Source organism: Ambystoma mexicanum, chromosome 11 (assembly GCF_040938575.1).
Source record: "Ambystoma mexicanum isolate Mex_15411 chromosome 11, UKY_AmexF1_1, whole genome shotgun sequence".
NCBI classification, from domain to species: Eukaryota; Metazoa; Chordata; class Amphibia; order Caudata; family Ambystomatidae; genus Ambystoma; species Ambystoma mexicanum.
This window is the reverse complement of record NC_090934.1, coordinates 742700570-742844748: the sequence shown is the minus strand read 5'-3', so window position 1 is coordinate 742844748 and position 144179 is coordinate 742700570.

Sequence of the window (144179 nt, the reverse complement as noted above, 5' to 3'; positions counted from 1 at the left end):
CGCAAACTCCCAAAAGATCCAGCCAATCCCACATTTAAACTGTTAGACAAATGGGAAAGGGACCTGGAAACACCCAATTCCAAACATCTCCTGCCTAGCAGGTGCATGCTCAAAATTTCCATAGGCAACAAGAGCATAGTCCATAATTGTTGGGTCGTGCGAGATGTCCCTGCTGCATTTTATTTAGGCAGTGACATTCTCAATCACTTTGCCATTAGTTTGGACCTAATAAGCTTCAAAGCCTGGTCCCGATTAGCAGGTAATCCCATGGACTTTGACGACCCAGAGAAAGCATTTCGGTCAGCTCAACGGCTGCCCTTTGCAGTTGAAATTCAGATTGGAGAGGAAGTGACCATCCCAGAACGGACCCCACAGTTCTTACTTGAAGTAAAAATTAAAAGAGGACAGAAACTGAAAAATCCTGACGCCTATGTTCATCTCAATGATCATTTCCAACAGCAAGGGTTGGGGTTAACCCAACACCCCTAGTCAACATAGAACACGACACCATTCCAATAGAGGTGGATAACAGCAACCTAAGGAGTATCACTCTGGGTACAGGCACCATTATTGGAATGGCGGTTGATGACCGACATTTTTCCATACATTTAGGTAACAAACTGTTAGGACCAATCCCCAAGGACTGTTTTGACAGTGATAGCGACAATGACACAACACCAGACAGGATCTTCACCCAGCATGGGGGGAATTTCCTGGTGTACTCTTCCTGCCCTTATGGTAAGGAAGATGTGACCTGTGACTTCAGGAGAGATGAGGTGATCTTTCAAGTCCATAAGGATTGCCTTCCACACCTGAAGCTGTCAGTCCAAGTCAGTACTTTGACCAGGGACTTCTCCACCCAGCTAGAGGAGGCCGCTGAGATAGCCAAACCAGAAGTCTTTCCAGGCTTCAGGCAGATGGTTGAAGAGAGAGTCAGCCTAGCTGATATCAGTGAGACTCTGGAGCAAAAGCAAAAATTGAAACAAGTTTTCTTAGATTTTCAAGATCTCTTTGCGTCGAACTCATACGACTGTGGTCGCACCGACATCCACACAACAACACTTCCCATGGACCCTGGCATGATTCCAGTGTTTGTGAAGCAATATCGCTTGCCTCTTGCATCAATGGAGTCCATTACTGAAATAATTAAGAACTTTGAGGCCCTTCAATAATCCGGTGCTGGGGATTTTGAAACCAAATGGCCAGTGGAGGCTCTGTGCTGACCTAAGTTAGTTAGGTCAGCACAGAGCCTGTGTTGGTCCAGAAAAATACCCTCCTCATAGCATGAGCAATGTATTCTTTTGGCGGAAGAGCAACTGCCTCATATGTTCAGTATTAGTAATACAGACTCATAAGCATGACCAAAGTGCATCCATTTTGATGGAATAAATTTGCCATTTTGTCTAATGTTCGCTTCTTGCTTTCTGTTTAAACTGCTTTGCTGAAAGCTTATTCTATTCCATTATTTCATTGTTGCTCATGCATAGAACAAAGCCACCAGATACATGTTGAAACACAACGCAGGCAATCCAGACAGCAATGCCCGGTCTCCTCCCTCACAAGTCCTTGGAAGTAAGCAACAAGGCATTTAATCATCACACAGGTGCCAGTTAGTCTCGCTGATGCGGTAGAAATGGTGGAAAACAAAAATTAATGGCTTGAATTATGCTCTCTTTTATGGCCCCCCTTCACTGAGCCCTGTAGAGCCCTGGAGAGCGGGTTGACCCCTAGCACAAGAATAGAAATTAGAAGATAGCAAGGCCTGGAATGTGTCTCTCCCCTGCACGCAGCTTGCTTGTAGGAACAGGAGCAGTGTGTTCTCTAAAACAAAGAATCATGTCTGCAAGTCTGCAAATTGCAAACTGTTGCTAAATGAATGTCTGAAGGTGTCATATTCGTCACAATTGTCAATCATCGAATCCATTTGAAAGGAAATACATTATGGGCGGTATTGAATATGTCATTACTGATAGCAAGATGTTTGCTTTGTATATATGTAACTGTTGTAAAATTCTCGCTCTCTTGCATCCCTCAGGGTCTGGAGACACACGTTGCGGGACGTGAGACCCAGTTGGCCAACTGAGACTATTTGCTTTGCAATAAACCCTAGCTTTTGGGAATTCAACCTTGTGTCTGGCATATCAGTTAGTGTGTGGTGATTGTGCCTTGTTTCCATATGCAAGGGTCCCCTAAGGGCCCCATCAAAATGGTGCCCGAATAGGGATCCTCCCCCGCTTGTTCCATCGTGTACGTTGTAATATAAAGAAGGCAAGAGGAGAAAACGAAGCGAGGACGAGACGGTAGAGCCGGGCTCAAGAGGTGTTCGGGCGCCCCTGTGAAAATGATGAGAGACTCCTTTGCAGATCTGTACAAAGCCTATCCCTGATCGACGTGGCCGGCCAGAGAACAAGGAGGCGAGGGTCCCGAAACGAGGCAGAGAGAGCCAAGATACGCAGACACGACAATTTTTGGTTGTGTCAGTATACAGATAAATTGCGTCTCGAAAGACTATTTGGTTGATCAGGTGAGTCGTGCCCCGATTCTAAATAACCCTGATATTGGTTGAGAGTTGGTTTTGCAAAATCAAACACCAGGGTAAGGTTAAACATACCTGGGGTATTGTCTACCTTCCTAGTGGGATTTTTCCACTGCAGTAGACAATCTTTGGAAACTTGCCAGGTTGCGGCACCCGTGGGGTCGCTGGCATATGAGATGTATGTGAAGTATGGTGTAGGGGTGGCAATGTTTTGTGAAATTTGGAATAGGCAAACCAGACACGAAGAAGATTTACAATGGCCAAAACACAGGAGTTTTGAGATTGGGAGGATAGATTATTTGGAGAAAATATTGCTGAGAAAAAAACACGCCCTGCTGCATTTTACATCATTAGAGACTGGAGGAAGGAAGCTATGCTTCGTTGGAAAAGCGGGGAGAAAAATGAGCGCAGGCACAAGTCAAAAACAGAAAGAGTGAAAGAGCGGGATGAAAAGGAGTGGGATGATAATTTGAGAAAGTCAGAGAGATGTGGTCAGTTGGGGGTAGACAAAATATATCCTCAACAAGAATTGCATTCATCAGATGAGCTAATAAATAAAATATTAACTGAAACAAGTCAAGAACGCCCAAAAAGAGAGACTAAGAGGATTGCACCAGTGCCTATTGCTCAGCCCCCTTCAGTTGCCCAGCCCCTCCCTGCTGCTCAGATCCCAGTACAGCCACAGATCATACAGCCAGCAGCCCCTCGGCCTGCAACTCCAGCGCTGCAGCAGACACTCCCTGTTCCCGTTGTTCCATCTGCACCCCCCTACCAAGACATTCCCTTCCCCCCCGCCCATTGAACTTGAACTCATTGTAAGAAGAGAAGACAATGCAGGAAGAGAGGGGACGGGACAAAGTGAATGCACTAGAGTAACCCGTAGTGCGATCAGCAAGGAGAGAAAGCGGGAGTTGAAAGAACAGGAAGAGATGTATATAGACGGAAATGATGAAACGTCGACATTGGATTAGATGTATGATTTCAGGAAGAACAATGAAAGACAGGTATTGTTGGAATGCATGGGAGAATATTTAATGGAGAAATGGAAGCAGTAAATTGGAATGGTACCACTGCAGAAGCTGCGGGACTTGAATGCTTTGGCGCGATGTAGAGAGATGTAGAAATAAAAGAACATGTGGACAAGCTTTTTAGGAACAAAGATATAAGGAGGGATAGGAAAGAGGCGGTACCATATGTGAAAAATGTAAAATATGTACACAGGAGGCTTTAAAGTGGATTACAGATCCTAGTTTTCCTGCGATGGAAGTGCATGAAATATTTGATCAATACACATTGCCAATAAAGAGAAAAGCACTGCAGGCGATGGTTGAATACTTGCAGGACAGAGATATAGACAATAAACAAGCTAGCCCCCCAGAATTGATGGCAATATATAAAAGAGCAATAGAACGCAGAATGGGAGAAACAGCCTTATCACTTGATTTGGCAATAGTATTGCATATGAGGGAGGGAGGAGGAAAAGTAAGTGTGCAGTATTTCCTATGAGGGAAGTCCCACCTACTTTTGTGCCGAAAGTAGAAATTCCTGTATCAGGTAATCAACCAGCGCAGGTAACGGAAGCACATTATACAGCACAGTATGTACATGTCCCTTTCTCCAGACAAGAGGTGAATAATATAAAACAAACGATTCCTGATTTGAGGAAGAATCCGGCGGGATTCTATAAGGAGATAGAGTCCTATTTGAGATCGTCCATTTTTACTATGAATGATATAGACCTAATATTCCCAGTAATTGTGCCAGCAGACATATAGAAGCAAATTAGAAATGTAAATGATGAGGATGCATACGGTGCCACATGGGAAAATCTAGCAGAAGAGGATAAGAGTAGAAAAAAAGGCGAGAAACCATCGCCAAATATGGCACCGTTACCAGGACGAATAATAAATTAACTGAACGAAATAGTTCCAGAAAAAAGAATTGTATGGGACAAATTAACTGCATGTGTTCAAGGGAAAGATGAGTTATCCACAGATTATTTTAATAGATTTGAGGAAGTGCTTACAGATTTTAGTGGACAGGATGTTAGTACAGAGGCAGGTAAAAGATTGTTTGTTGATAACTATGTAAGAGGGTTAATACCTCCAATTCAAAACTTAATAATGACATCAGAAAGTGCATGGCAAGCAAAATCATTGGGTGAAGTATTGCACATGGTCCAGTATTATGAGAATAGGGTGAACACAGAGAAAGAGAAAGAGGCGAAAGATAGGGTGAATTTGAAAACGAGGGTGTTACTTCAGCAGGTGGCGGGACACAATAGAGGGAAAGGAAATGCGCAAGGGAGAAGTAATTCGAACTTGCATGGATGGCCTCTGGGAATAAATCAGAGGGTCATTGGCGAGCGCAATGTCCACACTTGCAAAATAGGAATGGCTATGGTCAGAGAAGACAGCACATGGGACACCTGGGAATAAATGGACAGAATAGAAATAATATGCAGCAACACCAGAATAATCAAGGAAATGGCACTCAGAATCAAGGCCAAGCTCAAAGTCAGATTGCATATGGCCAAAATCAAAGTGAGCGAAATAAAGGCAAAGGCGGAAATATTTTTGACACACAACCCAATACATATTATAGTAGCGACTACACATCGGATGATGTGTTGTTTCCTCAATAGGACAGCCCAAGACAGGGGTCGGAACCAGTGTCTATTCCCGTAAATCAAAAAGGACCCTGCGTAGAAATGAAAGTCGGGAATAGAGAGCACAGCTGTCTCGTAGACACAGGCGAGCAAAAGTGCTCAATAGACCATCACTTGGTTCCAGAAATACCGCTGTCAGGGCAAAGGAATATTTCAGTAGGGTTCGCAGGTACGCCAGTAATCAATCCAGCGTCCCAATCAGTACCAGTAACATTAGATCCATTTACTGAATATTGTCCATTTCTCTTAACAGAAAATTGTGGGGAAAATCTTTTAGGATTAAATTTACTGAATGTTATCCATTGCACTCCTGATGGAGTGCTCTTGACAATTTCGCCACAGAATAAACCAGTGTCTGAATTTTTGTCCAAACATTTGCCGGGGGAGTTGAGTGAAGTACCAGCTTGCATATGGGCAATGAATGACAATGATGTGATATGCTTCAAAATAGAGCCAGTAAAAATTGTTTTGAAGGAGGGAGTAACGTTGCCACGTATTCCTCAATACAAGATTTCAATGGAGGGAGAGAAAGCATTGAAAAGTATTGTTTCAGATTTGGTAAAACTGGAGGTGATTGAAGAAATTACAGGCAGCACATGTAACAGCCCCATTCTCCCGGTGTATAAGAAAGGAGGTAATGAGATACCGTATTGTTTCATAATTGATTTACGCGCATTAAACAAAGTGGTTGATCCTCAATTCCCATTAGTCCCAGACGTCACCCCGATTTTGACAATGATACCCACCTCGACAGAATATTTTAGCGTGATAGACCTTAAGAATGCATTTTTCAGAATTCCAGTACACAAGGATAGCAGATACTTGTTTGCTTTCACATTAGGAGGACGGTCATTTACATTCACGCGCATTCCACAAGGCTATACAGAGAGTCAGAGTATATACAGCAGGGCATTGAAAGAACAGCTAGATATGTTAGAACTACCGGCAGGTTGTGTATTGTTACAATATATAGGTGATTTATTAATTGCTGCGGATACAGAGGAGATTTGTAAAGAAAGTACTGTCTTGTTATTATCACACTTAGCAGCACGTGGCCACAAAGCGAATTTGAAGAAATTCCAATATTGTCGAAAGGAGGTGGCTTATTTGGGCTACCTACTTTCGAGAGAGGGGAGAAGCATGACACCAGAAAGAATAGAGAGTATCTCTGGTATGCCTATTCCAAAAACACAGAAAGGAGTCAGAGCCATAATAGGCATGGCTTCCTGTTGCCGGCAGTGGATCGTAAACTTTGCAATGATTGTCAACCAATGGTGGGATTGACAAAAAAGGATACTGTGATGCATTTTCAGATTGTTTGTGCATGAGAATGAAGGCTGCGCGTTGGCTGTTTTAACGCTTGAACAAGGTGGAAGAAATAGACCATGCGGTTATTTTTCTTCTGCGCTGAACCCTGTTGCATGCGCTCTACCACGTTGTTTGCGAGCTGTTGCAGCGGCTGCTGCGTCAGTGAAACAAACTGAAGGAATGGTGTTGGGGCACACCTTAATTTTAATGGTGCCACATGCCATAGACGTTCTATTAAATAGAGCGCAACACCTCACATCTGCTAGATTGACTAGATATGAAATTGTCCTATTTGCACCACACATCCAAATTATGAGGTGTAGCGCTTTGAATCCTGCAGAATTAATGCCACTGCCCAAGGAAGAACTAGGTGAGAATGAATCACCTCCCCATGATTGTTTAATGGTTACTGAGGAAGAAACGAAAGGAAGAATTGATTTAACAGACACCCCACAAAAAGAGCCAGATGGAGAACTGTTTTGTGACGGCTCCTGCTTCAAATTACCTGATGGCACATTAACTGCTGCCTATACTATTACGACACAAAAAAGTATTGTAGAAAGTGAAAGAATACCCTACAACTCTGCACAAGCCGCAGAGATAATAGTGTTAATCAGAGCTTGTGAAATTTCTGAAAATCTGAGTGTAAACATATATACTGACAGCCAATACGCCTTTGGGTGGTACATAACTTCGGCCGACTCTGGGCTGAGAGGGGTTTCTTGACATCACATGGATCTAGAATTCAACATGGCCCTTTGATTGTACGATTGCTGTCTGCACTTACGTGTCCGAAGCTCCTAGCAATAGTAAAATGCGAGGCGAATAAAAAAGTAACATGTAAAGTGGGAGAGGGAAACGCATTTGGAGACAGGATTGCGAAGCAAACTGCCACTGATTTGAGCACCAAAATGTTAACAGTACAATCAGAAGAAGTGCCTTGCATGATAGAGAATGGAATTGCCACTGTTAAAGAGATGCCGGCAGAAGCCACTACTGATGAAATACAAGAATGGGCTGAGGGCTCTGCAGAACTAGATCTAGAAGGTTGCTGGGTGGACAAGAAGAGTAGAAACTGGATGCTGCCCAACTCCTATGTAACCGCGATGGTCACAATGGCCCACAGCCCCACACACATTTGTGCAAAAAAAATAGTCCAGCACTTAGCCACAGTATGGCAGAACATACACATAAAGAAAAATGCAGAAAGACTAGTACAGAATTGCATTACGTGCCTGCAACATAATGTGGGGAAGCGGACAACGACTCCAACAGGTAGTTTTGGCCCTCCTTCTATGCCGTTTGAGGTAATCCATTTTGATTTCATAGAAATGGAAAGGTTTCAAAACTTAAAATACGTTCTAGTGGTTGTGTGTGCGTTCAGTAAGTGGGTGGAAGCATATCCATTAAAGGACTGTACTGCCATAAGCACTGCAAAAGTGATGTTGAAGGAATACTTCTCGCGGTTTGGCTTGCCCCGGGTCATATGGTCAGATAATGGCCTGCATTTTGTGGGCGCAGTGGTACTACAGATTTGCGCAGGTCTCCAGATTGACAAATGATTCCATTGCGCCAGACATCCCATGAGTGCCGGTCTTATTGAGCGCCAAAACGGCATATTGAAAGCCAAAATTAGCAAAATCTGTGCGGGGAACAAGTTGCGTTGGACAGACGCATTGCCCCTAGCGTTACTGTGCATGTGCACATCTGTGCAGGCAAGGACTGGGCTCTCCCCATACGAGATCGTAATGGGGAGGCCGGCGAATGTTTGGTGTGCGCCACCGCCGAGGCGATTGAGAGAAGTCGATTATCCTGTGCTCAGTACATAGTGTAACCTGTTAATACAGACATTGCGTTTGATTCATCAGCAGGTGCAGGAGGACCTTCCCATCAGATATACTGGTCCGGGGCATTCGCTGCAACCAGGAGAATGGATTGTAGTGAAGAACTTTGAGAGAAAGTCATCACTCGCACCCAGGTGGCGTGGACCCTACCAAATCCTTTTGGCAACACAGACTGCAATCCGTGTGGACGGTAAGAAGGCGTGGATTCATGCAACGCATATGAAGAAGGTCCCATCACCATTGAAAGAACTGCCTGATCCAGATGACCAAAGAGAGACAGCAGCCCCAGAAATGAAGGAAAGTGTTGCCAGCTCTTTGCCACAAAATCTATCTGAGCCTGAAACAATGCCTGGAAAGACTGCTATAAAGGAGAGAGGGCAAAGAGTGCCCAAACGTTGTCCAGCAGAACCTGCATCACTGCTGGCTGACACACAGCCTGTATCATCACTTTGGTGCCCATCATCTCTCGTTGCGCTGCAGGTTGATTCTGAGCCTGAGTCTGGAAGTGCACCCGCACTATTCATTGATCACACAGCACCAGGAGCAAGGCGGTATAATTTACAGCCTCGGAAGAAGGAGTGATCAAATGTTCATTTTATTGATCTTTGTTGCCTCTGTTTCCCATCACGGATGAAGTGGGAACCGGAGACCTAGGGGAGAGCGGCGTGTGCAAATCCGACAGCTCAAGAACGCGGGACCCCGGTGCTAAAAACCAAATCCATGTATAGATCACCCCTCACGGACAAGAGGGGCTCATATGGTACAAAGGCAATTGATAACTGCTCTCAAGTTCTTTGAGCAATGTGCAGAAGCACAAAAACAAAATCTTGCCCAACGTATAGCAATCCATGCTGCTGAGAATTGGCAAAAATACTTTGTTGACAGTCCTGAACTTATTAACATTCGCACAAGTGCAACAATAAGAGATATTCACGACGAACATTGTTGGAGAAGGACAACGAGAGAAAAATGTCTGCACCAGCTTTTGCCCTCTCCTGCACCACTGCTGATAATGAGCTAACTATAGAGACTGTAAGGTTACAGAAGAAAGATTGCCGAAATAATTGCATGCTGATCCTAACGATAGTCATGTGCGTTATGAGTATATTAGCACCAATAATGACAGTACAGGTATTATGGTACTTAGAAGAAATACACCCATTAGAAGTGTTTTTGCCAATTAGAAATATTTCCGCCATTGAAAGCCCGGCCCATGTAATTACTTATACTTTATCCCCAATGGAAGGGAGGCACAGGGAAGGATATGGAAATAACACATTACTGCTAATAATGAATAAGACACACTCAATTCTGAGAAAAAATCAATTGTTGGGTGTGTGCTCACTTACCACAGCATGGTAGTAAGGGAATAGGTTGGTATGTGCAGCCACTGCCATTGAGTTCTGCATGCTATGCGTCCTTAAGTGCATTGTATTATGGGAAATGGAACAAAAGTGAAATGGGTCACTTAGATAGAACAAACATGAATGAATTTGAGGAGATAATTATGAAACCTGTAGGTTGCTCCATATTTCATAGAACAGGATTGATAACACCAGTAGCTATGCCACCAGATAGATTATTTGTGCCATATAAATCATCTGTAATCAGGTTTCATATGAACCTAGAAGGAAATAAAGATACAGTGCCCCCCCTCCATATACAGTAAACTACAGCCCACGCTCTGTTCCCTTTTGTTTAAAGAAGAAGGGCTCCTATTCAGTGGGGACATTCACTAGATGTATGAATATAGTGTTCCTTGACAGAGAGGAAGAACCTGTGTATGTAGGTGACCCTGTTTATTTCATATGTGGAGAAAAAGCTTATCCCTGGTTACCTAGAAAGTGGGAGGTACTTGTTACTTGGGGCTTCTGTTCCCGGGAGTGTTTCTTTCAAAAACAGCAGATATAGCCAAATTGTCCAGATCAAGCCACGGCGAGATGAGGAAGGAGGATTGATCGCGGAAGACATAGCAAAATCATCTATACCATTTTGGGGCCAAGAAATAAACTCTTATAACATAAGGCAACTGTTCAGAATATTAGAGAAAACAATAAATGGGACAATGGATATATTATACAATATGACGTTGGAGGAAAAAGGGATTAGATTGATGACACTCCAAAACAGGATGGCTTTTGATGTAATTTTGGTTGATCGTGGGGGAGTTTGTAAAATCGTGGGATCATCATGTTGCGTATTTGTAAGTGACTCCTCCCCTAAGATTTTCGAAGCAATAAGAAAGTTGCACTCTGACCTCCACCCCCGAAGGGATTTGGGAATTGAACATAAGCTTCTGGTTCTGGGAAATATTACGCTCATGGGGATGGAAATTAGTTGCAATCCTAGTAGCAGTGCTTGGAATATTCATGACATGTTGTTGTTGTATACACTGCTTACCAATAATCTGCACTGAAATAAGTGAGGAGTGCATACAGATAGTGACAAAAAAGAAAACACTACTAAGTCAGATACTCAAATGAATCAGGAAATGAATACAGTGAAAGAATTCATGTCAATCAATATTGATGACAATGATGATGAAAATAGTAGTATGCAGAGTTTGGAGTCAGATACTTGGTCAGAAGAGGATGCAATGTATAGATGAGGCGTTTGGCATACGGCCAAAAGGAGGGTTTGTTAGTCCAGAAAAATACCCTCCCCATAGTATGAACAATGTATTTTGGCTGAAAGCTTATTTTATTCCATTATTTCATTGTTGCTCATGCATAGAGCAAGGCCACCAGATACATGTTGAAACACAACACAGGCAATCCAGACAGTAATGCCCAGTCTCCTCCCTCACAAGTCCTTGGAAGTAAGCAACAAGGCATTTAATCATTACGTAGGTGCCAGTTAGTCTCGCTGACGCGGTAGAAATGGTAGAAAATGAACAATTGATGGCTTGAATTATGCTGTCTTTTATGGCCCCCATTCACTGAGCCCTGTAGAGCCCTGGAGAGAGCGAGTTGACCCCTAGCACAGAAATAGAAATTAGAAGATAGCAAGGACTGGAATGTGTCTCTTCCCTGCACGCAGCTTGCTTGTAAGAACAGGAGCAGTGTGTTCTCTAAAACAAAGAATCATGACTGCAAACTGTTCCTAAATGAATGTTTGAAGGTGTCATATTCGTCACAATTGTCAATCATCAAATCCATTTGAAAGGAAATACATTATGGGCGGTATTGAATATGTCATTGCTGATAGCAAGATGTTCGCTTTGTATATATGTAACTGTTGTAAAATTCCCGCTCTCTTGCGTCCCTCGGGGTCTGGAGACACACGTTGCGGGACGTGAGACCCAGTTGGCCAACTGAGACTATTTGCTTTGCAATAAACCCTAGCTTTTCGGAATTCAACCTCGTGTCTGGCGTATCAGTTTGTGTGTGGTGATTGTGCCTTGTTTCCATACACGAGGGTCCCCTAGGGACCCCATCAAAGGGAGCTCAACAAACGGGTCCATACTTCCCGATGGCCTCTTCCCTACATTGACCAAGGGCGAGCCCAGATCCAGGGGTCAAAGGTATTCACTGCAATTGACCTGACCAATAGGTACTGGAATGTACCTGTCAGTAGGGAGGACAATACAAGCTGGCCTTTACCTTCGGGGGCAGCAGTACACTTGGACCCGGACTCCCTTCGGATACATCAACTCCAGCAATTAATTTAACATCTTTCTGCATAAGGCCATGCCCGACTTGGGTGAAAGGGGTAATCTGGCCAATGTAGACGATGTTCTAGTCAAAAGCTCAACTGTGGAGGAACACCTAGTGGAGATCCATTATGTTCTGACACAGTTGAGGGCTGCCGGAGCAAAACTCTCTTTCCAAAAGGCACAGTGGTGCAGGACCCGTGTCAATTTCTTGGGGCATGAAATAACTCCTGGAGGTCTCTGTCCCCAGAAAAAGAAAGTAGAAGCGCTCCAGGCAATAAAAGACTCCACAACTCTGCGGGAACTAAGGAGCCTCCTTGGACTGACTAATTATAGCAGAAAGCTAATTGAGGATTATGCAGAGACCCCTGATCCATGTGTTGAAGGGGGGGAGCTCAAGTGGGAGTGGGGTCCAGAACAAGACGAGGCAGTAAGACAACTCAAAAGAAGCCTCTCACAAGCGCCTTGCCTAGCTTACCCTGTCAGAAACAAGGAGTTCTTCTTCGAGACAGGGTTCTCAAATACATGCTTGACTGCATTATTATATCAAAAGCATGACAAGGTCAATAAAGTAATCTCCTATGCGAGTAAGCCTTTATCCTCTGTGGAGGAAAAATTCAATGATTGTGAGAAGGCACTCCTGGCAATGGTGTGGGCATTGAAGAATTCCCACCCGTTTATCCAGGGGCAACACATCATGGTGGAGACTCAACACCAACCTTTGCAATATCTTCAAAGTGACAGAATCCGGGCCAGAAATGTGAGTAATTCCCAAATTACCTCCTGGATTCTGTCAATGCAATGCTTTCTTGTGGAGGTCAGATATGGCCAAAACAAGAAGAGTCCCCTCGCGCAAGGTCTGGCTGACTTGCATGATTGTTCCAGAGAAAACTGCCTCGAGGATGAAAGTCTTAAAATCAAGGACAACATGGAGGCATACCTTAATTCCCCACACAAAATCTATGATGAAGAAAAGTGTGAGGGAATGCCCACTGTTTATGTGGATGAGTGCTTGACCACAACGGAGAAAAGGAACTTGTGGCCGGCGTAGGGAATGCATGGGTGAATGATGCCTCAGAACCCTCCTCTGGGTACAAAATCGGTCCCCGAAGTAGTCAAGTGGCAGAACTGATGTGTGTTCATCAAGCCATCCTCACTGCTGTCCAACACCAACTCCACAAATTGGTCATAATCACAGATTCAGATTATGTACCGAACAGGTTTGTGGAGCACCTTTTTAACTGGAAAACCAGAGGCATGCTATATGCTAATAATAAACCTTTAAAACATGGAAAATGAATACAAAATATTGATGATCTGGTCACCTCGAATGGGATGACCATCTACTGGAAAAAGATCAAGGGTTATTCTAAAGTAGAGGGACCAGACAAAACTGGAAATGACCTAGCTGATCAGCTGGCCAAAGCCGGAGCCATCCAAGGGGATCTATTTGAGATCGAGTTCCTGTTGGGGGAAATCCAGGTGACTGCTATCACTAGGTCCCAGACAAATGCTCACAATGAACTCTCAACTGCACAATGGAGTAAAGAGACCCCAGATGCTGATTTGATTACGGCTCAAAAAGGGGATCCAATAATTGGTAAGTTTTATCAACACATTGAGGACCCTGAGAACTTTCCCCTGATGGATACGGATGACATTGGGAAAGAGGACCTCAGAGTGTTGATGAAATGTCCAAAAATGTTCCGAATCCAAGACGGTTTGTTGGTGAGGAGCTCCATAGCTGGCCATGACCAGTGGGTGGTCCCTACCTCATTCCGAAGCCTGATGCTAAGTCACGCCCATGATGCGGCCACAGCCGGTCATCAGAGGTTTCATACGACATTAGAAATCTTGCAAGAGGTTGCATACTGGTCACGTAGGACCTTGACCAATACTTGAAGGGGTGTCTGGCGTGTGCACAATTTCAGTCAACATCACTCACACACCGTGCTCCCCTCCAAACGAGGGGGATGACACTGCCTTGGTCAGATTTGCAAGTCGATTTTATCGTGCCCGTGATTGGCTCCTTTAGGTGGAACAAGTACATGTTGACCGTAACATGCTTGTTCACTAAATGGGTGGAATATCTCCTGGCCCCAAATTGCAAGGCAGAAACAGCAGCTGCCCTGATGATCAATCACATCTTCTCACGTTTTGTACTACCCCAAAGGATTGAGTCAGACCGAGGTAGCCACTTCACCAGCGAAGTGATGACAAAGATGTGGGAGATACTTGGGGATCAAAAGGAAACTACACATTGCCTACCGGCGGTCCTCTAGTGGTGGAGTTGAGAGGTACAATAAAAGGTACAATAAAACTATTGTGAGCATATTAAAAAACATATTAAAAAATGTTGTGGCAGATTCTGGGCCAAGTTGGGACATTTGATTACCCCTTCTCCTGATGGCCATCAGATCTACTCCTTCTTCTGCAACAAAAATGTCTCCATTTGAGCTGATGACTGGATGAAGGATGGTGCTACCACAGCATCTGCTCAACAGAACCCAAGAGCAGCCCTTAAAAAATGCCTCCACAACTCATGAGTATTTTGAGAATCTGAGATAACACCTTCAACATGCTTTTGCCTATGCTCAGCGGAATCTAGAGAGATCTGCAGACAGTATGAAGACCCACTATGATCTCAAGACAACTAAAAAAACATCAAGTAGTAGACCGTTTCTACTTATACAATTTCCAAAGGAACCAAGCCAAAGAGTGCAAATTCCTCCCAAGTTGGCGGGGTCCTTTTGAAATTGTGGACAGAATCTCACCAGTCGCCTACAGAATCTGCATCCCCAAGGGCAGTTTGGCAGAGGGGGAAGACAAGTGGATCCACATAAACCAGCTGAAGAGTTGCCATCCCAGGCATACTTTGCGGCAAAGAGAGGAGCCAACCGGAAACCCAGAGGGAGAAAATACAGAAACCTAGAAGAACTACTAAAGGTTCACCAAGTATGTGCAAGGAGAGTGTTATGACCAGTAGTAAACATAGATGGGGAATATTGTCGACTATAATTGTGGGATGCATTGACCCACTCGGCTCTGCCCTGCGACATCACTGTGTGCTGCTTTCACCAGAAACAACAGAATGGCCACCAAAAAGCCCTATGCGCACTAATAACCTCTGAGAAGTGCGCATGGAATCCGGAAAAATAGGCTGCCAATCTATTTTGCCTGTGTCAGTGGTAGAACAGGAGACAACACTGCCAAAACCTGTCATTAGGCTAACCACAGAGTGAAATGGAACTACCTGAAAAGGCAGTGCTGCATTGCCAGGAAAACCCAAAAGTGTTCTAAAATCCATTTTTCCTTGGCTGTTGAAATTGCATAATCATGGTTCCCAAACATCAGAAAAGATCCAACATCCTTGTTGGGTGTTAGCCATCACCTTATTTAAGGAATCCCCATAAGCACAATGTCAGTAGAAGCAGATTTCATCACAAGAATATCCACATTAAAAAAAAGGCTTGCCTGGAAAAATCTGTCAGAATATGGGCGCAGTACCGCCGCCCACCTGTGTCAAAACTGTCATTTAATTACACTGGCAGTTTAGAACTTGTGCATTAAAATCAAACTGTTGAAAAGAAGTGACTTGCCATCAAAAGCAATATAGGTTGCTACTATTCAATCTCTATGTTCTAAAAAGACTGGAATTATAGATTTGTGTGTATACTTGTTGAAAATGTGAAGTGTTTTAGCAAACACAATTTTAAACAAGGTGTTTTTAAGTGAACTGATACCAGCCAGAGGACTTCAAAGCACATTCCACAGTTTACCCCAAACAAAGGTGCCTTCCTTTTGCTCTATGCCCGGGAACTCTCAGTTGGATGCTAATGAAAGGAGGAAGAGATTTTGCTCTGCTTCTCTGGGGAGAGACAATACGCTTCCTGGACTGAAAGGGAATGCAAATTCAAGTGTCAAAAGAAACTAACTGCCAGCAGGATGAGAGGCCTGGATTTCTCTTGGCCCAGCAAAACCATGGGGGCGGGACCAGACAAATTTGTGTATCTTAACCCACAAGTAAATATCTTTTTGAAAAAGACTCACAGAGAAAAGTGCAAAATTTGTAAAAATCTGTAAAATATAGGTTGTTAACCTGAAAATTCTGCTCACAGTTTGAAACTACTCTGAACTCGGTACTATGTTCAGAGACAGGACTACAGAAATTGTAATTTTGTAGCAATTGTGATGATGCTAGAAATATAAAACTTCACAGGATTATGCCCAGATGTCATGCGCATATATGTTGAAAAATGTGGACAAATCTGACATTGGGTACCCAACCAAAAGTGTGAAAAACTGTCAAATCTGAACTAAAGCTCTCACTGAGATGGGACTTGGACGGATACTTCCTCTACTAAATCTGTGATGTAAATATGTTTTGCTAGCAAGTTGGTTGTATTGTAAATATGTTTTATATGAAAAATAGATTTACTGTACAGAAACAAAGGGGGGTTCTCCCTGGAATATAAAATACAGCATCACCATGGCACCAGAGTTCATTCTCAAATCAGGAGAGAGGACAAACTATAACCAATAGGATTCCTAGAGGGTGTGCCTAGAATAATTCAGCCTACCCACCCCTTAGGGAAATACATAAATAGAGACAGCTTAGGACCTAGGGACACACAGATTCACCCATCAACTGCTTACTGGCGAAGCCCTTTGCAGGAGAAACCCCTATCCAAGACTCCAGAACTTTGAAAGCAGAGAGGCCCAATTCCAAAGCTGAACCCTTATCAGCTTGGCCTTTAAAATTTTGAAACCTGATTTTACCCCAGAATTCCAAGGGGAACAACCACAAAAAGAACAGCCTGGCTGTGCTGTTTTCTGCTTTCTCGCCAAGAACTCTTGCTAGAATCCAGAGATCCAAACCAGTAGAGCAGAGCTGTAACCTGATAGCTGCAGCCCAGAACCAACCCGTCAGATCCAGTCCAGAGGCCGTGCAGTGTCCAGAGTGCTGTGCTGAGTGCAGAACCGAGCGCCCTGAATCCTGTCCGGTGGGCTAGTAGAATTCCAGTCCAGAAATCTTTTGACAAGATCTCTGACGGGCCTATTCCAAACAGTAGTTGTGAGTATCTATAACATACAATTGTCCATAGCCTATCTTTTATCCTTAAGTAATCGTATCCAAACCATTCTATCATATCCAGAACTGCATTATAGAAAATCTCTTGTTTTCCTGAATCTTTCCCTCATCCCTATAGGCCTTTGTTAATTGTAGTGATAATATCATCTTTGCGCTAATATATTTACTGAAGAAAGACAAGTGTCTCAGCGGGCAAAAGCTAGACAGAGGCGTCACTGATCTGGTGGTTGTACCGTTGGGTATCTTGTATCTTCATAGACTCCTTAGTCTAAAGAAATCCTATTTGTAATTCAAGAGCGCATCTTTCATTTGAAAATCTTGACTCTTTCTGAGAAAAACCGACCTCTACTAAAACCTTCATAACTTCAGTACCATGCAATCGTGCACGGAAACGTTTGCCGTACATTTTTCATTTGGCTAAATTTCATCACAGCTGTTCTTTGCATCCGACCTCAGAATTCAGTTATCAACCTGCTAGTTATTCAATCATCATTGCTAGTGTTTATCTGAAACTATAGAAAGTGGCTCCCACTAGTTTTGAATCCAATTTAGTAAATTAAATCCATTTTTCAGTGTTTTTGACCATTCATTCAAAGCCACATTCAAAAGCATTTGACCTGTTTGCAATCATTCCTGTTTCTCTCTCTTTGCTTGCTGGGGGAAATTGGGATTGAAACTGTATTTGTTGAGTTTGTATTCCTGAAACCTGTTTTCTCTCCTTCCATCTCATTATCTTGCATATTGGGGGGATTGAGTAGTGTACAGGGGGAAAAAGTGACATTGCATTTGACTGAGCCCACACAAAGCTTTATTCTATGCTGCATTATTTTTCCTGTCCATACTCCTTCTGATTAAAGAGATTGTTGATTGTAACATCACCCCAATGGTGATCCTTGTATAAATATTAAATAGTGTGATATATATATATTGTTCAAATTCATAAAATAAATATTTTAATTTTGCAAAACAGCCTGCTTCCTGGTTCAGTGAGACCGGGGGGATTCAAAGAGAGGGGCGTGATATAAGGGTACATCATTCAGAAATAAAAGAACTTATAGACACAAATATATAATTAAGGGTTGCAGCTGTGCATCACATGCTAGGCATTGACTTAGGTGGAGTGCCGGGTTGAAATCAATTACATAATCCATGCACGTGTCTTTCCCATTGCTGACATCCCTAAATAACGTGTGGACACAGGAGTGGGAAAATATCTATAACCATGCTATGTTCTATCTTCTAGCATCTGGACTAAGAACCATCCCAAGGATTACCAAGGAGGACCACTCGGGGACCGGGAGGAAAGACCCAAGGAGCCCGGAGTGCCGCTCCATACTCCCAACCAGAACCAGCAATACTCCTGACCAGAACCGGCGAGGAGAGAGGGTCGCCTCCAGCACTGACGGGAGAAGCAACTGAATTTCTCCACATGGACAAAAGAAAATAACATCCCAATCTTCCCACTTTCCCTTGACAGGGGGTCAAAAACAAGTCGGGAAGGGGGGCTCTGTGGGATGTATTGACCCACTCCGCTATGCTATGCGGCATCACCATGCCAGTTATGGGGAAAGAAACAGCAACAATGGCGGCAACATCCTTGTGCGTGCCAAAAACCTACCAAAACCGTGTGCTTCAGCACACAAAAAGAGGGAGGCACACCCTGAAGAAATGTGCCAGTGAGTCCCATGACCAGCAAACAGAGTGCAGAGAGAGAAGCAGCACTTTGCCAGTGAGACTCCAAAATGTGCCTACAAATGTCATTTGCTTTGTTGCTAAAAACTCCAAAATGCCTTTAACAAAACACTTTTACATTTAAAATCTTGCCTGGTGCTAAAATTCATGTATCTAATGAAGCATTGTGAATATAAAAAGTCCTAATATGAAGAGCAAAGCATTCATCAGAAAACTGGATCGTCTGTAAACTGACTGCATCTATGCCACAATCTGGGTGCAGTACCCTGAGCCGCCTGAATGACAGCTGTCTGAGAAGTTACTGATGAAACTTTAAAAGTGAGCTAAAACTCAAAAGCCTGCTGGATTATCAAACAGAAAAAGGATTGTTGCCAAAAAAGGAATACAGATCTTAGTTGTGTTTTTATCCCATAGATTTTAAGGCTGAGAAAATAATGTACTTATGTTTGATGCAACAAAGTTGGTTTTGCTGGATTTAAAAGTTAATTAGCCTGGCTGGGACTGCGAGAACTGGAAAAGCAGGTTTTTCCCCTGGAAGGAGGGCCTTATTCTCAGCAGAAACTCACGGGGAGGTGTTAATTGCTGGTTAGCCCTGACTTTTGTCTATAGAAAGCTAAGGGACAATGGACATCCTCCAACCCAGGATATGGAAGGTGTGAAAGGCCGTAAAACTGCTGCAGCCCAAGAAACTCCTGGCTGACAAAAACAAATTCCAAAAGAGGGGGCCACCGCATGCTTCAAGGAGTGACAAATACTGACCATTTGGTGTTAACAGGATATGTAATGGACATTTTTAGAAAGGATGAAGCTTATTATCAAAAGGGGTGCAAAATCTGAAAATGGTAGATTAATTAACCTAATTTTTAGCACTACCTTTGAAAACTTAGTACAACCGTGTAGCTTATTCTGAACAGGAATGGCAATAAATGTGGGTTTATGTGGTCTGTATTTCTGCTAGAATTGTGAAACTTTATACACTCATTCCCATGTTTAACACACACATTTGTGGAAAGTTCCATAAACATTGGAAATAATGTTCATTGCGAAAAGGACAAAATTCTGTACAAAGTTGATACCAGATCCTACAGCTGCAAGATTTTGATGAAAAGATGCTACATAAAATATGGCATCTTTGTGTGTCATTTGTATAAAAGTGACTAATGTAGAAATGTGTGTTTAGTGTAAAATCCGATTTTGAGACCAGTGGCTAAAGGGAGGTCTCTTAGGACTGTAAAGCAAATCATAAAATGTGACATCAGCCGGCCTTGATCCAATCACCCCAAATGCAAGGCGGAGATGAAGTATTGACCCCATCCCAGCTCAAAGGGGCAAGCTTAGCTAAGCCAGCCCCTACACCCACTTTGTGATGTCATTTTTATAGCATAAATAGAGACAGCTGACAACACATTGGACAGACAGATCCAATCACTCTCCTGACTGCTGGCGGAGCACCCTGCTGCTGAAATCTACACCTTCCTTCTTCCAGACTCCAGAAACTTGGCAAAGCAAAGGCCCATGCATTGCTGAACCATTCTCAGCTAGGCCTCAAATTCTAGAACAGAACCCCAAAAGCCTAGGGGAAGCATCATAATACAGCCGGGCGTGCTGTTAATGCTTGCCTGCTGAATTGAAATCTCCTCAGAACCAAGAACGGCAGATCCTGTGCTGTGCCATGCTGTGACCAGAGCGCCTTGCTGACCCTGTCCAGTCCGATGTGCCCAGCTGTCAGCCCCTGATAGATCCGATTCAATGGTCCAGAATCCGGACGGTGCAGAATCCTGACAGTCCAGAATCCTGACGGTCCAAAATCTTAAATCCATTTTGTTTTCTGAGTATTAACAGAAAGCTAGGAACTGTTGATTCTCGTACATTATCTTGTCCCCTCCTAACCTCTGAACTATCCTTACTTCCATAATCAGTAATATTGTTTAAATCCGTAGTGAAATCTTATTCTGTCTATCTGTAAAAGCATCCTTTTCCTAGTCATTTTGTCAACTTTGATCTATTTCATTCGAGTGACCAGCCTAGCGCTCCAAGGTGGACAGCAAGGAACCACTCCTGACTCTTATGTTGTGCCGTCCTGGTGGCTTAGCTTAGATGCTCTAGGCCATAGTCAATATTTTTCTGATTTCAAAACTGAAGCCTCTTTCCATTCTCGCGCCTATCTCGCAAAAACAACCTTTACTAAAACCTCTATAACTCCCTCAGCTTTTGTGATAGAAACGAAATTTCAACTCCTACTGGTACCTAACATCCATAGCTATCCGTAGAACCCAAAATAGTGTGGTCCTCCCGTTATCGCGAATATCGCGCACGGAAAGGTTTGCCGCAAATTCCCATTTTGAGAAATGTGTACACGTGTGAAATAGCTTCCATTTGTTTCCGACTGGGATTTTAAGATTGCAAATCTTTTCTGCTGACTAAATCATTGTTTATGCTTGTGTGCAACTGCTCAAAGTGGCTCCCATAGGAATTTAGAAGAATTTAAGCATTTTTCCACACATTTGGAGTTCTTGCTCAGCCACTTTAAAAGTAATTCTAACAGTTGCAAAGCCCACTTCGTTTTTCTCTTTCTGTGTAAGGGGGAAGTGAGACACTGTTTGATCTGTACTATTCCTGAATACCTGCTCTCTCCTTCCATCTCTTTGCATTGCCTGTTGGGGGTTGAGGGGTATGCAGGGGGAACCTCTAACCATAGTGCTATCTGATCTGAACCAACACAAAAGTATTATGTTCTGTGCTGCATTTGTTCTGCTCATTGCTTATTCCTAGTGCTTTAAAGATATTATTCCGTGTTCTGTCACCCCATTGGTGATTGTTGTATCTATTCAAATATATATTGTGATTTTGATCTTAAATAAATAAATAAACAATACCTTTTACAAACCAGCCTGATTCCTGGTCCAGCGTGACCCGGGGTATTTTTAAGTAAGTGTGTGATACGAATGGTACATCTTTCAAATAATTGAATCTATATATCAAATAAGTGTTTCCATTGCACTGTACACTAGGCCAAGAGGGCAGTATATCGCCTGATTGAAATCCTTAACAGAGCGTAGGACTTCTTCAAGGAACTGCTCCATTGGTACACTTATGGGTCTCTCTGCTATTCCTACCACCCTGATGTTATTGCGATGGGACCTTGATTCTAGATCCTCAATCTTATCTCGGATTGACATAAGGGGCCTCATTACGAGGAGCGTGGTAAAAACGGGGTCATTACCGGCATGGAGGTACTAGCAGGTCCGTGCTCATATGACGCCGCTAATAGCTGGTGATTACGAGTGCGCGAGCACGCGCGAACCCCCATGCCCGTAATGGCCATACCGGCATGCCGCTAAAGGCCCTCCAACCCCCCGATAGCTCCATCACGGGACCCGCCAATACCGCCTCCGCCTAGGAGGAACCCCTTAATACCGACCTGGTAATAACAACATGCTAATACCGGGCTCGTAATACCGGACCCGTAAGTAACGTCATCGCGTCGAAATGGGAAATGCGCCGGCGGCCATCTTTAAAAACACAATCCATTGCAATCCTCCCAAACCATCAGTTGTTTTCAGGAGACCAGTGCCAATCCTTTCACCATGTTGAAGGCAATCCGGAAAACTACCCCCCGCCTGCGCAAAAAGTGCTTTTCGGATGCAGAACTTAACATGCTACCGAACACCCTTGCCGCACATTCTGATGAGATAAATGAGCAGAACCTGAAGCGTGAGGTTCAGCAGCACAAAAAGGAGATCTGGGAGGAGGTAGCCCGCAAGGTCTCGGCTGTCGGAACCACCCCAAGGGCAGTGAAGGATTGCAAAAAGAGGTAGGATGACCTCCACCTCAGGGTTCGTAATATCCTGGCAAGCAACAGGAGGGAGGCCATGGCTACAGGCGGGGGTCCCCACTCTGCTGCCAAACTGACCAGCTGGGAGGAGATGGCAAGCACGTTCATCCAGATGGTGTCCATCAATGGATTTGGGGCTATGGAGACGGGTGCGGCAACATCTGCGGATGGAGGTGAGTGACCCTGCAGATCCCTGTAGGGGAAACCATGACGTAGCACAAGTGATGTGGAAGAGAGTCTAGGCAAGGCAATCCATGTCCCAAAACACACATTAACAAATTCTTGTCCAGATGGAGGGCCAAACACTGCCACACTGAAATGCATGCTGAGTGCCAATCCCATTACCAACACACAGCCAACACACACAGACCGTGCCATGTAATACATCACACAAACCCCAAAGCAACGGCATGCCACCTGCCATGCAGCAAACGCCAAAATGCCCCCTTCATACTACCCTGTGTGACACACCTGTAAGATATGAATGCATGAAAAATGAAATACTCCACAGCACCATATAATGCATCTAGCATGTAACACCATCACTGATGCCCTGCATCTCTTCTACCTCCCCAGGCACCGATGGAGAAGATGCCAGCCAGGATCCCACCACAAGGGCATCCACATCCCGGCCAAAGACAATGGCCAGCGACAACACCACCTCTGGGGCAGCCTTGCAGCCCACACCAACACCCAGTGCGCCTGACAACGTGGACACTGAGCTGCCTACACCTACACCAGTGGAAGGCGAGGCCGTAGAACCACTGACCAACACTGGTGATGCAGTGGAGGAGCATGTGGACCAGGAAGGACTGACGCATGTGGCATGTCCACACTCTCCAAGCCCCGTGCCCAACCCCCCACCCCACATTCAACTCTCACCCACCTGCAGCAGTGCAGACCCCTGCCTGCACGATTCAGACCTAAGCAGCATCCATGAGGACAGCACTGCCATTGCAGGCCCCGTCACAGCACCCTCAACCACTGCTGCTCCCACCATCAGCCTTGAGGCACGGCTAATGAGGGTGGAAGCCAGACAGGAGTCTATGTTGGACCTGCTCTGGCAATATATCGCGGATGGGGAGGACATGAGGCGTGGGATAGCCCAGGCCATAGCGGGGACCACAGCCGTCATAGCCTCCAACACAGCCGCCATAGCCGCCAACACAGCCGCCGTCAATACCTCGGCATTGTTGATGAGAGACTGTCTGGGGGCCATCACGCAGGTCCTCACATATATCCAGCTGCACATGCAGCAGCTACAACCCGCACCAGGCATGCAAATGACCAGAGCTTCCTCCCCATCCACCACACCCGCTTCCTCTGCCCCCACTTCCTCTGGACCCTCCAGCCCTGTGCGTCAAACACGGCGGAGTGCACGGCACACTGAAATGCCGCCCTCGGACAGCAAGAAGTCCTGGAAGTAGTGTGGGAGAACTATTGGAGTGGGTCAAATGGTGTTGGCGGTGAATAGGAGTATTAGGGGGAGTACATTGGGGTGTTTTGCGAGGACATTGGGGGGTTTTAGGAGTTCACAGGGGGGTTTTGGGAGTTCACAGGGGGGTTTTGGGAGTTCACTGGGGGGTTTTGGGAGTTCACTGGGGGTTGGGGAGGTTGCACTTTCTTCAGTTGATATCAATACACTGTTGTGTTAAAAAAAATTCAATGGCTTGACATTCATCTTTTAGTGTGTATCAATTTAATGTATGCCGGTGTACAGTGGCCAACTCCCCACATTCCCTGTTTGCATGTCCACATGGACACCGTGTACAATGTGTCACTGACACATATCTATCAAGGTCCCTGTGGGTCAGAAGTATTTGTGAATCAATGATTGGCATACTGCACGTCCATCCTGTGCATCACGTACTGGCAGGGGTGCTGCTTCTCCTCCATCTTCATCCTCATTGCATCATCCTCACCCGGTGCATGCATGTCAATGTCAGGTGGCAGTGGTACATTTCTCCGGATGCACATGTTGTGCAGCATGACACAGGACATGGTTATCTTTGCCACCTTCACAGGTGCATAAAGGAGTGCTCCACCAGACCTGCTTAGGCAGCGGAACCACGCCTTCAACAGGCCAAAGGTCTGCTCAATCACAACACGGCTACGGATATGTACCGGATTGTGCTCCTCTTCATGGCTGTTCCGCGGGTTCCGCACAGGGGTAAGTAGCCACGGCTTCAAGGGATATCCTCCATCACCTGCAAGAGAATACAGATAGGCCTATGTGAGTCACTCTGAGCTGCCACCTTCAGGATACAGAGTCATGGGCACAGCTATTTGCTGTGGACCTGCACATGTCCCTGTACGTATGCACCAGTATTGTTTAGATGCATTCGATACTGCAATATGGTGAGGTAGTCTGGATGGCATTGTACAGGTGATGCAGGGTGAAATGATGCATGCTGATGCGGATGTACTGTGGTTGTACGACAATGTTTTGCCTCCCATTTTTGCTGTGTATACTATACTGTGCATGGTCACACTAGCCACATTGGCACAGTTGCAATACTGTTTAGTCATGCATTGCTTGACATACACATGGTGGCCAGGTTTTGTATCTTACATGTGGTCATTGATATATATAATTGGTCAGATGTGTGCCAGTGATGTGTCATGTTGGGGTTGGGAGGTTCCGGTCAGGAGTCATTAGTTCTGCGTGCATTCTCCACTCAAAGTCCATTCCCACCCAGGTGGAGTATGCATCCCCCCATTCCCACCCAGGTGAAGTATGCATCCCCCCCATTCCCAACCAGGTGGAGTATGCATCCCCCCATTCCCACCCAGGTGGAGTATGCATCCCCCCATTCCCACCCAGGTGGAGTATGCGTCCCCACCCATTCCCACCCAGGTGCAGTATGCATCCCCACACATCACTACCCTTATGCACTGCCATGGGACCGTCAGGCAACTCACCAAGCAGGCAGGCACGTGGTCCAGCATGTTGCTCCATGTGATGGGGTAGCGTGGAGTTACGCAGCACCATGGCATCATGTGTTGATCCGGGAAATCGGGTGCTGCAATGTGTGATGATCTTGCTGGAGTCACATACCATCTGCACATTGATGGAGTGGTATAGCTTACGATTGCCGTACACTGCCTCTACGGCATGGGGGACTACCAATTCTACATGGGTGCAGTCCAGGGCACCAACACAATTGGGCATGCCTGCCAGTGCATGGAAGCCTACTTTGGTGTCGGCTATCTCCTGGGCAGTCCGTGGTAGGGATATGTGGGTGCTAGCGTGCTTCAGGAGGGCATCCAGCACTTAGGTCAGTATGCGTCAAAATAGTGGCTGTGAAATGCCATGCAGCTGGCCCACTGTGTGCTGGTAGGTGCCTGTGGCCAGGAAGTGGAGCACAAACACCACCTTTAGTAGCGGGGGGATGGCAGTGCGTATTTCTATGAGGCTGGCAATGTTGTTGCCTATCATGTCCACTATGGTGGTGATGGTGTCCCGGTTCAAACGGTACAGGGTGTGGATCTGGTCAGGGGTTAGATTGAATGGCCTGGGTCTGATGCGAGGGATTGGTGGCTGCCTACGAGGTACTACTGGCTGCACTGGTGGTAATTGCTGGGCCTGTCTCACCCTCCTTCTCCTCCTGCATCTCCTCTGTGCTGCCTGTTGTTGCTGCTGTAGTTGTTGTAGTTGCTGTTGTTGCTGTAGTTGTAGCAGTATAGGCATGTTCTCCAGCGCCATGATTGCAACAGCTAGTGGTATCATTTTGGTGTAGGAAGGGGTATGGTGTGTGGGTGTACTCCTTTTATACTGGGCCAGGCTCCATGGAGTCCACCTGTGGTGATTGTGTGCACCTGTGGCAGTTGGCTTGACTGCTGATTGCTGTTTATGGGCGGTCCGCAATGCCTGTATGGCCGCCATCGTGCAGGCCCTGGTTACCGCCTTCGGGATGCCGGTATTTGCATGCCCATGTGGGTTGTGATGTCCTCCTATTACCGGCATTCCGGTATTTACTCCCCGAAGGGGTGCGTGTATGCGCCCATGTCGGTATGAGGGGGCACGGTACGGGCGCTGCCGGTATTGGCGGGTTGTTGGGTCGTAATGCCCCAGACCCGTTAACGATGCCGGTATTACCATTCCGCCTTCTTTTTTCATTACCTCCATTCTCGTAATGAGGCCCAAGGTGTCTTTGGATCTCCTCAATTGGTTTGCCCTGCATGGTCGACGTGTCCTCCAGGTTGCTTACTCTTTCTTTTGCCTCAGATTCTCTGGCATTCGCTTTCAGGTTATGGTGCTTCCTATTTCGTCCAGTTTGTTGTTGATGGCTGCAAAGGCAGCCTGCAGCGCGGACATGTACAGGTCCATGTTTGGTTCTGTGTGTGGTTGGGTGGTGCCTGGGGGGGCGAGACTGGGGTCCTGGGATTCCATCACACCTGCTGTATTGGTAAAGTCGTCCATTGGCCCCCTTCTGTTGCCCCTGGCTCCCCTTGGCATGCCAGCGACCTCGGGGCACAGACTCCGTTTTCCGCGTGGGCCCGGGGTGTGAACACAATCACGTATTACTAGTTATGGGTTGGATTCTTAGATGTAGTGATGGGGGCCTGTGGCGGCTGCCCGGCTCAAGACCGGGTGGTGAGTTCTCACAGCTGGCCTCGTTATGTATTAGCTTCAGTGAGGAGCCCCCAGGTGCCCCTGCCTCACCTGTGTAACACTGGGCGCGCAAGCCCCTCACCACCAATTCCACCTGACGTGGGTGGATGTTTGCTCCAGAGCAGCGGTGGTGGTCAGGGGATCCGTGGGACCAAAGGGCAATGATGAGCCCCACAGGGGGGAATCGATACCTAAGAATGTTGCAGCCCCCGGCCATCCCCCGAGGGTATGATGAGGCCCCGGGATCAGCCCAGTGGGGCTGCAGCAGCACACAGCACACAGGGGTCACACCTCCTCCCGGCCAGTTCAAGTACCTTCACCAGTTGAAGTGTGGTTGCGGTACCTCTTCTCCCTCAACCACTCCGCAGGATGCTGGATTGGCAGACCCAGCGAGATGGCTAGCGGGTGCCCAAATAGCCGGCCTCCCTCTACACCCGGAGCCACCAGTCATCAGGGGGGAGGAGGGGCCGAGGCGAGCTCTGAGGAGTGGGCAAATGTTGGTGTATGGGATGCCCACAGGGTTTACTGCTGCCCGCTGCAACTCGGTTCCGCCGGCGGCGTCATAAGGTAAGGACTCCTGTCACCCTACACCACTAGCAGCCTGGCAAAGTTTGCTCCAGTGCGTCTGAGCCTCCCGCGCCGGCCTGGACAGTTGTGTTTTCCTTCCTCAGCGGCGTATCAGTGACAGCCGTGCTCACTCCGACCTTGTGCCACAGGTTGTTGCTGAGCAGCTATTTAAAATTTGCTTGCTATGCCTCTGGACACCTGCTCAACTCGGCTTCACATTCTGCCCCTGGCCAGCGGTCCGTTGTAGTTTTCAGGGACGGGTGGTTTTTGCGCGCAAGACGCTGTCAGTGTTTACAGCTGCCCGCCACAACGCAGCTCGCCACGGGTGCCAGAAGGCTTGATTCTCTCTCAAACTTTCACTGCATGTTCTTGAATGGATTACGTTCATTCCCATGTTTCCTCACCCCAGCATGAGTTCCACTCCGCAGGATCGTAATGTCAGGATGTTGTGAGTTACGGAGTGAGCACTCACATCAAGCAGCCATCTTCGCTGGCGCACATCAGCGCCCCCTTTGTGAGCCTTTTCTGCCGTCTTGATCTTTTCCAGGTTTTCAACAGAAGTTACTTTGCTCGCTGCATGCTTTATTTGTTGCAGGATTCTTATTTTTTCAACCAACTTTTGGTTGTACATGTGGGTATATGGTTTTGATGATTGATCCCTTGCTACCTTTTTAGATCGGTAGACTGTGAGTAGTAGTAAATGGTCAACTTCAGGTTTCAATTGGTTGTTGATCTTGTCCAGGGAGTTGCCATTTCCCTGATATGCCTTTGTCATTTGTGTGATTGATTTCTCAGTTAATCTAAGGCGAATGCCACCTTCACAGTCTTCCATGTGATCCTGCATTGGTAAACGAGGTGCCTGGGGTGATTGCCATGATGTAATCAGCATATTATAGTCACTGTTTAGTGTTCTTTTCACTTTGAAGGTGTTGATCAAAGATAATAGTTATCTCGATACATAGGTGTTTTCGATTGTACCTCCTTGGCCTTCCCGCTCCCATGTATAGATGTTTACATTGGTTTTGTCTCTCATCCAGTGAAGGTTGTGTTAATCTCTGGAGTCCATTAGAGCTGCCCATAGTCTACCTCTCTCGAATACTGGAGAGGATCTTGTTAAGTGCAGCTTTTGGTCACCAATTTCAGGGCAGATTGCGTTTAGATCTCCGTTTATTATGATGTGGTCAACTTGGTGGATCGTGTAAGCCTCATCAATTGTTTTTTCCATTGCTCTCAAGGAGGATTCGTTTGATGTGGCACTAGGATTCCAGTAAGTGTTGACAATCATTATGTTATCTATCCAGTCTTCAACCTTCAAGTGATTTGAGTAACGCCAAGTGACCAACGAGGCCGGTATCAGTACAGTTGAAAGGATCGTAGATTCAATGTGTAAGCCACAACCTGAATGATAGCTGTTAAAAGACCGGCTGTTGGCAGCCTTTGGAGACATTTTGGGCGGGCGTGAAGACAATTACGTACCCATTAAGGTTGGATCTGGACATCAGCCATGTCTCCTGTATGCATAGAACGTCGAACCTTCCCAGGTTGATGTTGCTTTGTGAGGTGAGATGTCCGAAGCCTCTTGTATTCCAAGACCACACAATGAAGTTGTTGGTGGCCGGTTGGGTACGTTAAAACTTCACCCTTGGTTCCTGTTGGAGGTTCATGAATCTTGGTGGCTAATTATGTGAGTTGCTTGCAAGGGCCTCTGGTACCCAAGCCTACTTTCTTTGTTCTTCGTCATTTGTTGTTTTTGATAGAGTGCCAGTTGTTATAGTGATTTATTTGTCCCAAGATCTTGTTCGAATGTTATTTTCAGCTTAGGCAGGGATCCTCGGGGCATCCGTCCTGCATCCAGAAGCTCACCTTGAGAATCCTTTGCAACAGGACTATTTGAACAGGACTTGTCATGTCGGCCTTTGGTATATCCACCTCTTCTTATCCAGGGAGTATGTTCCCTTTTGATTTTGGTCCTGTGGAGTTCTAATGAATCTTTGTTTGTGAACTTGGCGGTGGCCAAGGTCGTTGCTCTTGGCTTATTGTGCACTCTCTTGGTCGCACTGCTACTCCTTGAGGGGGAATGTCTAGATCTGTATTTGGGTTCCCTTGAGCGGTAGTGTTCTTGTTCCCTTTTGACCTGGTTTAATTTGTGCAAGTCCTAGCCCAAGATGCAGAGGCTTTCTGCTGCATTGATTAGCAGTGTCTTCACCATAAGTGAGTCAATGTGGAGATACGAACAGTCCGTGCGTCCATTCTGGCAGAATTCCACGATCTTTAAGTCATCTGTGCGTATTTGCCTTAAACTCGGGATGTGATTGAAGAGCTTGATTATTGTTCACCTAGTCAAGATCAAATTGTCGTCTATGTCCAATAAATGTTCAAGCTTGAAGGTGCAGCTATTAAGAAGTTTACTGTTGTTATTGCTGTGGGGCCTACCCCTCGATCTTGCGTTAGAATCCTTGGATCACGTAATTTTCCAGAGCCGTACCTTTCTTTTTCTCTTTGAGCCTGGGTATCAGTCCATGCTAGAGGAGATTTACGATAAGATTAACTTGATTCTCTCTTGCGCTCGTATGTGGACTGCACTCTTTTAGGCTTCAGCAAGGGTTTTCGTTCAAGCTTCGAGTCGTTCTTTATTTTATTCTTTTTTGGTGTTAAATCTCTAAGGTGAGTCAGAGTGGTTGTTTTTCCCTGCTTCTTTAGCGTCCTCTCGCATTCGCCATCCATGGTTAAGAAGACCATTGAAGGCGGCTCAATTAACATGATTTTCCTTCTTGGTTCGAGGAGTGGTGTGTTTTGCTGGGAGTCGTCTGCTTTTCTTTTCTTCCGAGGTAGATAAAGCAATTCTGACTCAGATTCTTCCACCGTGTGTAGACTGATGTCCATCAGGTCCATTGATGAGTCGTGATCCTCTAAAGGGATAGGGGACATCGTTTTTTGTGTGTTTCTCTTGTCGCTAGTATTTAACACTGGGACTGCCCCCCTTGGTTTTTCCCCATCACTAAGTATCTTTTGGGCAGGTTGGGAGGTTGTAGTTAAGTCAATTCTCGCATGCTTAACTGTGGTCGCTATTGGTTAGTCCTCAGGGGCCCTATTTAGGGTTTTTGATGTCTGAATCTCTGAGCTTATATTCTTTCGCTGAGTGAAGATGACAAAACTTGTGTGTTGATTAGCTATTGCTTTAGAAGAAATTTCTTTGTCCGAAGCTCGGTTTCACACATTCATGTTTAAGAGCTGAGCTGGAGGATCAAAAGCTATACAGCCGTTGTGATTCTTCTTTCCTGAAGTGGATTGGTTGCTGCTCAGAGCCCACTTTGACCTTTTAGCTAGCTGGTCGGTTACACATTGTTTTGGCCTTAGCTTAACATTTTGTTGTAAGGTTGTGAGGCTGCTCGAAGCTGGCTCCACTCAGTCATTGCTCAATGTATTTATGCTGGAGGGCCTTGCCATGAGATCTTCTATTGTTTGCGGACCAACAGTACAGTGGGTTCTTTTGACCGGAGCAGATTGCTGATGTTCCTCCACGTGTTCATCGGTGATCCAGATGGGGGTCTCTGTGTCTTAATCCCTCAGATTCGATTTTCTTTTTTCCTTTGCCATTATGTAGCTTTCTAAATATGACAGCTTGGTGTGCATTATAGCTGTCATGGTGGTATGGTCATTAAGGGTACGTTATTGAGCCACGACCGGGCCACAGGTGTGTGTTCGGAAAAGCGGATGGTTCTTAGCCCCAGGCAGCATCGACTCAGCCCAGGGTGAGAGGAAGCACGCTGCTACAAAGATTGGCCATTTAAATACACACTGCCACCCAAAAATATAAAGGTGGGAGAGCGAGTGGCACTCAGGGGTGGTGCCAGACGCTGACGGGTACGACCACGGGCTTCTATTACTAACTAGTGTCCAATCAAGGCACAACACCCCTTGCTTCCAGAAGGGGTAGCGCACGGCTGGGTGCTGCTTGGGTTCTGCCCACCGTACTGCTCCAGTGTGAGAAGAATAAAGACAGGACCCGAGGCGACATTGCGATACAGCAACATAGCGCTCTTACAGCCTGGCATGCCGCAGTGACCCTGTGCTCGCACCACCAAATTGACGCTCAGAGAGGCCAACCCTGGCTGTTGAGAAGCAACATCTCACTTGCTGGTAAAAGTAACTACATCCCTGGGCCACTGTGGATAACCACACTGAGGCTCCTGGTCACTCATATCCGCTTTCAGAAAACGTAGGACAGCTTTTAAGGACCAAGTGCAAGTAGTATTCAGGAAGCAGCACCAGGCCGTAACTATCCCTCCTACAGCCCATAGGGAATACCCAGGGTAATGAACTGGTCGAATGTGTACATACTACTTTGCTACATTGGACTATCGAGCATGGAATAGAGGTGAAACACAGCATCACAATAGAGGGATCGACTGGGTTTGTTGGACTAGAACTGCATTAACCAACATTTTGATCCGATCACATCCTTGTTCTGCCGAGTCCGTTGCGCTGGACCCAATGGCGGATGCCACTAAAACGTTCCGTGTACTAGCACCATCCTCAGTCCAATAGACCCGGCACTTGTACAGAACTGGCGTCAGGCATCTGCAAAGATAAAGTGAAAAAACAATCTGTTCAAAACAGAATCGATCAATGTACAACGTCAACGATGCAGACGCAGGATCACCACGACCCGCCGGAACAAATGGCAGAAGCCAGAAATACACTGTCACTAAAAGATGTTATGGCGGCTATCGCGGACTCCCGAGCATATATGGAACAGAAAATGGATGGCATAAGCATGGATGTCTCCCTTCTCCGCCATGAGCTACAAAAACCGACCTTGCATGCCGGGGAGGCAGAACAACGTATCTCCGACGCGGAGGACACACTGCAAACTATGCAACAACAACTAACCAGGGTCAGCTCCAGACTGAAGTTGATGGAAGAAAGATTTGTTGAAGGAGAAGGGAGATCGAGACAAAACAACGTGCGAATACTCGGGCTGGCGGAGAAGGCCGAGTGCTCCAGCATGGAGCTTTTTCCGGAACAATGGCTCATGGATCTATTTGAACCGCATACCTTTCCTAAATTCTCTCCATAGAGAGAGCCCACCGTGTTCCAAATGGTAGACCGGTGCCTGGAGCCCCCCCACATACAGTAATAGAGATAAACTGCTGAACTACAGGGACCAAGATGCATTGCTCCAACGAGCACGCACCAAGGGCACAATAACGCACAACGGCTCCAGAATCGCCTTCTTTCCAGATTACAGGAGAGAGGTGCAGAAGGCCAGACAGTCATTCGACCAACTTAAGAAACAGTTGCAAATATTGAACGTCAAATACGGTCTGCTATTCCCCGCTCAACTCAAAATATACCACAAGAGCACAACGGTCCACTTCAGTGACCTCAAAGAGGAATGGCGCTGGACCGACACACCCCAAAACAACAGGAATGGAGAACTGCGACTTCATCTGAACAGGAGAATACCACCAATACAGCCGCAACCACCGGCCCGGGAACCCCCAGGAGAAGAAGAATGAGAACTGTAGTGCTCGATCCAGCATACCTATCTAACACATAGAGGATTGTCACAGAAACGGAACGCAATAACTTGTCCAGACTACCAGTGTTCCAGGTAATCTGGGAGTCCCCACCACTGTGCGGCCATGGAAAGCAGCAAAACCCTTCCCTCCCCCCCAGCAGATCAAATGTGAGCTCGGTCCCTCTAGACTTGGAAATGTCGGGCAACTGGGGAAATCAGTATTAGTTAATGTCTAGCTTGACAACTGTCCGTCTTTGACAGCTGTCCTTTGTTGTTCAGGTGATAAATGCTTCAAGTTGTGTGGCGTATAGGGTGGGGGGAACAAAGTTTTGATGTTTGGGTTCACACTGGTCTAATAGTTATAGTACACAATCCGCCTTATCAACAAGACCTATCACGCCAGCAAGTAAACATGGTCCTTCCGCAGGTCACACTGCATGTGAATGTAGCATGCCATCCATCACGTTGATAGAACACACCACAGCATTAGGTAACCAATACTCTATGACACACTCCGCTTCTACTCCAGATGGCGGTGATCTTCAACAGGAATGATATCAGAACCATTTGGATCATGACCTGGAACGTAAACGGGCTCGGCAGCGGCCTTAAGAGGCGCCTTGTCCTGCAGCTTTTAAACCAGCACTCACCGGACGCTGTATTCCAAACCGAAACGCACCTAGTGGGCACAGATTGCACCTTATTTAAACGCACCAATTACCGCATAACGATACACGCTGGGTTCACCGTGGGTTCCCGGGGGTACTTATCTTGATACATAAGAGGCTCCCCTTTACCCTTTCTACTGTCACGCAAGACACAGGGGGTAGATTCGTATACATAATAGGGACTCTCTGGGAGCGTACCATCGCCATGCTGGCGGTCTGTGCACTGCCAAATTTACTGACTTCCCTAATGTGATGCTGGAAATGCATCGGAGGGACAGGGCCTCCATATCCTTGTCCTTTACTGCTTTTTATCGTGTGTTCTGTCATATTTTCGGCGCAGGAGCTCATGTGGGACTCCTGGCGGTGCAGCTCTCTTTCTTTTGGTTTGGTGAACAGACCCGTGGGATACCCTTATGGCACCAATGGGTGGGGGTACAACCCTGTGCCCCAAGTGTATGTTTTTGGGCACCTGTGGGTGGCCCACAGAGCAGGGTATGGGCTGGTGGCAGCTCCATGCTGAATTTGACAGGTGCGCGGAGTATCCTCCATTTTGGGATACCCCAGCCCTGCCATTGATATCAGTTGATTCCTGATGGAAAACAAGATGGCCCCGGTGGCCTCTTGCTTTCTATTATCCATTACCTTGTTTTCCCAAAGTCCTGGGAAGCCCTGACTCTGTCCCTTCCCCCTGACTGGCTGTTGGGTGGAAATGCCATATATGGTGTTGTTGTGAAGTACCGGCCAGACTAGCTGGAGCCTTCCCGGTGATGTATGTTGTGGGTACCTCCTATGGGTGGGACCCGGGTGAATAGAGTGTGTGACGAATATGCATTCTGTGTTGTGGATGTCTAGTATCTGGTGGTTGACACAATGACTGAGACAGCCCTGCCCGAAACCGGTATGAATGCAGCTTGGAGTGTTGAATGGCTCGGTACTTGTCCCAATACACATAACTTGTTGTGAGTGTCTGGAGAGAAGTGAATGTCCTGAATACCTTGTGTGCCTGATTGGCTGCCTGCCTGCATGAATGCCCGTAGTCGTGATTGGATGCTTGAGTGTGACCCAGCGGAATGAATGGGAGATCAACAGCATATCTAGGGACCTCTCACTGCTAGGAATCGTGTTCAGAAGCTGAAGTCTACTATGAAGAGTAACTGGAGTAACTGACGCTTGACCTTGAAGCCCTGATGAACGAGAAGAATTGCTGTTGCTCTCCTTCACAATCTGAAAGCTGCAGTGCTTCCAAGGACTGACCCAGAGAGGACCTGGTAAGGCGCCCTCTTCCTGAGCTACGAAGGACCATCGTGCACAGCTGATCTTTGCCAACGCTCCCTGGTAGACCAACCTTCGACAGGCTGCCGACCCGATACGGGGACTGCTGCGGTACTCCAAGGAAAAGCACTCGGACTGTTGTCCGCCACTGTCGACGACCGCCGTCGCTGACAGGAGCCGCCATGCTCCCGTTTGCCTAAGAACTTCAATTGATCATCGGACGCTCTCGTCTGCATCGTCATCCGCTTGTCTCCCGCTGGAGAAGGCCCCACCGTCAACCCTCCGAGGAGCATCCACCGGTGGGTTTCGCGCCACCTAAAGACCACAGAGACGCCGACGACTCAACGCCCTTGCTGAGCCACAGTTCTTCATCATCTCTTTGCGGTCCAGAACTATCGTCACCGAGGTGCCCCGCACGCCTCTTCCTTGGAGGACGCCAACGCTCTGTCGTCGACGAGCACCGCTAGGAACGAAGCTGCCACTTCACGGCCGTAGTTCAACCTGTTCACCGTCGGATGCTCGACGACCCCTGACTCCCGCCTTAAAGGGAGGTCACTCAAGAAGGGTCGTCGATTCCCCGACACCGAACGCCGAGGTCCTCGACACCTCTCGACGATCCGTGGCTCCTGCCTGAAAGGGAGTCACTCAAGAAGGATCGGTCGACGCATCGTCGGAGACCTCTACTCCACCAGGTACATTGGGGGGGTAAAACCTTAATAGGAGGAAGTGAGACTATTGAACGTATGGACTGGGCTTGTGCTATATATCTTTTATTTACAGGTTGCCCAGGCGGGGGGATCTCCACATAGAACTGTGCCTCGTGGTCGGTGTCAGCATTCTGCCTATTGTTTCAACCATCTTACGTTCCTGCCTATCTCTACTGCTGGTTTCCTCGTTATTAATCTGTGTGACATTTTAACCGTACAGTTGATGCACTTTAATGAGATTGGATAACATTAGTGGTACCACTTTAGAATTGTATATATTTATCATTATTGACTTCTGAGTACAAAGTGCGTTATTGTGATCGTGTACATACCTTTGAATATTAATTATATAAAGACAGTGTTTTCAGTAATACAGTGTGTGGACATTCCTTTGTGGGGGTTCGGGGACTACACTGTACTTAAGAACCAGCCTGCATCACCTCCTGAGAAGCTAGGCCTTGATTGCTCGTCCACGTACCAATAATAGAGAATCTTAGCTGGGGTCCTCTGTGCCTCTCCTCTACCATATAGAGAGCGGAAGTACAGACACCCCATACCAGTCTTTACACCTAACCAATGACATTACACCCATAATCACTGGAGACTCCTCGGATCTCATGATTACAGAAGGGGACTTCAACGAAGTTATGAACGTAGAACTTGATCGAACACACATTTGGACTAGAAACCCCTCCATGCGTACCAAACTTGCCACGTTTACTGATGCCTTGGGGCTGCTTGATGTATGGAGAAATGTACACCCTGATACAAGGGAATACTCATATCATTCCGGAGCACACACCACAATTTCGAGGCTAGATTACTTCTTTCTCCCATCAGTGGATCTGCACTTAGAATGCGAGGCACCGCTGCTTCCCAGAGGTATTTCGGACCACTCCCCCCTAATAATAGGGCTCAAAACTAACAGACCGGTGCCCGCGCCCCTCTGGCGATTGAATAACTACTATCTGTGATTCCCAGACCTTGTGGAACAAATCCAAAACGCCACAAAAACATATTTTGAATTAAACACGGACTCTGTAGATAACCCAGGGATGTTGTGGGAGGCATTTAAAACAGTGCTTAGAGGCGAAATGATTTCCTGGACCACGGGCCACAGAAAGAAACACCGAAACGCACTACGTGAAGCCGAAACACGTGCGCAACGTACAGAGCCAGCCCATTTGACCATTGACCAACCAGAGTCCATCTTGGCAGAAATCACCCTTCCTACCCTCAAGACCGATCAGTTCAATTTGTTAGAGAAAGACATCACGGAAGATGAGCTAACGACAGCCATGTCGGAGCTCCAGTCTAGTAAAGCCCTGGGACCGAACAGTTTCCCGATTGAAGTGTGGAAGAAAATAGGAGCGAGTGAGATAACCCCACACCTGTTGAGAATGTTTGAAAATTCACGCACTCAGGGTTGCCTGCCCCCAGACCTCAGGAAAGCCACTATAATAGTGCCACCAAAAGCAGACAAGCCTCCAGATAAGTGCAGCTCGTACAGGCCCATTTCTCTCATAAACAGCGAGCCCAAACTGCTTGCAAAGGTGTTGGCCAACCGACTACAACAGGTTATACCTTCGTTGATCCATTCAGATCAATGGGGCTTCATGCCGCAGAGATCTAACCGGATGAATATACATAGGCTACACTAGCCTATAGAGAGAACGACTGCCCTTCAAGGCCCCTTAGCCCTGTTCGCAATAGACTGTGAAAAAGCCTTTGATTCGGTCTATTGGGAGGCAATATGGGAAATAATGCACCGCATTGGTTTCGGACCGCAATTCATGAGCTGGGTTAAATTGCTTTATAAATCCCCAGAGGCAGTGACGAGAGTGAACCGAATTGTATCAAGTCCCTTTGTACTAGGGAAGGGGACGAGACAGGGTTGTCCCCTGTCGGCCATGATCTTCGCGTTGCCAATTGAACCTTTTGCTGAATTACTGAGAAGCACAGAGACATGGAAAGGCTTTTGCTGGTCGGATAGCTGGGAGGACAAAGTGTCCTTGTACGCGGACGACCTGCTGATATATTTAAATGATCCGATCAATTCCTGCCCCACTGTGTCGCCCCTGTTGGAAAGATATGGTACTTTCAGCGGTCAGCGTGACAACTGGCCCAAATCCACATTGTTTCCATTGGGACAAGCGGAGGACATAGTGCCAGCTATTGCCCCTACCGAGTGGAAAGGGAACAATTTAGGTACTTGGGCATACAAATCATGAATAACCTCAACGATGAGATTCAAGGAGGATGTCCGACACTGGACATCCCTCCCACTGACACTGCTAGGCAAAGCAGCGCTTTTTAAAATGATGGCCCTTCCCAGTTTACTATATATACTGCAAAATGCTCCTCTATATATTCCGCAAAGCGAATTTCATAAAATAGACCAAACACTTAAGAAATTGCTATGGTGCGGGGGCCATCCACGTGTGGCACTCGCTACCCTTCAAAGATCCATATGGGAGAGCGGGATTGGGCTTCCCCGTTTGCAGACATACTATTAGGACAGTCAGATGGCGGTTGTGAACGACAAACTCCACGGGGATGCCTCACTACCGCATAACAGGTTGTCAGATCCCGGCATACTGGAGAGACCCATTATGAAATATAACTACCGCGAAAAAAAACAAATGGCCTCCCCAACCATGTTATCACACATAACGCAAACATGGGCAGGCACACACAATTACGCCAGATGGGGGAAAAAGTTAACCCCGTACAACCACTATGGGACAATAGGAGTCTCCCGGGAGTGAACAAACTCCCTAAATGGCCCAATTGGTCATGGCACGGGATAATAAAAGTTGGAGCTGTTGTGAAGGAAGGTAACATAATCCCGTTTGTAGATCTGGCTTCCCGTTTCAATCTTCCCCGACCGAACAATACCACTACACGCAACTGAAGCATGCATTGCAGGCCCACCTTCCCGACCTGATCCAGAGCTGATCAAACACGAATGTACAAGAATGTAACCATATTGTAACGCTCACCTGACTCCCACGGAGACGCTGACCAGGTCTGGACTGCTGCGGCCTCTTCTAAGGTGATGCGCAGAACTCGGAAGACCGACTGGACAGGACCCCCAAATCTCGCTTGTCTGACTCGCAGGAGAATCCTTCTGCAGATGGAGAAAGGGGATTAACTACCTGCGGAGTAGCGCGTCAGCCTCCCACTTCCCTCTTTCACTCTCCTCAGACCACCTCCGAAATTCCCCGTTAACTCTCACCTTAAGGTTTGAAAGGACGAGCTCTCCATCCTGCTTCTGGTGCAGGGGTGCGATTATATCCAGTTACTTCACTGGTGTTCGGATTGGTGAGGATGAAAGCTTACTTGACTTTCCTGGCAACGTGCCGTAAGTATACTGTTGTAAAAGTTGGCTTCCTTTTCTATTTGCCTTTATAGTCAGTAGTCTGTCTCTTATCCCTTTTATCACAGGTGCTGAGTGAAGATTTCGCGTAGAGGAAACAAAGTAGTTCCAGGTACGTATTCTTCCCCGGCCACGCCCGAGTGGCAAAATAGTCCCACAGGTAAAATAGTCCCTTTCAGGCCTCAAAGAGGTCTGGATCTGGCAGCACGGTCTGCATCAGTTAAGTTCACATAATCACTCCCTTTATGAGCCTGGCGCCTATGGCGCCAGGACTGAGGTCCAAAATGAGCCTGGCGCCAAAGGTGCCAGGACAGTGTCCAAAGGGCCCCTACAAGGGGTTGCTGGCCTTTTCCCCGGGAACATGATGTCTGCTTCCGGGGACGCTGGTCCTGGACTGGTTCTCCGGGAGTAGGCATCATGACACATATGTGGCAAAGGGCCCCTTTTATTTCAATTAAAGTGTGATTTCAATGGTTAGCAAGGATGGGATGGGGTTGATGTCCCTTTAATTGTGGGTTTGTTTATATGTTTTGTTAAAAAACAATAAAGTGCTTTATAAAAAAAAAAATCCTGGGTCTAGTCAATTATATTGCTCCTGACTCCTTGGGTCCCGTTTTTATTTTCTGTGGATTCCAAGTACTTATTTGTAATTGACGTGATTGCCTTTTCAGATAACTTCAGTCTGTTTCCTTGCTGCGTGGTCTCTAGTTCGTGTGACATTCTCTGCTTTATGTCTCTCAGAGCTGACCAAGTTGTTTTCAGGATATTATGGTCGCTGTTTGTGCTTCAGAGAACTGCAAAGTATTTCCTTTGAGACATAGGTATGGTCGATCGTGCTACATTGGTTGTTAAGTTCCCAGGTGTGTAAATGTAGGTTCGATCTATGTCGTGACCAGTGGAGGTTGTGAAGATCGTTTTTGGCCATACGTTTTTCCAAAAGTCTTCCTCTTACAAAAATTGGGGCTGATCTTAGGAGATGGTTCCTTTGGACACCAATGCCTGCGCAGATCGCATTGAAGTCACGTGTGACAATTACATGGTCCAGATGAAAGTTCGATGATGCCTCTTCTAGGGTGTTAGTTATTATTTTTAAGTATTCATCATCATTCATGTTCTTCGGATTCCAGTACGTGTTTAACAGGGCGATGTCTTCCGAAATTGTGGGCCCTTCAGCGCTTGGTCGCCTTTTTCATGTTAATACTGCCCCTTGTATAGATTTGGGCCCATATGTCCAAGTCTTAGCCTGAGCGGATTGCTGTAATTAGGCCTGCTGTTGGCCTGCCTCTTTTAATTGATTTCTTATTATTTTTGAGTTGATATGGAGGTAGGAGCAGTCGCTTCTTCCGCTATGGCATGGTTCCACTATCCAGATGTCCTTGTTTTGTAGTTGCCGTAGGTTCAGGATTTGTTGAAACAGCCTCAATATTGTTGTTCTATTCAGAGTTAAATTGTCGTATTTTTTGACTCGCTTCATCTTAAAGATGCAGTTACTTTGTATTTTCCTCGCCGGTTCAGTTGTCGTTCTGTTTCGCGGGTCTAGCCTTGCAGTTTGTTATGCTGGAGAGTAGCTCCTCTCTTTGGTGAGGCTCAATTTCTTCCTTTCTCTCTTTTCTCTGATGAGGGAACTTGGAGATCTACTCATTGATTTTTTTGGCTCCCTTGTCCGTCTTTTCATGTTAGCTACTTCTTGACGATCGTTACTTTTGTGTTTCGGGGAAGGTGTTCTTGGTTTTTCTTTTGCTGGTCTCAGTAGCGGCACAGGTACCTTTCTAGGGCTCATTGTAAGATGTTGTATATGCTTCTCTTTAGTTGAATGGTCCGTTCCTTTTTTCGGTGCTACTGGTTCAGTTATGAAACCTTACTTTTTTGGTTCCTCATTTACGAGGTTATTTTCATTTGAGTCTGCTTTCCTTTTGTGTTCCTTTTGTGTTCCAGTGCTTGATTTAGTTCTGGTTCCGACTCTTCGATTGTATAAGTGATCAGGTTCATCAGGTCTACTGTAGATGCAGAGCTATCTTCCACCAGGGAAGCAGACCTGCTGTTGATGTCTTTCCTTTCTGGGCAGATGGCTTTTTTCCCTCAGGCTTCTGGCATTTTTAGTAGACAACCGTTCTTTCTGTCAGCTCTCAGAAGCTTATGATGGTTTGGTTGTCCGTAAGCGTTCCTTTGGCCATTTCATTTGGTGGAAAATGCCAAAGGAGAAAGAACTTTTTCGTATTTTGTTCTTTGCTTTTGTTCTGTGTTTCGAGTGCTGATTTTGTTATACTCGAAATACTCTCCTGTTCCAGGGAGACGCAGCCATTTCCTTTCCCTATTTTTTTTCCAATTCGATTTTCAGTCTTGTCCAGGCAGGTTACCATCTGCAGGGTTTTTGCCCCACCCCTACTTGATTTTTTCAGCGCTTGTTGATCGCGATTATTCGCAAATCTATCAGGAGTTGCAATTGCTTGCAAAGAGTGGGTTCTTGTGAGCCTGCTAAATCTGTTTGCGTTACAACTTCTTTCAGGGGATCTTTTACTTTGTCTGGCTTGCTCAGAAAGGTGTTTTGTGGTTTCCTGAGGTTTGTGTCTTGATCTTGCCTTTGGTTGTATATTGAAGTGGTTCCTCAGCCTTTCGCCATGATGAAGCCCTCGAGTAAGTTTATCTTAGTGTGCATCAGTGCAATCAACCATGTTTGATCCTTTAGTGTGTCATTAATGGCTTTGTAAAGTTTGCTGAATGGGGCTAGTGCAATTGCAATTGCTGCCATTATGTTCAACAGATCGGGTTTTTTGACCAGGGTATCTTTCAATTGAGATGTCTCACTCAGACCTCGTGTTTTTCTTTGCGGTGATAATAGTTTGTCTTTTCTTTGCGTAGCTTGATACACAATTCTCCCCGATATTCTTAGACCCAGTGGTGGGGTTGATGGACCTCGAAGTCTTTCATCCTGAATTCTGGGCCCCTTTGCTCGTAGATCCATTGAAGGCCTTATACATTGGAATTTTGTTGGCTCAGTACTCACACCATCTAGACCACTCTGTTCTGCGTCGCCATTAACAGTAACCTCTGCAGGAGTGTTTTCAAGAGTTGTATGTGGTACGTTCCGCGGCTTAAACCCGCCAGCAGCTTTTGCTAGTTGCTCGATTAGTGGGATTGATTGCTCTTGTGGTTTGTTAGGGGATGTTCGGGCTGTTTTCGTCGGATCGTGGCCGAAATGCCAACGTATTGGTGTGGATGTTGAGTGAGTTTTTTTTTCCTTCTGGAGATTCGCTGATAGTTTGGTGGCCAAGGTGTCCAGGAATCTCTGGCTCGTTTGATGTGGGGAGGCGCAAGATTGAGAGATGTTGTCTCTGTCCGAGATTTCATTGGCTGTTTTCTCTGATTCCAATATTTTCCTCTTGAAGAATTTTTCTAAAAGGTCGTGGTTCGGGGGCTTTGATGTTATTCTTTTGCATCCCCCTTTTTTTTAATGTTTCCTATTTTTTTCTGCCTTATTCCAGTCGGTATCCTCCTTTGCTTTCCTGTTTTTTTATTTATTTCCCCACTGGGTGTTCTTTTGTCAGCTTGCTGCAGGTTGGACTTTCACTCGTTATACTTACTGAGGGAGAGTTCTGCTCTTCCTCACCATCCAAGCTCAATGCTTCGTATGAGCAATCGGCAGGCTTTTCTGATCCTGTTGGTGAAGTCAGCAAGCTCTCTTTCTCCCCACTCCCAGACAGTGCCGCAAACCGCGTCTTGTTCAGCAATGGTGTGTCTGTTTATTTATTTATTAAATTTATATAGCGCGCAGGCAGCCCAGGGGCATTGTGGCGCTGTTACTTGCAAGGAAGACTTAGTTACAATGTGTGCAGGTTGTGCCTTGGGTTACAGTGAGGCAGTGACCTGTGATCAGATATACCACATAATACATCATACAATACAGTTATGAGGGCTAGGCCATGTAATTGTTAGATGAACAGGGTCGTTTTCAGGGTTTTCCGAAAGGCGGTCAGTGAGGGTCAGGGAGGGTTCAGAGAGCAGCGCAGCTGTTACGTCTATCTGCCTGGGGCATGGGTTATGTTTTCCTATGTGTGGGAATTCAGTTGGAGGATGTTCGCCTGCCCCCTCAGTAATTGGGCTTTTCAGATCTTCTGATTTGATTTGCAGATGCACCTCAACCTGCACATTCTTAGTGTGTTCAGGATTTTCCAGTGCCTCGGGTCGTAGAGGTGGGTTTTCAGGCCCGTGGGAGACAGGCTCTAAGTCTGCTCCTATGAAACTTTCCTCCTGAGTGGAGGCCTTCCCAGAGGCGGTCCCCGCCTCCTGGGCGAGTCCCGCAGCTGAATCCCCACCTCTCCTCCAGCGACGGGCTCCTCCCTCCCGTCGCTCCCCTCGGCTTCATCACTCAGTGCTTCCTGATGTTCCGATGATGCGTCAGACGCAGTTCCGGCCTTCGCACATTGGCGAACGCCAGCGCCTGCAGCGACAAGTAAGACATTTTGAGTTAGCCCCCGCTCCTCGCCCCACTCCTAGCCCACTCCCCTTGAAGGGGGACCCCCAAAAGATATCTTCTGCCCAACTTGTTGGATTTGCTGCGTGCTAGAGGCCGCTTGAATGGGACTTTGTGGGAGTTTCAAATTGGGATTGTCCGGGGGGCGGGGTGATGCCATGAAGGACAGAGCCAGCTCTTTCAATACGTTGCACGAAATTGCGCTATATGATGTACTTGCAATGTTTTCTAATATTGAGGTCTGGACAGGCTCGATGGTCAAAGTACTTGAATCCTCGGCGCATGCCTGCGTCTGCACGCATGGTGGGGAAGATGTTAGGAGCCTTCTGTCGGGTAGTTAATTCATTGTAGGGTGGTTGCACCGTCAGCGAACCTCAACCTTCTTGCCCAGATGCTGCGGACTGCAGCAGTCTGCAACTCTACGCCAACTCCGTGGCCGCTCCGCGGTATCTCGTGGTATTTGAAGAAAACTCCTCCCCAACAGTCAATGAAGGTAGGCAATAGACTTCAGTGGAGATCAAGAGAGTTGACTGCAGCAGACTGCAACTCTACGCTAACTCTGTTATGATTTGTTTTTGCTGGGGTGACCAGCTGCAACTTTATGTAAGCACTGTTTTTTTTAAATCATTGGGGCTCCAGTACACCCACATGGGAAACAGATGCCCACGGCCGGGGACATCACCTCCAACCATCCTGGAGTTCTTCCTGGCCTGTGTTACAGCTTTTCCCCACCATGGAGTTCCGGCAGTGTGCCAATACCTCCCTAAAGGGAAAAGCTGTAAAGCAGCCCAGCCAGAACTCAAGGACTGTTGGAGGTGATGTGCCCGGCCTTGGACATCCATTTACCATGTGGATGTACCGTTTCCTCCGTTTCCTATGTGGGTGTACCGTCCCCAAGCACAGCGGCAGCTCGAGGGAGCCCCGGCAGGGTCCCCTTCCCTCCCGAGGGAAATTCTGTAATGGGGACAGGATGGGGACCCTGCCTGGGCTCCCTGGGACAGCAGCGGCACTTAGGGATGGTCGCCCCATATGGGAGACAGCCCACCAAGGCCAGGGACTTTACGCCCAACTTTCCTGGAGCTCTGGCTGGCCTGCGTTATGGTTTTGCCCGCTGGGAATGGTCGGGACCCTGCTGTGGCTCTCTGGAACCGCTGCTGGGCTTGGGGATGGTCAAACCACATGGGGGACAGCCGCCCAAGCCCAAGGTCAGGGACATCACCCCGGCCCGTCCTGGAGTGCTGGCTGGGCTGTGTTAAATAATTTACTCCTGAGGAGGGACAGGGACCCTGCCAGTGGCTCCCTGGCGCTGCTGCTGAGCTTGTGGACAGTACACCCACATAGGAAACGGATGCCCACTGCCGCGTACATCCCCTCCAACCGTCCTGGAGTTCTTGATGGCCTGTGTTAAAGCTTTTCCCTTCGGCGGAGGTATTGGCACACTGCCGGGACACCCTTGTAGGGAAAAGCTGTAGAAATGTGCAGAGAGCCTTTGCTTAGTTTACATGGTCCCAAGATGACCAGCTAAGGGCACCTCATGCGCCACCTACAACAGGAAGGGCCTGTAAACCTAGGGTACCACCAACCTCTTGAGGGCACCAGGTTTCCGGCTTAGTGGGCTAACTACAAAGGAGCTCACCCTCCCAATAAATGTTGAACAACCTAGGCACTTCACCTTGCACCTGGGCCTGTTTTCTTAGACCCTTGAGAGAGTGGAACTGAGCATTGCAGACATCTCCCCTAGAGGGCCCCCTTTCAGCCAGCAGGCATTGAAGGTCAGGGTAATCCTCTGGGTTGAGGACATCTCCCGCAGGAGGGTCTTCTGGCTCTGCTCCCTCAGGAGTTGAGTCTCGGATTACCACTGCACCCAGCCCGTCAGAAGCCTGTATCCCAGTGGGTGCTGCTGAAGCAGCAGGAAGAGAAGGATCCCCCTTCACAGAGGTGCCCTTCTTGCTCTTCCATCTTGCCTTGGGTTTACCCTTTGGCTTGGGTACCTGACTAGCAGTCAGACCCTGTGTGACCTGAGATCTAGTGACTGCAGCAGCAGTCAGGGGTAGTCCATCTGAGATCAATCCCAAATCCACTAGATCATTCACCAACAGGATGTTGGCAGGTACATTGTTCTGAACCAGAACGGGGAGCTTTGCTGTCTTGTCTGAAATCGTGATGGTGACTAGGCCTACAGGAGATAATTTGGGAGGTCCACCAGCTAACCTGGTAGTTCTCAGACAAGCACCTACATAGTCCTCTGGCATGAGCAGGGTCCTATCGACCACTTACCATTCACTCTTTCTACAATTTTAAAATCAACTAAATCACATCTATATTCGTTAACCCCTTGGTCAACAGATCGCCTATTTCTATATGTAAAAGTCCTCCACTTCAGTGGCAGATGGTCCTTTCTGTGTTTTAAACAGATGAACAAGTTACTTCTTACCTTTTAACGTTCTTTCGATGGGATGTTCCTCCGACGTATTCCTTATCTTTGATAATTCGTCTCCAGCTTGCTGGCCTCGGAAAAAATGTTCTCAGTAGAGGGCGCTGCGCATCGACGTCATTCGAGTTAGTGTCCCTCGACAGCCACCGTATCGGCGCCGACGTCACCATGACCATAAATAGCCACGCACAGCGTCCATTGCTCAGTTCTGGTTTGTAGCATAAGATAAGTCATGCCTGAATTGGTTATTGACCTTGAAGGAGCGTAAACTGCAACCACAAGGAAAGTATTACTGTAGGGATGGATGGGAGGGGCGATAAGCAATACATCAGAGGAACATCCCATCGAAAGAACGTTACCAGGTAAGAAGTAACTTGTTCTTCGAAGGGATTGTGTCCTCCGACGTATTCCTTATCTTTGATAGACTCCCATAGCAGTGGTGTGTAATTGGAGGTGGGAGTAAAAACGCCATGTTTCCCTTTAGGAATTAACAGAATGTAATACTGCTTTGCCAAACCTAGTCTCTTGACTAGAGGAGGAATCCAGGTTGTGAAATCTTGTGAAGGTATGTGCGGACGACCATGTGGCAGCCGCACATATGTCTCGAACCGGAACCCCTCTTTGGAGGGCCGACAAGGCTGCGATACCCCTGGTTGAATGAGCCCTACGATTTTTGAGGAGGCTCTTTCCCTGCTAGTTTATAACATTCCAGAATGGCCAAAATAATCCATCTGGAAATGGTCTGTTTTGTTATCGGTAGTCCCAATTTGTGCCCTGAGTAACCTACAAACAGTTGGTCTGCTTGCCTAATCCTAGCAAGTCTGCTGATGTAAAAGCTTAAAGCCCGCCTTGGGTCCAGCCTGTGTAGCCTTTCTTCCTCTTTCCCCGGATGGGGAGGAGGATAGAATGAAGGTAAGGTAATTTTATGAGTAATGTGGAATTCAGAAACCACCTTTGGGAGAAAAATAGGCTTCACCTGTAGGACAACTTTGTCTTTATGAAAAATTGTATGAGGGAGTTTACAAGATAGAGCTTTTAATTCGCTTTGTTCCAACGGCAGCGGTATAAAGACTTTGTTGCTGGCCTTCTGGCCGAAAGCAACACCTCCATAATGTCATCAGGGAGGTCCCAATCCTTGTATCTCAACCTTTCAGAAGCCAAGCATCAAGGTTGAGGGTTCTGATGTCTGGATGGGGAACCTGATCTCCCTTCTGTGAGAGAAGATTCTCCTTGAGTGGAAGGCGAATTGGAGGGCAGATGGACATGTCCAGAAGGTCCGGGTACCACGTTCTCCCGGCCCAATCTGGGGCAATTAGGATCATGGTCCTCCGGAATCTTCTCAACCTCCTGATCATTTGAGGAATGACAGGGACTGGTGGAAACGCGTACAGGAGTGGAAACTCCCAGTCCACTACGAACGCGTCCCCTAGAGCTCCTCTCGGGGGAAATTCCCTTGAACAAAACAGATCGCACTTCCTGTTGGTACTGGTGGCAAACAGATCCACTTGAGGGGTTCCCCAAAGGGCGAAGAACTCCTGAAGGACTTCCTGAGCTATTTCCCACTCGTGGGAGACTGTTCCCTGCCTGCTCAGAGCGTCCGCCACAAAGTTCTTCTCCCCGGCTAGGTGAACTGCTGATAGAGAGTTTCCTTCTTGAATTGCCCAAAACCAAAGCTGCATTGCCTCTCTGCACAGTGGCAGTGATCCCACGCCTCCTCTTTTGTTGAGGTAGTGCATGGCCACTGTGTTGTCCGTCATTTTCAGGACATTTTTTCCCTGTACTGATGGAAGGAAAGCTTTCAGTGCTAGTCTAATTGCTCTCAGCTCCAATAGGTTGATGTGTAGTCTGGGCTCCGATGGAGACCAACGACCACTGATGGTCAAGTCGTTGGCATGGGCTCCCCACCCTGTGAGTGAGGCGTCCGTGACTACTGTTATCTCCGACCATGGTTGCCAAAAGAATTTTCCTTTCAAAATGTTCTCTCGATAAGCCCACCATTGAAGGTCTCAGGCTACCTTGTCCGTAATCAAAGGAGATCTGTCATTTTTCCTGAGAACTGCGACCACTGGGTTCTTAGTGCCCACTGGAGAGATCTCATTCTCAGGCGAGCCTCTGGCACAAGGAAGATGCAGGATGCCATGAGGCCTAGCAACCTCAAAAAGTCGAAGGCTGGGAGATGTTGGGCATTTTGAAACTTGGTGACCATCTGCAGAATATCTTGAGACCTCACCTCTGGTGGCGAGGCTTTTCCCAGAGAAGTGTCCAGGACCGCTCCAATGAACTGGAGTCTCTGTGATGGTATCATCTGTGACTTCCAGTTTGTGAAGGAAGTGGCAGACATAATCTAGCTGGATCTGAGCTTGTTCCGAAGATACAGCCCTGATCAGCCAATCGTCCAGGTAGGGGTAGACGTGAATCCCTCCCTTCCTTAGTCTTGCCGCCACTACCGACATTAACTTGGTGAAGACCCTCGGGCGGAGGTCAGCCCAAATGGCAGAACTCGAAATTGATAATGAGAGCCGCCAATTGCGAACCCAAGGTATTTCCTGTGTTTGAGATGGATTGGCACATGGAAATAAGCATCCTGGAGGTCCAGAGATACCAGCCAGTCCTGGAGCTGGAGGGCCTGAAGGATCTGAGAGAGAGTTACCATCTTGAACATGTCCTTCCTGAGGAACTTGTTCCATTCTCGTAAGTCCAAGATAGGTGTCAGTCCTCTGTCTTTCTTCGGGATGAGAAAGTAGGGGGAGTACCAGCCTTGTTCCTTTCCGCTGCAGGTACCAGTTCTATGGCACCTTTCTCTAGCAGGTCTACAATTTCCTGCAAGAGGAGCGGATCTGGAACTTTCAGAGAGCTATTCCCTGGTGGAAGACTCTGAGGGATGCGTAGAAAAGGCAGGCAGTAACCCTGGGCAACATTCTCCAAGGCCCAAGCATCTGACGTAATAGCCTGCCATTCCGTCAGATGTTGAGTTAACCTGCCCCCTACTGGAGTCTTGTGAGGAGAGTCCTCAGAGCGGTTTGGAGGCGCCTGATGCAGATGCCGAGGGTAAAGAGGCAGCACCTGCTGCTGCTGCGGCTTTTGTATTTTTAACCCGTCCACCTCGGGTGAATTTTTTCGGACCCCTTTGAACCGGCTGTCCTCTGCCTGTTCTGAATGCGGAATAGAAGCAAAAGGACTTACCTCTCCATGAAGTTCCTGAGGGGTGGTATGGTGTCTGACGGATTGCAGCTCCCAGGGATTTTGCTGCTGCCTTTGATGTTTGAAGCTTCTCTAAGCTGTCATCCGCCTTTTTACCAAACAAAGAAGAGCCGTCAAACGGCATATTCAAGAGTCTGCTTTGCACATCTGGAGCAAAACCAGACATTCGCAACAAAGCAAATCTCTGGGTTGTTGTACTTGCCGCCATAGCCCTGCTGATGCTGTCAGCAGAATCGATGCCAGTTTGAAGGGATTCGCACATTGCGTCTTTACCATCCTTAATGATGTTTAGAAACGCTTCCCTTTCTTCTCCCTCCGGGAGGCAGTCAGCCGCTGATGAAGCACACTCCCAAAGTGTGTGGCTGAACCTTGCGAGCGTACAAGTAGCATTGATGGATTTCAACGCCATGCTACATGCAGAAAATACTTTTTTGGCCATAGAGGCACATCTCTTGTCATCCCTGTCCTGTGGAACAGTAGGGTAAGCCGATTTACTACCTGATGAAGTTGCTGCCTGAACAACCAGACTCTCCGGAGTTGGGTGTTTGGATAAATATTCAGGGTCAGCAGTAGACACCCTATACTTGGCTGATAATTTTTTGTTAACCGCCGCGATAACCTCAGGGGTTTCCCAGTTTGCCAATATTTTCCTTTGTAATGCCGCATGAAATGGCACCACAGGATCCTCCTGTGGACCTTTAACCAAAATATCTGTGAGGTCGTCTTGCTGAAAAGCAGGTGAGGGTGTAGACCACCCCATAAACTCTATTATCCTTGCCATCAAGGCTCTATAAGGGGTTTCAGCATGTTCCCCTGGGTCTGGTTTGGCAAATTCCACTTCTGGGGAAGTGTCTAACCCACTTGCTTCATGTAAGGATTCTTGGAGGTCCTTAAACCTACCTTCCTCAGAGGTAAATTCCTCTGGTACAGGAGTTGCAGATCCCTGCAACTCAAAAGGTTTCTCCTGATCCAAATTCTCCCCTTCTTCATAAATAGATGGTAAGGCTCTGGAATGATCAGATCTTGGAAATGGTATAAACCCCATTTCCAGAGCAGAAGGGACCAAATTCGTCATAATTGGCTGAGAAAACATTGACGTTGTCGACGCGGACGTCAAAGGCTTCCAAGCTATCGATAAAGGCGTTGAGAAAGTTGGTAGAGGCCTTGAGGAACTCGAGAGTATCGGAATTCTACTTGAGGTTGTCGATGACATTCTCGTGATCGAGGCTCTGGGTATGGCCACTGGCTGTGAGGTGGCTGTGGGTTTGTCCTTTCTCTGCGTCAGCGTCGGCGTCGAATCGACTGACCTGTGCGCTGAAGAACCCTTCGATAATGGTGTCGAAGACGCAGATCTATGCGTCAAAGGGATCTTCGACGGCGAGGTCGAAGACCGTGACCTTGCCTTTACTCGAGGGTTTGTGACGCTCTCGAGTAGCTTCTTTCGCGGGGTTCTGCGATTCGCAGCGTTTTGACTTTTCAGGTCTTTCACCCAGGGTATCACCCTCAGCAGTCTTCGAGGGGGTCGAGGCCGCTTTCTCGAAGACGCTAAGCATCTTTTTTCTGAATTCCTCCCTCTCAGCCTGAGAGCTATGTTTTATGGGGCAGGAGACCCTTTTCGGGGAAACGGAAAAACAAGACGAGGAAGGGGATCTTCGACGTCTCTTTTTTGAATGCTTAGATCTCGAAGAGTGATGGGAACTACTTCGAGACCCAGAACGCGAATGTCTTTTGTGATGGCGAGGAGACGAATGTCTCGACTCCGCCGAGGAAACTTTTGAAGAAGTTTTAACTGCCTTACTTCTCTTGAGCTTCCCCTTACGCTCCTTCAAGGCTTCCGACGTCATGGAAATGCAGTCCTCGCACTCCGAACAATGGTGTTCGACTCCCAGGCACCACAAACAGATCCTGTGAGGATCCGTCAACGACATTTTCTTTCCACAGTCTCGACATTTTTTGAAGCCGGACCGTGGAGTCGTCGGTTCAGATGAGGAAGTCATTGAGTACGAGTCGGTATTCACGAGGAATAATGAAGTATATTTGACTAAAGAACTGAGAAACGATATTCCGATGCACCACGAAGCGCGGAAAAATGGAACTGAGCAAAGGACGGTGCGCGTGGCTATTTATGGGCATGGAGTATGTGAGGCTCCAGAGCCCAAGATCACACAAATGGTAAAAACACACACAGCAAAACACATGTAAGAGTGGGGAAAAGGCTCACACTCTTACCAGGTGAAAAAAATAAACCCTAGAAATCCAGCAAAGCTGCTGAGGGACTCATTAGGTACGGGAAATCAGCCATTTATGAGAATTCTCCCTAACAACCACAACCAAAAAGAGGAAGAGTTGCACTGCCCGCAGAAAACAACACAGAGCACGTATGATACGGGAGTACAGGACAAGGACATAGAATATCTTTCCCAAGGCATGCTGCCAATATATTATTTTCCACCGAGAATGGCGCCCCCTTTGCAGGATCCCTTCTTGGTTCCATATTTGAGCTTGGAGCTTCCACTGGCATGGACCCATGCCTCTCATTTTGGTCTTCACTACACTCATGAACAACGATTGGATATACAAGTCGGGATTCAGCATGGTCAGTCATTTCACCTGGGGGATCCTCATTAAACTGCCAGCCCCAGGAGGGCAACACCCTGTCTCCACCTCCTTCAATACGTTGTTTACTATTTGCTCACACTCAAGTTGAGGTGAAGCTGGGGAGTCCATAATAGGCAACAAGTTAGCATATGATACATCTAGCCATGTTCCATCCTTGGATAGCTTCCCAATAGTGTTGCCTATGTTTTTATCTGGCCTGCATTAGTGTTCTTTGGCAGCTTGTACAAGAGGCTGGGTGTCCCTCGGTTTGAAGTGCCATTTAATGTGCTTGTATTCGAAGAAGGATTTGCTCCTTGACTTTGATGTGTGGCACTCTCCCCTTTTTCCCATCACAACTTTCACTGTGGAGGAAGCGGTCACAGGTTTATTTTCTTTCAATGTGGAGGCTGCACCTACAGGGGCTCTGTTGTTTTCACCATTCTGTGATTTCCTAAAGGGCAGCAGGGTTGGGGCGCCACCTCCCCGAGCCGTGATTCTGTTGCATGCACCCCCCTCTGAGGAGGTTTGGTCCTTGTTCTGAGGCTCCCTTGTGGCTCCTATATTGTCTGTGGGGGCCAGGGGGGAACAGATTTTCTGGTCAATTTTGCAAGTGCATTGAGGTTTTCTCCTTCCTTGGTCAATGAGGCAAAGAGATTAGCTCTTTAGTTGTTAGTTTAATCAAGACCTCCATCGCGTCAATGTCAAGATGACTGCAGGGGGCCAGGTTTTGCGAGTCAGGTCGAGCTTCCTCATTATTCGACTGCTGGGTTGACGGGATAGCATGGTCAAAGAGAGAATCACAAGTCGCTCAAGGCATACAGTTCCCATTGGCTACCCCCTGATTGGAGTCAAGCCCCCTGTTAGGGTGTGTTATAGGTGAAGGTAAGGGGGGGTTGCAAGTCAATATGTGGCTATAATGATTGGAATTATAGTGGTTCGGGCAGGCAGATAAGTTACTCCGCTCACCCAATCTCTCAATTCATCAATGTTCTTACTTGGCAGCGGGTCATCTGCAGTCCTTGCAGCCCTCTGAGTTTGCAAGGCAACGTTTCCTCCATGGGTCCTCCGTGAACATTCTGCAAACACCTTGCGACGCTCCACATCGGGAGTGGGGTGTTTAAAGTAGAAGCTCCTCCTTCTGGGGAAATTAAAGGCAGACTTTCTGCAACACTTTTCCAGCAAAACGCAGCACAGAACGCTAAGCAGAGTCAAGCCCACACTCTGCAAACATTCTGCGACGCTATGCTTCGGGAGTGGAGTGTTTAAAGTGAAAACTCCTCCATCAGGGGAAATGAAAGGCAGACTTTCTACAGCGCTTCTCCAGCAAAGCACAGCACAGCATGGCACGGCCAAGCAGAGTCAAGCTCACACTCTGCCTTGATGGCTTCCAGGATATCCTGTGGGCACTGCCAGTACTCCAGCTTAGTCCAGAGCAAATCTCTATCTATACAATCAAATGCCTGATCCAGGTCGATAAAATCCAGGAAGATCCTACTGTCCAGTCTTGTCTGTCCAGTCCTCAAGGCCACTCAAAACTAGTGTGGCCAATATTTTACCAATGAAATCAAGGAGGGCGATTGGCCTATAATTTCTTGGTCCGCCCTAGTGCCCTTTTTGAATATTGGCACCACTGTAGAGCTCTACCATGATGTTGGTACCTGTTTTAGTCTTTTAATATGGGCGACCAATTTTCCCAGAAAGCTTGACCATAATTCCGGCTCCTCTTTAAGGAGGGCATTGGTCAAACTGTCGGGGCCAGGAGCCCTTCCTTGATCTACTAGTTTTTTTAATGTGCATAAATATATCCTCCTCTTCAGTCGGGAAGGTCCATTTGCTCTTGGAATTCACCTCCCCCTTCTTCTTGTCGCTGGTTTCGATGTTAAACAGCATTGCAAAGTGGCCTATCCATTAAGATTCTGCCACTGCATTCCATTTGAGGCCCACTGGGATGGTGCTCACAGAGTTTATTAATTTCCAAATTTCGCCAGTCTTCTTGCTTGAGATTTTTTCCAGCATTTGTTTGGCGTCTTCCTGCAGTATTTTGTAATTTAACGTTTTCTTTTTCTAAACAATGCTTTGCTTTTTGGACAATCCTTTATTTTTAGCTTCTTCAGATCTGATCTTACTTGCCTCTTTTGGATAACTAGATCTGAGTCATAGCAATGCTTCTGGGAAAAATGTCGTTCAGCACCTGCATTTCTCTTTTCAACAAAGGACATCAAGAGTTTTCGATGGTCAAGGACCACAACCTCATTCTGCTTCTATCTTGTCATAAGATCTTCAAGCCTGTCGGTCAAAAGTAGTTTTTTTGTCTAATCCATTCTTAACCGATTTTGAACCTGGGTGATATCAACCGTATAAGCCTAGGTTTCTTCCAAGAATTTGTAACTTGAATGGCATGTGATATTGTGATCACTCTGGATCGTCTGTATTACCTTGAGTAAAGACACCCACTGCTGTACATTCTCTGACACGTAGAAGTAATCCGGGACCTTATTGAGGCCACCTCGAGTCCATGTTGGACGTGCCAGAATGTTGCCCTTGGTTTGGCTGTTTAGCAAGAGGAGGCCTCGCAGGACAGCTTCCTCTGCCCATATTCCACCTTTATTTCTGCTGCTGCCGGCGTCTCAATTTTACAAAATGTTCATGTTAAGGTCACCACATATTATTACTATTGGGTCTTCCAAAGGTACACAAAGACCATCGACCAGGTCCATGATTCCATTTATGAAATTTGTGTCACTCATTCCTACTGAATTCCAATAGATGTTAAATATAATGAACCATTCAGTTGATTATCTGCTTAATCCAGGAGTCTGAATTATTAGATCCTGGTTGTGGGGGTTTTGATGCCATACCTCGATAATTTTGAATACTCTTCCATTTTCTATCCATGTCAACAACCCCGAAGCAGGTCTACCCCTGGGGCACTTTGTAGCTGGATTCAAGAAAGCTGTGAAACCATCCAGTACTGGAGGAGTTCTCAACCAAGTCTCTTGAAGGCAAATGATCTTGTAGTCATCCCATATTAACTCCTTATTGGCAAGCAAGTATACAAAACCTCTTGTATTGCAGCTACCAACAGGCCATTTGTCCTGGTTTTGCCAATGGCCTAGGTATGTTCCACTCCTTTTGGTTGCGAGTGCTTCTGCAAACCATGATTCACACGTGTCGTTTTTTATCATATTGTTCTGATATGTTGTTACTTCCCTTTCTGCCGCATTAGATTTCCCCACTGTAATTCTTAAAAGTGGCTATGGACCGTCCCCAAGACAAGCTCTTTTACCATTTCTCGGTCTCTTTATCTCTTCTAATGTTCACAAAGGCTACAGAAGCCTACTTTAGGTGTACATTTTCCCCCTCCAGGGCTTTTCTATTTGCATTCCCTACCTCAGGGTTTTCCATCCGGTCAAACCCAAGTGGTAGGAAAGGTGAGGCCTCTTCCAAGAGAGCCGGCTTGATTAGATTGGATTTCAAAATAATAGCGGCTCTGTCCAATCGTTCCTCACTAAGGAATTCCACCCTAGCAATGTCTTTGGATGTGAGCAAACACAGTCTCGGGATGTGGTGCAGTAGTTTCAGGACATTTCCTCTATTCAATATCAGGCCATCCTGTATGCGGAAGATATTTTCCAAGACAACACAATGTATTGAACTCAGGGTAGGCCTTCTCCCTGCTGGCTCTCAATGTTTCATCCTTATTGTTTGTTATAAAACTCCTCTGGTCACCTTCGAGATGTTCAACCAATGATGAGCTATGAACTTCTGGGGCTCTTTGATTTCCTCGTCATCACATGTGTATGTTGAAGGTTCCATCAGCTGTTCAATCGTTTCTTTCTTGATTGTTGTTCTCATCCGATCTTTGCGAGGCAATTCTCACTCTTTCTGTCCTCCCCCTACTTTGTACTTCCTCGGTTTGCCCCAATGTTTTGCCTCTATTTACGGACAGACTTGTTGGAATGGTTAGGTTCTTAAAGAACTTTCTGGAGTCATTAGATTTGTATTTGTGATTGCCTTTATTCATTTTCTGGTTCTCGTTTCTGGAGTGGCTTTCAGTCAATTTTTTTTGTTTTGTTCCTAAAAACATTGGGTATTCTTTGATGTTCTTTACAGGGGGTAGGTCTAAGATGGTCCGGTCTTTCTCCCTCTCAGGTTCCCCACCCATCCTTTGCTTTTAAGGGACTTCAACCACTTTGGGGAGCCATTGGTTGGTCCTAGGGCCATTTGACTCTGCTATTATAACCTATTTCTCTATTAGGCAGTCCTTAGGAACTACTTTGGATGGCAAAATCTGTGTGTCAGTCACTATGGCCTGTTGTGGCTGTTTTTCCAAGTTCAAGTCACTAGAGTCTGCATTCGGCCATTTTTCTGTACAAGGGTACACTCCAGGGGGGCTTTGAGTCCCAATGTCACATCAAGCTCTTTATGGTCTTCTTAACTTCTTTTCTTCAATCATAGGGTCTAAATACTGTGTAGTATGTTCGTAATTTCTTCCCTGTTCTTGTCCAGTTTTTCTTGGACTGCATTCACAAAGCCTTCCACGAAAACTATTTTTGAGAGGAGCATGATATATTGAGTGGTTTGATCTCTTAGTTGGTTGTTTGTTGAATCATATAATTTTCTGATTGGTGCCATAGTTATTGCAATGGTACTTGCATTAAACCTTTCCCTGCAGGGTTTATTCTTAGCTCGATCACCCTGTTCTTCAATAGAGGTCCCCCCTGGTCTGGAGCAACAATCGGTAAGTCAGGCATATACCCGGATGCAGAAACACTAACAGGGGAGTTGGAGTCTCCACTAGTTGTTTCAAGTCTTCACCTTTCCCTTCTCTCTGTTTCTCCCCGAGTTAACTGGGGGTTATGCTGATCCCCTTTGTCGAGCATTTTAAAGGATACAGATCCTCTATTAATGTAGTTGTTTTGGTAGTGCTTGTCAGTTGCTGAGTGCTCTTCTGCTCAGTATTCCCTTGATTGTCCTTCGTCAAGTGGTTGGTAAAAGAGGCGAATCACATCTGGTCTGTGGACCACCTGGCGGTGTCACTTCCTCCTGGTTTACTCAATGGGGTACTTCTAGGCCTTCACTCAGGTCTAGTTCTCTTCTGGGGACAACAAGGAGTAGCGTATGCTCAACTCTCTCCCAAGGGTCGTTCCAACAGGTTCCAACTCTCTAAGAGGACAGAGTCCTCTACTTCTCCTATTTTCGACTCCTTCAAGGGGGTTATTGGCAGGCAGTTGCGTTTTCCAACTGTTGGTACATTTCTATAAATGGAATCTTTGTTCGTTGCTGCCCACATTAATTCCCAAACCTACAGCTTTCCAATATGTAGCTTCCTTGGGGGGAAAGGAGAGATTATGGTAAAACCCTATCCCATGTTTGCCCCCCAAGGGTAGTATTGGGTACACTTTAATTGCAAGTGCTTTCTTTGGGCTCCTCCCGCCCCCCTCTAGCAAACCATAGAGTGGTTCAAGTAAGTTAGTTGTCTGACTATCTACTCTTTCCAGGTCCAAAGGCTGTATCAGTCTGGTTTTGCTGCCAGAGCCAGGAGTTTCCCCTCGTTCCGCTCTGTCTAGAGAATGGGGAATCTTGATGGGTTTGGTCAAAATGCTCTGTTCTGATGAAGCTTTGGGTGAGTCTTCATTGGTCGAGGGTGATGTTTTTTTCAGATCGCCTTTGCAAAGCAACACAGAGTTTTCTAATTCGCCCCAACTACGGCACCAGCTTGATCTTTTGTACCTTTTTGCTCTCAAGAGTGGGGGAGTCCAATGGGACAGGAGTTGAGAGGGGTTTGAGAGCACTGTATTTTTCTATATACAACACTGTCGATGCAGTCCCCAAGACATCAATCATAAGTGGTGCCAGCGGTTTGTATGGCATGAAAGGCAATTAAAAAACATCTGAATCAAGTTGGTCGTCAACACTGGTTTTTAAAACCATCCGATGTTCCTCAAACACATATTTCACAATTTGTTTGTCCAAATTGTCACTGACCTCACTTGTCTTTACAGCCTCAAGTAAGCCGGTGGTGTTGCTTCTTTCTGCCCTCTCGGCGCACGCAAGGCTGCTTTTCCATAAAGATCGTGGCTCGTTCCTCAGGGTTATTTATTCCAAACTCAACTACGACTCCTAGATTTTCTTTTCTCGTCTGCCATCTGCTGTCACTGACGTGCTGCAGCAGATAACAGCAGCAAACTGCAGACAACTGCTTCCACCCTGCTTTGCTCCATGAGTGGGCAGTGTATTTGTAGACTCCTCCCAGCAAACAGGTAATAGTGAGAGCAGACTCACAGCTAAACACCCAACTCCTGCAGACAACTACTTCTACTCTGCGTCCACTCCAGATGCCGTTTTTGAGGATGGGTGTTGGGTGGACAGGGGAGATGGATGTTGCCAAACAAATCTGTACCTATGATGATATCAGTCGCCCATGGAATGGCTCACATCGGGGCAGATGGTATGAATAATTTATTAACTGCACTTTGAAGCAACCCAAATATTCGCAAAGCAGCAATAGAGTTTTGTAAGAATTGTATTATATGTGCTACACACAATGTTGGAAAGGTAGAAGGAGCACCAATGGGTAATTTTAGTCTCCCAGATTTATCATTCAAAGCACTGCAAATGGACTTTATAGAGTTGCCTCCTTGTCAGAAATATTAATATGTCTTGGTAATCATCTGTATGTTCAGTAAATGGGTAGAGGTATTTCCCTTGAGAGATAACACTGCACTGAGTACAGCCAAAACCCTTGTCAAAGAAATATTTCCAAGATATGGTCTGCCCAGCTAAATATGAAGCGATAATGGGTTTCATTTTGTGAATTAAACAATGGACCTGGTATGTCAGGCATTGGGCATAAGGCCAAAGTTTCATGCAATATATCACCCAAAGGCAGCAGGTTTAGTGGAACGCTGTAATGCCACACTAAAAAACAAACTATCCAAAATGTGAGTGTTAGGGAGAATTCTCTCTTTAGGCTGAATTTCCTAACCTAGTGAGTCCCCCAGCAGCTTTGCTGGATTTCTGGAGTTCGTTTTTTTCTCCTGCCAAGAGTGAGACTCTTTTTCTCCCACTCTTGGACATGATTTATGATGTTCCTTTGACTGTTAATGTGTTTTATGGTCTATGGGGTCCTTAACTCCATAGGGTCTCATGTATTGTTCCTATGTGTGTTACACAGCACCCTCCGTGCAGTAACACAGGGGTGTCATAGTGACACCCCAACATAGACTCCATACCCTGGGACTGACTACTGTCTCCCAGGGCATGTAAAGTCACCATTGGCTTAACTAGTCACAAATTATGAACAGAGACCAGTACAAACCATCATATTGTGGATGTACTGGTTGGGGCAATTCGATTGCCCGGGGTCTGTTAGTCGTGGGGGCACGTCTCCGTCCCCCCTGATCGAGTTTTTGCTGGTGGCAGTGGATACTACTTTTTATATTCTACCGCAAATATATCCCTATGGGATTTTCCCATTGTTCGAGGCTACCAACTTTAATTATTTAATTCTCATAGCCTCGAACATACCGCTGGTTTATTTATTTCATATTAATTCGCCAGTTGGTATTTTTTGCCAGGACTCGATTCTAAAATGGCGTTTGTGTTCTCTTCTGTGACTCCAACCCAAGTCGAGCCCTTTGTTCCACTTTTTGGCGGGCTTCTCCACAGAAGCCTCCAAAAGTGGTGCCACTCTGTCTGGGTACCACAGGGGGTGCGGGAGGGGGTTTAGGCACCCTGGACTGAGTTACCTTGGTAACTCAAGTCGCACTCTTGTGTGATTGGCCCAAGTGGTGAGCCGGTCGGCTCACCACTTAGCATGTTTAATTGACAGCTAGGCTGAGTGAATGGGGGTGTGCTGCATAAAAGCAGGGCTTTGGGGACTGAGGCTTCTTCCCCCGACTGGTGGGCACAACCAGTTTACCTTCTTTTCCTCGCATCCCAGGACGGCTTGTGGTCGAATTGCCCGTGCCAAACACCCCGGCAACCGGATAGCCACTTACCACTGGACCGCGAAAAAAAGGACCGCTCCTTTTACCTGAGAACTCCACGGCTGGTTTCTTCCCTGGCAGTGCAACGGACTCCTGCCTTCCTCCCCGACGAGATCCTCTCTTCCCCCGGACGAGGCACCGACTTGCATCCGCTGCCAGGAACAACTGCCCCCGCTGGAGTATTCTCACCACTTGAAGGTACCATGTCCGCCAGGCCTCCCTTTCTAAAGATTGCTACAAGGTAATAATAATCCCTTAACCTTCTGGACTGGGTTGGCCGCCTTGACCTTCTAACTGGTCCCTTTCTTTTGGTCCAACTCTTTTTGAACCTTTGCAAGACTCTTGTGCACTTCAACCGTGTGACCTTGGACACAATTAGTTCTGATCCTCTTAAAGTGGATCCGGCCTACTGAACTCTAACTTCACGGTTTTACTTGCCTTCCTCTCTTGTTTTGTTCTTGTGAAAGTGTTGGGATCTGTTTCAAATTATACTCTGCTTTTCTCTCCCTTTTTAAACAAATTATTAGAGTGCCATCTGCGTTAAGCGCTCACCGCTGTCTGAAAATAAGTGGGGCTTTACTTAAGACTTGTCTAATATTCTTCTAAGGGAGTGTATATCTTTTAGTGACCGTGTTTTTGAACTGCTTACTATTAGTGCCTGTGTGTTTTTCTAGATGTGGTTTTTAAATAAATAATTATATCTCTTTTACACCAAGCTCTGGTCAGTGTTTACTTGTTCTACTGTGTTCTTTTGACCTATTGTGAATACTCTGTATACTGCCTAACTGTTCTTGAGGGAAGTCTGACTGCTCAGCCACAGCTACCAAGTGAATCTGTGTGGTACAGACTGCTACCGAGTGGGTTTACTGCCAAACACCTGTAGTCTTAAATCTTTTGCAGTGGTCCCAGAGGGAACTGCACAGGTTTCTGCCTAACAGTGTGCAAGTAGCAACTTAAACTGGGTGAACGCCTTACCTTTAGCTTTACTCTTTATGAGAACTGTTGCACATTCAGGAGTGGGTTTGTCCCCCTACAAGGTTGTTATGGGCCACCCAGCCAATGTGTGGGGCTTGCCTCACCCAAAGAAACTGTCTAATGTGCCCTACCCTATGCTGATTCACTATTGTAAGGAGCTCACTAAAGCAGTGTCCATTATTCAAAAACAGGTCAAGGACTGCCTGCACCAGCACCTGGAGGGGCTGGGGCACTCTATTTTGCCAGAGACTGGATTTTTACTAATAACTTTCAATGTACCTCTGGTCTGCAACCCAGGTGGAAAGGGCTGGTGCAAGTGCTCCCGGCAACACAGACAGCAGTCAAGTGTGATGGTCATAAACAGTGGATCCATGCCAGTCATGTAAAGAAAGCACTTCTACCCTTCCTGCTGCATAACTAACCTAAGGACTAACCTAAGGACGGCTGTGGTGCCGCACCACTTGTCTTTTCTTCTGCAGAGATGTCTGCTAGGAAAAAGGAACTTGGATTGCTTTCTCCAGCTACAGTGCGCTCCCAAAGACGTTTTAGGAAAAACATAGGGGCAATGCTAAAATATGAGACCACGAAAACTTCAATGAAACTGTCAATGAAAAATATATTATTTGGGAAAGCTCTCAGTAGAGACCAGCTACCCAACCAAGACCGCCAACTTTAAAGGACTACCCAGGTATTTTGGACAATACAAAAATATATTTTCCACATCCAGAGATATACTGACCATTGCCCTACAAATATGAAGTATTACGCACTGACAGAAAATGGTATCATTCAAGATTGTGCTTTCTGTTTCTATGTTTGTGGATCATGCTTGTTCTACTTGGTGCTTTTTTATTATGTTATATGTGTTGGCCCCTTTTGATAAAACATACACCTGTACCCTTTCCTAATGTTACGATGGCAACTTTACCCTCTGACCAGCATTATCATTGTGAAACATATTAGGGGCTATTTTTTTATTGAGAACAATGGTTCTAAGGTCCTAGGATATAGCACCAACTGCACATGGCATTCACCATTCCCAGAGACGACACTAATGTTCCCTTTTATGTTGGCGACTCAGTGTATTTCATTTGTGGGCTTAACACTTAAAATTGGCTACCTCCACACTGGAGTGGCCATTGGCATTTAGGATTTGTATTTCCAGCCATATCTATTAGACCCCCTGTTGTTGACAGCACTACCAGGCATCGCAGAACTGTTATTGAGGATGATACTGGTGCACAAATATTTGGTGATCTCATTAAAACAATCATCCCTTGGTATGGCCCTGCCATAAACTCTAGAGACATCCGTCGCCTGACCAGATTGTTGGAAGTAACCATTGATGACACTACTGAAATATTGAGTAATATCATTGTAGAATTACAGGTGGTACACCTTGTGGCACTGCAAAATAGGTTGGTTTTAGATATGAAACCTGCAGAAAAGGACGGCCTATGCAAAATTCTAGGGGCATATTGCTGTGTCTATGTGCCCGGCCCCTCCACTTCTGTTCGTGAAGCAATAAAGAAGCTGCATGATCTTGCTGAACAAGCCCACTGGCACATGGGATCTTACCAGTTCCTTTTGGTCCATCATAAGCTCTTTTGGCTGGAAAACTGGTGCCTCCCTAATGATTGTCCTCTTTTCTTAGGGGCATATTTTCTTCTACATCGTCTACCATTTTGCTGCCAGGCAGTTGCCCGGTTGCTTAAACCTCCTGTTTCAGCTGTTTGGGTTGTAATGCATTGATAATACAAGATGAAGCAATACAAGAAATAATGGCTATTGAAATTAATACAGTCTCCTTTGTCTTCCCAACCTGTATATCAGAACTTGTGCTTATAAGAGACCACATATAGTAGAACTGATGTTCAAGGGGCCGCTTGTGGAAATAAACATCAAATGAACAGCAGTTCTCTTTTTCTTTCTCTGTTAAAATGTCACTCGATAGGTTTGCGGGGGTCATAAAACAGCAACCCAAACGAACTCTGTGGGCCTCATTACGAGGCTTGCGCTCCCATAATGAAGGATGCCGGTACGGGACCGGCACCCTTCATTACGGGATGTGCAATTACGAGGTTCCCTTAACGGAACCCTGTAAGGACGCCTGGTAAAACCAGCCAAATTCAAGTGTCGCAAGTACAATAAAAGGGGACTTCCCTATTGCATGCAAACCCTGGAGGAACCAGACACAAAGAACACTGACCTCTGACCAAGCAGCTTCGGAGAGGATTGGACAAGAAATTCAAGATGGTGTCCTGTGGTTATAAACCTCTCTTAGCTAGAGCATAATATCAGAAGGCAGTACAATTAAATGTCAGGAATAAGTAGGAGCTAAGGATCAATAGAACAATGCACAACCGGCAAGAACTACCCATGGGACTTACCACCAATCTAGTAAAGTCATGGAAGTTATGAGAATGGAAAGAGACACAGCAGAAGAGAAGGTGTAGAGTCTTGTAAGAGGTGACACAGAAGGAACAAGTTACTTACCTGTAACTGTTGTTCTCCAGCATGGGTCTGGCATGGATTCACATGCTCATGAATATTCCCCATCGTCAGGCTGGGAATCCTCGGTAAAGAAAAAAACAGTATCAGTTTTGTTTCTGATCTGCCTTTCGTAGTAGTAACCAATCACTGGTCTCTGCGTCATACTGACCACAGCCAATGACTGCCCTCTACCTAAGCACCGCCTCTGGCAGCCATCTTCAGATTTGGAAGCACGTGAAGTGGTAGTATGACCAATTGAAGAGCCGCAGAGGTGTAGGCGGGAGGGTTCGCATGTGAATCCATGCCAGACCCATGCTGGAGAACAACAGTTACAGGTAAGTAACTTGTTCCTTCTCCAGCATGGGGTCTGGCATGGATTCACATGCTCATGAATAAAGAATACATAGCAGTACACACATGCACAACCACGGGAGGTGGCAAAGGCTCAACATTAAGCATTACATCAAACTCAACATTAAGCATCTTACCTCCTCACCAGGCTCACCTCAGGCGAACAGGTTGCGCAGCACTGCTTGGCCGACCCTGGACTCCTCCCTGGAATCCCGATCGACACAGTAGAATTTCGTGAAGGTGTGCGTCGACCTCCACGTAGCAGCCCTGCAGATGTCCAGCAGGGGCACACCAGAAAGGAACGCTGTGGTAGCTGCGATCGCTCTGGTGGAATGGGCTCTCGGACGGCCAGGCAGCGGTCGGTTTGCCAACCGATGACAGTACATGATGCAGCCGGAGAGCCATCTGGAAATGGAAGCCTTCGAGAGAGCCTTCCCCTGATTGACAGGTCCAAAGTTCACAAAGAGTTGCGACGTCTTCCGAAAACACTTTGTGCGGTCCACGTAGAACTTCAGCGCTCTAGCCACATCCAGCGAGTGCAAAGTCCTCTCAGCCGGCGACGAAAGCGACGGGAAGAACACAGGCAACACCAAGGGTTTGTTGAGATGGAAGTCCGACGGTACCTTGGGCATGAAGGAGGGGTGCGTCCTGAGCACTACCCTTGTGTCGTGAAAAGTCAAGTACGGGGCCTTGCAGGAAAGGGCCTGGATCCCTCCCACCCTTCGTGCGGAGGTGATGGCCACAAGAAACGCTGTTTTCCACGACAGAAACTTCAACGGGGCCGAGTGCAGAGGCTCGAACGGAGGTCCAATGAGCTTGGTCAGCACCACGTTGAGCTCCCACGCCGGGGCCGGAGCCTTCACCGGCGGGAACGATCTGAACAGTCCCTTCATGAACTCTTTCACCAGACGATGAGACCACAAGGACGTCCGCCCCGTGGTTCTGGTGTATCGGGAGATCGCAGCAAGATGAATCTTGATGGACGCGTGTGCCAGTCCAGCTTTGGCCAGCGTCAGCAGGTACGGCAGTACCTGGGGAGCCGTAATCCGTAGAGGGTTAATCTTCTGTGCGTGGCACCAGACAGAGAACCTCTTCCATTTGTGTCCGTAGCATTTAAGAGTCGAGGACGCCCTGGCCTTTGCAAGAACCTCTCTGCAATCGGCCGGTATGTCGTATCCTCCAAACTCTAGCGCTGCAGGAGCCAGGCATGCAAGTTCAGCGATTTCGGGTCGTGGTGGAGGATGGCACCTCCTTCTCTGGAGAGTAGATCCGCGTCCACTGGCAGCTTGATTGGCGGGGACGTTGACAAGTCCAGAAGGTCCGGGAACCATATCTGCCTCGGCCACGCAGGTGCTACAAGGATCATCTTGCACCGTGACCTCTTGAGCTGGTTGATGAGCCGGATTAGCAGTGGCAAAGGAGGGAACGCGTAGAGGAACAGGCCCTCCCAGGGGAACGAGAAAGCATCGCCCATGCTCCTCACCTGGGGAAACCTGCTGGCGAACCTCCGGCACTTGGAGTTCGTCGCCGTCGCAAACAGGTCGATCTGGGGTGTGCCCCACCGTCGGAAGAGGCGATCCACTAGATCCTGCCGTAGTTCCCACTCGTGGCACGAGCGCAGCTCCCTGCTGAGTGAGTCGGCGATGGTGTTTTTTATCCCTGCCAGATGAAACGGCACCAGAAACATCCTTTGGGCGACGGCCCAATGCCACAGGTCCTGCGCCTCCTTGGACAGTGCTGGGGACCTGGTTCCGCCCTGTTTCCTGATGTAAAACATGGTGGTGGTGTTGTCGGTGAAGATCCTCACCACCTTGCCCTTGAGGGACGGAAGGAAGGACCTGAGGGCCCAGAACACTGCACGGAGCTCCAGGACGTTGATATGGAGGGACTTCTCTGTCGGGAGCCAAAGGCCCCTCGCGTGTAGACTTTCGGTGTGCGCTCCCCACCCTTCCAGGGAGGCATCCGTGGTCACTGTCTCCTGGTGGTCTGGGGTCTGGAAGTCCATGCCCGGCGTCAAATGCGCGCGGGTGCCCCACCACCGGACGGCGCGGCGGAAACTCTCGTCGAGTGTGATCCTCTCCTCGAAGCCGCCCGTCGTTTGGATCCAGCGCACGTCCAGGAACTCCTGCAACGGGCGCATCCGGAGCCTGCACATGGGAATGAGGTAGATGCAAGAAGACATCATTCCGAGGAGGGACTTGATGGACCTCACCTTGGCCGCGTCAGAAGCTAACATCCGCTGTACCTTGCCCACGATGGACCTGGTCCTTTCCTCCGACGGGGAGGCCTGAAGGGACACTGTGTCGAGCTTCGCTCCCAGAAACAGTGCGTTTTGCGCGGCTACCAGGTGGGACTTGGCGTAGTTCACGGAGAATCCCAGGTCCGTGAGAAGTTGGACGGTCCTTGCCGTGTGCTCCACGGCGAGCTCCCTCGTCTTGGCCCGGATGAGCCAGTCGTCCAGGTAGGGGTAGACGTGGATCCCCTCGCGGCGCAGCTGTGCCGCCACCGGTGCAAGGCACTTGGTGAATACCCTGTGTGCCGACCGTAGTCCGAAGGGGAGGGCTTTGAACTGGTAGTGACGCCCTTGGACCACAAACCTGAGGAATTTTCGGTGCCCCTTTAGGATGGGAATATGGAAGTAGGCATCCTCCAAATCCGACGACGACAGGAAGTCTCCTTCCTCCAACTGACCCAGGACGTGCTGGAGGGTGACCATCCGGAACTTCTGCGCCTTGATGAATTTGTTCAGACGTCGCAGGTCTAGGATGGGGCGCCATCCTCCCGTCTTCTTCTTCACGAGGAAGTATCTCGAGTAAACTCCGGAGCCCCGAAGCCTCTTTGGGACGAGTTCGATGGCGCCCTTCCTGAGCATCGCCCTTACCTCCAGGAGAAGCTGGGGGATGTGAAGCTCTTTTCTGGCCACGGGGGGGACGCGCGGGCACCTTCTTTGAAACTCGAGCGCGTGGCCCTGGGCTAAGGCGTCCAGCACCCAACGGTCGGTGGAGATGGACTCCCACAGGCTGACGAAGCTCGCCAGCCGGCCTCCCACCGGGGTGCATCAGTGGGGGCCCGACCCCACGGTCGGTTCAATCCTGTTTCGACGAGGCTTTGCCGCCTTGACCTCCTTGGCGACGACGGCGGGGTCTGCCAGACTTGCCATGTCCTCTGTAGGCCTCCTGAGACGACGAGCGGGCCACTTGACGGTAGGTGGAGAAACCGCCACCGGAACCTTTGGAGGCGCCCTTGCCTCCGCTGCTCCGAAAGGGCGTCCGTCGTTGCTGCAGAACCCCAAGGGCCCGGGCCGTCTCAGTGTCCGCTTTAATGACATGGAGGGAATCGTCCACTGTTTTCCCAAACAGGTTGTTCCCGTCGAACGGCATGTCCAGGACTCTGGTCTGTACGTCTTGACGGAAGTCCGTAGCCTTGAGCCATCCACGCCGCCTAAGGCACACACCGTTGCCCAACTGGCGAAACCCAGTGTCGGCGATGTCCGTCGCAATAGTGATGGCGTGGTCCGACGCCACCTCACCTTCCTGTAGGATCTCCAGGGCATCCGCCCTCTTGTCGTCCAGTAGGAAGTCCAGCAGGGGAGCCAGCTTGTACCATAGCTCCCTGTCGTAGCGGGCCACGATAGCCAAGGCGTTGGCCGCTTTAATCGGCGTCGCTGCAGACGAGATGACCCTGCGTCCCATAGTGTCCAATTTCTTTCCCTCGCCGTCCGGTGGGGAAGTCGATGTGGAGGCCGCACCCCCCCCCCGCTTTCTTCCTGGCCGCCGCGGAGACGACGGAGTCCGGGGTAGGCTGCGCCCGGAGGCACAGGGGGGCCGCGTCCGGGACCCGGTACTTCTTCTCGTACCGGTCTCTTCTAGCTGGCGTAGTGGAAGGGTTCTTGAGGAGGGCGAGGCCCTCATCCCAAATGTCGTCCAGTAGAGCACCGCGAGGACCGTCTTCCTCTTGGCCTCGCGCCGTTGATAAAGGAATCCTTCCTTTTTCTTCTCCTCAGGGCAGAGTTGGAAAAGCTCTGATGCCCTGGCGATCATGGAGTGGAACGAACCAATCTCGTCGGGTGGAGAAGCCCTGGTGGGAGGTGACGACGGTAGATCCTCGTCGTATACCTCGTCGTCCGTACCTGTCGCTGCCATGTCAGTCCCCGTATCATCCCCTCGGGTGGACGGGGAGGAGGGCTGGACGGTGCGCGACGGCTGAAAAGGAGGAGGAGGGTGAATCCTTCTTTTCTTGGGCGGGGGAACGCCAGAAGGCCCCGGTTCAGGATTCCCCGACGGGAGAGGTTCCTCCGTCGGCAACGGTAGTCTCGTCCTTATCTCTGTGCATAAGGACTGTATAGCCAACAAAATGGCCGCCGAGTTGTCTTGCGGTGCTGGCAGAGGAGAACCCGAGGGCGATCAGTGGCCCCGTCGGCACCCTCGACGACGTCGTCGTCACTCACGTCGGGATCCATCCCGACGGGCCGGTCTTCTTCCACGCCAAGGCCGTGGCTTAAGACCTCAAACAGCTCTTCCTCCGAGGTTGTAGCCGAATCTACGACGATGCCCTGCCCCCCCTTTTTCTTCCCCGCCGGGGATTTCACGGGGGCCCTATCGATGGGCACAAAGGAGGACTCCCTCCAAGGTGGCAGGGAGACTCTGAGCCCCGAGGTCGCCACCACTGGTGTAGCCTCCACAGGCTGAGCCAGGGTCGCCGCGACAGTATCGATAAAGGGCTTGGCCGGATGGATTAAGGCCTTCACCACCTTAAGTGCGCTCACCGCCTTATCCTTGAGGGGGGGACACTGCCTCGCTCCCCCTCCGATGGGGCCTTCGAGCTCGACCGGGGCCTCTCCAGGAGCTTCGCCGGGTGCTCGCCCTTCCTCTTACCCGACCCAGAGCGTTGGCTCGTAGATGAAGGTGCCGGGGAGGGTGCGCCCTGCCTGGCGCCCGTAGAGCCCGACCGTTCGGCGCTCCTGGTGCCAGCGGACTCGCGGTGCTTGGCCTTGTGTTGGACCCCCGTCGCCGGGGCGTCCTCAAAGGTCTTAGAAGACCGCTCGGATTTCTTCCTCTTCTTCTCGCCTGACGGGCTCTTCCCTTCCAGCCAGTTGGCGAGACGTTGATGGCAGTCCTTCATGGTCCGCTCCGACATATTGCCGCAAGACGCACAGTCCTTCTCCACGTGCGTCTTGTCCTCATGTAGGCAGTAGAGACAAAAGGAGTGTTCGTCCTCCTTAAAGATGTTCTGCAGCTGGCATCCAGGGCAGACCCTGAACAGCTTTCCGGGCGTCGAGCTTCCCTTCTCCTGGGCCATGTCCGGGCCTGAGAAGCTTCTGGAGTCCTCCAAAGCGTAGCTCGACGAAATCTTCACCCTTGAGGGGCGCAGACAAATCCGACACGGGTCCCCGTTGATCGGATGGATAGTCGGTGGAGCTTGAGGCTCTTTTGACCGAAAAAACGAAGTTTTTGAGCAAAAAACGTGAAAAAATAGCACTAACGCTCGAGAGCAATAGCACGAGGATCCCAACACATGAACGTGTGGTAAAAATCTGAAGATGGCTGCCAGAGGCGGTGCTTAGGTAGAGGGCAGTCATTGGCTGTGGTCAGTATGACGCAGAGACCAGTGATTGGTTACTACTACGAAAGGCAGATCAGAAACGAAACTGATACTGGTTTTTTCTTTACCGAGGATTCCCAGCCTGACGACGGGGAATATTCATGAGCATGTGAATCCATGCCAGACCCCATGCTGGAGAAGAACAAGTTACTTCTTACCTTGTAACGTTCTTTCGACGGGATGTTCCTCCGACGTATTCCTCATCTTAGATATATCCTTCCAGCTCTGCTGGCCTCGGAAATCTTTTTCTAGAGGGCGCTGCGCGTCGACGTCCCTCGAGTCGATGTCCCTCGACAGCCGCCGTATCGACGCTCGACGTCATCCTGCCTATAAAGGCCACGCGTAGCGTCTGTTGCTCATGCTCAGTTCTGTTTTGTAGCCCACAGTATTACTGTCTGGACTAGACTAATCACCCTGAAGGAGCATAAGCTGCAACAACAAGGGAAGTAGAACTGCGGGGATGGATGGGAGGGTCGATGAGGAATACGTCGGAGGAACATCCCGTCGAAAGAACGTTACAAGGTAAGAAGTAACTTGTTCTTCGAAGGGATTGTGTCCTCCGACGTATTCCTCATCTTAGATAGGCTCCCATAGCAGTATTCTATATTCGGAGGAGGGAGTACTGACTTCACGCTGTCTTCTATTGATGAATAGAATGCAGTACAGCCCTTCCAAACCTAGTCTCTTGACTGGAGGAGGAATCCAGATTGTAAAAACGTGTAAAGGTATGGACAGACGACCATGTAGCGGCCACACATATGTCCTTAACCGGCACGCCTCTTTTGAGGGTCGATGAAGCTGCAATACCTCTGGTCGAATGAGCCGTAAGGTTTTGAGGGGGCTCTTTCCCTGCCAGTTTATAACATTCCAGAATGGCTAGAATGATCCATCTGGAAATGGTCTGCTTAGTTATTGGTAACCCCAGCTTGTGACCTGCGTAAGGAACAAGTTACTTACCTGTAACTGTTGTTCTCCAGCATGGGTCTGGCATGGATTCACATGCTCATGAATATTCCCCGTCGTCAGGCTGGGAATCCTCGGTAAAGAAAAAACCAGTATCAGTTTCGTTTCTGATCTGTCTTTCGTAGTAATAACCAATCACTGGTCTCTGCGTCATACTGACCACAGCCAATGACTGCCCTCTACCTAAGCACCGCCTCTGGCAGCCATCTTCAGATTTGGAAGCACGTGAAGTGGCAGTATGACCAAGTGAAGAGCCGCAGAGGGGAAGGCGGGAGGGTTCGCATGTGAATCCATGCCAGACCCATGCTGGAGAACAACAGTTACAGGTAAGTAACTTGTTCCTTCTCCAGCATGGGGTCTGGCATGGATTCACATGCTCATGAATAAAGAATACATAGCAGTACACACATGCACAACCACGGGAGGTGGTAAAGGCTCAACATTAAGCATCACACAAACTCAACATTAAGCATCTTACCTCCTCACCAGGCTCACCTCAGGCGAACAGGTTGCGCAGCACTGCTTGGCCGACCCTGGACTCCTCCCTGGAATCCCGGTCGACGCAGTAGAATTTCGTGAAGGTGTGCGTCGACCTCCACGTAGCAGCCCTGCATATGTCCAGCAGGGGCACACCAGATAGGAACGCCGTGGTAGCTGCGATCGCTCTGGTGGAATGGGCTCTCGGACGGCCAGGCAGCGGTCGGTTTGCCAACCGGTGACAGTACATGATGCAGCCGGAGAGCCATCTGGAGATGGAAGCCTTCGAGAGAGCCTTCCCCTGATTGACAGGTCCAAAGTTCACAAAGAGTTGTGACGTCTTCCGAAAACCCTTCGTGCGGTCCACGTAGAACTTCAGCGCTCTAGCTACATCCAGCGAGTGCAAAGTCCTCTCAGCCGGCGACGAAGGCGACGGGAAGAACACAGGTAACACCAAGGGTTTGTTGAGATGGAAGTCCGACGGTACCTTGGGCATGAAGGAGGGGTGCGTCCTGAGCACTACCCTGGTGTCGTGGAAAGTCAAGTACGGGGCCTTGCAGGAAAGGGCCTGGATCTCTCCCACTCGTCGTGCGGAGGTGATGGCCACAAGAAAAGCTGTTTTCCACGATAGAAACTTCAACGGGGCCGAGTGCAGAGGCTCGAACGGAGGTCCCATGAGCTTGGTCAGCACCACGTTGAGCTCCCACGCCAGGGCCGGAGCCTTCACCGGCGGGAACGATCTGAATAGTCCCTTCATGAACTCTTTCACCAGACGATGAGACCAAAAGGACGTCCGACCCGTGGTTCTGGTGTATCGGGAGATCGCGGCAAGATGAATCTTGATGGACGCGTGTGCCAGTCCAGCTTTGGCCAGCGTCAGCAGGTACGGCAGTACTTGGGGAGCCGTAATCCGAAGAGGGTTAATCTTCTGTGCGTGGCACCAGACAGAGAACCTCTTCCATTTGTGTCCGTAGCATTTAAGAGTCGAGGACGCCCTGGCCTTTGCAAGAACCTCTCTGCAATCGGCCGGTATGTCGTATCCTCCAAACTCTAGCGCTGCAGGAGCCAGGCCTGCAAGTTCAGCGACTTCGGGTCATGGTGGAGGATGGCGCCTCCTTCCCTGGAGAGTAGGTCCGCGTCCGCCGGCAGCTTGATCGGCGGGGACGCTGACAAGTCCAGAAGGTCCGGGAACCATATCTGCCTCGGCCACGCAGGTGCGACGAGGATCATCCTGCACCGTGACCTCTTGAGCTGGTTGACGAGCCGGATTAGCAGAGGCAAGGGAGGGAACGCGTAGAGGAACAGGCCCTCCCAGGGGAACGAGAAAGCATCGCCCATGCTCCTCGTCTGGGGAAACCTGCTGGCGAACCTCCGGCACTTGGTGTTCGTCGCCGTCGCGAACAGGTCGACCTGGGGCATGCCCCACCGTCGGAAGAGGCGATCCACCAGATCCTGCCGTAGTTCCCACTCGTGGCACGAGCGCAGCTCCCTGCTGAGTGAGTCGGCGATGGTGTTTTTTATCCCTGCCAGATGAAACGGCACCAGAAAAATCCCTTGGGCGACGGCCCAATGCCACAAGTCCTGCGCCTCCTTGGACAGCGCTGGGGACCTGGTTCCGCCCTGTTTCCTGATGTAAAACATGGTGGTGGTGTTGTCGGTGAAGATCCTCACCACCTTGCCCTTCAGGGACGGAAGGAAGGACCTGAGGGCCCAAAACACTGCACGGAGCTCCAGGACGTTGATATGCAGGGACTTCTCCGTCGGGAGCAAGAGTCCCCTCGCGTGCAGATTTTCGGTGTGCGCTCCCCACCCTTCCAGGGAGGCATCCGTGGTCACAGTCTCCTGGTGGGCTGGGGTCTGGAAGTCAATGCCCGCCGTCAGATGCGCGCGGGTGCCCCACCACCGTATCGCTCGTCGGAAACTCTCGTCGAGCTTGATCCTTTCTTCGAAGCTGCCCGTCGTCTGGATCCAGCGCGCATCCAGGAATTCTTGCAACGGGCGCATCCGGAGCCTGCACATGGGAATGAGGTAGATGCAGGAAGACATCATCCCGAGGAGGGACTTGATGGATCTCACTTTGGCCGCGTCGGCCACCAACATCCGTTGCACCTTGCCCAAGATGGTCCTGGTCCTCTCCTCCGACGGGGAGGCCAGAAGGGACACTGTGTCGAGCCTCGCTCCCAGAAACAGTGCGACTTGCGCGGGCACCAGGTGGGATTTGGCGTAGTTCACGGAGAATCCCAGGTCCGTGAGGAGTTGGACGGTCCTTGCTGTGTGGACCACGGCGAGCTCCTTCGTCTTGGCGCGGATGAGCCAGTCGTCCAGGTAGGGGTAGACGTGGATCCCCTCGCGGCGCAACTGCGCCGCCACCGGTGCGAGGCACTTGGTGAATACCCTGGGTGCCGACCGTAGTCCGAAGGGAAGGGCTTTGAACTGGTAATGACGCCCTTGTACCACGAACCTGAGGAATTTTCGGTGCCCCTTTAGGATTGGAATGTGGAAGTAGGCATCCTCCAAATCCAACGACGATAGGAAGTCTCCTTCCTCCAGTTGACCCAAGACGTGCTGTAGGGTGACCATCCGGAACTTCTGCGCCTTGATGAACTTGTTCAGCCGTCGCAGGTCTAGGATGGGGCGCCATCCTCCCGTCTTCTTCTTGACGAGGAAGTATCGCGAGTAGACTCCGGAGCCCCGAAGCCTCTTTGGGACGAGTTCGATGGCGCCCTTTCTGAGCATCGCCTTTACCTCCAGGAGAAGTTGAGGGACGTGAAGTTCTTTCCTGGCCACGGGGGGGACGCGCGGGCACCTTCTTTGAAACTCGAGCGCGTGGCCCCGGGCCAGGGCGTCCAGCACCCAACGGTCGGTGGAGATGGACTCCCACACGCTGACGAAGCCCGCCAGCCGGCCTCCCACCGGGGTGCTTCGGTGGGGGCCCGACCCCACGGCCGGTTCAATCCTGCTTGGACGCGGCCTTGCCGCCTTGACCTCCTTGGCGACGACGGCGGGGTCCGCTAGACTTGCCTCGTCCTCTGTAGGCCTCTTGCGACGACGAGCGGGCCGCTTGACGGTAGGAAGAGAAACCGCCGCCGGAACCTTTGGAGGCGCCCTTGCCTCCGCCGCTCCGAAAGGGCGTCCGTCGTTGCTGCAGGACTCCAAGGGCCCGGGCCGTCTCAGTATCCGCCTTGATGGCCTGGAGGGAATCGTCCACCGTCTTCCCAAACCGGTTGTTCCCGTCGAAGGGCATGTCCAGGACTCTGGTCTGGACGTCCTGCCGAAAGTCCGTAGCTTTGAGCCATCCACGACGTCGAAGGCAAACGCCGTTGCCCAGCTGGCGGAACCCCGCGTCGGCGATGTCCGTCGCCACGGTGATGGCGTGGTCCGAAGCCACTTCACCCTCCTGGAGGATCTCAAGGGCCTCCGCCCTCTTGTCGTCCGGCAGAAAATCCAGCAGGGGAGCCATCTTGTACCAGAGCTCCCTGTCGTAGCGGGCCACGATAGCCAAGGCGTTGGCCGCTTTAATCGTCGTCGCTGCCGACGAGATGACTCTACGTCCCATAGTATCCAATTTCTTTCCCTCGCCGTCCGGCGGGGAAGTCGATGTGGAGGCCGCACCCCCCCCCCGCTTTCTTCCTGGCTGCCGCGGAGACGACGGAGTCCGGGGTGGGCTGCGCCCGGAGGCACAGGGGGGCCGTGTCCGGGACCCGGTACTTCTTCTCGTACCGGTCTCTTCTAGCTGGCGTCGTGGAAGGGTTCTTGAGGAGGGAAAGGCCCTCATCCCAAATGTCGTCCAATAGAGGCACTGCGAGGACCGTCTTCCTCTTGGCCTCGCGCCGCTGATAAAGGAAGCCTTCCTTTTTCTTCTCCTCAGGGCAGAGTTGGAAAAGCTCGGAAGCCCTGGAGATCATGGAGTGGAAAGATCCGATCTCGTCGGGCGGAGAAGCCCTGGTGGGAGGCGACGACGGAAAATCCTCGTCGTATGCCTCGTCGTCCGTACCCGTCGCCGCCGTGTCAGTCCCCGTATCATCCCCTCGGGTGGACGGGGAGGAGGGCGGGACGGGGCGCGACGGTTGAAAAGGAGGTGGAGGATGGATCCTTCTTTTCTTGGTAGGGGGAACACCAGAAGGTCCCGGTTCTGGATCCCCCGAAGGGAGAGGTTCCTCCGTCGGTAACGGTAGCCTCGTCCTTATCTCAGTGCATAAGGACTGTATGGCCAACAAAATGGCCGCCGAGTTGTCTCGCGGCGCTGGCAGAGGGGAATCCGACGGGCGAGCAGGGGCCCCGTCGGTATCCTCGACGATGTCGTCGTCGTCACCTGCGTCGGGGCCCATTCCGACGGGCTGGTCTTGTTCCACGCCTAGGCCGTGGCTTAAGACCTCGATCAGCTCCTCTTCTGAGGTTGAGGCCGAATCTACGACGACGCCCTGCCCCCCCTTCTTCTTCCCCACGGAGGGTTTCACGGGGGTCCTATCGATGGGCACAAAAGAAGACTCCCTCCGAGGAGGCAGGGAGATTCTGGGCCCCGAGGTCGCCACCACTGGTGCAGCCTCCACAGGCTGGGCCAGGGCCGCCGCGACCGTTTCGATAGAGGGCTTGGTCGGATGGATCAAGGCCTTCACCACCTTAGGTGCGCTCACCGCCTTATCCTTGAGGGAGGGGGCACTGCCACGCTCCTCCTCTGCCTTAGAGCTCGACCGGGGCCTCTCCAGGAGCTTCGCCGGGTGCTTGGCCTTCCTCTTACCCGACCCAGAGCGTTGGCTCGTGGTTGATGGTGCCGGGGAGGGTGCGCCCTGCCTGGCGCCCGTAGAGCCCGACCGTTCGGCGCTCCCGGTGCCAGCGGACTCGCGGTGCTTGGCCTTATGTTGGGCCCCCGTCGCCGGGGCGCCCTCAAAGGTCTTAGAAGACCGCTCGGATTTCTTCTTCTTCTCGCCAGACGGGCTCTTACCCTCCAGCCAGTTGGCGAGACGTTGATGACGGTCCTTCATGGTCCGTTCCGACATGTTGCAGCAAAACGCACAGTCCTTCTCCACGTGCGTTTTGTCCTCATGAAGGCAGTAAAGGCAGAAAGAGTGTTCGTCCTCCTTAAAGACGTTCTGCAGCTGGCATCCAGGGCAAACCCTGAACAGCTTTCCGGGCGTCGAGCTTCCCTTCTCCTGGGCCATCTCCGAGACCGGCCTGAGAAGCTTCTGGAAGTCCTCCGAAGTGTAGCTCGACGAATCTTCACCCTTGAGGGGCACAGACGAATCCGACACGGGTCCCCGTTGATCGGATGTAGGATCGGTGGAGCTTGAGGCTCTTTTGACCGAAAGAATCGAAGTTTTTTGTGAAAAAGCGAAAAAAATAGCACTAACGCTCGAGAGCAATAGCAAGAGGATCCCAACACATGAACGTGCGGTAAAAATCTGAAGATGGCTGCCAGAGGCGGTGCTTAGGTAGAGGGCAGTCATTGGCTGTGGTCAGTATGACGCAGAGACCAGTGATTGGTTATTACTACGAAAGACAGATCAGAAACGAAACTGATACTGGTTTTTTCTTTACCGAGGATTCCCAGCCTGACGACGGGGAATATTCATGAGCATGTGAATCCATGCCAGACCCCATGCTGGAGAACCTACAAACAGCTGGTCTGCCTGTCTTATCCTGGCTAGTCTACTAATGTAAAAACTTAAAGCCCTCCTAGGGTCTAGTCTGTGTAACCTCTCTTCCTCTTTCCCCGGGTGAGGAGGAGGATAGAAAGATGGTAGGGTAATCTTCTGAGTGATATGGAATTCAGAAACCACCTTTGGGAGGAAATTAGGCTTCACTTGCAGGACAACTTTGTCTTTGTGAAAGATTGTATGAGGGGGTTTACAAGAAAGAGCTTGTAATTCGCTCACCCTTCTAGCAGATGTAAGTGCTATTAATAAAACAGTTTTAAGGGTAAGGAATCTTAACGAACAAGAATGGAGAGGTTCGAAAGGTGTACCCATCAGGAAAGTTAGTACTAAGTTTAAATCCCATAGGGGAACTTGGAATGGTCTTGGGGGATAAACATTGGTTAACCCCTTTAGAAACTGTATTACCAAGGGTAATTTGAAATAGGATGGTTCTTCCGCAGTACGCTTAAAGATGGATAGCGCTGCGAGATAGCCCTTAATGGTGCCAACTTGAAGGCCTGAATTTGCCAAATATAGTAGGAAGGACAAAACCATTGGTGTACCACATGAAAATGGGTCGATATTCTGTTCTCTACACCAGCTCCAAAATCTGTTCCAACGGCAGCGGTATAAAGGCTTTGTTGCTGGCCTCCTTGCCGAAAGCAACACCTCCATAACATCATCAGGGAGGTCCCAATCCTTGTACCTCAGCTGTTCAGAAGCCAAGCGTGAAGGTTGAGGGTTTTGATGTCTGGATGGAGAACCTGACCTCCCTTCTGTGAGAGTAGGTTCTCTCTGAGAGGAAGTCGAATTGGAGGGCAGATGGACAAGGCTAGAAGGTCCGGGTACCACGTTCTCCTGGCCCAATCCGGGGCAATTAGGATCATGGTTCGCCGGAATCTTCTCAACCTCCTGATCATTTGAGGAATGACAGGGACCGGTGGGAACGCGTACAGAAGCGGAAACTCCCAGTCCACTATGAACGCGTCTCCCAGAGCTCCTCTCGGAGGAAATTCCCTTGAGCAGAAGAGGTCGCATTTCCTGTTTAGGCTTGTGGCGAACAGATCTACCTCAGGGGTTCCCCAAAGGGCGAAGATCTCTTGAAGGACTTCCTGAGCTAGCTCCCACTCGTGGGAGACTGTGTTCTGCCTGCTCAGAGCGTCCGCTGTCAAGTTCTTCTCTCCGGCTAGGTGAACTGCCGATAGAGAGATTCCTTCTTGGATTGCCCAAAACCAGAGCTGCATCGCCTCTCTGCACAGGGGTAGTGATCCTACGCCTCCTCTTTTGTTGAGGTAATGCATGGCCACCGTGTTGTCCGTCATTATCAGGACGTTCTTCCCTTGTACAGCTGGCAGGAAAGCCTTCAACGCAAGTCTGATGGCTCCCAGCTCTAACAGGTTGATGTGTAGTCCGGACTCCGATGGAGACCAACGACCGCTGATGGTCAAGTCGTTGGCGTGGGCTCCCCACCCCGTGAGTGAGGCATCCGTGACTACTGTTATCTCCGGCCAGGGTTGCCAAAACTGTTCTCCTTTCAGAATGTTCTCCTGACAGGCCGACCACTGAAGGTCTCGAGCCACCCTGCCGGGAACCTGAAGAAGATCTGTCATTCTCCCTGAGAATTGTGACCACTGAGTCCTCAGTGCCCACTGGAGGGATCTCATTCTCAGGCGAGCCTCTCGCACAAGGAAAATGCAGGATGCCATGAGGCCTAGCAACCTCAAAAAGTCGAAGGCTGGGAGACGTTGGGCATGCTGGAACTTGGTAACCATCTGTAGAATATCTTGAGCCCTCACCTCTGGTGGCGAGGCTATTCCCAGGGAAGTATCCAGGATCGCTCCTATGAACTGGAGTCTCTGCGATGGTATCATTTGTGACTTCTTTAAATTGAGGGAGAAGCCCAGTCTGTGAAGGAAATGGCACACGTGATTTAGCTGGATCTGAGCTTGCTCCGGAGAAACAGCCCTGATCAGCCAATCATCCAGGTAGGGGTAGACGTGAATCCCTTCCCTCCTTAGACTTGCAGCCACTACCGACATTAACTTGGTGAAGACCCTCGGGGCGGAGGTCAGCCCAAATGGCAGTACTCGAAATTGATAGTGAGAGTTGCCAATTGCGAACCTCAGGTATTTCCTGTGTTCGAGATGGATAGGCACATGGAAATAAGCGTCCTGAAGGTCCAGAGATACCAACCAGTCCTGAAACTGAAGGGCCTGGAGGATCTGAGAAAGAGTGACCATCTTGAATTTGTCTTTTCTGAGGAATTTGTTCAATTCTCGCAAGTCCAAGATGGGTCTCAGTCCTCCGTCTTTCTTCGGAATGAGAAAATAAGGGGAGTACCAGCCCTTGTCCCTCTCCGCTACAGGTTCCGGTTCTACGGCACCTTTCTCTAGCAGGTCCAAAATTTCCTGCAAGAGGAGCGGATCTGGAGCTTTCTGAGAGCTGATTCCGGTGGGTGACTCTGAGGTATACGTAGGAAAGGCAGGCAGTAACCTTGGTCGACTGTTTCCAATGCCCAAGCATCTGACGTGATAGCCTGCCATACCGTCAGATGTTGAGTCAACCTGCCTCCTACAGGTGTCCTGTGAGGGGAGTCCTCAGAGTGGTTTTGGGCGGCTGATGCAGATGCCGATGGTAAAGAGGCACCTGCTGTTGCTGCGGCTTTAGAATATCTACCCTGTCCTACCTCGCGTAGTTCTTCTTTGACCCCTTTGAGCCGGTCGTCCTCTACCTCTTCCGAATGCGGAGTAGAAGCGAAAGGACTTGCCCCTCGCAGAGGTTTCTGTGGGACGAAAAGGAGCCTGACGGATTGCAGCTCCTAGGGATTTTGCTGCAGCTTTTGAAGTTTGCAGTTTCTCTAAACTGTCATCCGCCTTTTTCCCGAACAAAGAAGAGCCATCGAATGGCATGTTCAAGAGCCTGGCTTGCACATCTGGGGCAAAACCAGACTTTCTCAACCAAGCGAATCTCCTGGTTGATGTACTTGCCGCCATTGCTCTGCTGATACTGTCAGCCGAATCAATGCCCGTCTGGAGGGATTCGCACATAGCGTCTTTACCGTCCTGTATAATATTCAGGAACGCATCCCTTTCTTCTCCCTCCGGGATGCAGTCAGCCGCTGTAGAAGCACACTCCCAAAGTGTATGGCTGAACCTAGCAAGGGTGCAAGTAGCATTAACAGACTTTAACGCCATGCTACATGCTGAAAAGACTTTCTTTGCCATAGCATCATATTTTTTATCGTCCCTGTCCTGTGGGACTGTAGGATAAGCCGCCTTGACATCGGTAGAGGATGCTGCTTGTACCACCAGACTTTCTGGGGATGGATGTTTAGACAAAAACTCTGGGTCTGTGGAAGATACCCTGTACTTTGCAGACAGTTTTTTATTTACTGCTGGTATTACATCTGGGGTTTCCCAGTTTGTCATGATCTTTCCCTGAAGAGCTTTATGAAAGGGCACCACAGGATCCTCTTGTGGGCCTTTGTCAAGAATATCCGTGAGGTCATCTTGCTGGAAAGATTGTGAAGGTGCAGACCACCCCATGAACTCTGTAATCCTGGCCATTAAGGCTCTGTAGGGGGTTTCAGCATGCTCCCCGGGTCTGGCTTAGCAAAATCCACCTCAGGGGAAGTGTCTAACCCACTTGCCTCATGTAAAGAATCATGAAGATCCTTTAATCTGCGCTCTTCAGAGGAAAATTCCTCTATAACTGGGGTTACAGGTCCCTGTAACTCAAATGTGTCTTCTTCAGACAAATCACCCTCTTCTAAAATTGAGGATATAGTTCTCAATTGTTCTGAACTCATAAAGGGAGTAAATCCCATCTCCAAGGCAGAGGGTGCCGAACTTGTCATTATTGGCCTCGAAAACGTCGATGTCGTCGACGCCGACGTCGAAGGCTTCGAGCGTGGCGTCGAAAACAGAGGTGGAGGCCTCGAGGACCTCGACAGAATTGGCATTCTACTCGACAATATCGACGCCATCGACGTCGAGGGCCTGGGGATAGTCACTGGATGTGTGGTCACCGTGACTTTTCTTGGCGTCGACGCCGGTGTCGAGGCCGGTGTCGAGTCGACAGACCCGTGTGTCGAAGGTCCCCTCGACAACGGCGCCGAAGACATCGCCCACGTCGACGGCGTCGACGGAATCTTCGAGGAAGGTTTGGAGGTCATAGTCCTGCTCGAGGGTTCGAAACGCGCTCGAGAGGTTTCTTTCGCCGGGTACTGCGACTCGCGGCGTTTTTGACCTTCGGGTCTTTCGACCAGAGCATCGCTCTCAGCAGTCTTCGAGGGGGTCGAGGCCGCTTTCTCGAAGACGCTCATCATATTCTTTCGGAATTCCTCCCATTCAGCCCGGGAACTATGTTTCGTGGGGCAAGGGATTCTTTTTGGCGAGACAGAGGAAGAGGAAGACGGAGAAGGGGATCTTCGACGCCTCCTCTTCGAGTGCTTCGATATCGAGGAGTGATGAGACCCACTCCGAGACCTGGAGCGCGAATGGTGACGAGGAGACGAATGTCTCAACTTCGTCGACGAAGAAGAAGCTTTAAAAGTCTTACCTTTCTCCAGCTTCCCCCTACGCTCCTTCAGGTCCTTAGCTGTCATGGACATACAGTCCTCGCATTCCGAACAATGGTGTACAGCTCCCAAGCACCACAGACAATTTCTGTGAGGATCGGTCAACGACATCTTTTTCCCACAATCTCGACATTTTTTGAAGCCGGATCGAGGAGTTGTCGGTTCCGACGAGGAAGCCATCGAGTATGGATCGAATAACTCGAGGTAAATAGGATTAATCTGACTAAGAACTGAGCAACGGTATTCCGAGGCACCGAGTAAGCGCGGAAAATCGGAACTAAGCAACGGATGCTGCGTGCGGCCTTTATAGGCAGGATGACGTCGAGCGTCGATACGGCGGTTGTCGAGGGACATCGACTCGAGGGACGTCGACGCGCAGCGCCCTCTAGAAAAAATGTTCCGAGGCCAGCAGAGCTGGAAGGATATATCTAAGATGAGGAATACGTCGGAGGACACAATCCCTTCGAATGGGAGCTTCAGAAAGATTGGAGGAGAGACTGCCCACTTCTGTATTAAGAAACACTGTGGGCCAGACGTCCAGAGCGGGTCCCGCAAGGGAACCTCGTAATAGGGCAGAATGGGTTTACCGGCACCATTACCGTTGCCGTTAAACCCATTCCGTCCACCTCGTAATGAGGCCCTGTGACTTTACACAAACTGAACACAGATGGAAGGCAGTACCAGAGACTCTGGCTTCTTGGAGTGGTTCTGAAAAGTGGGCACCATGGCAGAAAATTCAGTAGAGAATACAGGGGACGGCATCACCTGAGAAGGGAGGGACGATGGAAATACCACCACGAAATCCATGAAAGGTCATACAAGATATGGGGAGACATGACTAATTTTTGGATTCTTAGTGCACACCATTCTCCTCTCAAGATAAGCACCAGATGTTGTAAGTCCATGAGGAAACATGAGAGGGAACGAGGTGCACGAGGAGTAGACCAAGTGAAAGAGAGACCCAGGAAGAACAAGTACCGTTGGGCTGGACACTGCATGTTGGGATAGTCAAAGTACCAAAGTGCTCTATACAGACTGAGATGAAGAAAGCACAGACAATGATCTTGGACTGTGATCAAAGTACCAAAGCATCCATAATGCAGAGAAAAATTATCCCTCTTGCCATTTGCTGGAAAAAAAGAAAGTAGAAAAGCATCATTAAAAGAGAAAAAGCCCTAATGCTATATAATGGGAAGGATACTGAAAGATTGTGCGAGAATGTGAAACCTTGCATTGCACCCTGAGAAATTACATGAATTCTTGAAAGAATACCCATAGAAACTGTATGACAAGAAATGTCATTCTGGCAGCAATCTACATCAATATATATATATATATATATATATATATTATAAGTGAAAATGTGTGGGTTTGTGGCTTCGCGTATGTTCCATATATGGGGGAGGAAGGATAGCTCATGGGCAACATGTTTGTCTTGAAAGCAAGACTACACGGGGCAACACATGTCCGAATCCCGATCCCGCACTGAGAAACCACTCGCTGGTATTAAGCGTGTAATAAATGAACAACAACAAAAATACAATACCACACTGTTTCACCAATTTGCACCAAATTTTGCAATCACCTGTTAGGACCCTCTGGACATTACTGGCTACATGACATCTGGACACCCCCCGCACCCCTTGTCCCAGATTTCAGCAAAAGTGAAAATGTTTGGATTTGTGGCTTTGTGCATGTTCCCTATACAATTCCACACCCTTTCACCAATCTGCACCAAATGTTGCACAGTCACCTGTTAGAACCCTCCGGCATTATTGGCTACATGACATCTGGACACCCGACCCCTTTCACCGGATTTCAGCAAGTCAAAATGTGTGGGTTTGTTGCTTGGCGAAGCATTGTTCCTTCTACACTCCAACAGTTTCACCAATCTGCACCAAATTATGCAAAGTTAGCTGTTAGGGCCCTCCGGACATTACTAGCTATCCTTCCAGGATCTTATGATTCAAAAGTCGGGAAATGACTCTTCAGAGACTACACTCTTTAGAAAACCCACAGACAAAAGCGCTCTCCTCCAATATGACAGTTTCCACCCGGGTAGTTTAAGAAATAGTTTACCCATTGGCTAGTTCCTGAGAGTTTGTAGAAACTGTACACAACCCACTAAATTTGAGAAACACAGTAAGGAACTGAAAACATATTTTCAAAATAAAAATTGAGTGTACCCGTCTATCGTAGTACATATTGCCCAAAAGAGGGCACGACATACCACACAGAATCCTGACTAATTCCATCAGAGAAGACAACTTTGGAGAAAATGAACTGTGTCACCACGTACACCCCATTAGTAACAATCTCAGGAGAATGATACTTAAGAACTGGCACATAATACAAGCATCAGAATTACAAAAATCATATAAAGATCATTCTAATAAATTGAGATATTTACAATAAGAAGTGTGTTTGGTTGAATACAATACCAAAACAGGATACAGTATTAGATAGTGCCACTCTTTCCCTAGTAATGTGGCTATAAGGGAGGGGTAACCAGTTTCCTTTTTTGTTACACATTGTATGCAACCCCCCCCCCCCAGAAACTGGTCCCCCGATAACAAAAAATTCAGGAAGTACCCATGTTTGCACTAATGAGCAAGGAGAAACTACAAAACAAATTGAAATAGAACCTTTTTCGAAAACCCAATTTAATTAGTTTGTTTACGTATAAGTAAAAAAAAAAAAAGACCATGTGAATCCGAGACAAAAGTCTCTCATACTAAAAAGGCAAATGGTAGGTTCCCCACTTTTACACAATGTACAAAGGACCTATAAATTCAAACAAATCAAAAAGAAGGATGCGAGGAACACTTCCCCAACCTGCGTGCTAGGCAGAAAAGTAGGAATTGGCATTTGGGGCAGTTATTTAGGGGTGAGTGATACCTGGGTGCTTGGAGGGTTCACATACTGGGAGGTTCTGAATTGCAAATTATTTTGCTGTATTCTGAAGCTATTAGGAGCAGTATTCTGGATTAAGTGGAATAAGTTGGTACGGGTGGAGGGAATAATGGAAGAGTAATAATTACAGAGGAGGCCCAGCAATTGCATTGTGGTCATGAAATTGGACATTCAGATGAAATATGGGAACAAACATGTAAGGTTTATAAGATCTCCTCGTCGCCTAATCTCACACAAACATTCTTTGTGTTACCAACCGAGTTTGTTTTTTCTCTTGTGATGAAAAGATAGTAAATGATTCATTGCAATAAAAGGGTGCTCATATGGGTTGGCCCAAGGCTCGCTCAAAAACATGCTTTTTGAGCGTGAAGCATTAGTTTGTTTCGGGAGTAAAGTATAGCCAAGTATATAAAGAGTTTGTTAAACTCAATCTCCACTTTCTTATCATTGGTGGAGGGTGTATTATTTGTTTTAAACAAAGAAATAGCATTTATTGTATTGATAGAAACTGCTCTTAAATTAAGAGCTTCTAATTCAAAAGAAACATGTAATGTACGAACTATGGTTGAGTATGATGTGCATGATACAAATTGGAGACTGTTAATGCACATAAAATGGATATATATTTATATACACAAGTGCAGGGCATGCAACACGTAGCTGTTGTTTTTCTCGTGTGGACACTGGTCCCAATAAAATATTTTTATCAGACTATATATGGTGTCTGTTATGGTGCCACAGTGTGTGTTGTGCGACCTAGCCATCTTTAAACTGCTCTTAAATTAAGAGCTTCTAATTCAAAAGAAACATGTAATGTATGAACTATGGTTGAGTATGATGTGCATGATACAAATTGGAGACTGTTAATGCACATAAAATGGATATATATTTATATACACAAGTGCAGGGCATGCAACATGTAGCTGTTGTTTTTCTGGTGTGGACACTGGTCCCAATAAAATATTTTTATCAGACTATATATGGTGTCTGTTATGGTGCCACAGTGTGTGTTGTGCGACCTAGCCATCTTTAGATTTCCTGTTTTTTTGTATATGTTTGGTGGTTGGTGTTCTGCACGGGTCAGCACCCACATTTCTTTATTCATTTTTCTTTGGAAGTGCACGCGGACGATTAGCATGCCATTGCTTTGTGTTTTTTTTTTAAATTTATTTTCAAAAAGTTCATAACAGAGAAACAGTTTGTACATAATATAACATCATGTGATAATCATAACAAAGACAACCGAACTATATACACCAGAAAACCACCCTCCCCCCAGGAGTCACAAAACAATCAATAAACTGGTCTAATATAGTAAAAGAAATTTACCCCAAATCTTGTTAAATAATGCACTTTTCTTATCTCTCCAATACAGCACCTTCTCCATATCCGCTAAAGAGTGCATCTCCGAAATCCATTCCTCAATAGTAATAGGGTTAGATGCTTTCCAATGTCTCAAAATTAGTTTCTTCCCCACCATTGCCCCTCGAAAGATCCATTTCTTCTGAGAAGTACTCAGGTCATCCAACAAATCCTCACTACCCAACACTATTGTCTTAAAATCCATATGAACCTTCTCCTCCAAAATCTTTTCACAGATCTGGTCAAACTCAAACCACAAGCCTCTCACCCTCGAGCATTCCCACAGCATATGCTCCAAAGTGCCCACCTCATGTTGACATGCCCACCATTCAGAGCTGTCACTCATCCCTCTTTTCATCATTCTTTCAAGTGTCCAGTATGTTCTATTCAAAATCTTTATCTGACAAGACCTATCAGCAAGACTCAAAGAACACAATTTCACATTCTCACAAATATGTGTCCAATCATCCTCCGTAATATCCTCACCAATTCTCTGATTACAATCCAATCTCAAAGCATCATTAGACCGATAGTTCGACACAACCAGTCTATAAACATAGCTAACCAAGCCACATCCACTCACTTCAGGCACCCAACCAAGCATGTCTATGTTGATTCCCTTTTCCAAATCCACCTCCCCACCGCCTTCCTGATCTTCCGATAGTCTATCAAACAAAAAGTAGGAATTTCAAACTTCAACCGTATTTCCCTAGTCGTCATCCAATTCAAACCATTGAACAGATCACTAATCCAATGCACCCCAGCTAGATACCAATCCTGCCAGAACAAAGTTTTCCCTTCATGTGTAATGCTCGGGTTCAGCCAAATTGAAACACTCAGATCTCTTAATGCGTTGAAACCCAAACACTCACACAAGTCCACCCATGAGTTCCGTAAACTCCTAGTCAGTAGGCCTTCCACTCTTGCTCGAAGCGGCTTACTGGTCAAAATGGCCCTAGGCGACAAAGGGCTTATATGGCTAGACTCAGCACATATCCAATCCACATGTTCCGATTTGAGAAAATCAAATATATTCTGCGACATAAAAGCCAGATGGTATGCCTTGAACTTAGGGACCCCCAGCCCATCCTTAGACAAAGGCAATTGCAATTTGCTAATCTTCAGTCGTGGAGGTTTATTACCCCACAAAGTCCTGCATGAGTCTATCTAACTCACGCCAAAAATGCTTCTCAATATCTAAGGGGATCATACTCAGAACAAAATTTACTCGAGGAGTCAACACCATTTTTAAAGCATTCACCTTCCCCCAAAGGGAAAGGTGCAACAAACTCCATCTTTTCAAATCCGATTTGAAAGTAGTGCACACCATCAACATATTTTCCCTCACAAAATCAGCGACATTAGGCAAAATCCAAACCCCCAAGTACAATAGTTTTTCAGCACACCACTTGAATCCCAACCGGGTAATAAATTGTTTGTCACACAACGGCACTAATGGTAAAACCTCTGATTTTGCCCAATTAATCTTGTATCAAGCGCACTGGTGAAAAGCTTTGAGAATGTTCATAAGGACCGGCACTGATTCACCTAGGTTCTTGAGGACCAATAACAAGTCATCAGCGTATAACCAAATTTTTTGTAGCATCCCCCAACAACTTATGCTTTGTAAACCTACCTCATTTCTCAATGCTATAGCCAAAGGTTCAATACTCAGTACGAATAACAAAGGAGACAATGGGCAACCTTGTCTCGTGCCACGCTCTAATTCAAAAGGTGTTGACCTCTGACCATTAGTTTTGACATCAGCCGTAGGCCTGGTATACAGTAGTTTAATCCAAGAACAGAACTGAATTCTAAAACCCATCTTTTCCAATACTTTAAACATAAATTGCCAGTCAACTCTATTGAATGCCTTTTCTGCATCAAGTGATAGGACAGCCGAGTCTTCAGACAACTCTGACGCCTTCGCGATAGTATTTAGCAGTGTCCGCATGTTACTGGACGTCATCCTACCTTTAACAAAACCAGATTGATTGCGATCTATCAGCCCCGGCAAAAGATTTTGCATTCACAGAGCTAGAATCTTGGCCAGAATCTTATTGTCCACATTGATCAAACTAATTGGTCTGTAGTTGGACGCCAATGTCTCATCCCTGTTTTTCAGAAAGAAAGAGATAGTTGCATGTCTAGTAGAGTCTGGAAGTATACCCCTAGCCTTGGAGGTCTTATACATATCCATCAAAAGTGTCAACGCCGAATTAGGCAACCACCGATAGAATTCGACTGGCAATCCATTAGGCCCTGGAGACCTACCAACATTCAATTTTGATACTGCTAGCTTGACTTCATCCACCGAGAAATCTTCCTCCAGTAAAGTAGCTTCCTCACCTGAAATTACTGGGACCTGAACCCCTTCCAGGAAGTCTCCATTATCCGCATCAATATGGGATTCATTCTTATATAAATCCACATAAAACTTTCTAAATACTTCATTTATACCATCCGGAGTGAATGTGACCTGACCATCTGAATCAGTAATAGACATGATCGAACGTTCAGACTCTCTCAGCCTCAATCTATACGCTAACCAGCGATCACATTTCTCCCCATGTTCAAAATAAGAGCATTTTTGATGGAAATACTTCTTATCCACCCTATTAGATATTAACTCCCTCAACTCTCTTTTCAGCCTGTGTAACTCGGGAATCAATTCCACTCTAGTAGGATCCACCATCAGAACCCCTGACAAATCCTTAATCTTCAGTTCCGGTACATTCTGCGTATTGTCCCATTTCCTTTTCAAACCACTCGGCAGACTAATAAACATACCACAAACTGTGCACTTAAATGCTTCCCAAATCATATCAGATCCAACTTCCCCAGTACAATTCTCCACTACAAAATAGTCTATTTCGGTCGCAATTTTGTCCATCTCATCTAGATTGTCCAACAATATGGTATTTAGTCTCCAAGTTTTTTGTCTACACATAGTATAACTCCAATCCAAATCCACTGAAACATGAGCATGATCAGTCAGCACAATATTACCTATGCTTTGTGGAATGCGTTGTGTCTGCTGCTGGAGAGGAAAGCTTATTTAAACAGATTAGAGGATGCCACGCCTGCTGGGATTGCCAGGCATTTCGATCACAAGTCATTGCGAGGTATACCGCAGCAAACCTATGCAGCAAATGTCACGTTATGTGAAAAAGCGAGGTGAAAGCGTTGGACTTGCGTTCATCCCAGATGACGCGTTGGCTTTCTGCTTCTCCCTTCTTTCTGCATCTCCCTTTTAATTGACTAAATACAATTAGATGATTATACTTTCAGCCTGTGAAAACACATGTGCAACCACCAAATGCAAAACATGAGACAAGCTGCAAGGCTCACAAAAGTCAGGGGCCCTCATTACGACCCTGGCGGAAAGCAACTGACCTGACCGCCATAGCGTAAATAGCGTTTCCGCCATTGCATGACGGAGTAAAGTGCGGCTAATTCTGACCCATCGGGCACGAGCACTACGCCATGGCGGAAGTGCAAAGTCCGCAATGGCGGAAATGTCCCCAAAACGCCCCTCACCGCCGTCGTACGGCGACCTAGGTGCAATTCCGCCACCCATCATAGCGGTCACCGTAATGAGCGGCAATCGGAAAATACGGTGACCGTAAATATACGGAAACGGAAGCAAAAACATGGTCCCGGAACGGGAAACAGCACGCCGTACACCTATAAAATCAGAATTTCCACACAACCATTAAAAATACTACCCTGAGACACATCCCAACCCGTCATCCACCCTAGTGAAAACAATAACAATGGGTAAAGTAGCGAAAAAAGCGTGCGACCACAAGCGGCAGGTCCACTTCTCCCGTGAGGAACTCACGGTGCTCACAGAGACCCTCCAGGAGAATGCTGCCGTCGTCTTCTCGACGCAAATGACCAGGACGGCACTTGCGAACAAGAAGGCCATATGGGCCCTGGTGGCACAGCGGGTAAGTGCAGTGGGGACCGCACCCCGCAACCCACAGCAATGCAGAAAGCGATGGGACGACTTGCGGATACGCGTACGGAGCATACTATCCGCCAACCGTAACATTGCCACAGCTACCGGGGGAGGATCGGAATCACCCATCAAGTTGACCCCCTGGGAAGAAATCTGTGCCTCCACCATTGGAAGGGAGACCATAGAGGGAGTCGGAGGGATGGAGAAAGGAGTGCAGCCATCCGAAGAATCAGGTAGGTGTCCCAAATAAAACAATCCTAAATCCACAATGTCCAATCATGTGAAGTACCATGTGTCCACATAGTGCAACAGAAACACATGTCCAGGAGAACGTCCACATACATTGGCCTGATAGCGCACATTAAAAGTCAAATTAAATAAATAAATAATTAAAATTCCTAAAAACACCCTCTACACGTGCAGCAGGCACCCCCTAACTACAGGCTGCAAAATAACTGCATCCTCAATCCACACAAAAATGAAACCACCTCCAAGGCCCTGACCCAAATCACCCTCAGGTACCACCCCAATGCATGTGATACATTGCCATTCCAATTTCCACAGAACCATTAATAACGCTCGCCCTCCTTTACTCCACCACAGGGTCCGATTCAAACGACGAGCTCCAGGACACCCCTACCAGCACACCTGCAAAGAGGGCCAAGACCAACGGCCAAAGACCCTCCACCTCAGCTGCACAGATCAAGACACGGCAGCAGCACAAATCAAGTGGCAGCACACAGGAGAGGACTTCAACAGGCACCCCAGCAGCCAGCATGCCCACAACAGCACCACCACAGGCCCCCCCAATGGATGCCACAGAAGGCACTGCTTCTGGTGGCAGCAGCACCATAGGTGACACTGCATTAATGGCAGCATGCTCCGACACAGAAAACGGTGATGTCGATGTAGGATCCATCCATGACATGTCTCAATCCCCCTGTTTGTTTCATCCCGTACACCATGAGGATACCACGCAGGGGCACCCACAAGACGACGACTGGCCATCCCCCACAAGCCCTGTGTCAAGGCAACATGAGGTGATCAGCCCCTCTGTGACACCACCGCAAATGGCCATGGCCCAGCAGAGGCAACAGTCCCTCGACCAGGTGATCGTGCAACGGCAGCAACTGGCCACGCTCCTCAAGGACCATGCTGATGAATGTGGGGGTACTAAGGCAGCCATACAAACATGTACTGAGACACTAAGGGCACAAGTGGAGAGAAGCACAGAGAGCCTGAGAGTACAAATGGAGAGAAGCACCGAGAGCCTGAGAGTACAAATGGAGAGAAGCACCGAGAGCCTGAGGGGGGAACTGCATGCGACGTCCAAAGACGTATGTGCTGAACTTTCCGCTGTGCGCCGTGTGCTCACTGAGCTCTCACAAACCCTTAGGGACATGCATGGACGTGAGCAGGCAGAGACATCATCCGTTGCAAGTTCTGTCCAGGGCAGCCCCCAACGTAGATCTGGGAGGAACCTGCGCTCCACAGGCAGGGGTAGGGGTGCCCCTGATACCCGGAGAGGGGGCTTGCAATAGCGTCTGCCCACTGACAATGAGCATCTTTGGACACTGGTGTTCGGGGGGGAGGTAGGAGGGTGGAGGGGGTGTGTTGGGCTTACTTGGGTGGCGGGTCGATGGGGTGTGTAACATAATTTCACATATGCTATAAACATTTCACAATCATCCAATGAGATGTGTGGACATTGATCTTTGTGTACGAGGCCATTATAGGCGTACAGTCCATATTGTGCATGTTCCAGACACACACAGTGCCACAAGTCCCGTGTCCATGTATCAGCCACCAGGCGTGAATGCTAGAAGCATGAATCTATGATAATCTGACGAATTTCACGGCCCTCCTGTGCCTCGCGGACTCCTTGAGGTGCTGCCACATCCCCACCCTCATCATGACCATATTCAGGTGCTTGCAGTTCTGCGTCAGGGGGCATGGGCTCATTTCTACGTACGCACATGTTGTGTAGCATGACACATGCCATGACCATCTTTGCAACCTTCTCATGGCGGTACAGGAGTGCCCCGCCAGACCTGCTGAGGCAGCGGAAACGACCCTTCAGTAGGCCGAATGCCTGTTCTATGACTACACGGGTACGTGAGTGGGCATGGTTGTAGTCCTCCTCATGCTGGTTCTGTGGGTTCCGGAGTGGTGTAAGGAGCCATCTCTTCAGTGGATACCCGGCATCACCTGTATGTGGACAATAAAGGATGTTTGTGGAATGACATTGCTATGTACGCACCCCCCCTTCCTGCCAGGTCATTGCCGCATCACATACCCCACATTATCATGCATGAAATGAGACTCACCGAGTAGCCAGGATCTGTTCCCTGCGTGTCGCTCCATGTAGCGTGGTATTGTAGAGTTCCGCAAGACCATAGAATCATGGGTTGATCCAGGAAATCGGGCACAACAATGTGTAATGATCCTGTTGGAGTCACACACCATTTGTACATTAAGAGAATGATATTGTTTTCGATTGCGGTACTGGGCCTCCATGGCATGTGGGACAACCAATTCCACATGGGTGCAGTCAATGGCACCAATGCAACCCGGTATGCCGCCAAGTGCATGGAATCCCACTTTTGTGTTCGTAATTTCCTGCTCCGAGCGTGGTAGAGAGATGTAGTCATCTGCGTGCTTCAGGAGGGCATCGAGCACTTGCAATAGTGTCCGTGACAACAGTGGCTGTGAAATGCCATGCAACTGTCCGACTGTGTGCTGGTAGGTGCCTGTGGCCAGGAAGTGGAGTACAGACACCACCTTCAGTAGGGGTGCGATGGCGGTTGGGCTATCTATCATGCTGACAAGGTCAGCGTGTGTCATGTCCACAATGGCGGTTATGGTGTCCCGGTCCAAACGGTAGAGGGTGTGGATCTGCTCATCAGTGAGGTTGAACGGATGTGCTCGGAGGCGTGGGATTGCGGGCTGCCTGCGTGGTGGTAGTGGCTGTGCTGGTGGGCCTTGCTGGCCCTGCCTTGCCCTCCTCCTCCTCCTGCATCTCCTCTGTGCGGCCGGTTGTTGTTCGTCTTCTTCTTGAAGTTGGAGTACTTGCAGTGCTATCAGGTCCCCCAGGGCCAACATCGCTAGTCCTGCCGGTAGCATTTTGGAGTGGGTGTGGTTGTGGGAGGGGGTTGGGTGTGCAATTTATGTGTTTTCAAGCTGTATAGCCTCCACCTGTGGTGATTCATTCCACCTGTGCAAGCTGCAATCCCCTTTGGGCGAGCACGTCCCGCACACAACGCTGCAATTCGACGCATGGCATCTTGCTATTACAATCATGTATTTCATCCCGATGGCAGTGAGATATTGGTTCATATGTTCATTCTGCTATGGTCCCATTGTTTCACATACTATCTTTGCAGTCGCGAACAAACTTGTGAAGGGTCAGTGGAATGTAGTACTCGATTAACGGTGGACCCTCATGCAGCACTGTACCGCGGTTCACCGACGGGCGGGGCGTCCCATTTGTGAGTGAAGCCAGTTGCCATTTTCACACACTGCCGCACTACATGGATGGATTTGTGATTTCAAGCGGTCACAGATGCCTTTTCGACGTGATGTTGCAAATGAGGAATTCGAAGGACAGCGCTTTCGGTTTCCAGCTAGCGGCGAGGAGACGCCCACAGGTCTGACTGCAGATATAAAGTTCTATTGTTTAATGTCCTTGGGACAGGGGCCATGGCGAGAATGCAATGATTGATATGAATAGTATGGGATGCGCAATAGCGTAGTGGACGATAAGGCAGGACGTTCCCAAATACATGTTACTTCACAGCACTAGAATTCCGGGCTGGAGCACAGAGGATTTTGCAGACTGCATTACGCACAGACTCAATGGAAATTTCACATGTTATGTGAGTAAATAATCAGGCGTTTTCATACAGGGATGAGGGAATGATGTATGGATGCATGGACAGATGATTTAATAGAGAGTTTGCCATGTACATGGCTTTTTGGAATCTATCCACTTCCCCTGCGCTATGTGATGCAGGGCTGCCATAGTGGGACCATCGACTATCTGCCCTTGTTGAACCCTCGCTGTCTCGACACGCCTTCAAACACTTGTGTATATGCACGTTACTAATCCCATCTAATGGATTCTGTTTTAACAGACGCATGCACACAAACACTCGTTTGTAATAGTGTTTTCACCTCGATTTATATAGTTATGATTCGCAAGTGATTTTTGGGTGGGAATAATCCTTTTGAGTGGGCTAGCATGCATATGGCTGTGGATTTAGTGTGATCATTGAAGTGAGTAATTCAAATGAAGTTCTGATGCCCATACTATTCTTTTTCATTTCATTTGGGTGACAGGTATCTCCTCCCCTTTTGCCGCTGCCATCTGTATGCCACTCCTGCAGATGGCTTTTACTCCCGACACCTGCTGCTTCGTGTTAATCAGTGGAGCACCATTACGATCTTATGGGACGATCGCCAATGGCCCACATGCCCTTACGCAGTACTAAGGGCTAGGAGCAACATATCGACCTTTCAGCTGGACTAGTGCCTACCTAATGGGACGGCCCTGCGGTTCTAGGCGCTTCCATGTTGGCTTTTTGAACGTGAATGTAGCCCCTGTGTACCATGAAGGAACAGGGCGTCACACAAGAAGAAGCTGGTCATTTATTGCGGATGCAGCCCACAATAATGAAATATATTTTGGAGTTCATGACCTAATAGCTGTATGGGCCTGGTGATTTTGTTGTGCATTAAATTTTGATTATGATATTGACCGTGTAGCGTTATTCTTTGCAAGTAATGTAGCATATTCCTATTTGTGGAGCGATGTATTGTGAGAAGATCTGCTTTGGGTTCCGGCTTCTGAGTATAGTTGCGTGGTACTGTACTGGGCGCGTTTGCCTACGAAGCCCAGTAAGGTCAGGGATAGGGGCTGCCATTATGACTGTTTTAATGATGTCATGCTCATGGGCGGGGGATTAGCTTTTGTGTACCAGATGCCGGTCAGCCAGGTGGATTGGTGGAATGATGTGATTATCAGAATATGGCTGGTCACAGGTGCCTGTGTTTGCGTGCGTTTCTTGGAGGGAGACTGAGGTCATGTCCATTGGAATAGCTTCTGTATTCGTGCCATCTGTGCCCTGCAGCTCCCATTGGCCCCTCTTGAGATGAGCCTGGCTGCTCAGTCACTCTGCCAACTTGTGTGGTACATGCTTATGCTGATGGTTGGTTTGTTTACTGGCAGAAGTACAGGGCTGGTACAGTCTCACTCAGGATACTGCTTTGAATGTTGCCTTACACTGGTGTCAAGCGATGGGGGGCCTGTTTTTGTTTGTCTCAGTTTTCAGTTCATGTTGCTGTACTTGAACCTTCACATGCCTGTGCTGCATCAGTACGGCAATGGTGCCATGGCAAATATGGATGGCCACTCACAAGGCACTTGGAGCCCCTACATTCATTTGTTCGTTGGCATGCATGGGTGACTTGTACATTTCACTGGTTGCATTGTGTGACTTCATTCAACCTACGAGGAGTTGTGCAATGTGGCCAGGGAGTGGTGTACAGGCACTCAGTAGGGCCTTTTACGGTTGGTTCGCGATGCCATACTTCTCACCATGGCGGAATGGTACTTTCCGCCATGCTTGATGGCGTTAGGTACATGTCCGCTAGGGTCAGAATTCGCGTACCGTTGCGCCATGGTGGTAATTACGGTTTCGCATGGCGCGCGTACTTGGTGCAGTTAGCGTTGGCGTTCACTACGGTGTCGCTAATGGCATCGTACTTTACGGTGACGGGTCATAATCGCACCGAGCGCTATTCGATGGCGGTATTGCATTTCCGCCATCGTTTTTCGATTTCCGCCAGGGTCGTAATGAGGGCCAGGGTCTCATTTGATGAGCAACAGACTTGAACTAATCCTGTTATTTCCATCAATGGCAACAGAATTAGTGAGGATGTTGAAATTTCATTGCTCAAACAGATGGAGAAGCTGCAAAAAAGAGACATTTCTAATGGTGGGAGTAACACTCCCTACAGAATGATTTGGATGTGGGACGCATATCACGTGGTTTTTGTATTCTTATTAAGCCATCATTCGATGACCAGGAGCTGGCAATGATGGCTCAGCAAGATTTTTTACCTTTTGGTGAAATTTGTCAAATCCAATCGGAGTTAAGTGCTACTTCAAATTGAAGAAATTGACACTAAATGTATAAGTATACAAATTGCAGAGACCAAAAATAAATTGAGGGCCAATATTGATACCGGTCTTCTTTGTATTTTATTGATTTATAAAGCTCCTTACGCCAAAGCGCTGTACAAAGAACAACATGATACATAAAACATGAACGATAAACTGTTGAAGCATAACAATATGAATCAATCAAACAACAAAACAATGGAAAGAGCAATTAACTGAAAGGGGTGGGGGGAAAGGGAGATGGGACAGGTTGGGGGTGGCGTGAAGGAGGAGGAGAGCAAGAGGGGGAAGGGAGGGAGGAAGAGGGGGTAGAGGAGGGGAGGGGAGAGAGTCAGGGAAAGAGAGAAGAAGGGGGAAGTAGAAGGGAGGTAGGGGATTCAAGGAGGAGGATGGAGAAGGAGAGATTTCAGGGAAGTGCGGAATGAAGGGAAGGTGGGGGAAGAACGGATGGCAAGAGGAAGGGAGTTCCAGTGTAAAGGAGCTAAGAGCTGGAAGGAGCGAAAACGGGAGGAGGCACAGGAAGGAGGAGGTGAAGTGAGAAGGAAATGGTCAGCAGATCGGAGGAAACGGGAGGGAGAGTAGAAGGAGAGAAGGGAGGAGAGATAAGGGGGCAAGACCATGAAGAGATTTGAAGACAAGACAGAGAAATTGAAATTTAAGTTGGGAGTGAAAAGGAAGCCAGCCAAGGTAGGAGACAGAGGAAGAGATGGAATCATGGGAGGTAAGGAGACAAAGGGTGCGTACAGCAGAGTGGTAGATAGATTTAAGAGGGGCAAGATGAGAATTAGGGAGTTCAAAGAGTAAGGAAGAGCAGTAGAAGAGGCGGGAGAAGATAAGGGAGGAAATTAAGAGTTTATAAGCGTGGAAAGTGTGAGAGGGGGACGATTTTGTGAATATTGAAGAGGTGGAAGCGGCAGGAGCGAGAAGAGAGGGAGATGTGTTGGGAGAAGGAGAGAGAGGAGTCGAAGAGAACGCCTAGGTTGCGAGACTGAGAAGCGATAGGGAGATTGGAGGGAGGAAGTGAATGAAAGGGGGAAGAGAAGGAGGGGGGAAGAGAGTTAGAGGGAAAAAATAAGACTTCTGTTTTGTCGGTGTTAAGAGAGAGAAATCGGGAAGACATCCAGTTCTTGATGGCAGTAAGGCAGGAAGAGAGCTGCAAGTGGAGGTCAGTTGAGAAGGAGGAGAAGGAGAGGAAGAGTTGAGTGTCGTCGGCATAGAAGGGGTGAGAGATGCCAAACGAGGAGATAACAGGGGCAATGAGGGAGGTGTATAGAGAGAAGAGAAAAGGGCCTAGAACAGAGCCTTGGGGTACGCCATAATCAAGAGGTTAGTTAGGAGAGGACCGGCCACCCCAGGAGACTGTAAAGGAGCGGGAGGAGAGGTAAGAGGATAACCAGTTGAGCACAGAGCCTTTGAAGCCAAAGGAGGAGAGAGTGTGAAGTAGGAGGGGTGATCAACAGTGTCAAAGTCTGCAAAGAGATCAAGGAAAATAAGGATAGAGGATTGTTTAGCATGGCGGGCAGTAAGAAGGGAGTTCAGAATAGAGGTGAGAGCAGTTTCAGTGGAGTGTTTAGGATGAAAGCCTGATTGGGAGGGTGGTAGAATAGAGAAATTAGTGGTTAAGGATGAAAGTTGAGAGTATGCAAGGCGTTTGAGAAGCTTGGAGAGGAAAGGGAGAAGAAAGATAGGTCTGAAATTCGAGGTGAGGCGTGGGTCAGCAGGTTTCTTTAGTATGGGGATGATCGTGGCATGTTTAAAGACAGAGAGAAAGGTAGCGGAGGAGAGACATATGTTGAAGAAGGAACTGAGGTAGGGGACAAGAAGAGGGTAAATCTTAGGGATGAGAAGGGAAGGGAGAGGGTCAGTAGGGGCAGACGTGGGATGGGCTTTGGATAGGAGGGTGGAGACTTCAGAAGGGGAGACAGGTGAGAAGGAGGACATGCCGGAAGGGGGGGGCGAAGACGAAGGGAAGTCAGAGGTGGAGGTGAGAATTTTTTGCCAAAGGGAGACAATCTTAGAAGAGAAGAAGTTAGCAAAGTCAGAAGGAGAGAGTGAGGAATTGGAGGAGGGATCGATCGACTATCAATATGGTTGTGTATATGCTTTTGCGAAAAGGTTTGATTCCCTGAGGCAACAGGTGAAAAGTAATCGCACAGCAGGTACAACATCAGTAGATGGCTATTCAGTCTCAGAGTCTGATGCCTCTTCCAGTGAAAAGGAGGTGCTACCTATAAGGCTGAATTTATTTGAAGAAATGCAGCAGGGATGGGAACGCTCAGGGGGCAAGGGCCACAACAGGGGAAGAGGCAGAGGCTGGAATCAAGAGTCAAGAAGTGGAGAACCTGGAGAGGGCGACAGGGCAGGGGGATCAGGAAACAGCAGAACAGAGAGGCTAACACGCTCTGGAAATCGGGGCAAGAAATTGGTTGTTCCTCATCTATGCAAGTGGTCAATCTGTCTAAACATATCTTGACCCAGGAAGAAAATTGACTTCTACAGTTGGGTTTGGATTTTTGTCAATCTAACAACTTTGACTACCCAAATCAGATTGGACTTTGATCAGTCTGTTTGAAATCTAAAACTTATCAAATTTGCTTTTTCCAAACCCAAAAGAAAAGGCACCTAGATCTATCTGTCAAGGCAGAACTGATTTATGGATTGCAGATCTGCCTGTCTTGGTAAATATGGCAGAGTTGATAGAAATTTCAGTTGATGTGTTTACCTTGGATTTATCTGAAATTGACATAAATACAGATTGATCCAATCTAGTCATAGCGGATTTGAAATAATTTGACATATTAGTTCCAATTTGCCCCATAATCTGACCATTAAACAGGAGAGCACTTTGTACGAATTACACAATCTTTCCAATATAGTCTTCAAGCCCTCTGACAAGGAGTCCAATATTGTCCTTATGGACCATGTTGACTATATCTGTGAGGCTAACAGACGACTCTGTGATCAGAGTTGTTATAAAAAATTAGAATGCAATCAGTTTCCCAATATAATCAGGGATCTTTTCATTTACTGCAAAAGTGGTCTGATCTTGGAAGTCTAGACCCTGATAAGAGCACATTTATTTTGCCCTCTGCTCTTCTAATCCCTACCATTCATATCTTGCCCAAGAAACATAAGTCCCTCCATAGAACACAGGGGAGACCTATTGTTACACTTTCCAGGTCCATATTAGATAATATAGCTGGTTTCATTGATGAGATTTTGAATCTGCTGGCTTCCACTCTACCTTCCTTTAAACGTGACACAAAGGATTTTTTTTACTCCATATTAATGGTATACCATGGGAGGACGGCATGTTATTGGCAACCCTTGATGTTTATTGGGCGGGCAGCATGCAAGTCTTTTCTTGATACAAGGTCCCTAAATTATCTCTGTCCTACTGACATGATTGTTGAAATGATGGATTTTTGTCTCAATCACAATGATTTTCTCTTTAATGATTCTTACTACCACAGGATAGGGTGACTGCTATGGGGGCTATTTTTGCCTCCTTCCTCCTTATATGTCAACCTGACCATGGGGTAGTGGGAACATAATTTTCTGAGGAGTCCTGCCAATGAGTTTTATACTGACAAAGTGTATTGCTGGCTTTGTTACAGTGACGACTTCTTTATTATTTGGAAAGGCAGTAGTGAAAATCCTGAATGTTAATGTTTGAATTTATGTTTCATCGAAAAACATAGTGATACTGATTTGGTCTTTCTGGATGTGAAGGTCCCCAAAGGGGTGAAGGCTTTGGGCACTACTGTGTTTCCTAAGCCAACCAATTCCAATCAGCCGTTGTCAGCTGTGAGTAATCATCCTAGGACCTGCATCAATAGTATTTCCTATGGGGAATTTTTGCAGTTCCGTCGCAACTGTTCAGATATGTCTGATTTTGGCCCTCAATTGGCTGCATCTCGTTTTACCTCAAGGGGTTATTAAAACAAAACAATAGAACAGGCCTTTATTAATCCACATAGTATCAATCGAGACTCTCTCTTGACTACATCGAGGATCGGTGCCAGTGAAACCGATCAAGATATTCGACATATCCTTACGTTCGGTTCTGCTTCAAGTCTGATCCGGGATATCATTTCGAAATATTGGCATGTCCTTCGGGCAGATAAGGAATTAAACAGAGTTCTTCCAGTCCACCCCTGCCTAATCTTTCGTAGAGCAGTATCTTTGAAAGATAAGCTTGTCTCCAGCTTCTTAGCTCCAGTCAAACCACACACATGGCTGCCCAGAACACAATTGGGTTTGTTAAATGCACGAGAGGCAAGGCGTGCGATTATGTGACATGCATGTCTTCTTTTAAACTGCCTGTAATTGCTACTACGTTTTCTATTTGTAGCAACATTAATTGTAATACAGATTTTGGACTTTATGTCCTCAGATGCTCCTGTTCTAAGTGGTATGTTGGAAGCATGACATGCAAGTTGAAACTCAGGATTTTGCAACATGTCCGTTGAAGATTAAAATTAAGAATAGGGATTTTTCATATCCCATTACCAAGTATTTCATTTTCATGAACACCATAATGGACGGTTGGATGGGTTTTTATTTTTTGGAATCGCATACATCAAGAAACATCCTCTTGGAGGCGATAGGACATTGAGACGCAGACAGCTGGAGAACAAGATGATTATTGAGTTTCAAACCAAATTTCCATCAGGACACAATACAGACGAAGAGCTTTACATTTTTATTGGCGTATAGTTATGTTTGGGCTCCATTTGTTTCAATTGCTTGACCTGTGCTTCTCCATTTATTTGATGTTCATATATATATATATATATATATATATATATATATATATATATATATATATATGAAATGTAATTGAATGGTTATTAGAATGTTTAGTAATTTTTTCATCCTTTTTTCTTCACTCTTCCTCTCTTTTTTTCTTCCCTCTTTAATCTTTTCTTATTATGGCAGGGGTTATATTGGTCTTCTTTGGCTTAAAGGAATAGTGCGCTCAAAAAGGTAACTGTCCCGATCGTTCGGGCACGTGGTTTCATGCAAACTGTGATCAATCGTAAAAACATTTCCTATACACCTTTTCCTCACTTTTACACATGCAAAATCAACGAGCAGGCGCGGCCATCTTGTGCTAATCTTATCTGTTGATAGATCGACTTAAGTTTGAGTACCCCTGCGCACTAAATCATATCACCCGCCCCTGAAGCTGACATCATTATTCCTAGCGATATTCTCCACCTATTTTCATGACGTTAGTGGGCAGCGTAGCCAAACACGCCCAGTCATCAACTACGTCTTAACGTCAGTTGACACAGAACCTGGAAATTCAATAATCACATCCTCTCACAGCACAGCGCGTCCCAAATTGGAATAGAAAAACACTATTTCATCAATACTCTGCAAGTCGCTTCTCAAGTCCCAAGTTCTCAAGTTACACTGCAGAGAGGCTACATGAATTACCGTGGAACACCGTGGAATTTTGGACTTTTTTTTCTTAAGAAAGACAATATTGGTATGACTATTACAAAACAGAGCTCCTGATATTCAGAAATATAATATAGCCTACTCTGGATCAATTGTAAAGGCTAAAATCAGTCTGTTTTCATTACTTTAGGTGAGGCCACGCCCCCTTTCACCCAAGATCCTTCCAAAAAGACTTGAGTGCATGCTTTTGCACGTGCGATTTCAGCAAGTCGCTTCTCAAGTCGCTGTTACGCTGGAGAGAGGCTACACTAATTACTGTGGAACACAATGGAACTTTGGATTTCTTTTCTTAAGAAGGTCAATATTGGTATGACTATTACAGAACAAAGCTCCTGATATGCAGTAATATAAATAGCCTTCTCTGGATCAATTGTAAAGGCTAAAATCACTCTGTTTTCATTACTTTAGGTGAGGCCACACCCCCTTTTACCCAAGATCCCTCAAAAAGACAGAGCGTGTGGTTTTGCACGCACGCTTTCAGCAAGTCGTATCTCAAGCCGCTGTTACGCTGTTCAGTTTACAGCGCGGCAGAATACAGCGCGCCTTGTGTTTTCCTCCTCGCCAACATTTATTTCTATTCTGGAGTCTGAGTGTTATCAAAGATTATAGAAATACGCTACCTTGCCATCTCTTCATTGAAGCAGCGAGATGACAGGAAAAAGCAAACCTTACACATTGAAAACAGGAATGCCGCAGAGCGTGATGATCACACGGGCATCAGTCATGCTACAACCCTCGCCCACAAAGCCTTCCCCCACGATTGCAGTCAAGAGAAAAATCAGCGGTTGCCCAATTATGGTACCGGACAAGAGACTGGCCTTTGGCGATATCCGTGAGTTCTGCACATTACGTACCCTCGCTATGCGTTCTAATAGCCCCAATTACAATAAGGAAATGTTTTCTGAATTGTGAGATGATAATTTGGCCCCAGCATCTAACTTCACCATTTCTGACACACAAATCATGTCTGAAATTATAGATGTGCCAGATGAGCCGATTATAGTGAACTTAGATTCACAAGATGATGTTATAAAGCTGCCAGAAACGCCAGCGAATGCAACTGATTTGAAAGAATCTACGGGAGAGTTAGAAAATGCAAACAAAATGATATCAGAGCATGACAACGAGGAGAGAACATTAGACAAATTCCAAACACCCATTATAGACACATTAGAAGCTGAAGATAAGCCTGTAGAAATTACACTATCAAATGAGACACCAATGGCTGAGGCTGAAATAAGCCTCTACCAATCGCCGAGCTTATTTGATCGCTCAGTCAATGACTCAATAGAAGAATCTAGATCTTTCGCGCGACCTACTCCGTGAAAGACCGTTGCACCCTGTAGTTCTTCTGTCACCTCTACACCCTGTGATGCTATCAAAAAGAGTTATGCCTTATTAGACATCACATTGAAAGCAATGAACACAGCCATACTGACAATATCTAAATTATTTGACACATTGGAAGTAAAAATAATGAAACAAGAAAAAGAAATTCATGGCATCATACGATGGATAAAAGTATGGGAGGCAAAAAATGACATGGGGAGACACACACAAAAGTAGACTCTAATCTTAGCAAACAAAATACCATCAATTCAATAATGGCTATAGAAAAGAACTCTAGTTCAATTCCTGATTTGCATGTTAAAGCCCTTCCTTTCTTCAAAGATATAATACGCTCGGCCACACAGGAAGACGAGAAAGAAAAGGTTTCAGAATCTATAACAACGCTAGCTGAACCTATTCTAAATCCCAAAGCAAGGTCTACGTACAATATATTTGAAAAACAAACAAGTGAGCAAACCTGTAAAGCAGAAGACAGTTTTGACAAACTAAGCTATGCAATGAAAACTTTAAGACATATGACCTACAAAAAAAGAGCTAATGTAAAGCATTTCATCAAACAGCTGAAATCACTTAAGCCTAGTGGCTTAAAAGCAGACAATAGAGCCTTAATCAGGCACAAACAGTTAACAAAATTGAGACAGGAAGCACTGATTAAAAAGGCAATTACAGATGAGGACTATGCACTTCTAAATGACATAATTTCCATGATTGAGAAACCAAGCCAAATTCAGATTCCTTTAGCAATCACGGAACAAAGAGCGGAAGAGGTGATACCTAAAACTCATATGAGTAGTCAACAACCACAGACTGAAGTGCGAACAACTAAAAGCAAAACAATCTTAGTCCCGGACAGTATAGACAGCACTAAAAATGATGACAATAGATCCCCATACTCTGATGAAATCCTTAAAGACGTAAGGGCAGAAATAAGGAGATCCATAGATGAATTTATGAAATTCAAAGATGCAAACTCTCCACTCAACCAAGCAGTAATGACAGTAATCGATGAAACTGACTTAAGGTTAGAAAACCTACCCTTGCTAACACTAACACAACCTAATCTTGATACTAAAGCATTGCAATCATCTCGGCTGTTGAACAACATGCCTACAAAACTGGAAGAGAAATCCAGTGACACCATATTAACTAGCAAGGTGTCAACAAACCCGGACTATATCCCTGAAAAGCTCCAAACAGAAATGTATAGAGTAATGGATGAATACTTTCAATCAAACCAAGTAGGGGAACCAGAGACACAAGGGAAAATAACAACCAAAGGAGACCTTAAACGTATATGGGAATGGCTGCATTGCACTCAGATTTAAAGCAAATGAGTAATACAAAAAAAGCAATAGAGCCAAGAATAATTTCCTCAAAGGATTCTAGATACAAACTGAATCTAAATACACACCATTTATCTTAAATGTCGAGCTGATCCCTTCCCACAATATGATCTGTGCAGAACCAGCATAACGGCTATCTTTGGTGATCTACCGTGCTTGAGTGAAATCACCTCTAGTGATGTAGCTCAAGTAGAATTTTTAAGTTTTTAATGTCTTTCAGTGGTTAGACTGTGGATCACCTCTAATGTCGTTCGAAATGTTTTGTGGCAAGCCCGGTCAGAACTTTTCACTCTGGGCTTTCTATTGGCTATTGATCCTGTTAACTCTGATGAAATTAAGCGAGATTTGAACAAGGCACAAAACATGGCTAGTTCTTGCCAAGTGATGAATCTATACAAAATAGATAAATGCCATCAACTACACAATTCAACAAACGAAACACAGCAAAAAATCATACCAGCTTCACAAAATTATAGAACCTCTTTATAACTATCTCAAGAGTGAAGTGTGAAACAATATTCTATTGCTAGCTGGAATGCCTGTGGACGTTTGCATTTATTGAATGATTGTACAAACCTAATGCCTTACAGCATAGTAATGCTACAAGAAACCTGGTTGTTAACAACACCAGTGTGGAACGGCTATGGAATTCTACTGTCTCCTGCAATTAAGAGAAAAGGAAGACTGGCCTCAGGGATGTTAGTGGCGGTTAAAAGTGGGAAAGGTCTCACACTAAAATTGTGTGAAGTGCCTAATCCTTTCATACAGATGGTCAAGATAACACACACACATGGCATAATTGCAGCAATTAATATATATCGCAACCCTATGGGAATAGCAGACACTACATTTATTAATGATCTCGAAGACCTGCTTAATAAACTATCATTGTCAAGGATGTGACAAACATATTGATTGCAGGAGACTTGAATTTACATGCCTTTCCACAATGCTATCAAAGAAAAATGCTGCATGTATTAGATGGGAAAATATTATGAAAACTCATAACCTTCTAATGTTGAATGTCTCCTCTAAAAATGATACACCACCTCGGCAAACATGGTGTAGGGGAACGTGTAAGTCAATAATTGACTATATATATGTTGACGTTAATACCTTTAGTCAAGTAACTAATTTTGAAGTGTTACACCAAACCCATAGTCACCATGAGAAGCTCACTGATTTTTGGAATGTAAGAAACCAGAATATTGATGATAGAACTAAACGATATACATCAGTGCTAACAATTAACAACTATAGAACCAGATTTAGACGGAAGGCCTCTAGTTTAGAAAATCTCAACAAAGACATACTAGAAGGTAGAAAAAAAGCTGGCTGGTTAAGAGAACCTTATACTTCATTATACAAAAACATGATGCCCCTAAATACACGTTTGATAAAAAGGTACAAGAGCGTAAAACCAAGTTACAGAAACAAAAAAAAAATGGCCATGCTCTTACTGCTTAATATGAGATTTAATGTTATCAAATCTCTAAAAACCAACTACAGGAATTGGATCAAAACACACAAAGCTTGGCTTTATCAAAATCAGGGTAAAGAGATGTTAGCAGCCATTGGCTCTAAAAACATTTCTGAAATCTGGACCCTTTTGAATATTGTAAATCAATCAGCCAACTGCCGGTGCAAATTAATGGTGTATTGGAATCTGATCAGGTAACACATTTCAAAGAACTATACTCCAGCACAGGGTTAGAAAAGCCGATAATCACAAAACCGTTAGACAGCATAAAAGAACTACAGATTACAGAAGAAGATGTCCTAGATTGTATACGTAAATCAAGCAGGTCAAGAGCACCTGGGCCCGATGGTTTAAGCAACCACATGCTTAAAGAACATCCTGAACTGTGGGCAAAAAATCTCTTTGATTCTAACCTCGGGCAAGATCCCAGAAACCTGGTGAAAATCTATTATAGTACCAATTTTTTAAAAGGGCAATCCGTCATGTGCCTCTAACTACAGGCCGATTGCTCTTTTGGAAGTCCGCAGAATTTTTTTTTCGCAAGGTTTATCCTTAGAGACTTCAATAAATGGGCAATGGACAACGCCAAGCTATAGCCATGTCAGACAGGATTTGTAGCGGGCCTGGGGACTTCGGTGAACTTATCTAAAAAAAAACATCAATAATACAACATCACAGTGCAACAAAACAACCACTATATATAGTATTTATAGATCTACGTGCTGCGTATGATTGTTTCACGAGAATTGCTGGTAAAAAAAATTCAAATATGAAAACTGTCCCCCATACATTATTGCTTTAATAAATGCCTTGTATTCTGAGACAAGCATCCAAATCAGATTACATCTAGAAGGCGTATTGGCAACTCCCATCAAGACTTACAGAGGACTTCGACAAGGGTGTATCCTTGCCTCTGCCTTGTTGAGTTTTTTCATAGCAGATCTATGTAAGATTTTTGGTGATATAATATCGGATGCTCCAAAATTGGCAACCAAGAAAATCCCAGCATTGGTATACGCTGACGATCTAGTGTTACTGTCGAAAACACCTATAGGATTACAAAAACTGCTAGACGCCTTATCTACCTATGTGACTAAGAATCTGCTAACCGTTAACTTGGACAAGACAAAGGTAATGGTATACAATCCCTCTTTAAAGAAAAATTATAACATCAAATGGTCTATACAAAATGAAAAACTGGAATGTGTACAACAATATACATACTTGGGGGTTATAATTGCGGATTCCAGGATTGAAGCGCAATTGACCAACTGGAGTAGTAAACTTGACATGACAACTTCCGAGTCTAAGATTATTCAGGCAAGGTATGGGAAGTTCTCAATTTTTCCGGTTTTAACTTACTTCCGACAAAAAGTAACACAAATTTTGTTGTATGGCGCCGAAGCGCTGCCTATTTTGCAAAAAACAGTATGGTGTAGATTTGAATCCAAATTTTGAAAAAAAACATTGAGTTTACCGAATTGTGTACCAATTGCGTTAATCAGAAATTAGCTGGGGCTGATATCGATGTATGCACGCTACTTGTGGCACTTAATATCTTTATGTAGGAAATGTCTCTTAGCAAACAAATCAGACATGCTCATATGTGCCCTTGCACAACATATAATACGCTCAGATGATATGTTTGCAGTAAATTGGCGCAAAAGAGGTCATAAATGCTTTAGCCTATGCTGATGTTTCATTAAAAACACTAATAGAAAACCCAAATGAAGTTAAAACCAAGCTATTCGAGTGGGATTGGTCTAGAATTCAAGCTACGTGTCTGCGATACAAAGATTTCCATGGAACAGTGTTTGTACACAAGAAATATAGTATTGCTGAACCGTACTTGATAAAAAAGTCCATCCCCACAACACAGGAATGAATTCATGAGGTTGAGATTTAATTTATAGCCAACTCAAGAAGTATTACTGAGATGAAAAATAATCACAGCTCTTGAACACTCTCGCGCTATTGAAAGATTGCAACACAGAGACTTTACATCATCTACTAGTAGAATGTACTGAGTTGTGTAATGAACGAGTCACATTTTTAAAACCAGCTGTAAAGGATTATGTAGATCTAATGCCTGATAACTTATGGAGAATGATTGTTGGCGGGTTGTCTATTTGCTTGACATTGGGAGCCCTATGTTTTTTTAAATAACCTGAAAGGACTGATGACACAGGATAAGTTAACAACAGAAAAAATGTAAAATCAGACTTTCAGGAGGATATGTATATATGTATGAAATTGAGTTTTGCTGGATTCCCTTTTTTTAAGCTATTGCTCTTGATTTAACCTTGCTCAAACTCCCTTTTATATTTTTTATGTTGTAAATAGAAAAGGGAAGTCCTAAAAAAAGTCGTTTTTAAGTGATTTTATGTGAAAATTTATATTAATATGTTATTATGTTAACTGATTGTAAAGTTGATTTATTTCAGCTATTAACAATAAACAAAAATATTTTTTTTAAATACTCTGCAATTTATAATGTTCTTTTATTTCACAAACAACACTCCGAGAACATCTGCAGATTTCCATTTAACACCAATTTTTGAATGTCCTTGGGTTACAGCATCAAAACTATATCATGAGGCACACAGTGTTTCTTTCAGAAGATGTGCATTCGACGCACCATGATTAGCAAGGTTTCGGCATCAGCTTCTTGCTAGACCACCATAAACGATGACAGGTTGCTCCTTGTAGCTGGTACCGCAAAAGGGCATATCGCTCCCGGGCGATCGCGCCACATCAGCATAATGGGCATCCATCCATTTAGCCATATGTACCACTGCTGGTTGAAGAAACTGTCACTCGACATCTGGAAAAGATGAAATTCTCAGAAAGGAAGAATGAAGCTGTGTAGGAAACAGAATAAAAATATATTTAAGTAGCCGTTCTTTATTCAAATGTATCCATTTACCCTTTAATTCTGCACCGGGTGAAACCTAATAACCAACACAAACCACAAACAATGGAAACACACAGAAAACATCGGGAAAAATTGGAGTCTACAATGTGCTTGAGAGGTTAGCGCTGTGGAGTATGTTTAGCTCTCAATGGGATGCAGAAGCTGACAGAAAAATTAGAACACAGACAGCATTATAACGGAATATTAGCAACGAACTTGGGGTTGGTGGAACCTGGGGGAACCCAGAAGTGGACTCCATGCTCACTGTGCTCAGAGAGGCAAAGCTCCATCTCACTGATGAGGCACAACAAGGCTGAAACACGTGTATGGGGTAGCTGTAGGTACTCTAGTTGAGAAGGGAATTGCCATAGCATTTCGGTGCTGGACTGCCCATGTGCCTGGGATAAAGACAAATATGCAAATGGATATTTCCCATCTGTGAAAGAAAGGCACACTGAGCTAAAGGCGATGACTGCGGACACTCAGAGTGTCAAAAAAACACATAACAGGTTAGCATGCCATGTTCTTTCTAGAGAGGGGAGCCTGCTACCCAATAATACAACGTTGATAGCACACACTGATATGCCATGGGACGAAGTGATTTAGATATCACTAGCCTGCCTACAGGTTGTGTTTGTGTGTTGTCACAATATGCCCCAAACATCAACCCATAACAATGTAAGCCGGTAATACCGGTCAGAAAATGAAACCTTTACTCGTTCGTCTACAAACTCGGCTTTAGTCAAACTTACATGATATTTGGTATTTCCATTCTCTCAGAGTAACGCACAGTGTCCGCTCAGAACAACGGTGTTCATAAAATAGAAAATAAATGTTCCAATGTCAAGTTTTCAAAGGGTGAACCTTATCATTTTTTCAGGTAGATCACAACTTCCGTCCTTCAATCCATAGCGAATCCTCCCTTTCTTTCAAGTTTGAACAACAATTAAACCTTCTAAGGAGCGTGTATGGTAAGTTTTGTTTTTGTGAAGGAAAGCCACAAATCAAAAACATACTGTACAAGGTGCATCGGTGGGAACTACACACAAGATACTAAGACAAAGAGGTACTGTTACGTCGCGGATTGGCTCTATTAGGTTTAAATCATTTGAATACAATAACCTGGTCCAATCCTGATAAACAACAAAGGTTTTTCCTTTTGCATTCAATCATACAGAACAAAAGACACCTTATCAGTCCCAAGTCTATAAAAAATCAAAATGTTATTATTGAAAACATAATCATATCAGAAAAGGAAAAATGGATAGATAGCATTTTACATGTTACAATTGCAGAATGAAACAGAAAAAATACAGTGAAGCCCAACATAAGGGGGCACATTGAAATAACATTTGCATCAACAAATACACATTCTTGAACATAAACATGAGGTACATAAAATTAAAACAAAGACAAGTCGAACATAGAAAGGGAATGTGCAGATTACACGCTCAATCTGTCCGATTAATCAGAAATAAGGCTAATTTTTTTAAACCAAATTCTATTTCTGACTATATTACTAACTCAAAAAAAGGGGGGAGAGGGGAGAACCCATTGTTTGAGATATGAAGGGAAAATAGATACTCTTCTCAGATTGTAAGGAAGTCCCAAAATTGGAGATTATTCTGATCTGGGATTGGGTCTGCCAACGCAGAAGGGGGGGCTTGGGAGGAACCTAAAGAGAAGTTCCTTCAAAAGTTGGACTCTCAACAGTCCAAGGTCCAGGTGGATGATGTAATCTGTACAGGACCTTTAATCCCCTCTTGTAGCAGTGCATTTCGGCGGTTACAAGCACGTAGAGTTATTTGTTCAAAACAGAAGAAAATGATCCGCCTTCATCAGAGCAGATGGTAGCAGGACCCTGTGGTTCAAGAAAGGGAGAAGAAAGTAAAAAAGGTTGGTGAGGAAATATTTGAGGAAAAGACAGCGGAGTAGAAAGGGGAGTCCTATCTACTGTAGGTTAAGGTTCAATATGTATGGAATGTAGAATTGCACAGTAGAACAATTATCTCCCAATTTGCATAAACATGCATGTGGAAGGCTCTGAACCATGTATACGGTCCCAATTTCGGGGATACTTCAAATGAATACAGCTAAAGACCCTGGGGGAGATAGGATCATGATTCAGGGGCCCCTTCTAGAACCATACATGGATCCCAAGTTTACACAAACAGCAAAAAGTGGGTCCCTATGCAGGAAAAATCAGGCACAGGTGGAAGGGGATGGGGATCTTAATTGGCAACTGGGTGAGTTGCATCATGGGGGATGACAAACTCACCTATAACAGTCGGAACCAGCGTGTGACCACTGTGTTCCTGGTAAGATTAGTAATTCAATGCTCCTGTAAGTGGGAGAAGTTGCAGATGTCTGGCGTCTACACTTGGGCCGTCAGGTGTAGTACACCTACATAATGTACAGGAAAAAATAAAAATGAAAATATGGACGTGATGTTTGAATCATATGTATAAAGTAGTAATGGTAAAAGTATGGGTACATCGCCCCATACTGTGTAAATGAGGACCCGAGGTCACAAATGGTAGACACCGTGTCCAACAGCAGGCGTACTAAAAAAGGTAAAGAAAGGTACTTGTGATGGGCCAGCTGAGCGCTGTCTGCTGAGAGGTAAGGTACAGACAGCAGCTTGTATAATGCGTTGTGTAGTGGGCGATTGAAGGAGATGCTCAGCCTATCGTCTTGTCGTCCAATTCAGCATCCACATAGCTCATCCAATTTGTGGCGTGGTATGTCTGAATTGGAGAGAGAGAGGTCAAAAATGAAACAGCGTTGCTCTCTGCATCTAGCGTATAGATAAATATTAAAAAGCTAATATGGATACGATAGCATGGCGGGGGACGGGGGATCTGAGACACGTTGTCCAGGTACGCGTGACAGGGGGGGGCATGTACATGGTAGAACAAGATGAAGTGCTCTCCTTGGCGCGTAGGGGAGCCGAGGCTGGAAGAGCTTGGTGCAGCCGAGTTCCGAGTGCTGCAGCACGTCAGTCTGTTGCGGAATGCGGAAAGACTCTGCCTGTTCCTATGGTAACGGCGTCTCGTGCGGGGTTCTTGTCATGTGTGGGAGGAACCGGTGGGCCAAGGCATCATCATGACGTGACCCCGGTGGGAAGGGGAGCAACCAAACAAGAGCGGGTGCTTAAACTCCATACCGTTCAGTCACAGCAATACTCAAAAAATGCAAAGTATGCGTAATCTGATCCCGGTTTCTCTGTGAAGCATCAACCGGCAAGTCTTATTGGTGCGTAGTTGTTGTAATCGTACATCATCGTGTGTTGGCAAGCAGCCACATGTGAAGTGGTTAAGGCCATCTCAATGTCACAGCAAGTAGTATTTGTGACAGGGTAAAATGATGGGCTGCAATGTGCAGCAAAGGGAGAATAGAATCCCCTACAAGTGGGGGCTGTGATCAGGCTTAAGTGGCATTTATATAGTAGGGTTTGAGTGAATATGTGAAAGTAGTGGGAGCCCTAACACAACTTGAACGGAGGAGTAAAGAAGTGAGGTCCTAATATGGATCCATCCCTATGTGTGCCCACTAGTAATGCCCTGTGTAGAAATGGGGCATTTGTACCTAATCAAGGGAAAGTAATGCTCCGAATGCAGCATATGTACCTGGTCCATGGATCATAGAGGTGTATCATTGGTTGTCAAAAGGAAATCCAAATTTGCATATTTTATTTAGGGGGGAACCTGTTCATTCAGCCCATTTTCAAAAGAATCCAATCTATGGATCCACCTCTTTTCCAAGCTAAGAAGCCTGTTCTGTATGTTTTGGCCCGTTTGGATTTTCTCCAGGACCCACCAGAGAATGTCGTCCGGTGTATGATCATTGGCCAGAAAGTGTGTGACCAAAGCTGCTGTGATGTTCTTGCACCGGATCCTGGATCGGTGCGCTGAGATCCACGTACCAACATTTCGCATTGTTTGGCCCACGTAGCGGAGGCCGCATGGGCACTCGATGCAGTATATGACTTGACTGCTTTTGCAGTTAGATTGGTATTTGAGAAACCATTTGTCACCAATTTCAAATGTTTGTATTTTCTTGGTAAGGTTGCACACCGAGCAGGATCCGCATGGGTAGTGCCCTGTCACTTTCCGTAAATTCCAAAGTCCTTTGCGTGGTGGGTCACGGGTGAATGAAGAGTGAACCAGATGTTCCTTGATGTTCCTCACTCTTACAAAGGCGAACCTCGGTATAGGTTCGTCTGTGAGTTGTAGCCTAACTATAGGCCAATATTTGCGAATCACTTTTTTAAGGTTGAAGGTATTGGGGCCATGTGTGATAACGCAGGTCAATCTTTCTTCTTTGTGTTGGTCGGAGTCCGTCCGCGGGGTGTCAAAGTAGATCCCTATTGGTGAATCTTGCTCTTTTGTTCACGCTGGTCACCAATTTCTTCGGGTATCCACGTGCCCGTAGTCGTGTACCCAAAGCATTTGCATTTTTGTAAAAATCTTCCAACGAAGTGCAGTTTCTTCTGACCCTCAAAAATTGGCCATACGGAAGATTCTGCTTAATGTGCTGGGGGTGGTCACTCTGATAGTGTAAGAGTGTATTTAGATCAGTAGTCTTTCTAAACAGATTACAGGTAAGTTTATTTTCCAGACACAAAATTTGAAGGTCCAGAAAGTGTATCTGTGCATTACTGTACTCAATCGTAAATTGAATGTTATTATTACATGTGTTGAGCCAATCCAGAAAATGTTTAAGGGACGCCTCATCACCTGCCCAAATGAAGATTATGTCGTCAATATAATGATGCCATTGAAGGATTTTGGAGCTTCACTGGTTGGTTTGACTCTATATGAATTGATCTTCAAATGCAGCCATGAAGAGGATTGCTAGACTTGGTGAGAAAGTCGCACCCATCGCTGTTCCCTTGACTTACAAGTAGAATTGGTTGTTGAATGTGAAGAAATGTTTGCATAAAGCTACGGTGGCTAATTCAATAATGAATTCCGGCGGTACCCGGTATGATTCTGGCTGGGCATATTCGCAGGTCAGGTATTTGGATATACAGTCTATTGCTGCATCCTGAGGGAAAAATGTATATAATGATTTGATGTCCATAGTTACTAAGAGCTGTTGATTACAGTCAAAAGGTAGATTCTCAAATATCTGAATGGTATGCATCATTATCCCTGAGGTATGATTTGGTTTTTACACTCAAAAGGTTTGAGAAAATAGTCGATGAAACAAACTATGGGTTCTAAAATTGAACCACATCCTGAAACAATCGGTATCCCTGGTGGGTCCTGTGTATTTTTATGACTCTTGGGGAGAGCATATAGGCACGGTGTGCGGTTTTGTGATGTTGTCAAAAAGGCAGCTTCTTTCTCAGTGATCCAGTTCCTTTCCTGGGCGAAGGCAACCATTTCAGAGATTTATAGTTTCATTTCTTTGGTTGGATCCTTCTTCAAGGCACGATAGCTAACACCGTCATTAAGTAAAGACATGATCATATGAGTGTATTGATCATTCGTCATTATAACAATGCCACCCCCTTTGTCAGCTGGTTTGATCACCAAATCTCGGTTGTCGGACACACAAGCTACATCAAACGAAGTGCCCATTCATCCCCACTGAACCTCCCGTGCACTAACAACCTACACCCTGCGAGGCATGAGCCCACCAGCTCAGATCCCGCATTTCCATTCATGCTGATATCCATCTGACCCTCCCGTGCCCTGATCAGTCAAGGAACCACAAGAGCGGGGGCGAAAGCAGGAGGGGGCAAAACAAAGAGTTACAGTGTATGGCATCCTACAACAGACACTTCTTGCAAAAAAAAAGTTGACAAAGAGGATACATTTGAAAAAGCAATTTGGGCGCTATGGCCTCTATGTTGAGCTTTATAGACACCAAGCAACCACAGACATGCATGTTATCGTTCGAGATATAAATTAATGAAACATAAACCGGATTCAATGTGCACAGTTAAATACTCCTTAATACTTTTAATAGCTTTGAAATTCAAGTTTAATAGCATTCCATTGTTCATATACGAACACTTCTGCAAATCATTTATACCGGGAAGTCAACTTTTCAATGAGATCCGCTTTTGGTGGACAGGGCGCGTTTGCAATGTTTTGAGGCAATGTATGTGTCCTAAGAACAAAATCAGGATCGATTCCATGAGTATGCATGGCCAACACAGTCAAAGTGAGATCTTTCACAAAATCGAATTCCATTTCCTGGTATATTGGCTTGGCCACCCATTTTTTGCTTTGTTTGCAAAGGCCATTGTGTACCGAAGCATCCCAATGTTTCCTGCAGTTCTCGATTGTTCTCTATGAAGGTTCTCGTTATGCGCTAATACGGCTAGTATTGTTCGAGCTTGCATCCCATCTATGTCGAAATGCAACCTGTTGGGCCTGTATTTTAGGCACATATTGTGGAACACCTCCAAATCTCCGGTGTGACAGAATTCTGTGAGGCCCTTTAGGTCTCTTGAAAGAGTTTTATCAAACACGATCTTCTCAAGAGCATTGTGTGGAGGTGAAGATGGAATCAACAACTTCTTCTTGCGTTCCTGCTCCTCTGATAAAGGTCCATGTGCACATTGGTGAAAATGTTGGTTTTCTGTCCATGAGGGAACGTTGGAACAGTGGTGCATCAATGAGCGCCATTTTTCAAATAGAATTTCCACAGACCCATCACAAGTTTTGGAGCTCCACCAAAGATGGTTGCTGAAAGACTGAGACCTCTGTAAAATATTTTCCAAACCCTTCCTTTTACCAGCAGCTGTAATGTTTTTATTGACTGATTTGGCAATGTGCCATATATCAAATTGATGACAAATGTTTGGAAATGCTCTCGCATGGCCTCGGCTATTGAAACATGTCTGTCAGTGGTTATGAGGTCTATTTGTATTCCCCTCCATTGAATATGTTTGAGGCATTTTATGAAACCATGTTTTTCCATGGCCACAGAAGATGTACCTTCAGAAACCTGCACCATTTCCGAACTCACAATTATTTTAGTTTCCATGTCTTGAAAGTGGATTGTGCAGTACTTTGCTGAATATCTGGGGCTGTCACACTGTCTGTTGCCAGCTAGCCTGAACTGTTTGCCAGAGAATGTGCTTTCAATTGACATTTGTTTAATTTTCCTGGCTTGACTAATAGCGGGAAATAAGAATTCTCTTTGATATTTGTAGTAGTGCATTTTAGCAAGGAACTGAACCCCCACAAATTGACAGAAACTGGACAACTTACTAATAGTCGAGCCACTGGACAGTAAAGCTGCTGAACATAGTAGATTTACAGCTGGCACTTTGCCCAGCAACGGCTGAGCGGACCATGAAAAGGAATCATGGAGGTGGACACAGATGGCTTGGATTTTCAGGTTAGTGCCTTGTAATACACAAGTCATATTCACCACTGGCTCATCGCATATTTTCCCCCTCCCTGGATGGACACATTTCACCATGAGTATAATCTCTTCCAGGCAGCTGTCGAATACAATGTATTTAGGATCCTTTATAGGCCAATTGTCCTGCACAAATGTGGTTTGTGTCTCAACTGTAGTGGACAAATCGCCCAAACTAGACAAACTGTAGTCGAGATCTTTAGCAAGTTCCTCGGTCAATTGCGTTGAATCTTCAGTCTCTGTTAGTTCAGGTTGTGTTATTTGCACACGAATTGGAGAAACCATCAACGTCGAATGTTTATTGGGTGGAACTTTTTTTGGGAGTGTAGATTGTGTCAAGTGGTCAGCGTGGAATTCCAAAGCATCTTCATTATATTAAGTTTCATCTTGTCGACTTCTCACATTATAGCAATGGTCCAAGAACACTTTGCTGTCTCCGCCAGTCAAATTGCATTCATTTTCCAGCCATTGGGCATAAGCATCACAAGTCTGCCTATTGACTGGACCACGCTGTGCCTCAAATAGTATTTGACCCATGGTGAAATCTGTTTAGCAAGCAACATCTTTGGTTTCATTTGTTGTCTGTGTCTTTTTACTTCTTTTCCTTCTGGGCCTCTAGGAGATGGGTTGTAAACACATGTTCAATGTATAGCACACATACAGTAGATAGCACTTTAAATACAAAAACATGTTATAAAGAAAACACCAGCCCAAAACACTTCTAGAAAACATTTTTGTTAGTCACCTTTGTTTTCTTGATTTTCTGTGAAACCGGGGTCTTCTCTGTAACGACTTCACCAGCAAGCTGATCCGCAATCTCTGATCCATCTGCCTCCTCTTCTAATTCCACAACTTGTGTACAATCCTTGAACAGAAAATTCATTGAAAAAAAAGTCAATTGTATTGGAAATTAAAATCTTTCATCGCACACATCGCTTACACACATACCCTCGCAAACAGTGTACGTCATTTAGTCAAAATATACATTTTGAATTTCACCTGATTGATGGCAAGTGTACTTGATCAGAGATCACTGTGCAAAACATACAGATTGTAATGTTGCGCTCAAACATTTTGCAATGTATTCTGCAAAGGACGATGTGATTGTAGTCGAAGTACCAGCCTGTAACACAATACCTGTTTTAGTACAGATGAAAACAGCAAAACGGAACAGAGACAATGGGATGCAGACAATGATACATATAAAGAGAAACCTCAAAAATGTCACCTAGTTTAAACAACCGACAGGATACATAAAGGATTTCATATTATTTGGAATTCCAAGCATAATACATTCTCCTAATTGAAAAGTGAAATAAAATGACCTAAAAGGCGCTTGAAGTTGTTGTGGACTCGTGAAAATAAATGGATGTACAATCTTGCTCCTTCATTTTTAGTGCATTGTCATGAAGTGGTAAAAGGGAAAATTAGATTTGCATTAGATATGTTGGAAAATGCAATTGTCAAGAATATAAACTTCTGAAAGTTTGTAGGGCTCACCATTGGTATACTGGACATGTCGGTGGTTTTGTCACTTGCAGGTGTCTGTGTTTCCGTCAGTACGCGTTCCTAAAAGAATTGACATGTAAAGCAACCGATTAGGAAAACATTATGCTTCTTGTGAAGGGCACTATGGCATTATTTTACTTCATTTGAGTCTCCATATACCAGGGATAGATGTGTAGTAAAATGTGCTATAGTTAAAATGTAATACAATCTGGTAAATATGCAAACTTTAGTAAAAGACACATTTACACTGAAAGCACCAATCCGTTCATGGAGTTACCTGTTCAGTACCCCACCGCCATCAGAGTCTGTGTGTGCATCAATAGAGTTGCAATTGCACTTGGAAGCAATTTACTAAACATCCTGGGTCGACCCTTTTTGTGTTCGTCGATTGGTCATACATATCCTGGGTAAAGTGCAGGCTGCAGATGCGGAATCGATAGGCCCTCATGTCTCCCAAGACAGCCTGGGCTCTTCTTTCAATATCGTCCACCGCAAAACCACAATGTTGAACCCATTTCTTATTAAATCAATATCCTTCGGGAATGTATGCAGGATTGTGCTTTGACTTTTGACATGGCTACTAGAACCGCAACCCAAAACCATACAAGCAGGCATTCTTGAAAAATCGATGAGATGAGTATAAAATAAAGTATATATAATTACAAAAAAATTGTCCTGAATGCATGAGATTGATGGAATTAAATCACATTTTTCTATGCAATGTTTGTTTTGGTCAAAGAGGCAAAACCTGTGTAGCGTAGTCAGATACTACATACATACAGAATTGACATTCATACAGGATTGATTGATATGATGCAAATCGTAACGTGTTACTCGTCCTTTGAATGTACTTTTGCATCAAAAGGAAACATGCTTATAGACATGGTCGGAGAAGGAACAAGTTACTTACCTGTAACTGTTGTTCTCCAGCCTGGGTCTGGCATGGATTCACATGCTCATCAATATTCCCCGTCGTCAGGCCGGGAATCCTCGGTATAGAAAAAATCAGTATCTGTTTCGTTTCTGATCTGTCTTTCTCAGTAGTAACCAATCACTGGTCTCTTGGTCATACTGCCCCCAGCCAATGACTGCCCTCTCCCTAAGCCCCGCCCCCGGCAGCCATCCTCAGATTTGGTAGCACGTGAAGTGGCAGTATGACCAAGTGAAGAGCCGCAGAGGGGTAGGCGGGAGGGTTCGCATGTGAATCCATGCCAGACCCATGCTGGGGAACAGCAGTTACAGGTAAGTAACTTGTTCCTTCTCCAGCATGGGGGTCTGGCATGGATTCACATGCTCATGAATATAAGAATACATAGCAGTATACACATCCACAACCACGGGAGGTGGCAAAAGGCTCAATATCAAGCAATACAACAACTCAACATTAAGCAACTCTTACCTCCTCATCAGGCTCACCTTAAGCGAACAGGTTGCGCAGCACTGCCTGGCCGACTCTGGACTCCTCCCTGGAATCCCGGTCGACGCAATAGAATCTCGTGAAGGTGTGCGTCGACCTCCACGTAGCAGCCCTGCAGATGTCGAGCAGGGGCACACCAGACAGGAACGCCGTAGTAGCAGCGATCGCTCTGGTCGAATGGGCTCTCGGACAGCCTGGCAACAGTCGGTTTGCCAACCGGTGACAGTGCATGATGCAGCCGGAGAGCCATCTGGAAATGGAAGTCTTCGAGAGAGCCTTCCCTTGATTCACAGGTCCAAAGTTCACAAACAGCTGTGATGTATTCCGAAAACTCTTTGTGCGGTCCACGTAGAACTTCAGCGCTCTAGCTACATCCAGTGAGTGCAGAGTCCTCTCAGCCTGCGACAAAGGCGACAGGAAGAAAACTGGCAACACCAAGGGCTCGTTGAGGTGGAAGTCCGATGGCACCTTGGGCATGAAGGAGGGGTGCGTCCTTAGCACCACCCTCGTGTCTTGAAAAGTCAAGTATGGAGGCTTGCAAGACAGGGTCTGGATCTCTCGCACTCGTTGTGTAGAGGTGATGGCCACGAGGAATGCTGTCTTCCACGACAGAAACTTCAACAGCACTGAATGCATAGGCTCGAATGGGGCCCCCATGAGGCTAGTCAGCACCACGTTGAGATCCCACGGCGGGGCAGGGGCCTTCACCGGCGGGAATGATCGGAACATTCCTTTCATAAATTCCTTCACCAGTCGATGAGACCATAAGGACGCCCGTCCTGTAGTTCTGGTGTAACGTGAGACGGCAGCCAGATGTACCTTGATGGAAGCGTGAGACAGGCCAGCCTTGGCCAAGGACAATAGGTACGGCAATACTTGAGGAGCCGTAATCCGCAGAGGGTTAATCTTCTGTGCACGGCACCAGACAGAGAACCTCTTCCATTTGGTATTACCCAAATTGTTCGAACATAATTGTTCGAATGACCCAATTGATCGAAAGTCAAGGGTACGAATTGACCTTTGCACAATTGACCGCATATATATATATATAAATATATATATATATACATACATATACATATATATATATATGTACATATATATATATATATATATATATATATATATATATATATATATATATAAAATGGGGGTTGTGGGGTGTTTCCCCCCGCAGATATGTAATAACAATTGACCTTCACAATTCGGTCAATTGTGCAAAGGTCAATTGTGATTTGAACAATTGTAGTTCGAACAATTCGTATACATCCTTCCATTTGTGTCCGTAGCACTTGAGAGTTGCGGATGCCCTGGCCTTCGCAAGAACCTCTCTGCAGTTGGCCGGGATGTCGTATCCTCCAAATTCTAGTGCTGCAGGAGCCAGGCCTGCAAGTTCAGCGACTCTGGTTCGTGATGAAGAATGGCGCCTCCTTCTCTGGAGAGAAGATCCGCGTCCGTCGGCAGCTTGACTGGTGTGGACGCTGACAAGTCCAGAAGGTCCGGGAACCAGATCTGCCTCGGCCACGCCGGTGCGACGAGGATCATCCTGCACTGGGACCTCTTGAGCTGGTTGACGAGCCGGAGTAGCAACGGCAACGGCGGGAATACATAAAGGAACAGGCTGTCCCAAGGGAACGAGAAAGCATCGCCCATGCTCCTCGGTTGGGGAAACCTGCTGGCGAACCTCCGGCACTTGGAGTTCGCCGCCGTCGCGGAGAGATCGATCTGGGGTTCGCCCCATCGTCGGAAGAGTCGGTCCACTTGATCCTGGCGCAGTTCCCACTCGTTTCATGAGCGCAGCTCTCTGCTGAGTGAGTCGGCGATGGTGTTTTTTATCCCTGCCAGATGAAAGGGTACCAGAAACATCCCTTGGGCGACAGCCCAATACCACAGATCCTGGGCTTCCTTGGATAGGGCAGGGGATCTGGTTCCGCCCTGCTTCCGAATGTAAAACATTGTGGTGGTGTTGTCGGTGAAGATCCTCACCACCTTGCCCTTGAGGGACGGAAGGAAGGACCTGAGGGCCCAGAACACTGCGTGGAGCTCCAAGATGTTGATCTGGAGAGTCTTCTCCTCCGGGAGCCAAAGGCCACTCGCATGGAGACCCCCGGTGTGCGCTCCCCAACCTTCCAGGGAGGCATCCGTCGTCACCGTCACCTGGTGGGCTGGGGCCAGGAAACATGTTCCCGCCGTCAGATGAGAGCGGACACCCCACCATCGTATCGTCTGACGGAACGCTTCGTCGAGCGGCATCCTGTCCTCGAAGCTGCCCGTCAACTGGATCCAGTGGGCGTCGAGGAATTCTTGAAAGGGCTGCATCCGAAGTCTGCAGTGGCGCACCAGATAAATGCAGGAGGACATCATTCCGAGGAGGGACTTGATAGACCTCACTCTGGCCACGTCCGTGACCAGCAGACGTTGCACCTTTCCCAGGATGGTCTTTATCCTTTCCTCCGACGGTGAGGCCCGCCGTACCAGTGTCGAGCTGTGCTCCCAGAAACAGGGCGACTTGCGACGGGACCAGGTGGGAATTTGGAAAGTTGATGGAGAACCCCAGGTCCGTGAACAGCTGGACGTTCTTTGCAGTGTGTTCCACGGCGAGCTCCCTTGTCCTTGCCTGTATGAGCCAATCGTCCAGGTAGGGGTAGACGTGGATCCCTTGCAGGCGCAGCCGCGCCGCCACCGGTGCTAGGCACTTGGTGAACACCCTGGGCGCCGATTTTAATCCGAACGGGAGGGCCTTGAACTGGTAGTGCCGCCCTTTGACCACAAACCTGAGGAACTTTTGGTGTCTCTTTAGAATAGGGATGTGGAAGTATGCATCCTCCAAGTCCAACGACGACAGGAAATCGCCCTCCTCCAGCTGTCCCAGCACGTGCTGGAGGGTGACCATCCGGAACTTCTGTGCCTTGATGTATTTGTTCAGTCGTCGCAGGTCCAGGATGGGACGCCATCCTCCTGTCTTCTTCTTTACAAGGAAGTATGGAACAAGTTACTTACCTGTAACTGTTGTTCTCCAGCATGGGTCTGGCATGGATTCACATGCTCATGAATATTCCCCGTCGTCAGGCTGGGAATCCTCGGTAAAGAAAAAACCAGTATCAGTTTCGTTTCTGATCTGTCTTTCGTAGTAATAACCAATCACTGGTCTCTGCGTCATACTGACCACAGCCAATGACTGCCCTCTACCTAAGCACCTCCTCCGGCAGCCATCTTCAGATTTGGAAGCACGTGAAGTGGCAGTATGACCAAGTGAAGAGCCGCAGAGGGGTAGGCGGGAGGGTTCGCATGTGAATCCATGCCAGACCCATGCTGGAGAACAACAGTTACAGGTAAGTAACTTGTTCCTTCTCCAGCATGGGGTCTGGCATGGATTCACATGCTCATGAATAAAGAATACATAGCAGTACACACATGCACAACCACGGGAGGTGGCAAAGGCTCAACATTAAGCATCACATTAACTCAACATTAAGCATCTTACCTCCTCACCAGGCTCACCTCAGGCGAACAGGTTGCGCAGCACTGCTTGGCCGACCCTGGACTCCTCCCTGGAATCCCGGTCGACGCAGTAGAATTTCGTGAAGGTGTGCGTCGACCTCCACGTAGCAGCCCTGCATATGTCCAGCAGGGGCACACCAGATAGGAACGCCGTGGTAGCTGCGATCGCTCTGGTGGAATGGGCTCTCGGACGGCCAGGCAGCGGTCGGTTTGCCAACCGGTGACAGTACATGATACAGCCGGAGAGCCATCTGGAGATGGAAGCCTTCGAGAGAGCCTTCCCCTGATTGACAGGTCCAAAGTTCACAAAGAGTTGTGACGTCTTCCGAAAACCTTTCGTGCGGTCCACGTAGAACTTCAGCGCTCTAGCTACATCCAGCGAGTGCAAAGTCCTCTCAGCCGGCGACGAAGGCGACGGGAAGAACACAGGTAACACCAAGGGTTCGTTGAGATGGAAGTCCGACGGTACCTTGGGCATGAAGGAGGGGTGCGTCCTGAGCACTACCCTCGTGTCGTGGAAAGTCAAGTACGGGGCCTTGCAGGAAAGGGCCTGATCTCTCCCACTCGTCGTGCGGAGGTGATGGCCACGAGAAAAGCTGTTTTCCACGATAGAAACTTCAACGGGGCCGAGTGCAGAGGCTCGAACGGAGGTCCCATGAGCTTGGTCAGCACCACGTTGAGCTCCCACGCCGGGGCCGGAGCCTTCACCGGCGGGAACGATCTGAACAGTCCCTTCATGAACTCTTTCACCAGACGATGAGACCACAAGGACGTCCGGCCCGTGGTTCTGGTGTATCGGGAGATCGCAGCAAGATGAATCTTGATGGACGTGTGTGCCAGACCAGCTTTGGCCAGCGTCAGCAGGTACGGCAGTACTTGGGGAGCCGTAATCCGTAGAGGGTTAATCTTCTGTGCGTGGCACCAGACAGAGAACCTCTTCCATTTGTGTCCATAGCATTTAAGAGTCGAGGACGCCCTGGCCTTTGCAAGAACCTCTCGGCAATCGGCCGGTATGTCGTATCCTCCAAACTCTAGCGCTGCAGGAGCCAGGCCTGCAAGTTCAGCGACTTCGGGTCGTGGTGGAGGATGGCGCCTCCTTCCCTGGAGAGTAGATCCGCGTCCGCTGGCAGCTTGATTGGCGGGGACGCTGACAAGTCCAGAAGGTCCGGGAACCATATCTGCCTCGGCCACGCAGGTGCGACGAGGATCATCCTGCACCGTGACCTCTTGAGCTGGTTGACGAGCCGGATTAGCAGAGGCAAGGGAGGGAACGCGTAGAGGAACAGGCCCTCCCAGGGGAACGAGAAAGCATCGCCCATGCTCCTCGTCTGGGGAAACCTGCTGGCGAACCTCCGGCACTTGGTGTTGGTCGCCGTCGCGAACAGGTCGATCTGGGGTGTGCCCCACCGTCGGAAGAGGCGATCCACCAGATCCTGCCGTAGTTCCCACTCGTGGCACGAGCGCAGCTCCCTGCTGAGTGAGTCGGCGATGGTGTTTTTTATCCCTGCCAGATGAAACGGCACCAGAAGAATCCCTTGGGCGACGGCCCAATGCCACAGGTCCTGCGCCTCCTTGGACAGCGCTGGGGACCTGGTTCCGCCCTGTTTCCTGATGTAAAACATGGTGGTGGTGTTGTCTGTGAAGATCCTCACCACCTTGCCCTTGAGGGACGGAAGGAAGGACCTGAGGGCCCAAAACACTGCACGGAGCTCCAGGACGTTGATATGCAGGGACTTCTCCGTCGGGAGCCAGAGTCCCCTTGCGTGCAGATTTTCGGTGTGCGCTCCCCACCCTTCTAGGGAGGCATCCGTGGTCACAGTCACCTGGTGGGCTGGGGTCTGGAAGTCCATGCCCGCCGTCAGATGCGCGCGGGTGCCCCACCACCGTATCGCTCGTCGGAAACTCTCGTCGAGCTTGATCCTTTCCTCGAAGCTGCCCGTCGTCTGGATCCAGCGCGCATCCAGGAATTCTTGCAACGGGCGCATCCGGAGCCTGCACATGGGAATGAGGTAGATGCAGGAAGACATCATCCCGAGGAGGGACTTGATGGACCTCACTTTGGCCGCGTCGGCCACCAACATCCGTTGCACCTTGCCCAAGATGGTCCTGGTCCTCTCCTCCGACGGGGAGGCCAGAAGGGACACTGTGTCGAGCCTCGCTCCCAGAAACAGTGCGACTTGCGCGGGCACCAGGTGGGATTTGGCGTAGTTCACGGAGAATCCCAGGTCCGTGAGGAGTTGGACGGTCCTTGCCGTGTGGACCACGGCGAGCTCCCTCGTCTTGGCGCGGATGAGCCAGTCGTCCAGGTAGGGGTAGACGTGAATCCCCTCGCGGCGCAGCTGCGCCGCCACCGGTGCGAGGCACTTGGTGAAAACCCTGGGTGCCGACCGTAGTCCGAAGGGAAGGGCTTTGAACTGGTAATGACGCCCTTGGACCACGAATCTGAGGAATTTTCGGTGCCCCTTTAGGATGGGAATGTGGAAGTAGGCATCCTCCAAATCCAACGACGATAGGAAGTCTCCTTCCTCCAGCTGACCCAGGACGTGCTGGAGGGTGACCATCCGGAACTTCTGCGCCTTGATGAACTTGTTCAGACGTCGCAGGTCCAGGATGGGGCGCCATCCTCCCGTCTTCTTCTTCACGAGGAAGTAACGCGAGTAGACTCCGGAGCCCCGAAGCCTCTTTGGGACGAGTTCGATGGCGCCCTTTCTGAGCATCGCCTTTACCTCCAGGAGAAGTTGAGGGACGTGAAGTTCTTTCCTGGCCACGGGGGGGACGCGCGGGCACCTTTTTTGAAATTCGAGCGCGTGGCCCCGGGCCAGGGCGTCCAGCACCCAACGGTCGGTGGAGATGGACTCCCACACACTGACGAAGCCCGCCAGCCGGCCTCCCACCGGGGTGCTTCGGTGGGGGCCCGACCCCACGGCCGGTTCAATCCTGCTTGGACGCGGCCTTGCCGCCTTGACCTCCTTGGCGACGACGGCGGGGTCCGCTAGACTTGCCTCGTCCTCTGTAGGCCTCTTGCGACGACGAGCGGGCCGCTTGACGGTAGGAAGCGAAACCGCCGCCGGAACCTTTGGAGGCGCCCTTGCCTCCGCCGCTCCGAAAGGGCGTCCGTCGTTGCTGCAGTACTCCAAGGGCCCGGGCCGTCTCAGTATCCGCCTTGATGGCCTGAAGGGAATCGTCCACTGTCTTCCCAAACAGGTTGTTCCCGTCGAAGGGCATGTCCAGGACTCTGGTCTGGACGTCCTGCCGAAAGTCCGTAGCTTTGAGCCATCCACGACGTCGAAGGCAAACGCCGTTGCCCAGCTGGCGGAACCCAGTGTCGGCGATGTCCGTCGCCACGGTGATGGCGTGGTCCGAAGCCACCTCACCTTCCTGCAGGATCTCAAGGGCCTCCGCCCTCTTGTCGTCCGGCAGAAAATCCAGCAGGGGAGCTATCTTGTACCAGAGCTCCCTGTCGTAGCGGGCCACGATAGCCAAGGCGTTGGCCGCTTTAATCGTCGTCGCTGCCGACGAGATGACTCTACGTCCCATAGCATCCAATTTCTTTCCCTCGCCGTCCGGCGGGGAAGTCGACGTGGAGGCCGCACCCCCCCCCCGCTTTCTTCCTGGCTGCCGCGGAGACGACGGAGTCCGGGGTAGGCTGCGCCCGGAGGCATAGGGGGGCCGTGTCCGGGACCCGGTACTTTTTCTCGTACCGGTCTCTTCTCGCTGGCGTCGTGGAAGGGTTCTTGAGGAGGGAAAGGCCCTCATCCCAAATGTCGTCCAACAGAGGCACTGCGAGGACCGTCTTCCTCTTGGCCTCGCGCCGCTGGTAAAGGAAGCCTTCCTTTTTATTCTCCTCAGGGCAGAGTTGGAAAAGCTCGGATGCCCTGGCGATCATTGAGTGGAACGATCCAATCTCGTCGGGCGGAGAAGCCCTGGTGGGAGGCGACGACGGAAAATCCTCGTCGCATGCCTCGTCGTCCGTACCCGTCGCTGCCGTGTCAGTCGCCGTATCATCCCCTCGGGTGGACGGGGAGGAGGGCTGGACGGGGCGCGACGGTTGAAAAGGAGGTGGTGGATGGATCCTTCTTTTCTTGGTAGGGGGAACACCAGAAGGTCCCGGTTCTGGATCCCCCGACGGGAGAGGTTCCTCCGTCGGTAACGGTAGCCTCGTCCTTATCTCGGAGCATAAGGACTGTATAGCCAACAAAATGGCCGCCGAGGTGTCTTGCGGCGCTGGCAGAGGGGAATCCGACGGGCGAGCAGGGGCCCCGTCGGTATCCTCGACGATGTCGTCGTCGTCACCTGCGTCGGGGTCCATTCCGACGGGCTGGCCTTCTTCCACGCCTAGGCCGTGGCTTAAGACCTCGATCAGTTCCTCTTCTGAGGTTGAGGCCGAATCTACGACGACGCCCTGCCCCCCCTTCTTCTTCCCCACGGAGGGTTTCACGGGGGTCCTATCGATGGGCACAAAGGAAGACTCCCTCCGAGGAGGCAGGGAGATTCTGGGCCCTGAGGTCGCCACCACTGGTGCAGCCACCACAGGCTGAGCCAGGGCCGCCGCGACCGTTTCGATGGAGGGCTTGGTCGGATGGATCAAGGCCTTCACCACCTTAGGTGCGCTCACCGCCTTATCCTTGAGGGAGGGGGCACTGCCACGCTCCTCCTCTGCCTTAGAGCTCGACCGGGGCCTCTCCAGGAGCTTCGCCGGGTGCTCGTCCTTCCTCTTACCCGACCCAGAGCGTTGGCTCGTGGTTGATGGTGCCGGGGAGGGTGCGCCCTGCCTGGCGCCCGTAGAGCCCGACCGTTCGGCGCTCCCGGTGCCAGCGGACTCGCGGTGCTTGGCCTTATGTTGGGCCCCCGTCGCCGGGGCGCCCTCAAAGGTCTTAGAAGACCGCTCGGATTTCTTCTTCTTCTCGCCAGACGGGCTCTTACCCTCCAGCCAGTTGGCGAGACGTTGATGGCGGTCCTTCATGGTCCGTTCCGACATGTTGCCGCAAAACGCACAGTCCTTCTCCACGTGCGTCTTGTCCTCATGAAGGCAGTAAAGGCAGAAAGAGTGTTCGTCCTCCTTGAAGACGTTCTGCAGCTGGCATCCAGGGCAGACCCTGAACAGCTTTCCGGGCGTCGAGCTTCCCTTCTCCTGGGCCATCTCCGAGATCGGGCCTGAGAAGCTTCTGGAGTCCTCCGAAGTGTAGCTCGACGAAATCTTCACCCTTGAGGGGCACAGATGAATCCGACACGGGTCCCCGCAGATCGGATGTAGGATCGGTGGAGCTTGAGGCTCTTTTGACCGAAAGAATCGAAGTTTTTTGTGAAAAAGCGCGAAAAATAGCACTAACGCTCGAGAGCAATAGCACGAGGATCCCAACACATGAGCGTGCGGTAAAAATCTGAAGATGGCTGCCGGAGGAGGTGCTTAGGTAGAGGGCAGTCATTGGCTGTGGTCAGTATGACGCAGAGACCAGTGATTGGTTATTACTACGAAAGACAGATCAGAAACGAAACTGATACTGGTTTTTTCTTTACCGAGGATTCCCAGCCTGACGACGGGGAATATTCATGAGCATGTGAATCCATGCCAGACCCCATGCTGGAGAACTTGAGTAAACTCCGGAGCCCCGAAGCCTCTTTGGAACAAGCTCGATGGAACCTTTCCTGAGCATCGCCCTTACTTCCAACAGCAGTTGAGGGACGTGATTTTCCTTCCTGGCCACGGGAGGAATGCGGGGGCACCTCTTGTGGAACTCGAGGGCGTGCCCCAGGGCCAGGGCGTCCAGCACCCAACGGTCTGTGGAGATGGATTCCCACACGCCGACGAACTTCGTCAGCCGGCCTCCCACCGGGGTGCTTCGGCGGGGGCCCGACCCGACGGTCGGTTCAATCTTACTTGGAGGCCGCTTTGCCTCCTTGACCACCTTGGCGATGACGGCGGGATCCACCTGACTTGCCGCGTCCCCTGTAGGCCTCCTGCGACGAAGATCTTGCCGCTTGATGGTACGCAGAGGAGCTGCTGCCGGCTCTGTCTGCCTCCGGAGCTCCGAAAGGACGGTCGTCGCTGTTGGAGCACACCCAGTGCACGGGCCGTCTCCGTGTCCGTCTTGATCGCCTGAAGGGACTCATCAACCGCCTTGCCAAAAAGGTTGTTCCCATCGAAGGGCATGTCCAAAACCTTGGTCTGTACGTCCTGGTGGAAATCCGTCGCCTTGAGCCATTCTCGTCGTCTCAGGCAAACGCTGTTTCCCAACTGACGGAAACCGGTATCGGCGATGTCCGTAGCCACGGTAATGGCGTGGTCCGAGGCAATCTCACCTTCCTGTAAGATTTCCAGGGCCTCAGTCCTCTTGGCTTCCGGAAGGAAGTCCAACAGAGGGGCGATCTTGAACCATAACTCCCTGTCGTAGCGGGCTGCGATGGCCAGGGCGTTGGCCGCCTTGATGGTCGTCGCTGAAGATGAGATGACCCGTCGTCCCATCGCATCCAGCTTCCTACCCTCGCCGTCCGGCGGGGAGGTTGAAGTCGAGGCCGATGCCCCCCCCCGCTTTCTTCTTGGCCGCCGCCGAAACGACCGAATCCGGGGTAGGTTGCGCCCTAAGGCACAAGGGGGCAGCGTCAGGGACCCGGTGCTTCTTCTCATATCGGTCCCTCTTCGCAGGAGCCATGGCAGGGTTCTTGAGGAGGACGAGCCTCTCATCCCAGATGTCATCAAGAAGCGGTACGGCGAGGACTGTCTTCCTTTTAGCCTCGCGCCGTTGGTAAAGGAACCCTTCCTCCTTCTTTTCTTCGGGGCAAAGCTGGAAGAGCTTGGATGCCCTGGAAATCATAGCATGGAAGGATCCAATCTCGTCGGGCGGGGACGCCCGGGCAGGGGGCGACGGGGGACACGTCCCGTCGTCGCCTCCGTCGTCATCCGTACCCGTCGTAGTCGTGTCCATGCCTGTATCATCCCCGTGGGTAGTGGACCGGGGGAAGGCAGAGAAGGCCACAGAGGCGGGAGAGGAGGCCTAGGATGCGTCCTCCTCCTCTTAAGTGGTGGGCTCTCCAAAGGTCCTGGCTCCGGTTCCCCCGTCGGGTCTGGCACAGGTACCTCTGTCGGGGGAAGGGGCAACCTAGTCCTTATCTCCGAGCATAAGGACTGGATGGCTAACAAAATGGCCGCCGAGGTGTCCTGCGGCGCCGGAAACGACGGGAGCGAGGGCTCTTGAGGAGCCTCGTCTGCGTCACCGTCGCCCTCGTCGTCGCCCTCATCGGGATCCCTCCCGGTGGGCTGGACCTCCTCCACGACTTGGATGAGCTCCTCTTCAGAGGTCGTGTCCGTATCCACGACGGGCACCAACCCCTCCCCCACCCTTTCCAACGAGGACTTTGTGGGGGTCTTCTCGATGGGCCTGAAAGACGACTCCCTCCGCGGTGGCAGGGAGACTCTGGTACCTGAGGGCGCCTCCACTGGTGTAGCCTCCACAGGCTGAGCCAGGGCCGCGGCGACATCCTCAATCGAGGTCTTAGCAGGGTGAATTAAGGCGAACATCACCTTCTGTACACCTGGGGCCTTCATCTTGGGGGGAGGGTCCGAGCCTCGCTCCCCCTCTGCCGGAATCTTCGAGATCGACCAGGGCCTCTCCAGAAGCTTCGCTGGGTTCTCGGACTTCCTCTTACCCGAACCAGAGCGTTGGCTCGTGGTCGATGGCGCCAGGGAGGATGCGCCCTGCCTGGCAGCCAAGGAGCCTGACCGTTCGGCGCTCCCGGTGCCCGCGGACTCGCGGTGCTTTACCTTTTGTTGGGCCCCCGTCGCCAGAGCACCCTCACAGGACTTAGAAGACCGCTCTGACTTCTTTTTCTTCTTCTCGCCTGGCGGGCTCTTACCTTCCAACCAGTTGGCGAGGCGGAGGTGGCGATCCTTCATGGTCCGCTCCGACATGTTCCCACAAAACGCGCAGTCCTTTTCCTTGTGCGTCTTGTCCTCACTGAGACAGTAGGGACATAACGAATGCTCGTCCTCCTTGAAAACGTTCTGAAGCTGGCATCCAGGGCAGGTCCTGAACAGCTTCCCGGGCGTCGAGCTCCCTTTCTCCTGGGCCATGTCCGGGATAGGCCTCGAAACTTCTGGAATCCTCCAAAAGCGTAACTCGATGAAATCTTCACCCTTGAGGGACGTAGAAACTCTGAAACGGATCCCCGTTGATCGGAAGTAGAAACGGTGGAGCTTGAGGCTCTATTTAACTGAAAAAATTAGAAAATCTCCTGAAAAAAGCGCGAAAACGCAGCAAAAGCTCGAGAGCTACAGCACGAGGACTCCCAACACTTGAACATGCAGAAAAAATCTGAGGATGGCTGCCGGGGGCGGGGCTTAGGGAGAGGGCAGTCATTGGCTGGGGGCAGTATGACCCAGAGACCAGTGATTGGTTACTACTGAGAAAGACAGATCAGAAACAAAACTGATACTGATTTTTTCTATACCAGGATTCCCGGCCTGACGACGGGGAATATTCATGAGCATGTGAATCCATGCCAGGCCCCATGCTGGAGAAAGATGTGATTCTATTACAATTGACTGATGAAATGTGCTATATGTCGAGATCAGAACACTTGAAACATTAGACAAAGGTAAAATCATTGAGATGAATGAACATTACACTATTGGGTAATTCGGTCGAAAAAGATAGTAATTTTAAGATCAGAAAGAGATGAATATAGTGAAGTTAATAGGTGACCTGCCCTTACCTTGACTAACAATTAAATTCAGCAAGCAGGAAGTTAGTAATAGGAGAACAGGTAGCACGATCAAGAGATGACTTCCAGTGCTCGCTCACAGATGTTCACAGGCAGCATGATAAAGAGTTGACTTGCAGTGCTCACAGATGTTCGCCGGATAAATATCAAGGGGTTTATAAAGGATTAGAAAAGTGGGTGTGTATGTGAATGTGTGACATGTTTCTGGCGCGGTCTGCTTCAGGGGAGCCTTGAGACAATGGGTCTAGGTAGGCCATGTGATTAATGGCCCCTGTGCGGAAGATACCTTTGAAGTGTACATGGTGTTTGACACCTTGGCCGTTCCCATCCATGCCAAGCCCCCTTGGCAGCGCACATCAACAGGTGTGAACTGCCATTGACAGTGGAGGGGGGATGGATGGGCAAGAGGTGTGCAGAAAAGCATTGGAACACTTCTGAAGGGAGACACAGTTATGTGGATTGCAGGGGTGCGGTCTGCTTCAGGGGAGCCTGGAGACACTGGGTCTGGGGAGGCAATGTGAACAATGGTCCCTGTGCGGAAGATACCATTGAAGTGTATATGGTGTTTGACACCTTGATTACCTTTGCAGTGTACATGGAGTTTGACGCCTTGGCCGTTCCCATCCCTGCCAGCACCCTTGGCAGCGCACATCCATCGGTGCGAACTACCATTGATAGTGGAGGGGGGATGGATGGGCAAGAGGCAATGAGAAAAGGGACAGAACACTGCTGAAGGGAGACACACTTATGTGGATTGCAGGGGTGCGGTCTGCTTCAGGGGAGCCTGGAGACACTGGGTCTGGGTATGCCATGTGAACAATGGCCCCTGTGCGGAAGATACCTTTGAGGTGTACGACACCTTGGCCGTTCCCATCCCTGCCAGCCCCCATGGCAGCGCACATCCACAGGTGCGAACTGCCGTTGATAGTGGAGGCGGGATGGATTGTTGCAGAGGAGGTGAGCATAAAAGGGCACCAACCATTGTTGCATGTCACTCATAGACAAGTGAGCGTGTCACTTAAAAAATGAATAGTAAGCACAAAACTGATGGGTGGAAGGTTTCGAATGAATCTGTACCACCGGCGTTGCTCTGGGCAACCTTCCACACCACCGTTTTATAGCCTGTCTGTGCCATTGCAAAAGGGGTCCAGTCATATGCAAATCAGTCAGGTACTGCCACCAATGGTAGCAGCCCAGCCCGAACTGCTAGGCCAGGTCCCCTCTGCACGGAAACACAAGCAACCCCAGACATGTTTCGACCTTTTTGGGCCTCCTCAGTGAGGTGCAACTTGGTTCCCTATGGCGCAGCGAGCAAGGGACCCACGTCTGGGCATACCCTCTCTCACATAGTGAGACAAACAGTAAGCACAAAAGTGATGGGTGGAAGGTTTCGAATGAATCTGTACCATGGCGTTGCTCTGGCAACCTTCCACACCACTGTTTTTTAGCCTGTCTGTACCATTGCAAAAGGGGTCCAGCCATATGCAAATCAGTCAGGTACTGCCACCAATGGTAGGCCAGGTCCACTCTGCACGGAAACACAAGTTCCCATCCCTGCCAGCCCCCATGGCAGTGCACATCCACAGGTGCGAACTGCCGTTGATAGTGGAGGGGGGATGGATTGTTGCAGAGGAGGTGAGCATAAAAGGGCACCAACCATTGTTGCATGTCACTCATAGACAAGTGAGCATGTCACTGAAAAAATGAAACAACTATTCATAAAAGATCATTTGTATTTTATTTTGTTGCTGATGTTGATGGCACAAATGTACTACACATTGTATACTTCGGGTTGCAGCACAGTGTGGGAAAATCCCCTGTACTGTGTCCGCTGTCACTGGGGAATTTGGCGCAAATGGCTCCAGAGACACAGGCAGGTATTACTCGTCGAACGCGGTATCCAAACCTCCCATGAAGCCACCATGTAAATGAACGATAGGCCACCAGCCTGTACCACCTGTGGAAGAGAAACATACACACTATATTTAAATTAACCTGATAAGTGTACAAACCTTAGTTGAAAATGCATCCTGTATCCTATGGCCTAGTTGCCCGTACAAATGTTACTTCATGGATCAATCATCTTCAGCTTTAAAGTGTAGACACATTACGAAAGTGAACACCCATGCAACACATAATGCTTGGGGCCCAGAGAAATATTGTTTTAGTTGAAATTGAAAGACACATAAAATGACCACTATGATTTCACCAAAGCGCGAGAGATGTTTTGAATTGCCAGACTACATTCATTTGGCAGTGACAGATCAAAGTTGCGACAATATAGGAGACAAACAAAAAATATTAGTGGTCTCAGTGGTCAAAGTGATATCAAATCTAGAGTACACTTACTCGTTACTTGGATTAAGAGGGCGAACTGTTGTGCGAAGTTCATGCATAAGCACCATCATAATCCTCAACACCGACCTTGTAAGGCAGGCTGCCCTGAAGTCATGCAGCTCGGTAACGCATGGAGGTGGTGTCTCTTCTTCAGATATATAGGCCAAGCATCCAGAGTTTTCTCTGCAGCAGCAATTCTCCTCCTCGTTTGGCATGACTTTGCACCGATTGCAGGTACACCAGGTGGAAACGTCTTCCATGCGACTGGGCTCTGGCTCAGGATCCAGTGATTAGTCTTCCCAACTGTCGTCCGATGCCCCATTGTTTCCGCATCTTTCTCTATCAACTAATTCTGCCTCGGAATACTCCGGCTCGTACTGGTAGGGCTTTATTGTTGTCATTATACGACAAAAATAAAATCAATAGTAATGCTAGCACAAGTATCTGTTTGCATGGGCTCCGAGCAACAAAGATAGCTGCACAGAGCAGAAACAAGTCACAGGCTATAGAAAAAAAAAGTGAAACGACTGAAAAAGCAACTCTGATGTTGCCTTATGAGAAGTGGTCTGTTTATACTTATTTAGGAAAGAGGCGTCCTGCCATTTCCATGGAGACAAGTAATTAGCTGGGGCACAGAGAACGTTGACACGAGACGTGCATTTGCGTTGTGAAATGGGACATAGGCGTCTTGTGATGTCAGCTTCAGGGGCGGGTGATATGATTTAGTGCTGCGAGGGCAGTCGAACTTAGGGCGATGCAGCAACGGATAAGATTAGCACAAGATGGCAGCGCCCGCTCGTTGATTTCGCATGTGTAAAAGTGATGAAAATATTTTTACGATCGATCATGGTTTGCATAAAACCACATGCCCGAACGATCGGGACAGTAACATTTTTGTGCGCACTATTCTTAAGTGGGCTTTGATACAATGGTTTATTTAGTAGTTGAGTTTTATCTTATCATTGTAGTAACCATATGGGTTGTGTGTCAACTTCTGCGAACTGGTATTTTTGTATTCAATACTCTGTGTATTGTAGTAGGTATGGTATATTTCGTGTTATCTGTTTGATCCACCTATTATGTTGGATGTTTAGGAGCAATGAATTAATTGCTACTGATTTAGGGTTCTGTTATATTATGTTTCTGATTATTCATTTTTGGGAATTCCATTTTGCCATAGGGAGCATCCTCCTATGAATTGCATTAATGCACTTTACATCTGCGCCCAGTTTGTTTGATGAAATATTGCATTATGCACTTTATTTTCCTGCCCTGCTAAATGTGCTCAGGAAGGATCTTGTGCGGTATCAGGTTGTAATTCTAAAATGTGCTATTTGAGCACTGTGCACCTTTTAGATTATCCTCTTCTTCCTTGTAATCAGGTGTTAGAGGCAGGTTTGGCGCATTCGCATCCCGCACCGTGCATTTGTATTTTCGAATTTTGTCTGGTTCTTTGCACCTTATCGATTCTCACCATGCTTTTCTCAGTTAGGCATGAGGGAAAGGATCTGTGCCTTTTTTCTAGCTTATTACACCTTAATTAATTATCAAATCTTTTTTATTTGGCACTTTGCACTTTGGTTGTAATTTGTAATGCACGGGGTCATACTACCTTGTTTCATATTGGCTGCTCCATTATAGAGTCCTCCAATTTTAAAACATTACTTCTGAATCAGATTTTTGGAAGCAATTTCAATTGTAACGGATCTGTGATGGTTTTAATTGTATTATCTGTTGATTTTATGGTGTCATTTATGTTATGATTATGTAATTTTACATGGTACTAATCATAATGCAAATATGTATAAACCTAAGTTCATGAACTTCTTTTTTTGAAGATGTATGTGACTTTTAATGACACTGTGCACTTTGCAAAGAATGTATTCCTTTATTTTGTACGGGATATTAAAAGATGGCCACAACATTTTGTTAGTACTACATACAGAGGCAATACCATAGAGTTGTATTATGTTCTTTTTAAACATCAGAGATGCACTCTATTGTTAAGTGTGAACAAGTGCCCAGTGGGAGCATGAAACACGTAGCTGTTTTTCTGGTGTGGGCACTGGACTTAATAAAATATATTTTTATCAGACTATGGGCCTCATCACGTGGCAACTTTATTAGCGTTAGCACCCACCTGTCTGGCGGTATTACTGCTTGATCGTTCGTTGGGCGCTAACTGTTAGACCCCATTCCCCATTTAGTCCATTCGACCCAAATGGGAACTTTCAGCGCAATTACTATGTGTTAATACCGTCGCTGGTAATTGCACTGCAAATGGGCCTTTTTCTGGCGTGTTTACCCCGAGTTCTGAGCTGGGGAAAACATGCCAGACACAACATTGGGCAGACCCTTAAATGAAACAGTAACAAGGTTAACGCTGCATTTAAGGGCTACATTAAGGGCTACATACAGCCGAACTCGTGATGCAGTCCATTTGTTGTCTGTTATGGTGCCGCAGTATGTGTGGTGCGACCCAGGTCATGTTTAAAAAAAATATATATATATATATATATAAATTCAGTAAAAAAACGTTGTTAAAGGGACGTTATGGTTAAGTTGCGCTACTAAAAACCTATCAAATTCAGTAAAAAAACTTTGTTAAAGGGATGTTATGTTCCAAGTAAAACCGAAAAAACCCTGAAATTCGCTGTGATGTCATCTTTGATGTCCTGGGTGTTAGTCTTAGCAGTGCACAGCGGTGGCACGAGATATGGTTGTTTAACTTACCATAACTAGCGAATTTCAGAGGTTTTTCGTTTTTTCTTGGAACCATAACATCCCTTTAACAAAGTTTTTTTACTGAATTTGATAGGTTTTTAGTAGCGCAATGTAACCATAACGTACCTTTAACAAAGTTTTACCGAATTTCATAGGTTTTTAGTAGCGCAATTTAACCATAACGTCCCTTTAACAACTTTTTTTTACTGAATTTCATAGTTTTTTAGTAGCACAGCTTAACAATAATATCCCTGAATGTATGTACATGTAACATGGAACATACTGAACCCCCTCTACTGAATTTGATGTCCTTGACCTCTTCTTATGTCTGCGGACAGGGGCGGACAACAGTAGCACTACCCAAAAAGTCTGGGGGTTATCTTTAATTGTTATATCATAACATATGAACACTGCACAAATGGACAAACCAGCACACATACACATTATATGTAGTAATAAATAGGAAGTGTAACCCATTTATATAACACATCAACCATTCATTTAAATACAATATGTTCTAAAATGGAATATACCAAAAGAAGAAAGATAGGCTTCCAACATGATTACCTCACAGAAACTCCACAACTAAGAGCAACAGCAGATCTACAGACCAGCAAGAACACACCTTACCAGAAGCTAGTAAGTGTAATTCATTGTACTCATATATTTCTAAAATGTCTGTATTAGATACAAAAAAAGTGATATAATTTTTTTTCTCACAGAAATGTCTAGTACTCTGGAGTGGCTAGAGGAGCATATCCCACGTTAGGAAATGTCTGAATATAGTGAACCTAATGGTAGACACTTTTCTATATAAACCAATTAATAAATATTTTATATACATTTAACATATAAATTTTTTTGTACAGACCATACAAACATTGAAAATAGTAAACAAAAGGAAATATTGGATAAGACTCTCCAGCACATGGAAGAAAAAATAGACATACTCATGGAAAATTTCAACAATTTAAAAAACCTTCTGGAGGATCACTTGAAAGAAAAAACTAGATACCATTGTCCCACGTGTACCTGTCCCCCCTCACCATATTCCAGTCAATTATCCCCAAACCCTCTCCATGAACAAAAATGTTTTGATGAGACTTCCATCCCTTCTTCACCTCATATGAATCCTCTTGAAACCCCCAATTCTTGTGTTCGTCTCAGTTTCTGCTTCACCTTCTCTGTCATAAATTTAACATCCATATATAATAAAGTAAAATTATTATATTGTGTCCTAATTCATTTCTTGTTTTTTTTTAAAAAAGCAGTTGAGGTGTCCGCGGACAGCGCAGGTGTCCGGAATGTCCGTAAAGAAACGAAAATGGGGGCGTCCTAAGGACACTTTACCTGTCCGTACTGTTCGCATGCAAGTTGAAACTGTTCTAAGAACACACATGGTGTTCGGGATGTCCGCCATTAATCAAAATGGAGGTGTTCTAAGGACACTTTACCTGTCCGTACTGTTGGCAGGCAAGTTGAAACTGTTCTAAGAACACATTCGGTGTCCGGGATGTCCGCAATCAAACTAACACACGTGGTGTCCTGAAATGTTCGTAAATAAACAAAATTGGGGTGTCCAGAGGATGCTAGACCTGTCTGTGCTGTTCGTAGGCAGGTTGAAACTTTTCTAAGGACACATCAAGTGTCCCGGGATGTTCACAAATAAACAAAATGGGGGTGTCCTCAGGAGCTATGCCTGTTCGTATTGTTTGCATGTGAGTTGAAATTGTTCTAAGAACACAGGCAGTGTTCTGAAATGTTCGTAAATAAACAAAATGGGGGTGTCCTGAAGACGCTATACTTGTCTGTACTGTTCGTAGGCAAGTTGAAACTGTTCTAAGAACACTCATCATGTTCACGGACATTAAAAGTGCCCATATGGCATAGTTAAAATGTTTGACTCTATGGGTGTGATATGCTGCGGTGGTTGTGGCTAGGGTATAGAGTCTTGGGTGCATGGCCATATGGGGGGACCTTGGAGGCCATATGGCCATGCACCCAAGACTCTATGCCCTGGCCAAAACCACCGCAGCATATCACACCCATAGTGGCTTATAACTTTGGGAACCAAGAAGAAATTAATAAGCAACAAAGTTATAAGCCAGTATGATTGTGATATGCTGTGGTGGTTGTGGGCAGGGACTAGAGTCTTGGGTGCATGGACAAGACCAAATTTATAAGCATCGAAGTTATAAGCTATTATGGGTGTGATATGCTAAGGTGGTTTTGGCCAGGGCCTAGAGTCTTGGGTGCATGGGCAAGACCAAAATTATAAACACTGAAGTTATAAGTCACTATGGGTGCGATTTGCTGCGATGGTTGTACTTATTATAATATACTTACTGTTTGGTTTAGTAAAATAATATACTTACTGTTTGGTTTAGTAACTGGAGTACATATATTCCTTGTTAATTTCTGTGATAAAAGAAAAGATCATGTTAGTATTGGTATTTTATAACGACTTATAACATTGAATAATCAACATTTGTTTTTTTGACCCTCATATTTAGTACATTACAAACCAGTGTACTGGGTGGCGCTGTGGAGCAGCCCAATATGGCTGCTTAGCCTTTGCGCTCCGTGTGGCTCTGGCTCATATCCGCCTTCATCTGCGGTTCATCTCAGCCTCAACGCTTCTTTTTCAACTGTAGAGCTGCCCCTCCTCACTGGGCTGCTCCCTGTGAAGTTTCGCCCCGAATCTGATGCCGAGAGCCCATCAGTGGGTCCTGTCCTGTGGAGGCCTACTGTGTTCCTGGGGCTGCATTGTGTGCCCACCCCCTGCCCTCTCCTCCCTGTGTCCTGGCTCCCCTGGACTGCGCCGCAATGCAGGTCCCGGCACCCGGGTGCTCTGCCTCCCCCCCGGGCCCTGCTGGACTGTCGCCGGCCCGGCGGGGGTGCTGGAGCCTTGCCATTGGCTGCGGCGGCCCCCTCCTGGGACCGCCACCGCGTGAGGGATCAGCCACTGGGGCCTGCGGCGGAACGCGCCCCAGCCTACGCAGCTTATCCGGAGCCGGCGCCTGGCGCTGAGCAGCTTGGAGCTGCCGCTTGGGAGCTGGGGAGTCCGAGCGGGCGAGAGGACCCGTAATATCGAGGTGAGGTGCGGGGGGGAGGGGGGCCTGCTCTGGTGGGGTCACGGAGCCCCCCTGCCTGTGCCTAGTCCGCTGCCCGGCTGTCCAGTGGGGGATCCAGAGCTCCCTCCCCCACCCCCCTGGCCCACCACATCCAGCCAGTGTACTCCAGAGAGTGCGCCTCATAGAGCCTTGCTGATCGGGCCCGGACACCCCATCCTCCACTGCCATTGGGTCACGGGCTGCACCGCGGCCTTTATTGCGGCTTAACACCTATAGCTGGGGGTCCGCTGGGGGAGCGTGGTGCTTGGCTCCCACTTCATCTTTGTGTTGCGGCAATTGGCCCACTGGTGTAGTGTGATCTGGCAGGTGGTCCCTGCGCCCTCCAGCCCAAAGGGGGTTCAGGCCCCTATATCATAACCCCAGCAGCTACAAGTTACCTGCTGACCTCCGTGGGCGGACATCCTCTCCCTGCTGCCCCAGTGGTGATCCGACGCCCTCTGCCTGACTCTGCCCACCTCGCCCCTGCTGCTATCAGTGCCTCTTTGCTCTACTATCAGATCGGCACCACCTGCCCTCCTGCCCATCTGTCCCCGGACCATTTACCCTTCCTCAGTTGCCACACCTTGGCCCTCGCCACTCCCGGTGGTAGACCAGCAAAGTCAAACAGATCTAGGGGGACCTCCAAGGGAGGAGCCATGGATAAATTCGCCAAAACAGTTCCAAGAGGCGGGTTGGGTCATGCTTCGTCTCTGCAGGAGGAGCCAGAGGCTGATCTACTTCCCAGTGCTTCGGCCCCTGACCAGACTACACTTATGGAGTCTATGGCCAAAAATGTCGCCTCCTTCCACGAGAAGATGGACGACATCAACGCCAATGTCGCTTCCCTAAAAACACGGGTGGATCAGGCGGGGACCAGAATCACCGATGCCGAGACAAGGATATCAGCTAATGAGGATGAGATACATGTATTGCAGAACACTGTTGCCTCCCTCTCTCGTTACATGAAGAGTGTGCGAGCAGATTGCGACGATCTCGAATCGCGCTCTCGCAGAAATAACCTGCGCATTATAGGGGTCCCTGAGAACGCCCACAGGGGGCGAATGGAGGATGCGGTTGAAGCCCAACTCAAAGACGTGCTTGACAACCCGGCGCTGTCCCCGTACTTCACAGTCGAACGCGCTCACCGAGCCCTGTCACCCAGCCCCAAGCCGGGCAACATTCCGAGGCCCATTATAGCTAGCATCCTCAATTACCGGGACAGAGACCTTATCCTACGCCTATCACGGGAGAAGGGAGACCTACGCCTCGAATCCCATACCATCAGGATCTTCCCGGATTTCTCGATAGTGGTCCAGCAGCAGAGGTGTCAGTTTTCAGGAGTCAAGAAGCTGCTCAGGGAACGCAATGTCCCGTACGCCATTCTATTTCCGGCACGCCTCAAAGTTACCCACAATGGCAAACTATACTTTTTCACTGTCCCAGACGAGGCAGTAAAATTCATTGAGGCGCACATACCACTTCCTAATCCTGCGGGGACCTCGTCAAGGATGATTAATCAAGAGTGACATGGCTCGACGTAATCTCATCTGCTCAGTGGATCATGGTTTTGGAATGTGTTGATGGCAAATAGTGCACTGTAAGTTCAACTACTCAGGCTCCCCCCGCGCTGGCCCGGTCCATTGCTTGACACGGGCCCGGGCACACTGATTCCTCTTGCCCGCACGGGGAGTCGCGCCTGCCGGGTGCCCCAGTTTTTCTACAGTGTTACCTCACATACAATACCCAGCTGGCCTGTCTTCCGCAGATCTTTTTCTTTGACAGCCCTCGCTGTCATATACGACACTTGAAGAGCCGTCCACACGGCAACAGCACACCTCACTGCAATTGCAACGCTTATGTTATGTTGGTTGTCGCCACTTGGTGGCCCCTGTTGGGCATTTAATGGGGCCTTTATTGGTTGGACTAGGCTTTCTGACCTCTACTTCTCGGAGAGCGTTGGCTCGGGTGGTGATGCCCGCATTTGGGGGGAGGAGAAATCCACTGCAAGTTTGGGGTGGGCAGTGAGGGAAGGGATGGTTATGTTGGGGTGTAGTAAATGTTACAGTAAAAGGCAGAGGCGGGCTGGCAGACCGCATGACATCGGGGCGCCCACATTGGAGAGGGGCCTGCCCCCCAGAGGGGCTACGTTAACAGTGGTGGGATGTACACTAGATTCTTGGAATGCCTAGAATTATCATATATGGGGGAGGTATGGGATTGAAGGACTGGCACATGGCTCGGAGAGTCTCGGTGCGTGGATTTAGTCAGGTGTACACATTAATGCTCTTGCTGGAAACACTCTACATGGGCCTCATGGTTAAAGGCTTGCAAAATCATGGCCTACGCCACCAGACATGGCTGCAAAGTTCTGCTCCTGCAGGAGACACATTCCACGGGCCCGCTGGCCAAACGTATAGCCCCTACATGGGGCCCACACAGATATTTCACCTCATATTCCAAACGTGCTAGAGGGGTGTTGACCCTGATTCATAAATCGCTTAAGTTTGTTCTCCACAAAAGCTATGTAGACCCAGAGGGGAGGTATATTTTATTGCATTGTGCAATAGCCAACAGGGAGTATTTGCTCGTAAATACCTATGGCCCCAATGTTGATTCCCCCGAATTTGTCGACCGTGTGGTGTCCATATTGCTAGGTTATGTGGGGGTACAGATCGTTTGGGGTGGAGATATGAATTTCATACTCGACGTGACGATGGATAGGACTGGAACGGCCCCTAGGCCCCTGGCCAATGCGGCACGCAGATTACTGACCCAAAGCGCGACACTCGACATTCATGGTGTATGGAGGGCACTACACCCACAGACACGGGAGTTCACCTACTACTCCTCAGTGCACAACAGTTACTCTAGGGTCGAGATTTTTCACCGCCTTCCTGAACAAGTTGCTGCCGTCGAACGGCATGTCCAACACCCTGGTCTGGACGTCCTGACGGAAGTCGGTCGCCCGGAGCCAACCCCGTCGTCGTAGACAAACTTCGTTGTCCAGCTGGCGGAACCCGGTATTGGCAATATCGGTTGCCACCGTTATGGAGTGGTCCGACGGCACCTCGCCTTCTTGAAGTATTTCCAGGGCCTCGGACCTCTTGTCGTCCGGTAGGAAGTCCAATATGGGGGCCAGCTTAAACCAGAGCTCCCTGTCGTAACGGGCCACGATCGCCAGGGCGTTGGCCGCTTTGATCGTTGTCGCGCCGACGAAATGACCCGTCGCCCCATGGCGTCCAACTTCCTACCCTCGCCGTCCGGAGGGGAATTCGACGTTGAGGCTCCTGACCCTGTCGCTTTCTTCTTCGCCGCCGCCGAGACGACCGAGTCTTGCGTTGGCTAGGCCCTGAGGCACAGGGGAGCGGTCTCGGGACCCGGTACTTCTTCTCGTACCGGTCCCGTTTGGCTGGTGCCGTGGAGGGCTTCTTGAGTACCGACAGGCCCTCCTCCCAGATGTCATCGATTAGAGGCACCGCGATGACAGTCTTCCTCTTGGCCTCCCGGCGCTGATAGAGGAAACCTTCCTTTTTCTGCTCCTCCAGGCAAAGCTGGAACAATTCGGATGCCCTGGCGATCATGGCGTGGAATGAGCCAATCTCTTCGGGCTGAGAGGCCCGTGCGACGGGAGACCCGTTCCGTCGTCGTCGCCGTCAGAACCCGTCGTCGAGCCCACCGCACCGTCATCTCCCGACTCGTGGGAGGATGAGGAGGGAACTGTAGGCCTTACGGGGGCAAGTGGAGGAGAGGGTTGGGTCCTCCGTCGTTTGTTCTGAGGACTTCCTGACGGGCCAGGTTGCAGGTCCTCCGGACTGGCCCATGGTAATCTCGTCCTTATCTCAGAGAATAAGGACTGGATCGCAGACAAAATGGCCGCCGAGCTATACTGAGGCCTAGGTTCCAGCTGCGCCGGAAGGGAAGGCTGCTCTTCCTCGCAGTCGTCGTCTTCCTCGGTTATCTCCCGAGGATCTTCCTTACGGGATCGAACCTTCTCGAATTGGATTTCGAGATTCCTCACGGCCTCGGTCAGTTCCTCCTCCGAGGCTGACTCCGAGCTCGAGGAGGCTATCGTGCCCCCCCTCGCTTCTTCCATCATGGTGGCCATGACGATGGGCTGAAAAGAGGATTCCCTCCTTGGCGGCAGGGAAACTCTAGTCCCGGAGGCAGTCTCCGCTGGCGGGGTCTCTGCCGGCTTGGCCAGAGTCGCCGCGATCGCCTCGATAGAGGCCTTTGCCTGCCGGTAGGGGCCTTCACCACCTTAGGTGCGTCCCGGGCCTTCTCCTTAGGGGGAGGGGCGACGCCTCGCTCCCCCTCTCCCGAGATCGGACGGGGCTTCTCCCGAAGCTTACCCGGGGTCTCGGACTTCCTCTTCCCCGAACCAGAGCGCTGGCTCGTGGTTGACTGTGCCGGGGAAGGTGCGCCCTGCCTGACGACTGAAGAGCCCGACCTTTTGGCGCTCCCGGAGCCAGCAGACTCGCAGCGCTTGGCCTGGTGTTGGGCCCCCGTCGCCAGGGTGCCCGCACAGGACTTAGAAGCCCGCTCGGACCCTTTCTTCTTCTCACCCGTTGAGCCCTTCTCCAACCAGCTGGCGAGACGGGATCGACGGTCCCTCATGGTCCGCTCCAACAAGTTCTTGCAGAACTGGCAGTCCTTCTCTAAATGAGTCTTGTCCCCATGAAGACAGTAGAGGCATCGCGAATGGTCGTCCTCCTTAAACACATTCTGTAGCCCGCATCCAGGGCAGCTGCGAAACAGCTTGGGTCCGGGTGGCGAACTTGCGTCCTGGGCCATCTCGAAGTAGGCCGCAAATCTTCTGGAATCTTCCAAAAGGTTGATTTGACGAAATCTTCACCCTTGAGGGGCGTAGGAAAATCCTGCAACGGGTACCCGTTAACGGGAGTAGAAACGGTGGAGCTTGAGGCTCGATTAACCAAAAAATTTGAAAATTCACCTGAAAAAGCGCGAAAACGCAGCAAAAGCTCGAGAGCTAAGCACGAGGACTCCCAACACTTGAATGTGCGGTAAAAATCTGGAGATGGCTGCCAGAGGCGGGGCTTAGGGAGAGGGCAGTCATTGGCTGTGGTCAGTATGACGCAGAGATCAGTGATTGGTTACTACTACGAAAGACAGATCAGAAACGAAACTGATACTGATTTTTCTTTACCGAGGATTCCCAGCCTGACGACGGGGAATATTCATGAGCATGTGAATCCATGCCAGACCCCATGCTGGAGAAGGAACAAGTTACTTACCTGTAACTGTTGTTCTCCAGCATGGGTCTGGCATGGATTCACATGCTCATGAATATTCCCCGTCGTCAGGCTGGGAATCCTCGGTAAAGAAAAAACCAGTATCAGTTTCGTTTCTGATCT